Here is a 134,375-nt window from a genome sequence, read left to right on the forward strand (position 1 = left end):
AATATTTTTCATTTCACAAGTTGAAAGGGAAAATTGCAGTTTATTTCAACCTGGCGTATTTCACATAAATGCGGCAGTTGTGGTTCTATGTGTCATACTAACTTTGCTCACTCCAGCTCCATTATTGAGATTCGGGCAAACAAGGTCTTGCGTATAATGACAGATAGCGGGGCAATTTCCATCAGTCTCCTACTGCTTTTGAAATAGACATGGTTTTTACATGAATTGTTTTTGAGTCTGAGCAAAAGTAATACTCGCATGTTAAGGATGGGTCTGAAAATAATCAGAGACCCCTCCCATCCAGCCAATGCACTTTTTGTCCCCCTCCTTTCAGGAAAAAGATTACATATAGCAGAACTACTCGTTTCCATAACAGCACATATCCTGAGGCAGTGAGGGTCCTTGACTCCTCATTATCAGTTTAGTCCATGAACTCAGTTTAACTCTGTCTCCCTAGGGGGTTTCTTAATGCAGCAAACACTTGTGTTTTATTTACTCTGAGTATTTTTGATATGTTTATGCTGATGTGTATTTGTATTGTATTGTTGATGTGTGTTTGTATTATAGCACACACCAAGACAAATTCCAATCAATGTTTCATTGATATGGTAATAAATTATTGAATCTTGAAACTTCAATGCCATGTCATGGGGGGGATTTGGGTTTACTTAGCTTTGCTTTGTATTTAGTTGTAGCTGGTATCCATTCTGTCTATCCTTTGAGTGTTTGGCCAAGCCACTATATATGTTCCCTCATGTGTCATTGTGTTAAGTCAGTTTGTTCAGTTAACACCCTGTTTAGTTGTTCTTATATTGAGTACGGTTATATTTTGTTGACCTCATTTATAGGCCTAGTTATTAAATTCTTGGTTTATAATGTTTTTTGCATTTGTTGGAGGTAAATAAAAAACCCATTTTCCATTTACTATTACTGTTGCCTCATTGCCTTACTGTTTGGTCCCTTCAACCATGACAATTGCAAAATTGTTTTCTGATTTAATTTTCTCAATATTATATATTTTTTTACATTTGTGCACTTTGATTAAATGTTATGGGCCCATGACTGCTGCACTGTCTGCAGTCTAACCTAGAAATTTTCAGACCAGAGTGCAGGAGCTATATAAATGACTGCAGCCAAAACACATCTACACATGGATGTATAACCTTATATCCAAAGCTGGTAAAACTCAGGGGGACTGCTGTGCTCAACACTCAGAGCTGTTTCAGTGCTACAACATGGTGATGAAGTGCAACAACACATTGACCCTCAATCATAATTTCAGTTACTGCAAAATGAGTCTGTATCAAAGACAAACTTGCCTGAGCAGTCAGAGGACTTCAACAATGACACACACGTATGTATCTAAAATACCAAGACAGTGCTGCAAAAACAGTCAGCTTGTCCTTTCCAGAAACACGACATTATTGTTCAAATGGCCAAAAACATTTTCTTATTGTTGTGCAATAATGACACATCTCTCCAGACTAAAAAGGACGGTATTGATTTATTTTTCAAACAGCTTAAGAGTCATTAAGGGGAGGTTGAGGCAGATGGATGGATACAATAGATGTACAAATATTCAGGCTTTGACACCAAAGACCAGAGTTTACGTCTCATTTCCTTCCAAAGGTCAGTTTTGGTCTCTTTCAGCCACAGAGACGATCTTTCCCTAAACTTGACCAAGTAGTTTTATTGCATAAACCTGAAAAAAAGATACCATTAATGTGCACTTTCCATTGTTTGTCTTTGTGGTGATGTGCTATTGAGCCGGTGGGTGAGCTGCCAGTTTTAGAATTAGCTGATAAATTATCTATTTTGTCATTTAAATATGAGGACTTGGGGTTTATGAGTGCAGTTAGCATCCTGTATTGCTGCATACCCTTTTTACTAATTCATTTCATGTCCAATCAAACACTCACAAGTCACAAATCAAGCAAGTGCTGAGCCAAATTGTGTCAAGTAAATGTTACATTTCCTTTTAAGTTAGAGAAGCAGGCTTGTGGACCCAAGTTTGCCAATTTGTTCCCTAGACTGGCGAAATAAATCAAGGTCAGGATTGTGAAAGAGCCCCATTTGCCTTCCTCTCATTAAAATCATTACGGAGCCACTGAGCAATGCCTTCAACCGCCAAACACTCCAGAAGAACTAATCTGTGGCCCACAGATCAGGCTGTAGTTGTACTGGGAACCTACCAGATCTGAATTTGTATAACTGTGAATGTGAACAAAATTCAAACCTCATTGTATTAACCCTGCATAAATTAAATTAAAATCATTTTTAAAATAAGGATGTTGAATATATGCTGGGTACAATCTGGTGCAATAACACGTACATTTAACAAGTTTTTGTACTCACTAGAACCACATATTGTATATATGGAGCTGGTGAGTCAGATGAGTATACAGTATTTTGATCATGTGGAAGTAAAATAAAGATCATTGAGACGTACAGGCATCTACTTCAGGTAATGTGTACACCCTTTCCATACTGTACATCAATGGGTGAGAGCCATCAATGCAATGAATGCTATTGTTCTAAACTGTTGTCACAACAGCAGAAGCCTCAAGCAATATATTGATCCTGCATCAACATCCTGACAGACTCACTTCTCTATTAGATCAAATGCTTCATGTGTGGTCCATTTCACAGAGTTCTGTTTGTCCAGTACAGTCGAGTATGGCCATATTTTATTGTAAAGTGGAGTATTTAATCTCAAATAATATGTTTCTTAATTTGTTTATCCATTACCAACACCTGTTTATCTCTCACAGGGGGACTTAAGCGTATTGCAGCTGACATCAGGTGTGAGTGAGAGTGACATGAATCCATTTCAGGGTGATTTGAATGGTGTTGCTTGCTCAATGCTAGAATGTGGATTACATACTTGAGAGAGTGGCATTATAGGGATTACCAAAACTGTCCTTCAGGTGACTCATTTTGACTCATTTGAAAAGGTACTTGTACACAACTATGAAGGCCAGAAAAATGTCTTGGTTCCTGCAGAGCCTTTGCTTCAAACAGAAGAACATTTTGCACATCTATTTCATGAGACAGGTGCGTAGGAGAGGGACGAATTGATTTGCAACATTTGATCCTGCAGAGCCTTTCCCATCTTTCTGATTCTGTAGCTCAAATGTCGTCATACCCTCTGCTGGCTGTAGAGTGGGCAAGAGAGAGGGAGACTCATTGAAAACACCGATGTTGAACACTTTTAGGCCTTAATGCATTCTTGTCAATCAGACTGAAGCAAATAAGTTGAGACGATATGTCACACTTGTATTTCTGTCAGATAAAGTACCAGCAGAACATGGACTGTTCTTAAAGTAAGCACGACAACTTTGAATTTTAACAAGACACATTCGCAGGGATTGCTGTAGCTGGAGAGACTTCACCCATCTAAAAGCTTGGTGTCACTTCAATCCATACTCAATTACTCAGGCTGAGTTGCTTGCCATTTCTCCCTGTCAGTCATTCAGTATGAGTGTTTTCAGATATGACAGCCTGCTGAGAGCAACACCACAAGGCCAGACAAGCAGATCAGGTGCAATGGCGTTAAATGAGATAATTTTACACAGTTTCTTCCTGTGTGTGCAGGTAATTAGCACTGTCAAATTTGTCCAGTTTACTGTGTGAGGTTTCTGTGTGTGCCTGTCTGTCTGTGTCCATGTTAGGCCTAATTGTTTTCTAATTCTGTTCCTCGTGACCCCATCTCCCACCCACAGACTTCTTCCTGATGTATGAATCATGAAATAGTTTTATGTTTTTTAAACAGTGCTTTTGTGACATAAGCATGTTCATTCAATTAGTCTCATAATGGCCAATCTATCATGTGAATCCTCAGCTGTACAGTTACCCCAGATGTTATCAAACTGATCATTGCTATTGCAGCACAGCATGCATTTACGTACACACACACACACACACACACACACACACACACACACAGTAACATTCTGCATTCATTGGTTCACCTTCTGTAGAAGAGAAGATTGATTCAACTTTCCCATTATTCATCTGTACCATGTTGACAGAGCTGACTTTCAACGTACAAAATGAAAACTGCACCATAAAGACACAATGAAAAAAAATGTCACACAGAAAATGATTTGCTGCAGCAAAAAGTGATATGTGCATTTTATCATGAATGAAAAGTGTAGGTTGGTTAGAACTTGCACTTTTGAGAAGTGGCCTTGCATGGCATCAGACTCATAATGGAAATTCAGCCACCCACAAAAAAATGCCTGTACATTTTATTTTCCAGGAGTTTAAAAGTAATTTAATTTCTGTCTAATAAATTAAAGGCAGCATTTCAGTCAAGGACTTTTCTTGTGCATCGTTGAATAACATGCAGATACAGTATTTTCTATGGTGATGAAAACTTCCATTGAATGTAACCCTGACTGTTAGTCATATGAGATCCATACATACATACATACATACATGGTCTGTCCAGCAGAGATAAAGCATTGTGTAGTGTATTGTCACACACACACACACACACACACACACACACACACACACACACACACACACACACACACAGGCTACCTCGCTCCCCCTCCCTCTGGAATGAAGGACTGGATGTGAGGTTGGGGAGCTGGGGCTCCATCTGCTGGAAAGAAATATCATTCAACATGACGTGGACAATCTGACTACAATACAGATTAATGTCCAGCGCAGCAGAACACTAAGAATGTGCTTTATGACTAAGTGGTTTTACTAGTTTTTGTCTTTTTCTGTCTTTGTTTAAGTGAGCTCACTAAGACAAATTCCAATCAATTATGTTGATATGACAATAAAGTATTGAATCTTGAATCTTAAGAATCTGTGCCAACTCAGCAGCTCAAATGTTTTATTACAAGCACAACTGCTTGTTACTTTTAAATGATCAGTGTTCAACCATATTTTAGTTTTTGGACCACTGTCAACTTCCACATCTATGACAACCTAGATTTCCCTTTAATATTCAGCATGAATATTACTTTGTAAGTATTTTATGCCAATAATAATGTCAGATTTTACCAATTTCCTACAAAGTAATTTTCCATTTTTTGCCATTTTCCCCAGAAAAGCCAAACTACATGGATTATATAGGCTACAGATCAAGTAGCCTACAGTGACCTATAAGTGATCAAAACAGAATTAATTAATCTTTAAATGTCAAATGGCAAAATTCTGTCTTCTCTTAAATAATTCACAGTTTCACAAAGTTTTTTTTGGAATATTACACTTTTGAGTACATAGTTAAGCTGCTCTATGCAATAGGCTAGACTTCTTTCATCAGTGTCAAACATAAAGAGTAATTCACATAAATAGCTTTATTGCTGATTTTTTTTTTTCGGGCTGGCATGACACAGTTTCTTCCCCCTTGCCATCACTCTGATGAACGGTTAACGGCCAGCATCGTGCACTAACCCTGAAACACTATAATACACACTGTACCTACAAATTATCGATATTTATTTTAGTCTGCAATACATTTCACTCACTACTATGTATCTGGACAGGCTGTATATACTGTAGCCACATAACCACCAACCATTTAATATCTATCTCAGCATTCCGTGAACTCTTCACTTCTTGCACTATTTGTAGTCTGTTTACAGTTTACAGAAACAGTTTCACCTGTATATAGTCATTCCTTGTGTATATTTCTGAGCATTGTGTTGATATTCTGTGTAAGTAGGCCTACATTGAGAGCCATAAAGAGTTAAATTCCTTGTATGTGTAAACATACTTGGTCAATAAATATGATTGTGATTCTGATAACAATAATCGATGAGTTTACTGACGCTCATTTGTCAACTCTCGTTAGTGTGCAGAAGCCAGAGGCAGCAGCAGCGAGCCTCACGGTCTTCAACGTACCGTACGTGACGACGCACGGGCCTGACGCAAGCAGTATAAAGATGTGTTTTCTGACGTCAGTGGCCTCTTCCCTGCCTATGCCCTCGTGAGGTGGGCAGTGTAAAAATTTCCTGTCTTTTCTCCATCAAGCGAATCCAAAACCATCCGTCAAAATGGTAAGTTGAAATTACTTCTCTGAGTTATTAATGAATTATGTAGCGCATACGGTGCCATCGACGCTAATATTAATCGTTTTGTATGGGTTTTTTTATGGGGATGCTACGCCACTTGCATGCCAGTTCAATGGATTGTGCTTTGATCAAAATGGCAACCATTTTGTCATCTGTGCCGCTAGCCTCGAAGGGGCCAACCAGACCTTAGATAACAACTTCTGTTTTTTGTTTTTTTACAGAGCAGTTTTGTCAGCTGCCTTAGATTTAGTGTCAAACTTTTGTGGTTGTATGTCAACCGTTTCTTAAGTATAGTCTGAAAGAGCTAACGTTGCTAGCTAGTAACTTCGCTGACAGTGGCGGCTTTTTGCTCTAGCTGTTGTCCCAGTAAATGTTGCTAATACAGATATAAGTGTAGCTGAATAAGGCTAACACTAGTTATTTAAAAACGTTTTCAGGGGTTGGTCAAGTACGATGAATAAAACATGTCGGGTCTGTTGTTGTAGTTGTAACGGATGGATAACTTGCCGGCATTTTGCGATCCCAGGCTCGGCCGCGGAACGCTAGTTGAGCCACCGAGCTATGTTAGCTTTTAGCATAACGTTAGTGTCAAAGTCTGTACACGTGGCCTATTGATGCCGACACAATATGCCGGGCGTCACGGGGTTGAATCTGTCTTTATGAACGAGTTATGGTGTGTTTTATTACTTGTGTCAAGTAATCAGAGTAAGTCAGTGGATGCATTGGGTAACATTTACATAGCGTTAAAAAAGTCTTCTAAGCCCAGATAACAGTCACGCAACAGTTGTTATGATGGCGGATTTCCAACGCCCTGAGTTACGTTGCGTCAGCAGTAATTGTTGGTTCGTCACTGGGTGCAGTTATTGACAGGTGAAATAACTGAAGTCTGTTTAAAATCCCCCTCTCCTTAGAAGTTATGTTTTACAATCACCATTTAATGCGCATACTGAAACAGAAGAACACTAAAACATGGACGTCAGTGGCTGCACCTAAACAGGCTGGTGAGCAGCCAGTGCATTTAAAGCTGAATGGTCTTGCTAGGTGTGCACTTTTGTATCTGACTACACATGAGGGAGTTTAATCATTTCACCTGCTGGCAGTTAAGCGCTTCTAATTCTCTTGTTTTTCCTTGGGCAACCTGGCTACCCTTTAATACCCGCTGTATTTTATTAGAATACCATAATATTATGTTTGGGAAATCAGGTACATCCATGGGTCAAGATGTGGTTAGGTGATAAACCTGATTTTGGCAGCCTGGGGTGGTGAAAAGCTACACTAAGATTTCAGTTTCTTCCTCTTGTTTTTTTTTTTCTTTTTTCTTTGAGTGTTTTAATCTGACTTTCTCTTCTCAGGTGAACTTTACCATAGACCAGATCCGTGCCATCATGGACAAAAAATCCAACATTCGTAACATGTCTGTGATTGCGCACGTCGACCACGGGAAGTCCACCCTGACGGACTCGCTGGTATCCAAGGCTGGCATCATTGCCTCAGCTCGTGCTGGAGAGACCCGTTTCACAGACACGCGCAAAGATGAACAGGAGCGTTGCATTACAATTAAGTCTACGTAAGTATTTCCAACTCCAGTCTTAATACTGTGCCTCATTCCCACTGTTTTGAATTAAAAGTAGGTCTGCACCTCTTACTGCAGACATTTGACAGAAAGATGATTAACATTGATAAGGGATTGTGTGAGCATACATTTTTCTTACTGAGCACCTGCTCAGTTGCCAATTTTCCAATAATACATCTATACACAGGCCATTCTCAGAGCAGCTCAACTGCCTCTTGGTGGTGGAAATGTCTGGCCTCAGGTTATGATTTTGTTTTGCCAGTTTCTCCCCAGCCATGTAGTAAACTACTGCGCTGCTCCTTGTGTCCATTCTAGTAGATTAGCCAGCATAACAACAATGTTGATTGCTGTAATCCAACACGGCCTCTTATGTTTCAATCCTTAAGCCTGGGCCACACTGCCTACCTGAGCAGCGAGTGTGCGCTGCAGAACCTCTTTTCCTTTCGGCACCTATGTTAACAGGTTAGATCAGCCATCCAGTCTGCATGAGCAGCACGGCTCGAGCTTCGCTGCAGCAGTACATCTAGAGTTTTGGCTTTGTTTTCTCTGCATGAGTTGTGTGGTTATCAGCAAAAACAAACAGTGAAAGTGATCTATTGATAGTCATATTGACATCATACCAGCAACATTGCATAACTGTCACCTTCAACTATAGTCTCAATGTCTGTCTGTAGAATGTCGGATATGAAAAATGATTTATGCTTTACAGTTGAGCACACACTACTTAATCCTTTCCTGTCTAAACCAAATATAAATTAAATTTAAGATTAAATGAAATGTTTCATCATTGATGGCCATCATCAAAGGCAAACTCAATATAGAAAGATAGGGCTGGCAGTTGCTGCACCACAGCGTCAGTGTTGTCTGTGTGGACACCAAATGCGTGCAACCTGTAGCAGTTCAGTGTGGTAGCCATCAGCCACAGGTAAAGGTAGGCGGTATGGCTTTAGAACCAGTCAAAAAAAAAAAAACCAAACACTTTTCATTTTAGCTTAAACATGAAGCCTAAAAGTATTTTCATTTATTTGAATGTCAATGTCACATTAACTGAACTCATGTTGGTAGGCTGGGTGAAAATTGTTACATTTCTTAAGCAGTTTTTTTTCACAGACTAATAATTCCAAGCAGATGCAAATTAAAATGCATTTTGGGCATTAACACAAAATCTCACTGTATTAGTTTGATTAATTTGTCTTTGCATGCAATGGACCATATGGTCATCAACTTTTTTTAAAAAATCTTTTTTTTTTAAATAACACTATTTCTCTTTTGTTATCACCCAGTCTTTAAGTTTGATTTTACATATGTTTTGAATTGTTACATTTTACATCTGACTTTGTCTAACAACATGCCCTACTTTGCAGTGCCATCTCACTGTTCTACGAGCTGAGTGAAAATGATCTGGCCTTCATCAAGCAGTCAAAGGATGGCAATGGCTTCTTGATCAACTTGATTGACTCACCAGGGCACGTTGACTTCTCCTCTGAAGTGACTGCTGCTCTCCGTGTCACTGATGGAGCCCTGGTTGTCGTGGACTGTGTGTCTGGTAAGGACAAGGCTGAATAATAAGTAGCTGATGTGAGCTCTCCAACTGGATTTTCAAGTTATACTTAATAATTTTTTTCTCTTCTTGGTCTACAAGCAAAAGGCCATAGGCTTTATTTATTAGATAACTAATGTGTTATAAAAGACAAGGAACAAAACGGCAAGTAGGGATGGGCACATATGCTCTACAGCGGCCGTGACTCAATACATTTACAGTCATGGGGAGTGTCTAGTCTGCCTTCCTTGCCTTATCTTTCACTGACATACCATATACCCGTGCTCATTTTTGCCTATGTGGCACCTTGCTAACAAGTCGTTGTCTTCAAAAAACTGGCAGCATCATTGATACTAAATTTGCCATTAGTGTGAAATCAGGGTTCACAACTCAACCTGCTTTCCCTTCGGTTAAATTGTCATCGTTTATGTCCCTACCAGGTGTGTGTGTCCAAACTGAGACAGTGCTCCGTCAGGCCATTGGTGAGCGTATCAAGCCAGTCCTGATGATGAACAAGATGGACCGTGCCTTGTTGGAGTTGCAGCTTGAAGCTGAAGACCTTTACCAGACTTTCCAGCGTATTATTGAGACCGTCAACGTCATCATCTCCACTTATGGTGAAGATGAACATGGACCAATGGGAAACATCATGGTGAGTGGCTGTCTGAACCTTTTTTTTTTTTTTTTAGCATTGATGTTCATCTTAACGCTGTTTTGTGTTTAAAGTAAAAATGTGACAAATCGTTCAGGAATCAATGACTCAAACAGCTGTTTGCTTAATCCCAACTGAAGGTCAGTCAATTTACTCAGTGTCCCACATTATGCACTGCACCACTCTTGACTCAGCCAAATTGGTTGAGTTGCAAATGTGGGTGATAATATTGATTAAATGTGAATTAGTCAGTTATCACACTTGTAACTTGGCTTGACTCTGACACTAAATCTCATTTGACTATTACACTTGGGAGTCAGTCCCTAAACTGACACTTTTTTTATTCATCACTTTAATCCTGTCCAAATTAAAATCCCATCATCAGATGTCCACATAACTAAATCCAAAAAATCCTTGGTAGGCCTTCATTACTCAATTGTTTCTGTCGACTCTTCTAGATTGACCCAGTCATCGGTACCGTTGGCTTTGGCTCTGGCCTCCATGGATGGGCTTTCACCCTGAAGCAGTTTGCTGAGATGTATGCAGCCAAATTTGCTGCCAAGGGCAACGCCCAGATGACACCAGCTGAGCACTGTAAGAAGGTGGAAGACATGATGAAGAAGCTGTGGGGTGATAGGTGAGTCTCTAAAATGGAGTACTTAATTACCAAATAAAGCTGATGTGATTGAGGAACGTAGCCAGCTAACAGAGGGGCACACCTCACACTGACCCTCACTGGAGGGACAAGAGTACACAGAGAAAGTGACTTTCTTCTAACTTCAGCTGTCTTCAATAAAGTAATTTGAGCCTCAACAATGTGGCTGCATCTTTGACACGGCTTAATCTTTACATCCTTATGTGTTATTCTAGGTACTTTGACCAAGAGAGTGGCAAGTTCTCCAAGTCCGCCACTGGACCAGATGGCAAGAAGTACACCCGTACCTTCAATGCTCTTGTCCTGGACCCCATCTTCAAGGTGTCAGAACTTTTATGTTCAAATATTGTTGAAATTTAGGTTAAATGCATGTAGAAAACAAATACATTTTGTATTGCTTAATTCAGTTTGTTAAATCTCAGCAAAATAAAACAGTTGCTCTGTATGCCTGCATGTGATGACTTAAACATTCTTCACTTTGACCTGATTTTAGTGATGATCACCTTCAGTCTGAGCCGGGCACAGAAAGATTGGTTTACTTAAACATCCATCTCTTGACTTGGCAATGTTAAATTGCACTCTTATTAATTCAAATAAACTCCACTTTTAGGTGTTCGATGCCATCATGAACTTCAAGCACGAAGAGGCTAACAAGCTGATCCAGAAGCTGGAAATCAAGTTGGATTCTGAAGACAAGGACAAGCAGGGTAAGCCTCTCCTGAAGGCTGTGATGCGTCGCTGGCTGCCTGCTGGAGAAGCCCTTCTGCAGATGATCACCATCCACCTGCCTTCCCCTGTCACTGCCCAGAAATACCGTTGTGAGCTGCTGTATGAGGGACCTGGAGATGATGAGGCTGCCATGGGTATGAAGCTGCTTTTCTTTTTCTTTTAAATTTTCCTTATGATGAGACCTGGGAAGGGCAGTAAGCCAGATATGGGTTTTGGGGGGTTGTGCTGATGATCTTTTTAAATTGTTTACTCAGGTATCAAGAACTGTGACCCTAAGGCTCCCTTGATGATGTACATCTCCAAGATGGTGCCCACCAGTGACAAGGGTCGCTTCTATGCATTCGGTCGTGTCTTCTCTGGCAGTGTTTCCACTGGCCTGAAAGTACGCATCATGGGACCAAACTTTGTCCCCGGAAAGAAGGAGGACCTTTACGTGAAACCAATTCAGAGGTATGTTTTGGAGCATCAGTTATGAAAGGGCAGTATATCAGTTATTGATTACATCTTAATTGTCTTTTTGTTTTGACTCACGCACGTTGTTCTTTGCAGGACCATTTTGATGATGGGACGTTACGTTGAACCCATTGAGGATGTGCCATGTGGTAACATCGTGGGTTTGGTTGGAGTGGACCAGTACCTCGTCAAGACCGGAACAATCACCACCTATGAGCAGGCACACAACATGAGAGTGATGAAGTTCAGTGTCAGCCCTGTGGTGAGAGTTGCTGTGGAGGCCAAAAACCCTTCTGACCTGCCTAAGCTGGTGGAGGGTTTGAAGCGTCTGTCAAAGTCTGATCCTATGGTGCAGTGTATCATTGAAGAGTCTGGAGAACATATCGTCGCTGGAGCTGGAGAGCTCCATCTGGAGATCTGTCTGAAGGATCTGGAGGAGGACCATGCTTGCATTCCACTCAAGGTGATTAAAAGCAAAACTTCAGTAAATCCATCTCAAAGATACAGTATCTCATTAGATCCTTTTTAAAATGACATCTACTACTTCTCCCTCATTTGGGGAAAAAAAAAATCCAGTCTGTGAATGTGCTCTTTTACTTCAAAAATTTTAACTGCTGAACACAAGATGTCGCCTTCTTTGCTGTAAAGTCCATTCACAAATCATGCTTTTAGTTACCTGCCTTAAATTCAGATTTAAAGTGAGCACAGAGAGAAATTTTCCATAGATAATTATTGAAATGGCTTCCTATTGTCAATCTATGCACGTACATCAACTACAAAAAGAAAATGGAGGGGGTCCTTAATTTAAGATCCATAGTCGAATGCACAACAGTGAAAGATGTCATTTTGACAATCCTTAATTGTTTCTGCATTAAAACTTGTGGTTTTCTTTTTAGAAATCTGAACCAGTGGTGTCCTACAGAGAGACCGTCAGCGCAGAATCATCTGTGATGTGTCTGTCAAAGTCGCCCAACAAGCACAACCGTCTGTTCATGAAGGCCCGTCCCTTTGAAGATGGCTTGGCAGAGGACATTGAGAAGGGTGAGGTCACCGCTCGCCAGGAGCTCAAGGCCCGTGCCCGCTACCTTGCCGACAAGTACGAGTGGGACGTCGGTGAGGCCAGAAAGATCTGGTGCTTTGGACCTGACGGAACTGGCCCCAACCTGCTGGTGGATGTTACCAAGGGTGTGCAGTACCTGAATGAGATCAAGGACAGTGTCCTGACTGGTTTCCAGTGGGCAGCCAAGGAGGTAAGGGGGTCAGAGTATTCACTCACATCTAGAACAGTCTTAAATAAGATAGAATCTTAATCTATTTGGTTAAAAAGTAGTCATTGATCTGTTTATGCATTGTGCAGTACTTTTGACTAACAGCATGTTTGAATGTTGTCTCTAGGGTGTCCTCTGTGAAGAGAACATGCGTGCCATCCGCTTTGACATCCATGATGTGACCCTGCATACAGATGCCATTCACCGTGGTGGTGGTCAGATCATTCCCACAGCCCGCAGAGCCCTGTACGCATGCGAGCTCACAGCTGAGCCCAGGTTAATGGAGCCAGTCTACCTGGTCGAGATCCAGGTAAGTCCCACTGGAGATGTGAAGGTTTTTACTTGTCGCACAGTGACAGGTATTTGCCAGAATTACTGTTCTGTAGTGGTCTTGCCTGTCTTCTCACAAATTTGAGTATTGTCTGCAAAACTCAATATCCCCCATCTACTCTTTAGTGTCCTGCAGTCGCAATGGGCGGTATCTACGGTGTGCTGACCAGGAGGCGTGGACACGTGTTTGAGGAGTCCAGTGTGATGGGTACACCCATGCGTGTTATCAAGGCCTACCTGCCTGTCATGGAGTCATTCGGTAAGTCCTCTTAACAAAAGTTGCTTTGATCAGAGCAGAGAAGCCAAAACATGTTCTCGAGCTAGTGTTAATAAACTTGTTTAATTTGTCTTATATTAGTCAACAAAAGGGACATTTTTCTGACTTTCTGAAAGTTTTAAGTCATAGATTGTCATTTGTTTCGGTAAGGCTACAGGTGTCTAGAGATTAGTTAGTTGAGCAGATAAACATCCATTTTATGTCACACTGTAAACACTGTGGCTGTTTCACTGTGTTCTGCAATTAAGCGTACAATAGTCACTCCTTAGTGAATACAAATGTCTTCAGTCCTGCTAATTTTGACTGTTAAAGTAAACCAGCCAAGTCATTTTAACATGATATGGTCTCGTACCTTGTAATTTGTTGCAGAGTCATGCATCGTTTTTTTTTTTGTTTGTTTTTTTGTTTTTTTTTGGATTGTTGAAGTTTGTCTGAGTCTATGATCCTAAAAAGAACCAGTAGCAAACATTAGACATTACTGAAAGGCAAGACTGCCTTCTAGAGCAGTAAGTCAAGTAGCCAGCTAACTAAACTTCTAGATGAGATACATTTGGCAGCAGAGGACAGTTGTGGCATTACAGTGTGATTCTACACAGGTAGTTGGATATAAAAGTACTTGATCCATTAGTCTTTCACATGATTTGAATTTTATTCTTTAAAAATCTTCATTAAAATTATAATTTTTCATTGTGGGGTGGGAAAAAAATATTTTTTACGTGCAGTGTAAGTGCTTCCAGACTGATGGTAAAATGTAATCCTCCGGCATTTTTTTAGCTGTATAAGCCGTCCATCAGTAGCAGAAACAGTGTGCATGGTTTAAAGGGTCCACAGTAGCAGGCAGGTGTTGAGTGTAGAATATACTTGGCCCTGAAGCAGTTGGCAACTGCAATGTTTTAAATGACTTAAGAAATTTTTTAATTTTACTGGAGACATTACTGGCCTCCAGTGTAGGTAATGCTATCTACAATGTGATAAAAGGCCCTAGCTATTGATCAGGGAGGAAGACATATAGTCACTGCTGCACTTCCACATTTTGCGACTCTTGTACCTGCCGTGTATTACAGACTTGACATGAGGGTAATGAAACATCTGTCCATTTCCAGGTTTCACAGCTGACCTTCGTTCCAACACTGGTGGCCAGGCCTTCCCCCAGTGTGTGTTTGACCACTGGCAGATCCTCCCTGGAAACCCAATGGACCCTGCAACCAAGCCTGGTGTTGTTGTCACTGAGACACGCAAACGCAAGGGTCTCAAGGAAGGGATCCCAGCCTTGGACAACTACCTGGACAAACTGTAAAAGCCTGCAACCCAGTTGATTCTCGCCTCATTCCACCTTTCCAAAAAAATTTAGACTACATTGTGGGACCGGACTGTACAGTGAGCACTAACGTTTGCCAAAAGGATTGACAATAATGAATAAACTACAAAAATTGTAAACGATAAATAAAAGAAAATAAAAACGTAATGGTTCAGGGTTTGTTTTTTTTAATTTTTTATATAGGGAGAATCATGTGGATGCACTTGTCTCTGGAAGCCCTTAGACTGTTCAAATGTCTGTTGTGGGTTATGCCTTTATGTCCAGCTTAGAAGGAACAGCTATACTTAAACTGCAAGTGGCTTTAAAGACGAGCCAGGACAGAACATTAATGTAACTTTTTATACCATGGTCAGTCTGGATTGCCTGTCTGATTTGCCAGAGGATGTTCATTATTACAGAGAAGTGGCACCACTGATGGAGCTATCTTGTTTGTTATAGTAGCTGAAAGTTGGAGGCAAATCTTTTTTTATTACAGTATTACAAGGTTAACAATTAGATTTATTAGAATAAATCACGTGCACATGTGAAGTGAGTTTGATCACTGATATGCAGACATGGTATAAATTATATAGTCCTCTATAATCTGTGGTGTTTGTCTGGTTTTATTATATTATACCTCAAATCTCACACAACCATAAAAATGTCTAACAAATTAGTGTGTGAGACTTCTTTCCATTGTGGTCCTTGATGTTAAGATGGTAAAGAGGAGTCCAAGTGACTGAGCAGAGACACACAACTATAGCTGAAACAATAAGTAGTTTTTATCAGTAGTATAAAGACTGAATATTTGTTAACTACACTGTTAATGAATCACCTTTTTGTTTTGATAATACCAAATATTTGCAGGTTCCAGGTACAATATGTCAGGTTTTGCAGCTCTTCAGATTTATATAACTTTACACAGAATATAAAATGTTAGTTGCTGCACCTTATTAAAATCTTATTACCGAGTGCCCTTTATTTCATTGTTCCAGAGGCTGCTTCAGTTATCTGAGGCACTGGTTTGAGCTTCAGTTTATTTTTGCATGTTATAGCCAGAACAATTGAGAAAATAGTTGATTTCAGTCCTACATACATCAGTAAACCTAATCATCAATAAAATCACTACACAAATATATGCCCTTTGTAATTTTTTTTTTTTTTTTTTTTTTTTTAAATGTACACATTTTAATTAGGATGGTAAGATTACACATATTCCTATATAATTCTGAAATAGGTAAGTAATCAAAATTTATGGGACCACAAAACAAAACAGATACTGATGTTACTGAACCTTGCTGAGCTTAAGTCAGCAACACCAGCTCTAGTCTGGTGGGCCCAAGTTCCCCCAACTCTACAAAGGGTGACAAATTGGAGGAAAAACCGGTACAGGTCTGAATGCTTGACCCCTACAGTGAGGGGATCCAGCGGCTCTGTTATGCTGTGGAGGGCATTTTGCTGGTGTGGTTTGGGTCCACTTGTCCCTTCACTGTAGATCAATACAAAGTTGTGAGCGATCACCTTTATCCTATGATGAAACATTTCTATCCTGATGGGAGTGGTCTCTTCCAGGATGACAATGCCCCAATTCACAGGGCATGAGGGGTCACTGAATGGTTTGAGTATGAAAATGATGTGAATCATAAGTCTCATATTCATAACTGAATAGGACATAATGGATGATCATAATTTACATTTGATTGATGCTTGAATCACGGAGGAACTTCATACATCCATGCATGTCAAAAATATAGTACATTATACAAACCGATGCCATTTCCTTATAAGCCACACTTTATAAGGGGTAATGTGTCTTTTTTAACAAATGCATTGATCAGATGGTCCAATCGAGAGTTCTACCTGAGGGGTAAACACCTGTCAGAGGGATTCTTCACAACCTGGCAGCTCAGATAGTTTTCTTATTAATGGCTTATTACTGTTGTGTAATATCACACATTTGACGATTAGAAGATGGCACCACGAAGAATATAAAATAAAGAGGGTTTATGTTAACATACACTTATTTCATGTATAACTTAAGAAACTTTTGGACAGTGGTGGAAAGTAACAAAGTACTTTTACTTAAGTACTGGACAATTTGGAGGTACTTGAGTATTTCCATTTGATGCTACTTTATACTCACACTCTGCTACATTTCAGAGGGAAATATTGTACTTTCTACTCTACTACATTTATTTGACAGTTTTAGTTACTTTTCAGATGAAGATTTGACACAATGGATATAACAATCTTTTAAAATACAACATGTTAAAGATCAAACCAGCAGTTTTCAACCTTTTTGGTTTTTGACATCTTACAAAAAGCAGTGTGTAATCAGGGTCACATTTCAGATGTCTATGAGTTGTTAACAGCTCCACCAAATAGTGATTTTTCCCTCTAAACTTCTCACATGGTTTCATTTCAATAAATGTTCAAATGATCCAATATATCACCAGAAATCAAAGATTAGAGAAGAAGTCCCAAAACTGAAACCAGATTTGTGTATCAGAACTTTGTTTTTTCTTCTTTCCTCTCTCATTGATCATCTCATGACCCCTCAGATTTATTTGATGACCTTAGGAGGGGCCCGACCCCTAGGTTGGGAACCACTGGACTAAACTAACTGTATATAAAGTAGTTCAAAACTTGAAGCTGCCAGTGCACATAAACTGAGTGAAGTAGGACACATCTTTTGTCCAGCAGGAAAACTTCTGAAATTGAAAATATTTGCATATTTATAGATCCTGGAATTTTTAATGAGGGACAAAGAGGAGATGCCATTTGAAGGATTTTTAACAATATTTTTGGAAAAACTTTTGTGGAAAAACTATATTAAAGCACAAATTATTATTCAAAGTAGAGTATTTTGTATATTTTAAAACATGTCCGGAGTGGATCATTAAGTAAAGGATCTGAATACTTCTTCCACCACTACTTACGGAAACTTACAATAATGTAGTTTGATGTACTTCACTGGCGCAGCATGAGGTGTATTTAACATACTGGAGCTTGATTGGAGGGAGGTTGGTCTTCCAACCAACCAATCACGAGTCTCCGTATTGACCAATCAGATGGCAGGTAGGCTTCTCTTCCTGTTTGGCCAAGGAATTCATTATCGGGTGAGTAAAGTAATAAAACGTAAAGAAATATTTTTTAAACAGCTGCTATCTTGAGTGAGTAAACATAGTCGAAAGTACGAATTTCCCTTTTGTTGTATTTTTATTTGTTCTTCCTGAAGGTTTTTGTTGTGTTGGATATTGTCCGTCCTGTGTGTGAGCGTCGCCACACTGAGCAGCTAGCAGTTTTAGGTTAGCTTCAGCGGCATCATTGCGGAGGAAATTAATTCCGAAATTTCACAACTGCTCGCATATTTCTATAACTTCCCTCATATTGTTTTACACAGACGTCCTCCTATGACACAGCCCTGACGGAGTTTGGCCCGTTTTTACACGTGTTTTTCATCAACTGTACGGAAGGAGATCATGGGGGGAATAAAACAGGAGCAGAGTGAAGCCCCGCAGCAGCCCAAAGCATCACATTCAGCAGATCAACCCCAGGATGAGGTGAGTCCATCTGAACCAGGGTACACAAGGTTTGTGTAAACTGTTTCAAATGTGGGATACATGATCTTAAGCTGGGAGCTGACGAAACTTGCAGCTACAGATGTAATTGATCATTTTGTTTTAAGGTGGAGTTAAGACCAACTGCCAGCCTACTATTAGTAATTCACACTAATACACCAGCCCTGCAATTAATCCTACCTTCATGTTGATTTAACTTTATGGTTATTTTCAAGGCTGTAGTTTGTAGTGCTGTTAAAATGTATACTGAAGGGTTTTCTTAATTCTTTGTCTGCCCTCATTGGTATAAATGGAGTGTATAAAGTATTAGAAATACTCAGTACAACACAATTCAACAGCAACTCAATCTAAGTCATCTTTAAGCTAAGGTGCCAAAAAAATCAGTTTCACTGCCTCTCAAATGTGAATATTTGCTGGTTTTCTTAGTTTCATATGATGGTGAATTGAGTATCTTTTGGTTTGGCAGTGTTGGTCGAACAAAACAAGCAATTTAAAGACATCATCTTTGGGTCTGGGAAAACATGGTGTTCCTATTTCCAGACATTTTACAGACCAAATGATTAATTGAGAAAATAATCTGTATATTAATTGATGATAAAAAATAACCCCTGGAATAACACCCTGTATGTAGTTATGGTAGTTTTTCAACGAGAAGGAGGAGTGGCACAGCTGAGTGAGCCCCTGCCTTCATGGGAGTGTCATGTCCCCTCTCTGCAGCCTAAGAAGAGAGGCTGGCCAAAGGGAAAGAAGAGGAAGAAGGTGCTACCAAATGGTCCTAAGGCACCAGTAACAGGTTATGTCCGGTTCCTGAATGAACGACGAGAGCATATGCGGGCCCGATACCCTGACCTGCCTTTCCCAGAAATCACCAAGCGACTTGGAGCAGAATGGACACGATTAGCCCCAAATGACAAACAGGTAGCTTTTCAAATTTTCCATGTATGTATATACTGTAATTTATTCAATACAACATGTAACTGTGGGTACTTGCTAGTGTATGCATCAACAATCACACAAAAAATTGTGTTATTGCTGTATTTGACTTCCTGAGTCAGCACACACCTGTCCTTATCATCATCATTATTATTATTATTATTGTTATTATTATCGTTATTATTATTGTGCACTCACAGCGCTATCTGGATGAGGCAGAACGGGAGAAGATGCAGTATGCTCAGGAACTAAAGGAATATCAGCAGACTGAGGCCTATCAGATCACCAGTGCAAAGATACAAGACAAGAGGATCAAGAAAGGTGACAACTGACTTCAGCATAGCTAATGTTTATCATGGTGGTTATGGTTCATGTGTATCTATTGTTATCAGTAACCGCTCCTCAAATATCACCACATCACAAGGGCAAATGGATATATTCGCTTACTCTGTGTCATGTGAATTATTTTATGCACATACATTTTCTCTTTCAGAAGACACTCCATCTGTCATCATCAGTACTAGTTCAGGGCCATCTTTGCCAAAGGTACATGACACCTCCATGTCTTGTTACTGTATAACCTACAATTTTACTTCTGCATCAATTGCACACATCTAAGTCATCTGTTTGTTTATTTGGTCCTTCAGTCTTCGGACCTCTCAAGTAGATTCGACATCCCTATCTTCACAGAGGAGTTCCTTGATCAGAATAAAGGTAAGAAAATGAAGACAGGAAAATGTCATTTTCATGAGTAAAGCGCACAAACACAGTGCTATTACCATGCTATCACTTTGTTAGCTAATAGGACATTTAGACAAACCCTGTTTCTGTAAAGTAAGCTCTATATGAGATTAAACATATGATTTGATATATAATCTTATATGCTCGTCAATTCATTTTTTATTTTTCTCAGCTCGAGAGGCTGAGTTGCGACGGCTTCGTAAGGCCAACATTGAGTTTGAAGAGCAGAATGCGGTGCTGCAGAGACACATTAAGGACATGTACAACGCTAAAGAGCGTCTGGAGGCTGAGCTGGGACAGGACGAGAAGCGTACCCAGGCTCTTCACCAACACTGGTTGGCCATTAAACACACGTTGGTCAATGGTTTGTCATCAGTCCCCCTGCCAGGTCAGCAATCATTTGGATGTATTTAGTCAGAGGGAAGACAGGCAAATAGTAACACTCCTGCATGATATTAGCTAGACCTTCTGCTACAGGGTCATATTTGCATTTAGTTGTTTTAGTCCTATATTATAAATAGATTGAAAGTGTTAACCTTGTATGACCCACATACTTGTGTCTTAAATATGTGGCTATAATAACAATGAATATTCATGAATACTAACTGGATTTTCCCAAGAACTGGTTTGCCATGTAAATGCTTAAATTCCATGATATTTCTTCTGTGTCATTTCTGAACAGGCACAGGTGAGACAGCGTCTCTTGGAAACCTGGACTCATACCTGAGTCGTCTGAGCGGAGTGCTTGAAGGAAACCCTCATAAGCACCGGGCCTTGGTCACCCAGCTTTGCGAGGTCCTCTCTCATCTGGACAGGTAACTAATACCTTTCACACAAACCGAGGGTGTGACACAGCAGACTAAACATGCATCCAACCTGTGTTTGATCACTGATACCTAACAGTGACTTCCAGTCACACAACATCAGGCCTTTCTGTACTCATCATTGATAAAGTCCCGGAAAGAATGAAACTAGACACAATAAATCACAAGTTGATTAACTATTTTAATAATCTATAAATAGCTTGTCACTTTTCTAGTAAAAAAAGATTACCAAACATTTGCTGGTTCCACTTTCTCAAATGTGAGGATTTGGGGCTTTTTTGTCTTATATGATATAAACTGAATATCTTTGGATGTTGGACTGTTGGTCAGTGCAGCGGACAGTAAACACAGATCAGGCGCAACTTTGTAAGATTTTTTTTCTTCATAGGTCAACTTGTTAAAAGTTTGTCATTTTCAAGTGTCTTTGCTATCAAGAAAGAACAAACTTTATTATCTACTACTATTTTTAGGTTCTGTAGTAATCCTGGTTAAATCACAGAGACACATTTAAAATGTCAGACCAAAGATGAGTAGATTCAGCCAATGTCAGGTCAGATGAACTCAGCTAACTGCCTGACAAGAAGGGAATAATTTTACAAAAAATCCATACAAAAGCTCGTAATTATTAGGCCTTAGTCCAACATGATTATTATCCCAAATATTTGTTTATAATTCTTAAGTCACAAGCCCATATCTAACATGTATGTCTGAATATTTTCCTTTCTCTAACTGCATGCTTTAATTCATTGTCAGTGAGAAGTTATGAGGAGACTCCAGCCAGAGACCCATTCATTCCTGCATCAGGGGTCAAATCACAGGCTTGGTGGTATTGGGTCAAATCAGTGCCATTCAACAGAGCATGTGGATATCTCAAGGATAGTAAAGGCAAGGTTACAAACACTTCAAAACACAGCACACATAGTCCATGTCAACATGTCCTCTTTACAATTATGTGTATTCTGTAGAATATGTATATTCTCACACATAATTGTAAATGTAAATCTGTGTGGCAGTCTTAAGGGTTATTACAGTTCAGTGCAGGAAGGGATTTCATTAAATGTAATGTCATTTTACTTTCTGAACTGCCTTAAGAAAATTTGGATTGATCCTAACCCTATTGTGTAGCTATGTATTAGCAATTACCTACAGGCTCTGTCCAACAAGACAAGCCTAATTATCAGTTTACAATAAATGCCATTTGGCATTTGGAGAATGCTGGGTAATGTGTATGTTGTAGTTAATATAGAATACGTAAAAAACTGGAAGAGGTGAAAATGAAATGTTGGGGTATACATGTTTTAAATTTACATCAATATTGGCAGATTGTGAAATGGAGAAGCAGTTTCACATGTTGTCAGAATATTATGTATTTGTGAAGTATATATGTATTTTTTTGAAATGTTCATTAAACCATACTGAAAATGTTTCCAACAAAAACTGAAAAAAGTGCAATTTTGTTTGTTTTTTTAATTGTTGTGAGCTTAATTATTTTAAAGCACCCCATCTCAAGTTCAAAAAGGGTGAATTCATCCAAATCACAAATGGTCTCCCACTATGCCATTATCCCCTCTCAAATCTGCATGGCTGTAAACCACCAGAGGTAAGTGCTAAAATAGTCTTTTGTGTGATTGGGGTGAAATGACCCTTTACAGAATATGTTCACAATTGTTCAAGTCTGTCTTAAAACAACAGTCATCTGCCCAAAAGAAAGAGTTTCTCCTCACTGTATTCATCTTCTGTTCATACTGGCTTTTAGCACTTTCAATGTAAATGATGGGGCCAAAATCCCTGGTGGTGGTTCCCTGTTGAGCTGCGCTGGAAGTATAGAAACAAAAAGAGGGATTGTAGACTGACCTTGAAAGATATCTACTTGATTTGACTAATTTGGGCGGCTGAAGCTTCATATTAGCTTCAGAATAACTTTTAAATATATTTTTGTACAGAAGGAGGTTTGTGGATTTTGTCCCCCATCACTTACATTGTAAGTGCATTATGAAGGGATCTTCTAATGGTCAGTATGAATAGGAGGGATGATTACAGAAGTTAAAACCTGTGTCAATGTTCATTTGGGCACCTGACTGTTATTTTTAAGACAAACTTTAAAAATTGTGCATCCATCCTTTAAGAAATCAGATTTGGTGAATTTCAATGGATGTTATGCTCCAGCAGGGGGAGCTGTTGGCCCACAAAAAAAACTAGTAATGTTTTGAATCTGTGACCATAGAGAACCGGTATGGGTGTTGACTTTTTTTTCTAACTGGTGGCATGAAGTGGATATGACGTGTGGTAAATATGCCACACAGTTTGACACAACTGAGCTTGGTTCAAGTTTTGCCATCTGGATACTAGAAAAGCCAGTCAGACCAAAGCTCAAAGATAAATAGCTCATGACAAACGACCCACTTTGTTTATTCAGTATTCTCAAATTAGACATCAGCAGTCCATCTGCTTCAAGTCAAATATCATCTCAGGTGCATCATTCATGTGCATAATCATTGCTTTCTTCTGAAATTGGGAAAACGTTCATGAAATTAAACCCCCATTAATGATGCTATTGATGGTCTTCATTTTCTCTGTAATAGATTTTCAATGTATTTCCATTCATCTGTCATCTCATCTCTGTATTTGGTAGTTGTTACTGGATGGGCTGAATCAGCCATTCATCAAGTATCAAGTTACTGTGAATGCAAACTCAGGTATGAGAAGTCCCACTCCTTTGCCTTATAACTGACACTTTCTCTCAGTGAAAGTGAAGTTTAAATGTCCTTAAACTGACTCACTGCCTAGTCATTATTACCCAGAAACACCAGTGACTGCTGTGCAGTGGCTTAACATATTTCATCTGGGCTTCAGTGTTTCCTAAAAAAGTGGAGCTGGATAATATTGACAAAAAAACAGATATCACAATATTTTTTTAACAAATTCTTCCATGTTGACATGTGAGCATGTCGGGGAATTTCAGATGAGGATTTTGTAAAACATTTAGAGAAATATGATGAAAATACAGGGGGAGAGGCTAATAATGCAGGATCCTCACCCCACCCATACTCACCATCACCGCCGCTCCGACGTCACTGCCAGGAGCTGTCCACGCAGCGGTGGTGCTGAAGCTGAACAAGATGGCTGAGTGTTGGGGAGCGGAGAGCTGAGAAAGAAGGGGGAGGAAAGAGTTTAAAATCAAGACAGAGGCGCCATAAATAAGACGGAGAGGACTGCGACGCTGGCGTTCACCCTCGAAGTGTGAAGACTTTTATGTATGTCAGGCGTAACGATTCCTGCCAGGCCCTGGTGCTGCTAGCGACGGCAGGCGTCTCCATCTCCAGCCCACCGATTCATTCCCAGGCTGTATATTGCACAGATTAACCCAAATAAAGGAAACTAGTGAAGAAGCTGGACCCTGTACTAAAGGCGCAGTTAAGAAATGTCATTGCTGTGTGTTGGAGGTAAGAGAAGAACTAACAATGCATGTCTTGTCACGACCTACTGATGTGTTCATCCTCAATTGCCTCAAGTCGAGTCTTTACAGCTTTTGGGGGGTTTACCTGTTCTGGCAAATTATCCATCAATATTTCGGAATAGCAGGAATCTGTCTTTGAAAGGCGAATAAATGGCAGTTTAATGCAACTCCTAGGCTGAATACTTCCCATTACGTTTGGTGATTGAGCATATTTCTAATCTGTTTAGCTCTTCTACAATTAGTGTGTAAATTCGCTTGAAATATTTCACTCGTACTGTCCTCGATGACAGACCGGGCTCTAATTTTACTGAGACTGGCATTGTTACAGCCCTATCGATTTATGGAGTAGGTGTATGCTTTTGGCAGCAGCTGTCAAACGTAGTAAAACAAGATGTAATCCACTCTCAGTTTGTCCCTGCGTAACAAGGGTGGAGTGTTTTATGTTTCATGCCGTAAAGCAGATAGCACTTTGATTAAAATCATCTCGAGTGAGGACATTTCATCTCAGTTTTTAAGCGTAATTGCGCGAAGAGACCTGTACAGTAGCCTACTTGGTTTCGTTGCAGTTGAATCTCTTTAGATTTACGTGATTGGTAGCAACATTCATTTTTTGAGCCCCACCATGACAACCACAGCCTGTTTTTCTTTGGAGAAATCAAGATTCCTCCAAATTGGTTTCCTACTGAATGAACAGGCCCCAGATCATAACGTTGCACGGTGTCATGACAAATACCTCCCTTCAGTTGTTAATGGTGTACTTGTCATTTATTCGATGAAGTCTGTAATGTTGTCTGTGATGTCTTTCTCCAGAGAAACGAGTAGAAACTGGACCCCAAAAATAAGTCTCTCAATTTATCAAGACTCAGTTTCTCCTAATGAACCAAACATGAGTCCTGCAGTTGATGTGATTTAAATGGTTTTATTAGGATTAGAAATACTCCCCTCTCAGAGTAGTTATTTAAGGTTTTTTACACTGCCTCAGCCAGTTCTCCTGAAACTGAAATTCATGTCCTAGTATGGTTCCAGCACAGTAAAAAAAAAAGCTGACAGGCTGATGAAGATACAGTCATTTGATGAAGGCAAATAAACAAATGCAGTTGTGAGGTTGATTTAAGGGGCCAGTAAAAAAGACATATCATCTGGCCTTTTCCTGTCATTCTGAAACAAAACAAACGGGTTCGAACATGTCTGCAGATCTTGTAACTTCTCAAGAACATATGACTAGTTAATTTATTTTATTTTTAAGCCTCATAGGGACACAATTTTATGGCCAGTTTGGGCAGATTTTCCTATTCTGGGACACTAACATATGCTGCCTCATTAATCAGGGAACAGTGAATAAAAGTGAAGATGACATCGCAAATTCCCTCTAGTTTCTTCTTCAAATTAAGGCAGAGGTTGGAGCAAGCTAGTCATGTTTATGAAGAGGCTGCTATCTTGCTGACACCAGTGCTGGAGCTGATTGCACAGATGTCAGGATTGAGATTCAAGCTCGTTGGTGGTCCCTTTATGTCCTGAAGCTTTGTTGGCATAGCAACCCCAACAGTATTTTAAGTCTCTGCTGGCGTTTTCTAGTCGGTTTCTACAAACTCTGTTACAGGCCTGCAGCTAAGTTGATATTGATATCATATTTTTTTCATGATGTGTCGGTGTGAGGAGAATGCAGAAATGCATGGCTGTTCACTTTGAGCATAAATTAGACTTTGGCACTGGCATTGCATGGTCAGAGCTGTGCTCTACTTCCATGTCTTGTGATGTTAGATGATAAGATAGATTGTGCCACAGAAGCTGAATAAGCATATTCAGATCTGGCAACTAACCTATTACTGTCATCCCCTGTAGTGAGATGCCAGTTCACGCATTATAACTTTATAACACAGTCAGCCATGAGAGACATCCTCATTAGTGTCACCTTCTCTCATTAAGACTATTTACTTATGTATTCGGATCATTAGGGGGCAATTTTTGCAGAAATAATATAATTTAGCACCAAACCGTCCTTAGCTTTTTCTTTTTCATATTAGCATTTCAAACACACTGCTGTGTTACTTTAATAATGACAAGGGTTACTGGGAGTCTGTAAATAGTAAGCAGCAAAGAATAATTGTGTTGGAATCATATACAGTAGATAAAAGGGCATTGATATTTGTGGATAATGATGCCTAGGCTCTATACTGTCAATATACTTAAGGAAGACTGCAAAAAAAATCAATCTTACTTTTGATATCTTGCCCCAGGTACTCTGCAGGTGTGAGTTTTATCCAGCAGAGTGGATGTGCAAAGGCTGTAACATCTTGGTAACCATTTTTGACTTAATGGTGCATTTGAGTCATTTCTCTTTTTCTGTCACAATCTTGAGAAATTTCCTCACTGCATTCCCTGGCGACAGGTTTATATTGTCGTTCCTGGTGTCAGTATAATTGCTAGGTAGTGTGAGTTCTCTTTTGATGGGAAAACCTCAGGAAATAAAAAGCCCCTTTAGCTAGAATTTATTTGTCCAATTTTCCTCATCAAAGGAAGAGAAAATGAGATCTTATAATTGCTGTGGCAGGGACACGGCATTTTCTGTTGAGGGTTTGCCTAAAATATGTAACACCTACTTTTACCCTGTTCCTTTCCCTTTGCTGTAAAACTGCAGCAATGTTGGGTTAGTCTTATGCCTGTGAGCTGTAAGCACCCCCACCCCACCCCCATCCCCAACCACCCGCCTTTCCGGCACCCCCCACTCCTGTCACACTGAAGTGGTTATTTTTAGTGTTGGGGATGCAGCTCGCTCTGCCCGCATCCGGCTGCACAGAGAGATTAATGGAGCACGAGAGAAAGAGATAGAAAGGGAGCACACGTGCATACTTGCCACATGGCAGGGGGAGCTTGTAGGAGCGAGTGATTGAGTGAGAGGGAGAGAGAGAGAGTGGCTGGTGGTGAGGAGAGGACTGTGTATGGGAGAGAGCGAGAGTGTTTGCAAGGGTGCATCTGTCATTTACTGACTATTTAAAGCAAAGAAATTAGTAATTTGCTCGCCTGTATATTCAGTGCTTTCATGGAAATGAACCTTCCTTTACCCCTCGGGCGTGATTGCCTTGTCAGCAGCAAAAATATCAGGAAAGGAGGATTTTGCTTTGAAGTTGGGTGAGAAGCACATGTTCTACCACACCGCTTACTCAGGCACCTGCCTCATGAATCAAAGCGATATTTAAGTGATAAGCATTATCCCAAGGGTTTGCTGGGGTGATGCTATTTTTAGAAGCCAATTTGTCCACAATGGTTTTTACGCCTGCTCTGCTGTCACTGACTAAGAAAATGGATCAGAATGTGTTTTGTCAAATCTATTTGGGTTGTTACTAACAGCATCACTTTTACAACCCTCATTTTTTAGGGTTTTCTTGATTGAATAAGAGGGAGCATTAGTTCCCTCTGTTTTAGAGAGTTGGATAGGTAATGCATTATAAAGTCATTCTTCTTGCAGCCAAGCACACATGCTCAGAGAGTGTTTTAGCGGCTTGTTGTTGAGGCCCAATTAGATTTTAAATGTTGCTTAATCTCTGTACACCTTTCCTTAAATGCAACATCAGTGACAGTGACTAAAAACCAGAGTTCTGAATATTAATACCTTACTGCTGAACATAGGGAAGCTGAGCATCGGCAGGGTGCAGGATTGAATGAATAATGAATAGGCTTTTGACGTCATTGTGGTTTAAAAGTCATTCTGGTACCTCCAGAGGTCCCTGCATGGAGGAGCTGGCAGTGGCACCTCAGCGGAGCCTCATTGTGTTAGACAAACATCAGTGCTGCTCAGTCTTTTAACTACCACCCCCTGTTGTCAATCATGCAGGAATACATACACAAGCATCCGGTATGTGGTCACTTTCCTCCCTGGCAACACCTTACTGAAACAGTCTTTCTGCCCCTCCAAAGAGTGACTCAGAGATCCTGACACTTCCTGCTGAGTGGATGCAGTCTTTCATATTGAGATCCTGGCACATTGCCCCCCCACTTTCCCCATCCTCTCTAAAATGCCAGTTTCCCGTCAATGACCATCCAACCGTACTTTCATGCACATTAGCTACAGGCAAAGGCCTAACTAGACTGTAGGCAAAAGTCACATGACACTATAAGCATAAGCCTGAGAAAAGCCATTGTGGACTCACTGAGAGTTATATGTACAGCAGGAAGTGTGAAATCCTTGATGGGCTGTTGGTGGACAAGCATAATTTTTATCACCTCACTCACTCATTTTTTGTAAAGTAATGCACAAATATTGTAACTTACTTCACTACAGGTACACTGATTTCTTGTTTGTGACTTTTGTTTTCTGTTTGTTTGCAGTGAAGAAAGGCAAGCTTGATGGACCCCAAGGTAAGTTGTATCCTGTGGAGGTCCGTCCATTTCTTGTTTATTTTTACTAAGTCTTGGTTGCTTAACATAAACACACACAGCAGCATAACCAATAGTGTTTGTATTTTACAGAGAAATTTAACACTTACGTGACCCTGAAGGTGCAGAATGTTAAGAGCACAACCATCGCTGTGCGCGGCAGTCAGCCGTGCTGGGAGCAAGACTTTATGTTGTGAGTGCTTTTTGCCCTCTCTCACTTTCCCCCCTTCAGCCCCTGTCCTCTTCTGTAAATCTGCCTGCACAAAATTGCTTAATCGGGTCTTCAGTCTTTGCTTTACAGTATTTGCTGCACAGTGGATATTGATTTCTTGCTATATTCCCTACTCTTTACACCCACTTGTCTTCCACTTCTGTCACTTTTTCCTCTCACTCTACCCTCCCAACCCATCCCCACCTCCACCCCTCCAGCCAGCTCTGGCTTTGCTGTTACAGTAGCGTTTTAGTTTGTAGCTAATAATCTAGTCTCAACATCAGTTGACAGATGCAAGTCAGTGGTCCACATTAACATATGGAAAGAGTGTAAATATACTGACATTTAATCAAGTGTACATACTGTAATTCAAACCTCAGGGGCTCAATTCTTCAGCACATACACAGCAGGGTCAGCTGTGACATTTATATTTTTAAAAAGGAGTTATTTTTGCCCTCTTCCTCTCGCTTCCTTTTATTTTTCTCAACCTTTGAACAGTGAGGGGATGACATAACACCTGTGATGTTTGAGCTGCTCCAGCAGAGTTCACACACACCCAATCCAGAGGGTTTCTCCACATCCATCAGGGCTCCCTTCACCTCATAACTTCAGAGAGTTGACCCAGTAGAAAAAAAAACCTGATGAAAAAAAATGGCTTGTCTCTCCATCCTACTGTTTTTATGTTTTATCTACTACAACTTTAAACTACATTAAAAGTAAAGCACAGGTTTTCTTTCCCTTCTCTTTCAGTTTCTCACTCTCTCCTTCACCCTGCTGCATCTCCTGTTTGTTTCCTCTTCTCCTCTTTTCCCTTTTATGAAGCAGCACACCATTCAGCCGTTTGCCAGATTACTTCCTCGGCTCCCAGGGAAACAGAAAGATGCATTTTCATATCAAAGCTGTGGCTATTATTAGGATTTGATTCAGTTAAGACAGCCAGTGGGCCTGAGAAGAGGTACTGTTCAATGATGAGAAATGCTAAGTGAGCTGATAATCTTCCAGATTTGTAGTCATATTACAAATCTTAGTCCTGACCTTAGTTATATTGTACTGTGTATGACTGTTACTTGATGAAAAAAGGAGGCGTAGAGTTCACAGTTGTTTGTCATACAGACATATAGACAGACTCTGCTGTTGTCCTATCTGTGCTGCCTCTTATATCCTGCTGGCAGCCTAGTTGACAATCACCTACTCTTTCCATCTTCATGCTGAATGACTCATTTCCCTCGGCAGATTGAATCACAGTGCATATCCATCAGTAGATTTAAGTGCAGCTCCTGATGGCATTGCCTGTATTTCTGGTAAAAATCCTCTGTGCTTTGAGGTGTCTGCATACAACCCTGTCTCCACATTCTGTATTTTGTCTTTTCTCTCTTTCTCTATCTTATTTCTCTTTTTCTGTCCCCGCCTCTTTCTGCTGTACAGTGAAATAAACCGGTTGGATCTGGGCCTGACAGTTGAGGTGTGGAATAAAGGGCTGATCTGGGACACCATGGTGGGCACCTTATGGATCCCCCTGCGCAGCATACGGCAGTCAAATGAGGTGCACTATCTCTCTCTCTGGCTCTGACGTCCCTTAGCATTGCTTTAGGTTTCATTGCTTTACATTTCATAAGCTTTACATAAAAAGGAACTAGTTTCAACAATAAACTCCGTAAAGCACAAAGAAATTGCACCAAAAAAAATCACAACTTAATGTGAACTATTAGGTGAATGCTTGTATCCAAATGTGTCACAAGTACTATGAAAGCTAGACCACTCTTAATGCTTTAGGTGTCTAGTTTCATGTTTGATTCTCAATACCCTGCTGGGTGTGTTGATCCTGATGTGCATGCGTTATGAATATTCTTCCCACTCAGCTCAGCTTGGACTGCACACAACTGACAGTTCATATAATATTATGAATGATGCTGAGAAAAATGTCAGAAAGTCATTATTGAGATTAAAATGTATGCTATTATATGATATGATAAATTAAAACAAATGCAAAGTCGTATAAAGGCACAAAACACAATAATAATAGTGGAACAATATAAAAAATATAACTATCAATATATTATATCAATATAGTCATGTTAAACCTCACTAAACTTAGCAGATACATTCAAAGTCCCGAATATTTTTGCAATATTAAAGGATTATACATTTTTTTATGTTTCAGGGTGGGTGTGTCATGAATATTCCACTTATATGTTACTATTCTGTCAAATAAATTAAAACTAACATAAATTTGAATGAAATCACAAAATGTTTATAATACTGATGAAATGTCATAGATTATATATACATTAGGAATATTACACAGGGCCTAAAATGATGACGTAAGTTAGCTAGTGCTCCATATTTTTTTAGTTCCAGTATTTGTTTATAGCAGTCAAGAACAGATTTCACATTTAGGCTTGTTGGCTTTATACACACAGAATTGGAATCGGCATGTGGGATCTAATGACAGTCAGTACTGTCCTGGTCATACCTGTCTTCCTCTTTATTTTCCAGGACGGTCCAGGTCAATGGTTGACCCTGGACTCCAACGTCATCATGGCTGAGAATGAGATTTGTGGAACCAAAGACCCGACCTTTCACAGGCTGCTGCTCGACACCCGCTTTGAACTGCCACTAGGTTTGACCTTTCGTCACAGCTTAATTTATCCTACAAATGTTTTTTGTTCTGTATATTGTCTTTTTATATATGTTCAATTCTTGATATACAGTATTTCAATTAAATCTGACAAATAAGAAAGAACAATTCCTACTGCTACTAGTATTACTACTACTAAAAAAGTACAACTACTGCTGTCTCTACCACTATCATTATTACTATCAGTGCTGATGCTGCTTCCCCTTCTGCTAGTACTACTACTATAGTGCTTCCTCTGTTAAATCTATAAATATATAGGAGATATGTTTATAATGTCTAAAAATTTTTGTACAGTGAAGAGTATGATGTTGAGTGTTGTGTGCTGCAGACATTCCAGAGGAAGAAGCGAGATACTGGGCCAAGAAACTTGAACAACTAAATGCCATGAGAGACCAAGATGTAAGGACTTTATTATATTCCTTTCACTCTCTCTACACTATAGTATCTGTCATCTATCTTTCTCAATCTGTAGTATAGAATACAATCATATAATATTCTCTCTCTCAACTCTTTTCCTCCTCTTTGTTTTCCTCCCACCCTCTCTATCCATTTTCCATATTCTCTGTAATTACGCCCTATGGCTGCCATTGATGGCAGAAGGTCAATATTTTTATCAATTTGCCTCAAAACAAGTGCTGGATATTATTTTCTGAGGTGTCTGTTGTTGTGTTTTTATCCTCAGTATGCCTACCAAGAGGAACAGGAGCGACCACTCCATGCGCCAACCACTCAGTGCTGTGAGTGTCATCAGACCAGCCACTCCTGTGTGCACATCCTTCTGTGTTATGTCCCGCTGTGTCCTTTTTATGCCTCCTGTTTTTTCCTCTCTCCCCCCCCACTCCCCCTCTTCCATCGTCTTGACTCATTGAGAACGAAAGTAGACAGGAGGCTGAAATGAGGCTGATAGATGTGGCAAAGGAAAGGAGGAGGGGAGGGAGAAAAGCTGATGTGCCGAATCATGCGAGCCAGCCTGCCTGAGCATGAGAGTGACTTATAGGTGCTAGATGTGTGACGAATGTGAACTGACATAGGCTGGGTTGTCAGACACACACCACCCAGCCTGCCTGCCTGTCTGTCTGTCTGTCTATCTCTCTAGTGATGATGACACAGGGAGCAGGTGATTAAGTGTGTATAGTATAAATCTGCAGATGCTTGTGTGTGTGCAGAGATGATATAGTAGGTGTGTATTTTCTGATCTTGCAGCATCAAGACCAGCTATCTACTTCATTAATAAAGTCACATAGTTCACATTTCAGATAATAATTTCTCAGGTCTACAAATCTCTACATGTTTGTTTACCTGGCTTTTGGATTGCTTATTTGTTTAACTTGTGGCCCAAACCTAATTTGGTTTCTCCTTTCCTTAATCTCCTTGCAGGTAATTGGAGTCTGTGGGGAGATCAGCAAAGTAAGTTTCTTTCATGTGCTTCTGCTAATGACTTGGAGTAATTCTGTATTTATTGTCCATGTCTCACTTAATGTAATGATCTCCTTGTGTAGTTTTCCTCAGAGACCATCAGTTGCCGTGAAAATAGATTATTTTTTCCCCTCAAATTTTTCCTGATTCCTTTCAATTCGTATTCATTTTCTCCTGATGGATTTTAAAGTAAAGCTGTTAAAATTAAACTGAGTAAAGTCACAATAAAATAGAATCGGAGGTGTTTTTACTCTCTCTGCCTCACGTCAAATATTATTTGCATGTGTTTTTCTTACTTTTCTATGCACAGGAACCATCAGAACATTAGAACAATCACACCAAAGTAGTTCATTCTCATAAATCCCACCTTAGTTGGCTGAAACATTTAAACATTTGTATTATTTTCAAATACTACAAAGTGCAATTCTTGACCAATCATCCTCTTCTCGCCTCACCCTCCCACGCTGTGTTTGTGTGAACAGACGAGGACCCAGACAGCGCTGTGGACGACAGGGACAGCGACTACCGCAGTGAGACCAGTAACAGCATCCCACCTCCCTACTACACCACTTCCCAGCCCAACGCTTCCATGCACCAGTATCCCATGAGACACCATCACTACAGACACTCCTACAACGATGAGATCCACGAGATGGACTATGACCACAGAGCCATGAGGTAGCAAACACACTACTTAACCGCAACTGAGACTGAGGCAGTTTGGTTTCCTTTCCTTGAGTCTAGTTGTTTATGTGCACCCATTAGATTACCATGGGGGGTTGTCAAAATGTATCAGCAGATCTAACAGGGAGAAATGCTTTGTTTTTGTTAGGCAGGAAGAAAAAAAAAAACACAAGAGGAACAAAACTGTTTACTGTTGAAAATATTATGTCACACTCCCCATCTTAAACAGTTTGAATAACTCCCTTTGGAGTGTCTGTGCACCTATCATATAGCCCTGAGACAACTCAGCCCCTGCGACCTTGTTTTGTTCACTTTGTTGTACATGGTAACATGTCCCACTGTGCTCTCCTCCTCTAGAGAATAACCCTGGCCTCAGTGTATACAAGCGTGCTGGGGCTCAGAGTTCTTGTATACAGGTCGTGTATGAAGTGGGCCTCTGTGGTTATCTTTTCTGTGCGCGTGCATGTGTGATTGCGTGCGCGTGTGTCTGCATCTTTGTGTGCATGTCGAGTGTATGAGCATCAGAAACCCCATGTGATCTCTTCTGTGCTAACTTGTTGTGCAGAAAATGAATGAATTCCTGGACTTAACAGTATTTCTGGACATGTTTTCAAAAGGCGGCAGACCGTCAAAACTCATGCATTGCTCAGAAAAGCTGAACCAGAAAGTTTGATCTTTTCATTTGTTTAGATTTGGTTGAGTAAAAATAAAGTGCACACCTTCAGTGAGAGGTCTTTGTGCAGAAGCTTAACCGGGCAGTGCAGAGGCTCAGTTTGGTTAGAGCTTTCTTTTGAAAGATTTGCACTGAGCTCTACTGATGCTCCTCTCCTACCTCTCCCCTCCTCCCTACCTCCCTCCCTGCTCCTCTTACCAGACGCTATGATAGTTTAGACTCGGCCACCAACGGGCGCAGCGATATCGACTCAGGCTCAGGGTCAAGCCGGCGCACCAGTCGTCAGTATTCTCTAGACAGTAGGCATTCACTGTCCGATAGGTGGGTCTATGTACCTCCTCTCCAACTCCTCCTCCTCCTCCTCCTCTTCCTCCTGCTCCGGCCTGTGACTCCGTCTCGCTGTGACGTCAGTGATGGATTGTCCCGTTCTCCTCGCTAGCTGTGCTTGCATGCATGTGCTCTTACCCTATCTCTGTATATGTATATTATATATTTTCTATAAAAAAAAAAAAAACTACTGGTCCTGCATCTATCTTTACTGTGGTCCTGGTGAAGTTTGTTAAACTTTTGTAAGTTCTGTGCAGTTTTCTGTTTATATGTGTGGGTGAGTGATTGACTACATGCGTTTATGTGTGTTGTTTCGTAACAATCAGAGACAGAGGGGTTAATTGTTGGTTGGTTGTTCAGAGATCGTGGAAAAGCCTCTGTGTGTGTGTGTGTGTGTGTGTGTGTGTGTGTGCCTATGTTGTCATGACAGCCTGTTATTACAGCCTCATCCTGTATGTGAGACTTTAAGACAATCCCAGTCTTATTCTGGGAGTCCCACACTTGGTAATTATACTCATTTAATTTCCACTTGTAAGACAGCAGGAGGCCGCCAGCCCAATAATGGGACCCTAGCAGAGAGGGCAAGACAGATTACATTCATTTTCATCTTCATTTCATCATGTTTTTTCAATTCTCTACTAAGAGTGGGAGCAGACATGTATTTTGAGTCAAACATTATGCAAGCATGTGTCACTGTCTGTGTCTTTGTGTCAGCTGAAAGAGATAGATTGCGAGATAGGTGACAAACACAAAAGTACAGGATTGTCGTGATTCGGTGTTTATGTGTCCATTCATTCACACTTGTGTATTCCCTCTGGCTCACAGCCCATAGCCATTATACAGATCTCCCCTTTACTGTCCCTGCACCATGCATTATTGAACCAACAAGACTATAATCAATAGAGACGAAACAATAAAGTGTGAGTGTGTGTCCTTGTGTGAGAGAAATTGTTTTTTTATGTCTCAAATCTCTCTCTGACTCATGGTCTGTCTCAATGCCTAAAAGCCCCATTCATCACTGTGATTAAAATATTATTCACTTATTTATCTGCAAAAAAGGAGACTGTTTTTGTTCTGTCAGGCCAATAAATCATCCTCAGCCTCTCCAGGTTCACTTTCTTTCATTTGACTAGGCCTATTTATATCTTAGATTTATGAAATAGGTGTTCTTCTGTTTTTGCAATCATGTGTGCTTTTGTATGTTTCTGTATTAATTTGTGTGTGTGGACTAGTATCCATACTAACTCTTTTCATTACTAAATTATGATCCCCTTGCAGTCACATAGATGCATTACTAGTCTGATCCTCCCTGCTCTGAGTTTCCTGATTGGTTTAAAGTCAGTCCTCTTTTCCTAGTGGTTAGCTGTTTCCCTCCCTGGCCCCAACACAAGTTCCTTAAGTGTCACTGTGAGAGCCAAATTCCTTATTGTGCAAGTCTGGGAACTCCCCCTAGTTTGCTTTTACACTCATGTGGGTGTGTTTATGTAACAGGTGTCTGTATCTCCCCCTCCCTTCAGTCCCACAGACAGTCGTTATGCCTCATCGGGCGAATTGAGTCGAGGCAGCTCTCAACTCAGTGAGGAGTTTGTTCCTGAGGACGGCGAGAGCTTGCGAGGCTCAGAGTTCTACGATGAAAACGACTCCTACCACTCCTGCCACTCCTCCGTCAGCTACGGCAAAGAGGATTCCCCAGGCTGGGATGGTGAGGACCAGCAAGCTGTCTACAGCGACGAGGGAGGCTACCTCAAAGATGGAGGGGAGGATAGGGCACTATATGACGAAGAGGATGGAGACATGTACGGGGAGGAAGGAGAGTACAACTACGAAGATGAGGAGGAGATGCCATATGAGGAGGATGAAGATATGTATCCACTGGATGGCACTCTCAGTGAAGACCAGGAGCCGCCCTACACCCCCACACCCACAAGCACTGCCCCCACTCTGATGCCCCCCTCTGACACTCTGACCTCCAGCAGGCCACCGCTGGAGAAACAGGCGTCGCTGCATCAGCAGCGGCCAGCCCATGATCAGCTCCAGCCCCCCAGCACTGCTCCTGGTCTACCTCCAGTCAAACAGGATGACACCACCTTGCCCCCTTTTGGTGCAGAACCCACCAAACCTCCCTTTGCACCCACCCAACCAGATCTGTCTACCACCACTACATCCACTCCAACAAGTACATCACAGGTTCCAGCTCCGGATACCAAGCCCCTGGAGCCTGAGCCAATATCTGAGGTCCCGCCAGAGGAACCCCGACCACCCGAGCAGCCTTCGGCAGCAGAGAGCATTCCTCCAGCTCCTGAAGAGAAAACAGAGCAGCCTCCTGTTCCAAGGTGAACACTGTTTATACACTGTCTGACTCAGAGGAAAATCAAAAATAAGCCTCTACACATTTCCAACACTCAATTTATTAGGTAGCTACGTTTGGTACAATGATCCTCTGGAGGTATTTTATTAAAGTAACAGTACATACAGTGTATACATGTATATAATTAAACAACAACCAATGGGGACCAAGTCATCAGATATCCAAAAGAGGGATGTAAAAAGCAGAAAGAAACAAATATAGGGCCCATTCAGATGAACTCATGCCATTCTGTACCCACTAAAAGTTTTTAAGTGATTATCTACATTTTTTAACACCTTTTTATGAGACCAGTTTCTATGTTCATCACAGTTCCATTAATGTGTTTTCTGCCGTATTAGTCCATTACTGTATATTCAGTATGTTAAAGTACATATAATTATTATTCTTGTTTCATCCTGCACCCTTCTTTCAGCTTCCCAAAGAGGGAAATCATGGAACCCGGTCCTGCCAGAGCTAAAGCCAACTGGCTTCGACTTTTCAGCAGAGTACGACTACAGCTGCAAGAGGTACGGCCTATGTGTGTGTGTGTGTGTGTGTATCTCTGTGCACACAGCATTTGCATAATCTGTGCCTTCATGCCAGGTGAATAAGAGTGGGTAATATGTTTTCTCTGTTGTTGCTCTGCTTTAATTCATAAGTCTACTATTTGAGCTCACTGACTTGTTGCATCAGTTCCCGCATGTCCTACTGTTTTTTTCCAGCTTTTCTTTGAATGGTCCACCGTTTTTCCCAATTCTTGTTTGTTTTTTTTTTGCTGTGGATTATATTGTCTTGTGTTTATCTGATTGTTTCTGTTTACCCCTTGTATTGTTTTTGCCATTTCATTATTTTCTTTTCAGTTGTTTGCCATCCTCGTAGCGATTTGCATGTAGTCCGTTCTGATTACCCATGGCCGGAGCAGACTCACAGGTGGGTGTGGCCAGTAGTGTGTTAATCAACCTAATTTATATTGTATGTATCCTGTATGGCTCATTGGTATTTATGGAGAGCCAAGCAACACATAGGAAGCTGCTGTAAGCCTGCTAAATGTCCTTTTCAAAGCCTGGCGTTTATACCAATCATGACTATTTTTGTGCATCAGTTTGACGTGAGTATCAGTGTCATTCTTTGAACAGGCAGGCAGACAAAGAACATGTCTTTCAATAATAGAGCAGATAGAATTAGAAGAGATATTACATGGATAGCCATCTGGCAGTAATCTACTTTTACTATGAGTCTCAAACACACAGAAGCCTCTGTTGATCTCAATAATCACCACACTCACTCAGAAAGACGCAACTCAGCTATACCATTCTGCTCATCTCCCCCTTTTTTTTCTCTTTATCTCCCACTTGTACCACTGTTGTATTATTCGTTTGTCAATACTGGGAAAACTTGAAGTCATTGAAGCAACAGCTGCTAGTGAAACTCACCAAGAATTAGCACTGAAGCAACACCATACATATCGTTTCTCTCAATTTTGTTGTTCCAAATATAAAGGACGATATGACATTTTTCCGGCCACTGCTCTAATGGCACCCAGCTCGTCTCTCCCTGCTTTTCCCATCTCATCTTTTTCTTTCTCCACAGGCCCGAGGAGAGAGTGTTGGCATCGCCTCCCTGCTTTTATCAGCGGGGTAAGTAACCATGACGCTGTTACTACTGCGGCCATTGAAAATCTATAACTTACTGACCAAAAGGCAAGCCCACGACCTTAATGTCTGGATACATTTATCGTCTAATTGATTTGTTGTGCCCAGGTTCAAGTTAACAACTGTCGCTGAAACAAAAAGGTTAAATAATGCTGTGTTCATGTTTGGTCTCTAGGATGGGTGGTGCTCTTTATAGCATTGACAGCATGCCAGACCTCAGGAAGAGGAAAGCTATGCCTCTGGTCAGAGATCTGGTGAGTTTCTGCTCTAATCTCCTTATATTCCCCTGACTATGTGTCTCACATCTCCCCAGTCCATTTATCACCCAGCTAAGCAGTCAGCGCTCTCATCTACTAAAGCTACTCTTGTTTTGTTTCATTTCAGACTCTCTGCTCTTCTTTCTCATCTTATCTTACTCTATCTACCTTATTGTTCTTTTCTTTACTTCATTCCATTCCTCTACCTTTCTGTCTTTTAGCCCACTTGCACTATGCCTCACTCTGCTTACAGACAATACATTTCCCAGCTGTTACATCCTGACAGGGCAAGCTGAGGGGCTGAGGGGCCACTAGCAAAGCCAGAGGTTTCCTCTGACCGGCACTGATGCTTGCTAGATGCTGTCATAATACAGACCTTTCATTTCCCCACCCTGCCATCCTCCTCATGCCTCCCTGAAAACCACCTTATTAGTGATAAGATGAGGTGAAATGTATAAATCTTTGTCTGGAGAAACCTGTAACTCACACATACAAGTCATTACAGAGTCTTTCAATATCTGTACAGGATCAACAATATAGACAGAAACATACAGTATCACGTTTCAGCTTTTCAGAGAGACAAATGAAACCCTTTCAGCAAAAACACATTATGCGGAAGGCTGGAAATAGGATAGTCTTTATATATCAACTGCCAGGCATTGAGCTCAGGGAAGCTTGGTGCATTTTCCTCATCAAACCAAATCCAAGCATTACCACGCACAAGTAATTAGCTCCAACGACCGTCTTCATGGATAAAATCCTGCCATTACACAGTAACAGCCGCTATGTGCTGAGAGACGGACGCAGGCAGGTGTGCCCATGTTTCTCTTCCTCACTCTGTCCCTCTCTTTCACACATGCACACACACTCATGACTTGTCACAGTGGCTCAGGTAATTGGTCGGACAGGGCAGGGTCCTGGCTGAATGAGCAGCGAACGCAGGCTATTTCACCCACATATCAGAAGTCAGGAGTCTGTTTGCAGCTGTGGCATCACTTCACCCCTCCTCTGTTTTAATGATGCTTAATTCTACAGCTGGTTTTAGGTTGACATGTTGATTTTTCCTTCCGTGATTTTCTTGTGGATGTCCATCTTGTCAAATTAATCATGAACATAACAGTATTATGTATCAATTTCTCAATATCTCTTTTGCATTTCTGTGGAAATTCCTGCCTCTTTATTGGCTTTTCTCTAATCTTAAACCTCTTTTTCCTCCTCCCTTCCTTTCACTGCCACAGGCTATGGTGAGTAACACCTACACCATTTACTCTAGAAACATTCATGTTGTGAGGGTATACTAGTTTTCTCTTCTCACCACCAAAGCACTTTAGATTCTGCAGCTGTCACCTCTAGTTTGCTGTAACTACTCAGAGGAACATTGCCAGACAGACTGTAATAAAACACACTGCCTCATATGCTGCACTGAGATTTCTCTTGATAATTAAAAATAAGTTATTGAGGTGGGAGCTGAGAAATATTGACCCCTCCTCATCTCTTCTGTCACTCAGTCCTTGGTTCAGAACTCCAGGAAGGCTGGCATCACCTCGGCCCTGACGTCCAGCACCCTGCATAACGAAGAACTGGTCAGTACTCGTTAACAACATTAAACCTATCTATCTCACATTGTGCCAAAAGTTTTTCTATCATTTCTACATAAGTAGAGCAGCTTTTAACTCTGCTTGCCCTGCACTCCTCTCCTCCGTTCCCTCGTAGAAGAGTCACGTCTACAAGAAGACCCTCCAGGCCCTCATTTATCCCATCTCCTGCACCACCCCGCACAATTTTGAGGTGTGGACAGCCACCACCCCCACTTACTGCTATGAGTGTGAGGGGCTGCTGTGGGGCATTGCTCGTCAGGGCATGCGCTGTACTGAGTGTGGAGTCAAATGCCACGAGAAGTGCCAGGATCTACTCAATGCCGATTGTCTGCAAAGTAAGAGAAACGTTTTCCGTTTTAGCCCCTAAGCGTTTATAAAAGAATGACGATGAAAAAAATGATGATGGGTTCAAACTTCATACATATACATGACACTAAGTATTCAAGAGTGAATTACAAAAACAAAACCTTATGACTTCTGTCAATGTGATTTTTTTTTTTTTAATTAATTTACTTTTCTTTATGTGGCTTTATATAACCAATAAGATCCCACACAGGGGCTGAACAACCATTTGCTGACTTTGTTATGTTTTCTGGGGTTTTTTTTATTATTAATACCAGTATACTATCTAGTCCATCTATTTCCTCTCATCGCTATTTGTCATTGCCAAGCACAGAGTCGACCTCCTCCTCCTTCCCTCACTTCTACTTTCTTATTCTCCTTGTTTTCCTTGAGAGGATATTAAAAGCCATTTGTCTTTTGTTGTCGTTCGCCTCTCTTTTCTCTCTCTTTTACTCAGCATTTTAAAGCTCTGTAAATGTGTCCGCCTCTCATTCATGAAGTATCGCCAACTTTTTCATCACCTGCACAGTATTTTTGTCTGTTTCACTGTATTCTAAATTGAATTCTCCTCAAAACTTTTGAATATATTGCAGAATTACATATGTCCTCCATGCATTTATCAGCTCTGTTCTATTATTGTTATCACAAATAACTACATAGCAGCTATAACCCTGTCATATCAAACTTCTTCTAAATTCTTTTACACACTTACATATATAAATCTTTCTCCCGTCAACCAGGAGCAGCAGAGAAGAGCTCCAAACACGGCGCAGAGGACCGAACCCAGAACATCATCATGGTTCTTAAAGACCGCATGAAGATCCGCGAGAGGAACAAGCCTGAGATCTTCGAACTCATTCAGGAAGTCTTCACTGTCGTCAAGTCCACTCATGTCACCCAAATGAAGCAGATCAAGCAGAGCGTGCTCGATGGCACCTCTAAATGGTCGGCAAAGATCAGCATCACAGGTGAGAGGGGAGTCCCATTCACTTCGGTAGTTTTGATTGAAGCTGGCCAACACTTTTTACATCAAAGTCAGAGGAGACGGTATGTGTCAGGTGTTTGTGTCTATAAAAAGAGACAAGCTGGCGTTTGTAGGGCAGTAGAGCAGAGGGTCAGATAAGTTAAGAGGCATCTGTTTGCACACACACACACTCTGACTGACCAGCTTGGCCCTCTTTTCCCTCTTCCTAGTGTTGTGTGCCCAGGGTTTACAAGCCAAGGATAAAACCGGCTCCAGTGATCCATATGTCACTGTCCAGGTGGGAAAGACCAAAAAGAGGACCAAAACCATCTACGGCAACCTCAACCCTGTGTGGGAAGAGACATTCAACTTGTAAGTTGAGACCTCTTGGAAAGAGTATGTGGAATTTGTGGTAGTTATTGCTGCAAATAAGGATTGTTTTCATAATCAATTAATGTGCTTATTATTATGATTAATTGTTTAGTCTATAAAATGTCAAATAGTAGTGAAACTTTCCAAATTCCCAGAGCTAAAGGGGGACAAAGTGCTTGTTGACCAAATAAAACCAAAGATATTCATTTTTCAATGATATGAAACAGAGAAAAACAGCAAATCTGCACATTTGAGATACTGAAACCAATAAATATTTGGCATTATTTCTTGATAAATGACTCAAACGATAAATCAATTATCAGTTTTATTGCTTAATTTTCTGTCCTTTTAAACCTTTCGGTTGTAGTTGTCACAGTGGTGCAGTTAAACATCTGTTTTCTGTTGATTAAATAAAATGTGTTTATATCTGTTTATGGCTATTTTTCTTTGTTTATGCTTAAAGCATTTGATATTTCATGAATCTTGATAGTAATCCATCTGGATTTCTTGACCAGCTGTCAGTGTTACTACTACAGTATATCTGGTAACTGTGGATGACTCTCTGGTCTCTTTAGTGAATGTCACAACTCCTCAGACCGCATCAAGGTGCGAGTGTGGGATGAGGACGATGACATCAAATCTCGTGTGAAGCAGAAGTTCAAACGGGAGTCAGACGACTTCCTCGGTCAAACTATCATCGAGGTCCGAACTCTGAGCGGAGAAATGGACGTGTGGTACAATCTGGGTAAGTTGCATCGCACTGTGTCATTTGAGTTTATAGTCCAGGTCATTTATACTGCATTGTTCCCACAGCTCCTCATTGCTCTGACTGACTTAACTTCTATGATTGAGATTTTTTTTTCAGCAGGAAGTTTGGTAACTGTTGCTGTATGTCTTGTTCTCTTCACAGACAAGCGTACAGACAAATCAGCTGTGTCTGGGGCTATCCGCATGCACATTAATGTAGAGATCAAAGGAGAGGAGACGGTCGCCCCGTATCACGTTCAGTACACCTGTCTGCATGAAGTAAGCTCAGTTTGTGTGTGTTTGTGTGTTTACCTACAAGGCTGCAGTAACTAGTTTCTTTGTAGAATATTGTTATACTTTACCCACATAGCATATTGTATGTGGACATGTACACTGCACACTAATGTCAGATTGGGCTCTTAAATTAAAATTATGAATGTTTTGCATCACTACTTTTACTTTAGAAATATAACACACTGCTGTATGAGTGTATGTGTGTGTCTGTGTCTCTGTACCAAGTCATCTCAATGAGCCAAACAGATTAATTTACTTGACTGATGTTAAGTTCCATAATGGATCCATTCCAAATTACACTTAAGTTAATACTACGTGAAGTTTGCTTTGCAGAGACATTTCTTTCCACTCTGGCTCTCTGCGGAAAACTCTGCTGATTGATTGTAGACCAATCACAGCCTCTCACGGACTCATTACTCGGCCCATTACTTAGTAGAGTATATTAGCCGAACCTTAACCGAGAAATGACCGCACTGTTATTGCCATGCGAGAGGCCATAAACCACATAGCCGACTCCCAACGTTTTACAGCAGCATTTATGTTTTATGGCCGAGTAGCTAAGACAGCACCTTGTGTTGGCTCATAATGTTGTTTAATGGCTCTTTATGTAGCACAGCTGTTTAAAGATAAACAGATCGAGAGGTTGTAATCTGCTCAGACTTTGTATATGAAACATATAACTGATCATCATAAGCTTTGGTTAAAACTGAGATAGATGTGTTAATATTAAGCAAAGTTCCTCAATGATAGAATTAAGGTATAATCATTTGAACACTCAAACAACCATGTACACACACTCTGTATCAGCTATCACAAAGGTCATAGCTACTACTTTCTACAGCCTCCCTAAACATAATATATCCCTAAACACTTCTAAATCACTTTTGAACCTATAGACTTTATTTTGTCTCTCCTCCTCCTCGCTCTCACCCTCTTTTGTTTTCCTCTCGGTAGAACCTCTTCCACTATGTGACAGATATCCAGAACAACGGTGTGGTGAAGATCCCTGATGCCAAAGGGGATGATGCATGGAAAGTCTACTTTGAAGAGACTCCCCAGGAAATTGTTGATGAGTTTGCCATGCGTTACGGAGTGGAGTCCATCTACCAAGCCATGACGTATGTTCCAGTCTGAAAACCTGCCTCCGGAATATCACTTCTTTAAAACGAGACTCAGTGATTTGCATGCAATGTTGAGTGTTTTATGCATCTAACTCTGTAAACTGTTAGTGTCCAATGTTTGCATACATGTTTGTCCCTCTTTTGCAGTCACTTTGCCTGCCTGTCATCTAAGTACATGTGCCCAGGTGTGCCTGCAGTAATGAGTACCCTGCTGGCCAACATCAATGCCTACTACGCTCACACCACCCAAGCAACTAACAACGTCTCTGCCTCCGACCGCTTTGCTGCTTCTAACTTTGGGGTGAGTCACTGCAGAAATGTTCGGCAGAATCAGTAAATGCAACTGGTGCCACAGTTATCTTAATTGAATAGAATCATATTTAGTTGTATTTATTTGCTAAAACCTGACATTTCTGCTGAATAAATGTTCCTCTGTCCTCCAACAATAAAACATGTTGAAAAAACTCAATACAATCATTTCTTCTAAATGGCTTATTTTTTGGCATTTTTGCCTTTATTGATTAGAGGATAGTGAATTGGCAGACAGGAAACAAGGGGAGAGAGATGGGTACGACATGCAACAAAGGTCACTGGCTGGAATCGAGCGAGGGATTGTGTTAGGGCGGTTATATGGCATGCGCAGTAACCATTCAGCTACCAGGGTGCTGCATCTTCTACATGTTAAACATTGTTAATTAATATGTATCTGTTTCCACATATCTTGTAATGTCCACAGAAAGAACGATTTGTGAAGCTACTAGACCAGCTGCACAACTCTCTGAGGATTGACTTGTCCATGTACAGGGTAAGATTGTTCTCCACCTCAGTGGTTTAGATAGACAGATAGAAAATGGACTTTATTGTCCCAAAAGGGGAAAGAGTGCATTATGCATGCCTCCAGAACATTACATACATTCACATAAAATATAAGTACATCATCAAAAGACTGTGTCATCGCAGCAGAGCATACATTCATATATTATCTTTGAGATGTTAACAATAGATGACATCTGATGATGTCAACATTGACCCGCCTCCCCTCATTGCTAACTACAATTCTGCTGTATTTTCTTTTTTGCACTTCTCTTTCACCTCACCTCTCTCTTTGTGAGAAACAGTAAAACAAATCAGACTAATATGTTAATTAGGGTGACAGGTTACGTGGCCATGCTGGATCTTGCCCGCGCACACACAAAGACACATTGGACAAGGATGTATGTTATATCATGTTTTGGAGCTTACTGTGTAGGTTTTTTTTTTGTCTGACTGCAGAACAATTTCCCAGCCAGCAGTCCTGAGAGGCTGCAGGACCTCAAGTCCACAGTGGACCTCCTCACCAGTATCACCTTCTTCAGAATGAAGGTATCGCCCCCTTCCTCTTTCATCCTTCAGAGCTTTTTTTGATTTTCTTTCTTGACTGACATTTTTCACTGTATTCCACATATAAGAAGAGTCGAAATTTTTTTTTTCAAAGGTTTTGACTCCAGAATACTAATGAGGATTAATCTAGAATTGAATTTTTACATGAAAATAGCATAATTACTTTATGATCAAGTTGAACTTGAAGACAAGTCTCAAGTACCATAGTTTAACTGTGTGTGTGTGTGTGTGTGTGTGTGTGTGTGTGTGTGTGTGTGTGTGTGTGTGTGTGTGTGTGTGTGTGTGTGTGTGTGTGTGTGTGTGTGTGTTCAGGTCCAAGAGCTTCAGTCTCCACCCAGAGCCAGTCAGGTAGTGAAGGATTGTGTCAAAGCCTGCCTCAACTCCACCTACGAGTACATCTTTAATAACTGTCATGAGCTGTACAGCCGCGAGTATCAGACAGACCCGGTAAGAAGCAGCAATGAATCCAGTGTCTGTGAGTGAATGTCTGTCTCTCTCTTTCCCTCTTTCTCCCTCTCCAAATTTTCAAATTTACATTTGCTTTCTTAGCATAACCATAGTTGAACACAGTATCGGCAAAAATATGTTTTGTAAAGTTTACAGTGTAATAATAAGTATATAATATATATAATAATAGCAAATGGCTACATAATATAGTATAATAAAACTTTTTTTGCAAACAAATGAATTATATAGATAATATAAAAATGAAAAAGAGGTGGCACATTTTAAAAGCGGTCAGTCCAGTTTTGTGTGTTGTTGTGCTGATTTCCCAACAGACTGTGACATATTTTGCTTCGATTGCAAAGTAATTTTTCTCCAAGTAAATAATCAAATTTGTTTTGGTCTCAAAGTGTATCAAATATCAAATAACTTGGTTCTTATGTAGCAGGAAGCGTTGCTCTGTGTTTACCTGTTGTTGTTTGCAGAACTGACACAGACTGTCTGTTGTCCAGTCTCAATGACCAGGTTGTGGTTGCTCAGTTTCTATTTAGTTTCTGGTTGCTCACGGTGCCCTGATAACTTTCCACTCACTATTGTCTGTGCAGTGCTTAATAGCATGGATATATTTATAGCACATGACTAATGACTGATGTACTTTTCTTCTTCTTTGGGTATAATTTAGTTCACTCTCTTTCTTGCTCTGTTTCTCTGTACTGTTGCAATGAATGTTTTGAGCTGAGGTTTCTTTAAAAGAACTGTGTGAAAGTGATGTAAACCAGCAGAAACAAGCTGCATAAACCACTGCCTCACTCCAAACTTATTGCTGACTTTGTAATCAGTTAAAACTTGGCTAGTAGTTTTCTTCCTGAATTGTAATTATAAGTAGAGGTGTCTTTTACTGGTCCTTGACTAATCAGATTGCTTGGCAAGAAAAAATATCCTTTGAACAAAAGGATTTTCGAATGTTATTACTGTAGTTCACCCTCTTTGCTTGATTTACGTATTGTCCTCAGTGATGTGTAAAATGCACTGTGGCACTTAGGGTGTGCACGCGCATTTGTGTGTGTGGTGAGTCCCCGTCATGCTCTCAGTCTGGGTAGGCCAGGCTCTTCCATCCATCACTCCTGTACCAGATTTCAGCAGGGATTTCTAGAACATGCTTTGAGTCCTCATTAAAGCGCCAACCGCATTCAGACTCCCTCGTGAATTTCAAATAAGCATTTTCCCTTTGAATAAAACATTTCATCCTGAGGGACGTTGCTATATTTTGTTGAAATCTCTGCAAGATCATTCTTCACTTGTCAACCCCTGCGGTGTTTGGCTTAGTGTTTACTTTTTTTTCCTCCAGCACATCTTCAACTATTTCAAAGAAGTCGTCCAGACAGTTGACATTCTGAGTCTGTTTAAAGCTGTTTGAGAAGCAAATGTTGTTTATGTATGAGTTGTTAGATTAATAACACAATCTAGTGTCTCTTGTATAGGAAAACACTAGTAAAATTTGCAGTAAAAGTACTACTGTATGTGGTCACAAAATTATAGGACTATACTACTTTTCAGAAGTTTCAGAAGTACAGTATGTGACTGATGGTTTGATATTTGCTATATGGCCTAAAATTAATAGTATGATGGTTAGGAAAGAGTTTTGTTGTGATTCGAGTTATGTCACTGCTTTTCCAGGCCAAGCAGGGCGCAGTGCCTCCAGAGGAGCAGGGACCAAGCATCAAGAATCTGGACTATTGGTCCAAACTCATCACACTTATTGTCTCCATCATTGAGGAGGACAAGAACTCTTACACTCCCTGCCTAAACCAGTATGTACCCCCTTAACTCTCCACCAAAATCCTGTTTGTTTCTCATCAGCCTCTTACAACTACATATTCTCTCTTTTTCACCTTAAAACCTACAAATTTGATCACATTTCTTAGTAATGACATTTTAAATGTGCCCTAGTTTCTCTTATTACCCCTAAAACTACACTTCCAGACTGTTATTTGCTTGCTCAGTTTCATATACCGTTCCTCTCTAAGTGCATACGAGCTCTTCTCTTTCTCTTCTTCATCAAGATTTCCCCAGGAACTCAACGTGGGTAAAATCAGTGCTGAAGTGATGTGGAACCTGTTTGCTCAGGATATGAAGTATGCGATGGAGGGTGAGTGCAAATCAATGATATATGGAGCCTCTGCTCATAAGAGAAATAAAGCTGCAAATGGACATTTGGTGATTTAAATAGTATTTTCACTAATGACCAAAGGCACAGACACACAAAACAATACGAAGCAGTTGAGCTGCATTTCATTGTGATATTAAGAGGGTTGGATGGATCTTTTACTGTTTTTATTGGTTTAATTATAAATACAGTAGGAGAACTCGACTGTTTTAATTGTCATCCATCCATACATGTTATATCTCGTCTTGTCATGACTGAGATCACCAGGTAACCTGGTGAGAAACTGAAAAAGTGTCAGGGAGAAAAAACTTGTTTTCTAAATTATGCAAAGCCTAAAAGGTTTGATTAGTATTTGATTTCTTGGTGTGATCTGTTGTCTTTTTGTTATGGTCTTGAGCTGGGCTACAGCCATCGATTATATTCAGAAAGTCTCTATGCACAATAGATCTGAAATACTTGGGGAGAAATTTGCTTTTAACTGATTATGCATTTGTCTGCTCTCACCGTTTTTCTCAGAACATGAAAAAAATCGCTTGTGCAAGAGTGCAGATTACATGAACCTGCACTTCAAGGTCAAGTGGCTGTACAACGAGTACTGCAAAGACCTGCCTTTCTTCAAGAGCAGAGTGCCTGAATATCCTGCGTGAGTTGCAACCCGCCTGTCACTGTTTTGCAAACTCAGACATACACTTCAGTAAATAAGAATAATGGAATAAAGTAATCATCCTCTAGTGTAATTTTGGGTCCATAGTTTGTAAACATAAACAATGTTGTTTTTCTGCTCTCCGTAGGTGGTTTGAGCCGTTTGTCATCCAGTGGCTGGACGAGAACGAGGAAGTGTCTCGGGACTTTCTGCATGGCGCTTTGGAGAGAGACAAGAAAGATGGGGTAAAAGTTTTCAGGTCTTCTTATCTACCCTTCACTCTCTCTTGGAAACGCTGAGTCGCTTGTTGTTGTTCAGGCAGAATTACGGTAATCCATCCTTTGTACTTCCTCTCTCACACTCAAAGATATCAGCCAAAGTTTTATCCTCCCTCCCTCCCTGCCTCCCACACGTCCCCCCTGTCTCTCCTGCATTCTTCAAAGGCTCCACGTCAACAATAGACGTACTGACAAAGCAGCGCAGACATTGCCTCAAAGCAGAAAGTGTGTTTGGGCTAAGAGGATGTTTCAGTCAAAGTGCACCGTCATATGAAGAGATTCTTTGGAAGTTTAAAGAGTTGCGGTTGAGACGTGCACGTACTTAAGGAGGGAGATAACTCTGTGACAGCAGGATATTGTGAATTAATGGCCTTATGCCAGAGTTTTGACTGCAGGAAAGCTTTCCTCACCTCATTACCAAGATTCCCTGGAGGAGCACCTACACACTCACCTTCAGCCAATTAGGGACCTGGCACTAACCAGCAGCCAATTACAAAGAGACAGACAGGAGAGCTCCCACCTGTCACTGGCTGGCTGTGTAACAGGCTGTAAGGCTGGTTGGCTCAGGGGGTCTAGGGCTCTGTAAATGTGGTGAGAGATATCAAAGGCCCAGTTTAATATAGTGTCTAATGGTCAGTCTCTGTGATCTCAGGTGCCTGAGGTCACATCTTTCTGGCCTTCCTTAAATCCCAGCTCCTCACTTGCTACCTCTACTCATCTCTTTCTCTCACCCTTTCTCGTGTCTTTTCCCCTTTATTTTAATTCCCTGTTTTTTAATCTTCTCGCACATCTTTTCGTCCCTACAGTTCCAAGTCACATCAGAACATGCTCTGTTTTCCTGTTCGGTGGTGGACGTCTTTTCTCAGCTCAACCAGAGCTTTGAGATCATCAGGAAGCTGGAGTGTCCGGATCCACAGATTGTAGGACACTATATGAAACGATTTGCTAAGGTAAGTTCAGAGAAATTGCAATTTGCAGTCAAATCATGCCCTTACAAAATCAACACACAACAAAGTGTTCCTTAAAAGCAGGTTTTAATACAGGTAGCAACATACATTTTAATTCTGAGACTGAAATGCATCTATCCCCTGATGATGACCTGTTGCTCTTTCTGGTTTCCCTCTCCAGACCATCAGCAATGTACTTCTGTCATATGCTGATATCATCTCCAAGTTGTTTGCCAACTATGTCACTATGGAGAAAGTGGTGAGTGGCCAAAGACATGACAAAAAACCAAACTGTTTTATTTCAGTTTCAGTTAAACTGTCTTGTTTTAAACTTGCTTGACAACATGTTCTGTTCAGTTTGTGATCATTGTTTCTTTGAATCCTGTACCATCAAGAGGGCTGATGCATTTAGAAATGTTGTAGTGAGCACTGAGTGTTTCAAAAAGACATCTCGTTCCTCAGCCCTGCATCCTGATCAACAACATCCAACAGCTGAGAGTTCAGCTGGAGAAGATGTTTGAAGCCATGGGTGGAAAAGATGTGAGTGATTACCAACCTCCATCCAGTACTGTGCACTAGCTTAGCTTTCCTTGGTCACACATGCCTAATTCAGTCTTCTTAGTCCAAATGTGTCCATCAGGGTCAGTGCCCCATCCCTCTAACCAGCTCTGTGTGTATTTCCTTGTATGTGTTCAGCTGTGTGTGGAGGCCAGTGACATCCTGAAAGACTTGCAGGTTAAACTCAACAATGTCATGGATGATCTCAGCAGGGTCTTTGCTGTCAGGTAGAAACACACTCGCACAATCAAACACAAATATCTATTCCAAGCTACATCTCTGCTATGTGATTCCTGCTTAGACAGACAGAGAGACAGTACAGATGTCATTAAAAGCCTCTCCAACTTTTCCTCATTAGTTTCCAGCCTCACATAGAGGAGAATGTGAAGCAGATGGGAGATATCTTGGCTCAGGTGAAAGGAACCTCAAATGTTGGGAACGCCAGCAGTGTGGCCCAGGATGCCGACAACGTCCTGCAACCCATCATGGAGTTCCTGGACAGCAAGTGAGTCAGTCTGACATTTTAGTGGAGTCTAAAATTGACAGATCAGTTTTTGGAAGCATTTAAACATTTCACATGCTTCCCCAGTTGTAGACAAACTCATAGATGCCTGTTTTTGTCTCTGCATGCAATTTGAAGGTGTGTTAACTGGTCAAGTTAGCATAGTTTAGGTCAATGTGTAGATGCTTGTGCAGCTCTGCTCCAAGGTAGGAAACCCTCTGACACTTCATGTTCTGTAGTCTTTTGTAGTTTAATTACATACAACATCATACGGCCAAAACTTATTAACTTTCACCTTCCATGGATGTGTGATAATGTAAGCAGGAGGTGAATAAGAAATTGGATGTATTCAAATGTCTTTGTTAATAGTGATATTAGCTTTATAAATACATATAAGACATCATATAGTGTAGTCAGACCAGCATCCCACCTTTTGAGAAGTGCGATGCTTGATGTTATTTTGATTTCATTATACATACGTTAATAACATTCAAATAGCACACAGAGACTCTAAAAAGGTTAACCAAGGCATTCATGAACTTGTCTGACTCTTGGTGATTAGGAAAAGTAATGAAATTCCCCTAAAACCTGAACTTTAATGCTTTTCTTTTTCATCTTTTATGTGCATATTGGGATTTCTAGCAACCACCTGTTTCTGTTCTATCTTCTGTTCTCTTTATTATTACTTTTTTTTTTTCAAGAGAACAGTGTCTGCCTCCTTCTGCTGTGCATTCATCTCTCCTTCCTTTCTTCTGCCTCCCCCTCCTGCCAGCCTGTCTTTATTTGCTAAGATCTGTGAGAAGACTGTGCTGAAACGTGTGTTGAAGGAGTTGTGGAAGCTGGTGATGAACACCATGGAGAAGACCATCGTCCTGCCGCCACTCACAGACCAAACGGTGAGAGCAAATAAACCTACGAATGCACAAGGGGAAGCACACAGACGTTCAAATACACACAATGTTAATGCTCGGGCACTCGTGTTATAGCTGATTTTGCCTGCTATGCATGAAAAGAGTGATAGGAATATTTCATATGTTCTCATGACAACCACAGCAAAATGTAGAGAGCAGAAAACTTGATTTACAAAACATGTAACACACATATGCCCACACACACGTACATGAAAACATAGATGCATATACACACACACACACACCTCCAACTGCCAAGGCAGCATCAAAAGAAAAAGAGGAGGAGGTGGAGAACGAGGAAAGGGAATACAAAGGCAGACATTTTGTGTGTGTGTTGCGATTCAAGGTGGCCTTCTTATAAACAGATGAAGAAGCTTTTGCCTCACGTCTACATGGCATCCTATCCACTCCTCAACACCCACGCACATTTTATTCAACACTGGCCCCCAGTGCTTTCATTCATCCAAACAATCAAGGTGAAACCCTTAAAAAAAAAAGCTGAAAAAATGAAAAAGGAGTGCACCATATCATTCTAACACCAGCTCATGGCTGCTCTCCAGTATGTCGGCCAACAATTATTTGGAGAGATTCCTGATTTATGAGTTACTTGCAACCAGAATGGCAGAAAATCTTTTTTGCCCAAAAAGGATCTGGCCCTCTTCCAAAAAAATGCATCATACATTTTGGAAAGCAGCCTCTTGTTTTCTTTTGTTTTGGATATATGTGTTCTTATTTGTGTTTGGTTATTTAAAAAAAAGAGCCTCATATCACTGTTAAGAGGGAGAGAATTAATCTGTGGTTACCGTGTAAAGCGCTAGCCAGTATAACCATTACTGGTTCAGCCTCAGGAGCGCTTATCCAATGAGAAAAGAGATAGAAACAAAGATAGGAGGAGATAATGAATAGCAATTTCCTAAATTGAAGTTGCTGTTAAAAGCTGAAACATTTATTTTCTTTAATCTAAGAATATTTCTATAGTATTAAAGTTGCTTATTCCTCCGGTCTTTCTCAGTCCTCTACCTGTGCTTAGTCCAGGCTTTAGACAGGTGTCAGTTGATTCGACGCCCCTTCAGCCCCGGGGCCCAAACTTGTGTTTTTGATTGATGTGGGGCTCTTTGCAGCTTGACTGACCCTTCTCTCTGGTTGTTGTTGTGATTACTATTACATCCTGCTCCCACCGCTCTCCCTCCACAGATGATTGTAAGTACAGCACTCCTGCGTGTATGTCTGTCTGTCCGTCTACGGTGGTTGGTTCTCTGCTATATGTGGCTGCGATCTCCCCTGTTTTTTACCCCACATCATAACCCCTCTCCCTTCTCACTGCCTCACCTCTCTGATCTGTCCCATCTCTCTTTCTCTTCCTGTCTTCCTCTCCTCCAACTCTGTCTCTCTTTTGAGAAGACAGAAGCATGGTGCATTCCTGACTGGTTCTGATAGGTCCCCACCCCCTCGACAATCAATGCCCCCCTCTCTTCTTCCTGAACACTCTCCTCAAACAGGAAGTGGTACTCCTCTCTTGCGCCTGGTGTTGCCTTGTTTCTTCTCATGCATTGTGTCCTTTTACTGGGACTCTGGTGGGGTGACTCTGATCTCACGGTGGCTTGGTATCCGGTGTCCTGCCCCACCTCCAGCCCGCCCCTTTTCCCTCCTTCTGACCTCCCCCCTCCCCCCACTGTCCACACCTTTCCCACCTGTTTGAACTGTGTCCTGCCCCCTGTCCCTTCCCCCCCAGTGTGGGTTTGTTGCTTGCATCTGATCTATTTCCACACTGCAGTCTTCTCTCAGTATACTGTACAACACTGTACTGTACTGTACTGTATGTCTCTCTGCAGACCTGTCATGTTGGTCTGTCCTGGTTTGGTTTCATGTTCTGTTGTTACTTTTATTGCAAGAGGTTATTGGTTTGGGTTGATGTTGGTCAAATAAGGTGCATTGAATGTAGTTTGCAAAAATGCTCTTAATGCTTTAAAGCTCTATGTGATGACTTACTCATGATGAACTACCAACCTTTCACATTTAGCAGTGTTGTAGTCGACTTCTGCAGTCATTTAGCTCTGTTTTGCTCTGTGGTGTACTGGATAGTATACTGGCATAAAATGTACTGCCGCACAGGAGCAGATGTTTTTTGTTTTTTTTAATTTATAATGAACAAATTTGATGTGTGTTTTTGGTCTACCATGATCTGCAAAGTTTTTATTTTTTAACGTCATCAAAACTGTAACACACTTCAGTTATGAGTTGTGACCTTCTGTCCAAGCGATCACATAGAGCTTTAATGTATTGAGTTCCATATTGTATTGATTTTTTAAAAATTATTTATATCTGAGTTTTCCCTTGTTTTCTTTTAAAGAAATTGTTTTGAAACAGCTTTTTTGCTTTCTTGCTGAGAGTTAGATGAGAAGATTGATACCACACTCGCACCTGAGCGTTAACTCTGGAGCATCGATGTAGTATGGAGTCACAGCTGGTAACTGATTAGCTTAGCCTAGCTTAGCATGCAGACTGGAAGCAGGGGAAAACAGCTAGCTTGCCTCTTTCCAAAGTTCAAAAATATGCTTGTCAGCACCTCCAAAGCTCAATGATTAACATGTATCTTGTTTGTTTGAACCTGTGCACAAACCAAAATGTAAAACATAAGTTTTGGTTGTGACCAGTGACTTCCAGGAGTCTCCGCTGGTCACCTCTCCAGGCCAAGGAATAGTTAAAGCACATAACTTCTAGTAAAACCACTAATTTACGTTTTTACATTTCTGTTTGCATGCATATTAAACAAAATATGGGTGATAGTAGGCGGATTTATTTAACTTTGGACAGGCAAGACTGCTGTTTCCCCATTTCCAATCTTTATGCTAAACTAATCTAATCATCTCCCCACTCTGGCACGGTATGTAACACACAGACATGAGAGTAGTATCAATCTGCTCATCTTTCTCTCGGCAAGAAAGGAAGTCTGAAATACAGAACGATTCCTTTAATTTAAATTAATGAGGTATGTTTTATTTTACTGATAGGTAGGTTTTGGTTTTAAAAATGACGAACTACTAATAACAAATGTACCATTAATGACAAGTGCGGTCCCATTATTGTAGCCTCCCATCAAATAACTATATTCAATGAAAGCAGATGTCAGATTTCTAAACAAATTTTGTCAAGATCCATTCATTCCAGTCAATGTGTATGCTATTCTGCAATGCCAATTAGCAATTTGCTAAACTCTGTTCGTTTGTTTGTTTTTTTCACATTTATTGTTTTATGGTAAAGCACAAAATCTATTGTTGCTTTGGAGAGCATGGTAATTGAAAGGAGATGACATCTCTGGCAGTGTTGAGTGTCCCCGAATTTTGCTTATATGTTGCAAAGCAACACATGTTTTGAATGCGTATTCTCATCTATCCAATGAAAGTGAAGTCAGACTGCAGGAACTGGCCACTGCTTGAAGTATTAACCACATGCTCTCTTTCCAGGGGAGGCTGAAGAGTGCTTCTCACAGTGATGTAAGGACTAAACCACTTTAGATCAATGTGTCTTGTCTCTCTCCTCTGTCTTCTCTCCTTGTCTCCGTCTCTCTCCCTCAGCTCCCCAGTCAAACAAAGCAGTGGAAATATTGATTTTTCACTTTTGTTTTTACACAACATTCCTCTTTAAGGCTGTTTATATGCTGTGAAAATGCCCCTCTCAGATGCTGTAGCGGTACAGTAGCAGCCTGCCTCACCACAGGTCACACACTCTTATGCAGACATTTGCAGCTCATACTCACCGCAAACCGCAAGTCAAGGAGTTCAACCATCAGTGAATCTCACTCAGATTTCAAAAGCAACTCGCTGTTTTGTTTCATCGTCGGCTGTGATTGGCTGTCTGCATCTCAGAAGGAAAAGAAGGGCTCTATTTTCCAGGTGCAAGCAGCAATGCAACTTAAAACAGATGAGATTTGCCAGGCAAATTAATCCTAACATGTTGACACTTTGACTTATGGCTTGCGGTGCATTTCAGATGCTAATATCTGCACATAAGGTCAGAAAATCTGGCATACAGTTGTTCCTTTCATCACATTAGACCCTGCAATAAAAGGCACAACTATCTACCTCATTTTCTGAAAATGTAACATAGTGTACTGAATGATGTGTAATGCAGCCTCAAAGAGTAGACACAATAGAGTTTCAAGAGTGCACACTGTTATTTTTACAACATTATGAATCTCCTACGCATGGATACTCATTTATGTGTTTTGTTTCATTTTCTGCTGTTATTGCGATGATGTTGGCAGGAAATGTAAAACTTTAATAGGTTTTAGCCACATACAATACTTTGTAAAACCCTATTTCATGTCTGAGGCTTTAACTAATTTAAGTACAGTTAGCGGCACATAGTGATATATTCACTTACAAGAGTAATGCATTAGGCTGGACTTCCAGCAAATAAGTGCGTACACCACAGTGTGAGTGCATAGCTGCAACTTGCGTGTGTGTTCATGAGTGCACGAGTATGTCTACCTTCCTTGCCCTCACTGTGAGCTGAGCCACTTTTTCCTCTCTTTGTACTGAAATGTCTCAGTGTGTGTGTGTGTGTGTGTGTGTGTGTGTGTGGATTTGTGCAGCGGAGTGTAATGTTTTGAAATGAATAATACACAAAGATAAGAGCGATAAAAGCACTTGAAGGAAAAATGTACCTTGACATCTGTAAAGCGGGTCAGAGTGACTGTTTATGAATGTGTGTCAGAAACGTCACTGTCCTCTGTGTGACACTAAGCCGTTTAGCGCTGCCCCGTATTGTCATGATAATAACAAATACTCCCCTCTCTCCTCCTGTCTACCTTTCTTCTGACTCTTTCTCTTGCTCCCTCTCTTTTCTGTCTCTTCCAGGGCACTCAGCTCATCTTTAATGCTGCCAAGGAGCTGGGACAGCTGTCCAAGCTCAAGGTACAATATGTTTTTACACTATTCGGCTCTGGGAGATTCTAAGCACTTAGAAAATATGAGATAGGGCAAAAGAGTGGACAAATTGGTCATTGTGGTTTGTCATCTGCAGGAGCACATGGTTCGAGAGGAGGCCAAAGCGCTCACACCTAAGCAGTGTGCTGTGATCGAGCTGGCCTTGGACACCATCAAGGTATTAACTCACTGTTATATAAGCACAGACTGTGAACAAGTGTGACTGTTGGAAAGCTGTAAATCACAGTATATGCTTTGGTTTTGCAGGTAAAATTTTATTTCTAAAAGTTGTCAGACAAGGACGCAGAGTAGAATATTCTTTGTTGGGCAGAAAGACTTCTGGCCCAACTTTTAAGTCTCTGAGCTTCTTTTTGTGGTTTTACAGCTCTGTGATTTACGAAAGGTTAAGAAGAGGAATTAAGACAGGTTAAGAAAGGGGATTCTAGATATTTAATTAATGCTTCAGGGCTCTGATGGTGCTGTTAGGGCCTCGAATTTCTACCAACTCCTACAACAGAGACAGAAATCAGTTGTAGCAAAGCCAGATTAAGATGCAACCATCTGAATCCCTTTACTCCTCTAAGAACAAAGACATTCCCAGGAAAGCTAACATCAGACATCACAGGAGTTCATTCTGTCAGATATCTCTTTATTATCTTTATTACTCGAGCCGTTCCTTATTTAAGAATCTTTAGCAGTGGGACATTACTTAACAGCTTTTTTCTATTTTGTCCTGGCTGTCTTCATGTATGTTAGCAATATTTCCATGCTGGTGGTGTGGGTCTGAAGAAGACTTTCTTGGAGAAGAGTCCTGATCTCCAGTCTCTCCACTACGCCCTGTCCCTCTACACGCAGGCTACAGATAAACTCATTAAGACCTTTGTCCAGTCACAGAACGCACAAGGTAACCTAATAGTCTTCACTCTCCTCGCCACTCTTCTCTTTTTCTGTCTCTGGTAGACTTTTCTCTTTAACTCCAGTACCTTCATGTTGTCTTAATTTCTAATGTTACTATATTCTCTGATCTCTACTGTCCCTGTGTATGTGCTATGCAGTCTCAGAGAAGCCACTCCACTCTAGTGTTCCCCGTTCTCTGTTGATGTTAGGGTTTCCCAAATGCCAAGCTCTATATCCCAAAAATAACTGACATGCTTTGTAGAGCATAAAGTCGTGGCTGCAGCAGAACAATATTTTTTTTCTTTACTCTGAAATGCTGAGTCTCCTGGTAGCCAGCCTGCAGAAACACAGAGACTATTCTTTACATGATCTGACAGCTATTTGCAATGAAAAAAATAAATATCCTCCCCCTCTTCTCTCTCGCTCTTTGACTAAGTTGCTCAGCCTCCATCCCACCATCAGACGGCTACATAACAGCCATCATCTTTGTGGGAACGCTGCTGCTGACACACTGTCCCTAAGCACCGCTGGTAGAAATGCCATTTGAGTGGATGATCGTTAAAAATTTAATTTGCTTTTTGGAGCATACCTAAGTACGTTTACAGCAGTAGATCTGTGTGAGAGTTGCATGTTGCAGGACTATCCTTGCATTACAGATCAGAAGAATTAAACACCTGATTCAGTAGAAATAAAAGTGAATCTATCAGGATCTCTCTCATCTTTAGGGACAAGACTTATAAATGTTGGTCTGTTTTTCTACTCTGCAATTCTTACCTCTGCAAACCTCATATTTCTACGTGTCTCTCCTTTCTCTGTCTACTCCCTCTTCTTGCCCCGTCTGTGGGCCAGTGTTCGACGGGAAGGGGGTGAGGTTCACCACTAGTGAGGATGTTTACCCAGACAAGGGTATGTGGCACTCAGGTCCAGAGCTTGAGACATCCAGGACTACCAGAAAGCCTCCAGACCAAAGCCCAACTCCCTCCACCCTCCACTCCCACCCACCCCATGTGCATCCCAAAACTCCCCCTGCCTGCTCAAACTCATCCCAACAGACAAATGCAATGCACAGACTGAACATACTTCCTTTTCACTCTATTTCTGCCTTTTTTCTGTCTTCTCCTCAAATGCACACACACACACACACATGCCCACCACAACAGTACGGACATATACTTGATGCATTCATGCATGTAATGTACACACTGATGTCTGTATGTACGGAACTGCACTGAATACATACGCCATGGATGGTATGTATGAGCAGACACTAAAGCATGATGTGCGGACATCAGACAAAAAGAATAGAAATGCATTAAAGTACGGAGGAATCCTGATCGGGCGTGATGTCACCCCGAGAAGCCCGAGGGCCGAGCGAGCGAGTGAGTGAGTGTGTTTGTGTGTGTGTGTGTGTGTGTGTGTACACGCTGGTGTGAGCGAGTGACTGACTGAGCGGAGCCAATGTGACTGAGTGACACTATCCTCAAGGTTGCTGAAGCATAAGCACAGTGTATTGTCCTTCTCCAGCGGGGGAACACAACTGAGAGGAAATACCCCCACCCACATTATGGCCTGTGTTTGTAAGACGCCCGTGAAGAGGAGAAGGATTATTATGAAGATGATGATGGCTGTTGGCTCAGTTTGTCTGGGAGGGCCTCCTGTCCTTGCCTGCTTTATCATCACACACACACAGCTCCCACGTGTGGCCGTGCTCTCCCTACAGCAGCGATGAGAAAAGGGTGCGCGACTCACCAACCCCCCTCTCAGATTGAGCCAATCAGAAAAAGTCCCTCAGGTCAGGTGGTCTGATTTCTGTCACTCCAGATCAGCATCAGAAGATTTGACTATTTCTCACAAACACACTTAATTTGATGCTGGATGAGCTGTAGCACACTCAGTCCTCTCAGATGGACAACAGCAGTATGTAAAATGATTACTGCTCCAGTAGGAGATGCAGAATGTTTTGCATACACCAAATTATGTTTGTTTCCTATGGAAGGAGGACAAGGAGAGGAGGTACACATAGAAATCAATTAGCAATGTTTCTTGAGCTTCCTGCAGCTGCTGGATGTCCTTGACTGTAACGTGGATGCAAATTAACTTCCTGCCGAGCAGATTTCACTGGATGTTTTTTCCAACTGTTAAAAGTAGATGATTAGAACAGATTAATGAACAAATCTCAGTGGCATTTATTCTTATGGACTGAGACTGAAGGAGGACTTTGGTCATTTGAAGATGATGACTGTCATCCTTAGATGCTGAAGGCTATTTCAGCAGCATTATTTGCAACTGAAATAATCACGGGTCATTTGTGAGCGTGCAGTGAACACATATGGGGTATGCTTTGGCACGATCACAGTACAAGTTTGAGATTTATTTTTAATGTTTATTCTGGTGAAGATTTTTCAATATGGACCTCTGATTGCTGTATTTATTGAAGAGTAAGTGCCTGTGTTTTCTTGGCAACCTCACGCTGCTGCCTCTCAGCCAGCAAAGTTTCTTTCTCATCTTTTATGGACGTCCTCCACAGAGTAGACGAGGCCAGATGGATGACTGCTGCTCTCTTTGGTCCTGCTGGCAGCGGGACCAACAATCCCATAACGCTCCCTGGAGAGATGCAGAGAGCTGCGTGCCAGGAACACTCTGCCGTCTAACTCCCACAGACACCTTGTTTAGTGGGCGGCTGGTTGAAAACACACACACACACACACAGGCTGCTGGTCGTCGCCACAAAGATACCGTTGACAGAGTGAAGACACTAATTAAAACATTGAAATTTAATGTCCATCTGTCACTGTATCCTTCTGGAACCGTATGTGGATCTCAACCACTTGTTCACATGCAGCGCAAAACCAAACAGGCACACCAAAGAAAGATTTATCCACCATTTCCCTCCCAGACAAAAGTGTTGGAGCCTGAGTGGAGCCATCTAGACAGATCACAGTCTTCTTCTTTCTAAAATCTAAACTTAGACCCAGAACCAGAGTTGAGCTATCTTGGGTTGAGGGAGGACCGGCTCATATCTGTATGATATTTGGGGTTGAAAATGCAAAGATGAACCCTCTGACTCGAAGCATTTGCATTTTATGTTAATTAGAATATTCTGAATCAAATTTGACTTTTACACAGTCTAGCTTTATGTAGGAAGTCGAGTATCAGCAGTCACTTCACCAACAGATCTGAGAGGCTGAACTGCTTCTCTACGGTGAGCTCCTTCCCCTCTCTTGTCCCTCCTCTTACCATGCTTGGGTAAAAGTCTTTACCAAGGAATGGGTGTGTCCACCTGTCTTAGATCCATCTGAGCATGTCCTGACCTGACCTGTGTCGGGGGAACCACACTTTCCTCTCTAGCTTCTCTTTTACTGCCTCTTACTAACCACCCTGCATCCCAGCAGACAACGTGCGTATGAGTGGGCACAAATTACGGTCCTCACTGGATCCAAATTGTTAGCTCTCAATTGCTGAATATATACAGAGGCTACTGAACCTCAGACACCGTGTAATCACAATGCAGGATGTCTTACAGACGGAAATAAACGTTCTCACATCAAAGTGCCACTCATAGCAGCTTTGTCTGATTGTCCACTTCCAGACCACAACATACACACAAGCAAATCACTGCGCTTTATTTAAAGTCCTCCTGGTACACAGTGAATATTTTAGTATGAAGAAAATATTCAATCTTTACATCAACAAGGTTGTAGCCAAGTCCATTTCAATGTTCAACTCCTAAAATTGAAATGGAATTGGTCTGTAACTTTGTTTTTCTATCAGAATGAGGAGCAAACTTGGATCAGAAGGCACAGTGGCTTGTGTTAGTGTTTGGTCTGCGATAGGAGCACAAAGACTCTATGTTTTCATATTCAAGGGTGTTAACATGCCCCCTCGTTCTCTGTCTGTCCCGTCAGGCTCTGGGGTGGACGATGCTGTGGGAGAGGTGTCCATCCATGTGGAGATTTTCACTCACCCCAACACTGGAGAGCACAAAGTCACAGTGAAAGGTAAAGAAGATTTTTTTTTCCTCTTTGGTTTCTCCTCTGGAAATCGAGTAAGCGTGCTCATTCAATTTACGTGTCCATTTACTGACTGTGATACAGAGCTTTCAGCCATATCACTCAATCTTCAGCAGACTGAGTTTGCTCAGTTGTCATGGAGATAGTCTTAAAAATGCTATGGATGGAAATAAAGCTCGTTTTAGCTCGCTTGTCAAAACCATCTCTGTGACAGCTGAGAAAACTGCTGACGAAGACAGTCTGATATGGTTTAAAGCTCCAGAAAAAGCCAGTAAGTGGACTTTTTATGTTTGAAAAACAGTAGCAGCATTTTTAAAATAATAACTAATAACTGATATATACCCCTGGCCAAAAAAAGTAGAAATAAGACAAATAAAAAGTTCTCCAACACTGTGCAACAAGATAAACACAACCAAAATCACATAGTATTATTTGGTAGTATCCCAAATATCTAAAAAAAAAATCTAATTTGACAAAGGACAGTGCTGTAATGAGCCTTCAAACAGTTGGAGTTACCAATAGAAAGAGTTGAAATAATTTCATGAATAGTTCCATTAAGAGCACTTATTCTTTTTCCACCCTTATGGACAGTTAAGCATAATAAATCCTGACTTTAACCAGTCATTTTCCCCTACTTTACAAAACATATAAGAGTGTAAATGATTTGTAAGAAGACAGGTGATCTAACAGAAACAAATAAGTCGGATGTCATATAGATGTACGACATTTCCATGATAGGGCAGCTACAACTGCTTTTCAGCTGCCAAAAAAATATGACTCAGTGGTAAAACAACTGAAAATGTGGCCTGAGGGAGAACCAGCATTTTCTTGTTCTGAATTTTCTATCTACTCTCTCCTCTGTTCCACATTTTCACACATTGTCTCCACACAAATCTCTCTCACCCACCCACACCTTCCCTCTCTCTTTCCTTCCCCTCCTTCTCTCTCTCTCTCTGCCTCAGTGGTGGCTGCCAACGACCTGAGGTGGCAAACGCAGGGAATATTCCGGCCATTTGTGGAGGTCTATATCATCGGGCCTCACCTCAGTGACAAGAAGAGGAAGTATGCCACCAAGTCGAAGAACAACAGCTGGGCTCCAAAATACAATGAAACCTTCACTTTGTGAGTGATAATAGTGATACTGATGGGTTGTTTCCTTTTGAGGTTGTTGAGAATTACCACATGGAGGTGCTTGTATAACTTGTGTCTCCTCTCCACCGCAGCACCCTGAGCAACGAGGTGGGTCCTGAGTGCTACGAGCTGCAGGTGTGTGTGAAGGACTACTGCTTCGCCCGAGAGGACCGCACCGTGGGCATGGCCGTCCTGCAGCTGAAGGATGTGGCCTCCAAAGGCAGCGTCGCCTGCTGGCTGCCGCTGGGCAAACGCATCCACATGGACGAGACGGGCCTCACCGTGCTGCGCATCCTCTCCCAGCGCAACAACGACGACGTGGCCAAGGAATTCGTCAAGCTCAAGTCCGACCAGCGCTCTGCAGAGGAGGGCCGCGGCTAAGAGGCAAAACCCCAATTTAAAACAACCTGTCTGAAGCTCGATCAGACGTCACCTACTACTGCCCTGGAGCTCTCCTGAGCCACTGCTAGCCACTGCCCTGATGATCCAGTGTTGTAAAAGCACACATAAGACAACAGCCACCACACATCCAGTGCTGTAAATACATTCATTTGAGTGGGAAGGACGCAGTGTAAAAAAAAAAAAAAAAAGAGCATCACTCTAGTTTTCTTCAAAAAAAAAAGCACCCGTGTCTTTATTGTTACAGATATTATCAGCCATCTTTTTGAAGAACAATGCATAAAGTTTAATCATAGAGCATATAACTACTTACCTCTATCAGTAGAGGTCACTCATGCCATTACATACTAATATTACACACACACACACACACACCTCATTTGACTGGTAAGGGTGAGAAATATCTTGTAGCCTTTTAACGTTTTGGCTTTCTCTCTCACTTTTCTCTGCCTTTTTTTTATTTTACCCCACCTACTTCCCAGCTCCTCTTGTCCCTTCCTCTGGCCCTGCACCTGCTCAGAGAAGGGACCGCAAGTGCCAACAGATAATCACTGAAATATGCCAAGACCAGCCCTAAGCACAACAGGACCAACTGTCCAACTGACCCATTAACGACGACAACAAACGGCTGCAAGGCCTCAAAACATTCCAAATATCGGGAGGGTTACACATATTGGGAACAAAGCACTATTTAGTTATGATACTTTTAATTCAAATATTTATTTACTGGTTTCCAAATGATATTAATATTTAAGAAATTCTATATATAATCATATATGATATATGACAGACATATGTAAAGTTATAATACAGGATTATTCGATGGACGTGTGGTACTTGAAAGATTGTCTTTGTCTGTCTTTATGTCCGTCTACCCTGTAACAGAGCACACTGCCTGACACCCTCAATGCCTTCTGTCTCGTTGACCCTCGTACAGTATGTCTGTCTCCTATATAGCGACTGTATGGAGAGATTCATCTGATGAAAACAAGCCTTCAAGCACTGTGATTCATCAGAATATATATGTGTGTGTGTGTGTGTGTGTGTGCGTGCGAGAATGAGCGTGTGAATGTATGATTTGAGCACGTGCGGAGCTCATAACGCGCGTTTGTATAATGTTGACCTCATGTAGCCGCGTGTGTTGCCCGTTACCTGCAAATGTAATCACAGAAAGCTGCCACAAAGCAAAGAGCATCACACACAAAGGGGGGTTTGTTCATATTCTGATTAGATTTTGGAGATTTTTCTAAGTGTCTTTTACTTCGGGGGAGGATGCGTCTCATACCCTATGACGGTTATTTTTGTGTTACTACTAACATTCCAGACAGCCCTAAAGTGGGTGTGCAAGTGTGTGAGAATGCATGATAGAAGAAGAAAGACTTATCTTAAAACTTAACCACCTCCTTTTCTTTAAAAAAAAAAAAAAAATTAAAACGTGCTTGTAAGGAGATGATAAAAATCCATGAGACCTTATTTCGCAAAAGCAACATCACTCTACGTGGGTACAAAACCACACACCCTGCACTCTGGGGTGAGCACAAATCACCGATGATCCACCGCCATCCCATGATCCCTAATGATCCAGCTGCAGGTGCTGTAACCCTGATCGAGAAGTCAGACCTCTTCTAAAAAGGGCTGCAGAGCCAGACCACACCGGGTCTGGCGCTGACATTTAAAAGAGGGCCTACAGTTCAGTCTGTTACTCTTAATCGGTGTAGAGTGAAGAGTTAAGCACAGGGTCTTTGCTGCACCCATAATAACATGTTTATACTCTGATCTTTGTTTCTGCTTGTTTGTCTTTTTATGGAGTTACACATCAAATCTTTGAATCATTTGACAGTTATTCAATTATTGATTACATTAGAATTCAATTGATTCTGTCAAATTCACATGCAACTAACTGTTGTGAATTTACTAACAGTCCAGCATGTCTCTTAATTCAACTTCTATTTTCACCTTTAAAAAAAAAAAAAAAGATTGATTGGTTTCTTCATCTAAAAGGGGTTTGTATGTTTGTCAGGCCAAGGAAATAATGTTGATGATTGGAATCCTTAGGATGACAGGGTGTTTTTTTTTTTTTTTCTATTTCATTCAACTGATGAGGGCCTCTCCCCCCTTCAAAGCACTTGATAGTTATCTGACTACTTCAACAGGCCCACTCAACAAGGTGTAAGAACTGAACTCTATGCATCTAATCTATAAAAAAATCTATGTAGACAAGTCATTTTTTTGAAACAGTCTTATAATGTTTACATTGTGGATTATTCTTCTTCTTATATCAGCACAAGTGTTTTTGTCTGATATGTTGTAAATGCTGTCTCTATCGTAATGGGCCAAATATCACAGCTTTAGTAGAGACTGAAATTTGTTTGTGCAGCTTCTCAGCACAGACACCAGGAACAGGAAGATCCGATTGTTGTCGTGGGCATTGTAAATAGCTCGGATGTCACAAACACATGTCAGACTATGTGAAGTAAAGTTTGCTGCTCTTTTGTAGACTTGAATTTTGCTCTGGGTTGACGGGGCAGTTGGGGAATTATGTGTGTGGTTGCCCAACTGGATATGTAGCTATTATTGAGAGATATATATGAAGGATGCGTACACACTGGAGATGTACAACTGATTTGAAAAATGTGCACAAAAACTGATCAAATGAGCTGAATTAGAAGCTAGTTTCTGACATTTACACTGGTTATACACTAAATCTAATCATGTTGTGTCACTCTCTGGTGTGTACAGCGTATTTTATTCAAAGACAATATCTGCACAGTCTTTTAATAACTTTAAAATCACAGGAACACAACTATCACATCGCTGGAAATGCCACGAAAAAAAAAATCTTTATTTATTGCTGTCGACAATGATACTTAGGTGGAGGAAATCCTTCCTCGTTCAGAGGCTCAGTTTGCGTGTTTGGGGGGGTATTGAGCTGGCATGTGCAACTGGAACGCACACAGAAGTTTAAGGACAAGGACAGATGTAGAAGCACAACGAAAAGCACACCGACACAAGCGGACAGACATGCATGTACTGCTCTGTCCAGCCGACCAGGCCACAAGGACATCCGCACAGTGACGCCGGGTCCTGTACTTCCAGAAATGGTGCATGATAGGAACAATAAAACATAAAGAAAAAAAATGTTACTGTGCCAGCACGCATAATTATTTGATGTTATTTGCCAATCGTTGTCTCCTTTATTTTGATATTTCATTATTGTTTTCTATTTTTCAAATGTTTGTGAATATATAAATATGTATTACTGATGATGTGTAGTGGTACAAAGTACTCGCATGGGAATTTTTTTATACACGAGATGTTTCTAATTTTTTGTTTTTTTTTTATTCTGGTTGTTCTTATTGGGGGTTGAGGTTACAGGGACTGCAGTCTCATTGTGTTCCTGCTTCCAATAAAATATGAGAAAAAAAAAGCTTCATTTCATTGCTTGTTTGTCAAACTGTGTTGCTGCTGCTGACTACATTAACATCTGTGTCATCTTTTTTTGAGAAATTTCAAACTTCTCCATGAGCTACCTGAGATGTAAATCTTTTGACAGAGCTTCTGACCTTCCAGAAATCCCTCATCTCTCTGTAGTATTCAGCCTAATCCACTGATAATGAAGAGGTTAGTTACACATAGAGTCCCTTTGAAATAGCTCAAATTATTACATCTCCTGCAAGTCATGTAAATTTCAAAGGACTTTTTAAGCTCTGCGTAGAAAGGAGATCTTGAGGGAGTCTGGGATGGCTAACTGCTCGGCTTGGAGGACGGGCGGAGGCAGGTATGGGAATGTGACGGGAAACACTCTCCTCACATCCATCAGGAGCTGTGGAAGATGGCCATCGGAGCGGCCTTTGAGAAGCCCCTAGAAGAGCACAGAAAAGAGACATGAGACACACTTTCAAATACTGTATATAAACACATCAGATCTCACAGCTGTAGACAGCACCTGGACAATACGGATGAAATTCAGGGTGACTCTTTCATCAAGGTCACTGTGGGGAGTGTAGAGAGTCAGAATCTTCACAATCTGTTGAATGAAAAACAAAAAGACCAGCAGGAAGTTAAGTCTTTTACACAAAAATGTTTTTTTTTTCTCTCCGGCAAGACATAGAAAGAGAGACCCACCTGCTGACCGGACAGGGCAGTGCAGGTCTGAAAGAGTGCCTGTGCATCTGCCTCAGTCTTTTTCCCTGCCTGCAGCAGCTGAACTGCCTGGATGAGAGGCTCCAGTGTAGCCACAGTGCCCCCTGCCTGCACACCACGGCTACGCAGCCACTCCTCCAGCAGGCTCACATTGTAGCTTTAATGATAAGAGAAAGACAGGCTGATAAGAGGAATAATCCAGTGTGCAGGTAGATACAATAACTAGAACACAAGTATGCCATAATGCAGCATTTGCATTAGCCATGCAATAAAAAATATTACTTTACGATGTACAATTAATGTCACGACTGTTTCAATAGGGCATGGTTGTACTATGATACCACTATGACAATTTGTGAGGCTGTAGTATGTAGTGGAGGTGTTGTATGAATTAAATTATGTTAAGTTTTAATCATTTTATTAAGTTTTCTGATCTTAAACTCATCTATAAATGTCTAAATAACCAGCCTCCTCAGGTGCTCAGTGACCTGGTGATACCTCTCAGGGTTTCTGGCTCAGTCATCTACTGGGATTTGTAAAATGTCCTTTCATAAATCCTCACTTGGACAGACCGCTTTTTCTGTTTGGGGGATCAATATGTGGAACTCAAAGTGGATCATGACTGGGATCATTTTAACTGAACTCTTTTTAAAGAGAATCAATCATGAGTTATCTGGCGCTTGTCGTTTTATGATCATTTTATTGTATGCTTGTTTGTGAACTGTTTGTGTTTTGTGATGTTTTGTATGTATTTTCTTGCTGAGTTTTGTGCTTTAATGTATGTGCATGTGTTGTTGAGTGTTTTGTGTAGGTCAGTATGTATTTTATTGTTGAGTTTTATATATTTTAAAGTTTAAAGGCCCATCTAGGGACGGGCATTGCAAACTAGCTTATGCTATAAATGCTGAGGCATTAGTTCATGCTATATAATTGTCCCTATACAAATAAACAAAATATATGAGCTGAACATTGTCAGCTGGGAAATTAACATTTTCATGACCTCACAAGAGAGACAAATTTTGCAGGTCAGGCTAACAGTGAGTTTTTTCACTGTGAAATAACTTAGTGGAAAGTAAGGTGGTTTAAAGGGTGTATCAATTTAATTTTGGCTCGGTCCATCTGATTAAATTCCCGTTGTGTGCAAAGATGTTCTCTACTGAGAAATAATTTATTATTTTTTTGCACCTTGCTTATGAGACCTATTAAAATCTTCCATAACTGCATATATAACTTTATAAGAAAATGCTGCATGTGTTTGTGCATTTATCTGTGTATATTTCTACCGTATTTGCATGCCACGGCTCCAGTTGCACATGTCTTTCCTCAGCAGCAGGCTGTTGAGAGCCGAGGCAGAGATGAGGTAGATGAGCTGGTGGAAGGCCTGCTCCATCAGCGTCTGCGGCAGAGCCTGATGGGACAGGGCGGTGTGAAGGGCTCCCAGCTCCCTCAGCACTGACGCCATGGTGGGAGCATCACCTCCTACAATCCTGGGGTCTGAGCCCGCTCGCTTCCTGGAGCCGACCAGCTTTGCCGCAGCCCCAGACAAACCTGGGATGTTCTCACTCTCCAACATGGCAGGGACTGAGGGGGAGGAGGAGAAGGAAGAACAGAGATGAGAGGAGTACTCGAAGGAAGACCATCAGTATCTTCTTTACTAAAGTGATACCTATGATGTTTTGTAGACGTGTCTCGGTTATAGAGAGGAGCTGCTGATAGGCCTGGATACAGAGGTCACTCAGGGCGCGGATCAAGTCACTCAGGTCAGTCGTCAGTGGCACCATGTCTTCTGAATCAAGGGTCTGAAAAGTCATCAATCCAGCCATAAATTAACATTGTTAAATGTCGTGAGAATTTCTGAATGACTAATTAATGAATCCCCAACTACGGTACAGGATTTAGTTTATGTTCTATTATTTTCAGACAGTCTGTGTTTCAGGATTAGTACAAATTCTTAAGAGCTGTTATAGAAAATCATATATGATCTATGATTGTCTTTTTTCACTGCCTTTTACAGGAACTTAGACAATAAGATGTAAATAATATATGAATGTTCATCCTACCTGTTTAGGGGAGTGCTGGGTCAACAGGTCATGCAGCAGACATGTGTTTTTCAGCCACAGAGTTGTCATATCTACATCGTTACTATGTTTCTGCAGGGCGAGGTAAGAAGAGAAAAGGTTATGTTGTCACTTGGAGATCAACACAGGTGAATGAAAAATGAAAAATGCTATTTTGTGTGCGAAAAAGAGGGGATGGGCTTTCTTGTGGTTTACTTTCACCTGCGGGGACAATCACAAGAAAGTGTTTCCAGCTCTACTCTGTATGCCCTCTGTAAGTGAAAAATCTACCTGACAGGATGTGAACTGCCCTTATGCATTAAACCTCAACCATATGGCAGGTTTAAACCTCAGGTTACCTTCAGAGCTGCCTTCATGGCAGTGACAGCAGCGCTACAGAGCGAGCGTGCGCGCGCTTGATCCCCGCTGCAGTCGGCCTGGCGAACACACAGGAAGAGCACGTTGGCCGGGAGACCAGGAGGTAGAGATAGGGCGCTGTCGACACGGACGTCTGAACCACACACAGAGAGAGCAGCGATAGAGAGAGCAGCGATAGTAGAGTGTAACAAGGCCAGGTCATATTTGTCAGCTATAGAGAAGTTAGTTACAGTCAAAGTTTGTCCTTGTGAGTCACGTCACAGTTAGATTGCAAAAGGCGAGAAAAAAAGAAAACCAAGCATACAGTCCAGTTAATGTGTAAAAAAACATTCTAGTATATTTCTACTACTTTGTCTTGTTTTTGATTATTACCATCCTGCTGATTCACACAACTTTCCCAGTAAGATTCCTTGACGGTCTGGGATTTCCAAGGACCAGGGAAGAAAAAGAGGTAGATGAAGATGAGTAACGAGTGCAGGGATCAGTCTCACCTGTGATGAGGTTCTTGATGAGTTTGGTTTCATCTCTTTTTCTACATTCAAGCAAACCAGTGACTGTTGCAGGCTTCTGTCGGTACGGACAGGAGCCTTGTGTGGTCAAAGCTGATGGGGGAACTGCAACGGAAAAACAAACACAAACACCAGATTTCATATTTCATAAATACCACCTTTTCAGGGATGAAGAAAAGCAGTGAGCAGACAGAAAGCTCACAGAATTTAAGCTTCAGGTCAAAACACAGAAATCACCAAAATGATGAGTTTTCACAAAACAGCGGTGGAGAGAGGTTTGGTTCTGCGCCTTCATGGGTGATCCAATGAAATCTCACCTTGCGTCAGCAGTCGTCTGAGTGTGACAGTGTTTCTAAGTTCCTTCAGCTCTCTCCTCAGCCGCACACACTCTTGCTCTCTGGCCTCTAGTAGTTCCTGCACACACACAAACATTTTGGATGTTTTGCATCAATAAAAAAAATCTTCAACTTTTAAGTAGATTATGTCATAAGCAGCTGGTTGTACTTTGCAGACTGTAGATTAATCAAGCAAGAAATAAGTACTGGAAGATGAGGACAAAGGCAGGAAGTGAGTTTTTGGAAAGATGGGAGCATAATAAGGTCAGGAAAAAATGCAACATTAAAATATGTGAGAACTGTTGGAAAAAAGACCATTAGGACTTATTTTTTAATTCATACATAGTCATCTCTCATGCAACACAGACGAATGCTTTAAAAAGTCAATACCTGTTGCTGTGCAGCAGAAGAGGAAGAACCAGAGATTGCTTGACCGAGCTGGCACCTCAGCGCCTCCAGTTCCTCTTCCCGCTGACTGCGCTGACTACACAACTGGCTCTCCAGAAACCTGAAAAAGACACAAAACAGAGTTAATCTACAAACTGTAAATCATAACACAAGAATTTGTCGAGAAGCAAGTTGATTTACTGATAGCAAGGAATGAGTGAGTGGCGACAGACTGACTTGTTGGCAACTCGCACAGCATCGTAGGCATGTGCCAGGTCCTCTCCTCTCATCTTCACTGCTGGGTCTTTGGCTACATCCATCTTCTCCATCAGCTGGTCCTGTCAAGGCAAACAGGAACGCAGTGTGATTTTACATTTCCACTGAGCCTCAGCGAACATGAGGAAAACAATGTGGATGCTTGATATATATAAGGCAACATTTATACAATGTTTGGGTAATGTCCCAAAAAGTGGAACATTTTACCATTGGTGTTTCGGAGCTCCACACTGAGACTCTTCTCTCGAGGCAGGGAGATGTCACGCTGACCCTGCGGACCTCCTCCGGAGACGGGAAGGCAGATGGGAAGGGTGACAGGGAGAGTGGGGTGAGCGACTGGGGTGACAGCGGAGTCGGGGAGGGAGAGAGAGTCTCCAAGCTCAGACTCTGGGTGGAGTCTGTCCTTCTGTGGCCTCTGGTGCGCTGTTGTGAGGAGAAAAAAAAATACTCTCAGCCACCAAAGTTAAGTTTTATACCATAATAGTTTTTTTTTTGGGAAGTATTTTAAGTGTGCGTGTGGGCGTAGTGATGAACCTCAGTGAGCAGACTCATCTCTCTGAGGTTGTCGTATCTCTGCTCCAGTCTGGTGAACTCCCTCAGGAGACCCTGATACTTTCTTCTCTCCTCATCCAGCTCTGCCCTCAGAGCTGCACTCGCCTGAGTCACAGCCTCACGCACACGCTCTGCACACACAGAGAGGCGGAAGAAAGAAGGTGTTTGAGACACAAAGTGAGAGAAAGAAGCAAAAAAAAAATAGAGAGGAGGATGACCTCTGAAAAAAAGCAGACTGGATGATGCAAACAAAGTGAGAATGTACCCTTTTGTGCTTCTTCTTGTTCAAGCAAGCAAGCGGAGAAATCCTCTCTTTCTTTGCTAAAAGTGTCTTTTTCTCTCTGCAGGGCTTCCACCTCCTTAAAGGGTGAGAAAGAATCAACAATTAAAACTCTACTAAGTGTGCAACAAAAAGTTAAGGAAAGGAAATAAATCAAACAGTAGCACAGTTTGACATGTGTCAAGTTCTTGGGCTTATAGGCCTACTTGTGTGAGTTGAAGGATCTCCTGGGAAGCCTTTTCCTCAGCTCTCCTCCTCTCCTCCACCTCCTTCTCGCTGATGACGGGGCAGGCAGGAGGCTTCTCATGTTTCTGGCTCTCTAGTTTCTGTATCGTCACCCTCAGAGCCTCCAGCTCTGCAGTGGCCGCCTCTCGCTCCACATGCAGGGTCTCTCTCAAAGCAGAGCTCTCCCTGGCCTGGACAGATAGACAGATGTGAATATAAAATGAAATGACCTGTTGGTGCACACAGTTTGAAGTTGGATTAAATCTTTACATAACCCTTCACCCACCTCCTGGTCTGCTCTCAATTGCAGCTGCATCAGTTTGACTTCCATGCCCTTGTTGAGCTCTCTGTATCTCTCCACTGAGCGGGCTTCTGTCTTTAGTTTCAGCAGCTGTCTTCTGGCAGCTTTGCGGCGCACGCAGCACTGCATGAACACCACCGCTGCACGTACTCGCTTGTACGCCTGCCTCGCCAGCCACCCACGCACACTCGCCTGAAGCAACACAGCGGCCCGCTCCGCCACCAGCTGAGGAAAGAGAATAAGGTTAAGAACTGCAATTTTAAGGAAAAAAGTGGATAAAAAGCACACTTCAAATGGGCAGGTAGAGGTGGTTTCACTCAAGCAGGTAACGAGGTGGTTAAGGCTGTTAATGAACACTGACCAGTCTGTATCTGCGGCGGGTCAGTGTGCCCCTGGTGAAGGCCTGGATTGTGATGGTGGCCTGTCGGATCATGAGGAACAACTGTCTCACCGCCACCATGCGGTAGGTCTTCTGGATTACTAAAGCAGCCTTGGTATAACGCAGCATCAGGGCCAGACTGTAAAAAAAAGAAGCCAAGATATGTAAGAGTGAATTTTGTGTCAATAACAGACCTGGCACTGTAAAATTTGCAAGTAATGGGAAAATAGTAAGAGTTACAGTGTACAAATACATGGTAGCTCACCTGGCAAACCTGGCCACATTTGTTTTACTGAGTTAATCATTTATGTTTTTAAAAAATATAAAACATTAAAAAAAATGTAAGCCAACAAGGTTACACATCATCAGCAGTCTCTCTAAAATGGCTTGGAGGGGCTACTTAAATATTGTACAACAACTTGTGTACCAGATAAAATATATCAACCTCTTTCTCTCTCTCTCTTTCTCTCTCTCTCTCACACACACACACAAAGATCTCTCACCGTCTGGCCAGCATTCCTCTGCAGTATCTTTGTAAGGTGACCGTTGCCCAGCGGATCCTAGAGTATCTGATCCGTGTCAGCCATCCTCTGACTCCGCTCTGGATGATCACAGCAGCCACTCGCAGCCTCTCAGCTCTTAGCCTCTCCAGAAGAGCCACCTGGCCGGCCCGAAAAAATACTTTGGTCTTTCCAAAGCAGTACTGGTCCGGGTCTGGGATGAGCTGAGGGAGAGCCTGCCGGCACGAGGTCATGGCCTGCTCCTGGCTCTGAGGCCCTCGGAGAAGAACACGGTACCTGCTGAAGAACTCCTCATACGTCCATCTGAAAACACAGATTTGGTTCAGAAACAACTTCATATTTCTGTTAACACAGTCTGTGTCTTGTCTTTTTTCTGTTGAATCATATTTATTTTTCACTTAATTTAATGTAATTGCCTGCAGCAGTGAAGATTAATAAAATATAAACGATAAAGATAAACAGAGACAACACTGTTGGTACCAATCAGGGACTCATGTTGGTGCGTTTAATGGAACTTGGAAATCTGAGACTTCAGTGTTACTTTGTTGCATGGTTGGGCAAAAAAATTACATTACTATTTAAATGACGTCCACATTTGCTCATTGTTTGTTCTACTAGCCATGCATTTTCATACCTTTGACCAAAATGTGAGTAAAGAAATAAAAGCAAGTAAAGTGTCATAGTTACAGATGATCTTTATAGAAATATATATGTAATTTTTTACACCATATCAGTATGAACTAAAACAAAAGCTGCCTAAAAGGTAGGACATAAATCTAAGATCAATCAATCAATCAATTTTATTTATATAGCGCCAAATCACAACAAAAGTCATCTCAGGGCACTTTTCACATAGAGCAGGTCTAGACCATACTCTTTAATTTACAGAGACCCAACAATTCCCCCAAGAGCACTTGGCAACAGCGGTAAGGAAAAACTCCCCTTTAACGGGTAGAAACCTCAAGCAGAACCGGGCTCTTGGTGGGCGGCCATCTGCCTTGACCAGTTGGGTTGATCTTATGTTATATAAGGTACACACAAGCTGTATTAATTGTCCAAAACATATGATATCACTGGTATGATACTTTAAGATTAAGGTGCTTTTGGAAAATCCAACTCTGCTCCATGTGTCTCTATTGTCCATGACTTAAAAGAGATGAATAACACTGATTTCAGCCACTGATTGACAGGTTTATATGACTTTCTGACAAGACTAAGCTATCATACTGCCTGAGAGCTTTGTAGAAAATAAGATTAATGTCTGGAAAGTACCTGGATGGAAAACCTGCAGCGCTGATTCGAATAGTCTCCAACACTCCGCAGGCTCTCAGCTGCTGGACTGTCCTCTTTGGGTCAAACCTAGCAAGGAAAGTCTGTTAAGTCTCTATGTGCACTCATTTAACACAAAATCAATCCGTGCCTGCGCATTTAATTCTGTGAAGAACAGTCAAATGAAGGCTTACATAAATGGCTCTTTGAGGTCATTGGGTTTAATACAGCGCACGTAGTGAGGAGTGGTGCTGTTGAGTGTGTCCATTAACATCTGTAAGGACTGACGGAACTGTTGGCCACAAATAGAGTCCACCAAAGCAAAACAAAACATAATGTTAAAGACACAAAGCACAGGGATGTGCCAAAAAATGAAGTGAGCCATCAGTGAATGAAAGAAGCTCACCTGGAAGCCCACAGTCAGTTTATGTTCTCTGTGGGCTTTTTTCCCTGAGCGGATGCTTCCATTGGCCACAGAGACATTTCCCTGCTGCTGGAACAACTCAGCCACCAGCTCAGACTGACAAACACATGAACACACACACACAAGTTAGTGATCCCCTCTTCACACAGAAATGAAATTAATTTATTTGAATATTTGAATTTATTTGAATAATTAGAGATTTGAAACGTGGCTCATATCTACCTGACTTGCTTTCAGAATGTTAATGAGCTCCTCAAAGACTGTGTCTCGATTCTTGTCTAAAAAGCCATCACATTCATACTGCACCTGATGTACATAATTAAAGAAAATGTGTCAGTTCAGAGAAAGTCATACAGTGGAGGATTACAAATTGCTATGAGACTGTTATAGACCTGACATATTCAGGTATCTTATTGGAGAACTAGATTACAGATGCTGATCAATGGTTCAGAAGATCAAAAGTGTGTCGATCTCCATGACTCACTGTGTCAGCAAAGTGCAGAACAATGAAGGCGCTGTTGGACATGCGAGGTTTGCGGAAGTGAGGGTGGGGCTTGCTGGTCAGGTGCTGGTCGTACAGTTTCCTCACCCAGCTCTCGTCTGAACCTTTAGGCATCTGATTATCCACACAGACACAATGATCACAATGGTTAGTATCTTTAAAACCCATTTAAGTTCTTTAGGAAAAATATCTGTAGCTTCCTATCAAACAGCAAGCAAGTGTGGACAATATGGAGACACGTGCGTTGTATGTGTGAGAAGACATGTTTTAAACAGCAAGAGGGCAAGAGAGGGACAGCATGACTCACCCTACACTCCTCATCTAACAGATCAAACAGGCCCAGTTGTCCCTCTATGAGATTAATACACTGCTGATTGTCACTGAACTCGATCCTGCTCCAGGCCAGCTCCTCCCGGATGTACTCCTCCTGCTCCAGGTGGAACACGTGCTGCAGAGAAGCACATCACAAATCAGCAAAACTAACAACATAAAACTTGAAGATTGAGAGAAAATGAAAGCAACTGCGTTCATTTTAAAAAGGAAGTTCAAGGAGATAAAATCTAAAAATATCGACCCTGTGGGTGCATCTTCACTCTGAAAACAGACCATCACACACGTTTCCCTCACGATAGAAAGGCAAAAACAGAGCAGTACTTCCTTCTGCATTAGTTACTCTGAAGAAGACAAATCTACACACACACACACACACACACACACGTTCCTATTCACTTGAATGAGAAAGTGAATTCAAACTTTTGTCTGGGACTGTAGGTTTCTTAAATAGTCCTAAATTAATCCTAAATCAGAAAGATTTATATTGATAACTATTCATCCCAAACATTGCACCATTGCAGGAGAGGAGTATGCCACACATGCAGTAAAATCTCTCTGCCCGTCACATGACTTACCCTGTTGAACTGCTGCTGCAGTTTTTCATTTGCATAATTTATACAGAACTGCTCAAAACTGTTCCTGTCAAAGGTCTCAAACCTGCTCAAAGAGAGAGAAGACTTGTCAGTCCAACTTAAAGACATCAGAGAAATACAATACCACCAAGCTACAGCTCATTTACTCACCCATATATATCCAGCACACCTATGAAGGATGTGGCCTGTTCCTTCTGGGTGCGCAGGGCAGAGTTGAGCCTCTGGACAATCCATGTGAACAGCTGGCCGTAGATGTGTTTAGCTAGTGCATCTCTGGCTTCTACGGCCTGCTGACCAGACATGGGTTTGACCAACATCTCTCCCCCTATAGCCAGCCTGCGATGGCACAGCCAGTGGGCCATCTGAGGCCCCTCCACTCCTAACAGCTTGGAGAAGACAGCCAGAGAGCGGTCGTCTGCCTGAGAAAAGATAAAAGGACTTAGGTATACTAAAACACTACACTACACGGACGAACAGCAGAACATTAGAAGTACATTTCTTACATCAATATAACTCCGGTCAGAACTTCTCCCACTGGCTTGGATGTTGACATTTCCCAGGTGCAGAACAGCTGCCAGGATACTGAAGAGCTCCATCTGTTGGTCTGGCTGCACACCTGCAACGTAAAAAATAAAAAATGATCTGCTTTATCATCATGACTTCAGGCCATTATCAAATTAGAATCAAATCTCTCAAATTATCTCTAAAACTAACCTCAAACTGGATGTCTCTATGAATTTATATTGTGTGTGTGTGTGTGTGTGTGTGTGTATGTGTGTAATTCTCTACCCAGAACGATGAAAGCATTGCGAGTGCGCTCCAGGTCCAAAACATCATCAGTACCGGGTATCTGCATCTCTCCTCCCTGATTGGTGTAGCGGAAATGTTCAGGAGCATCTGGAGAACAAACACAAAACACAAACATGCAACATGAATACCACATAAAGACTATTGATGATACAGTTCACAGTATGTTATGGACAGTGGATGGATACAGTGTGGACACGGCAATCTTTAGAAAAACATGTTGAAGGGCCGCCTGTGATTAAGTCTCACCCAGTTTGAGTGATCTCATTTCAGGCAGCTCCCTGGAGGCACACAGTTGGTAGAAGATGTGGTAGTTTCTCTCTGCTGATGCCTTACATACATGAAAATATACAGAATAAACGTTCATGGACAGCTGCTTGAACAAGAAAATGCATGATATTTGTGGCAGAAGAGATTCTTAAGAGGAGAAACGTGAAATGTCCTTTTGGTCTGTCTGGCTGATGTGATATTTTCTTCTGTGGGGAAGAGTTTACCTGGAAGACAACCCTTGACTTCTCCAGCAGATATGTCCTCATGTTTGCTGCAATGATGTCGCCCTTCCTGCCAAAACCGATCTCAATGTATTTCCCGAAACGACTGCTGTTGTCATTTCTTGTGGTTTTAGCATTCCCGATAGACTGAGGACAAAAACACATAGCTATGTTTTGTTTATGCAGTATCTTAACAGAAACATAACTGTGAGGAAAGTTATTATTCCTCATTAAATATCTGTTTGTCCATCCGTTACCTCCATGATGGGGTTGGAAGCCAGAACTCTCTCCTCCACGCTGGTCTGCTGCGCTGCTCCTCCGACCACAGCAAAGTATCGCATTGTGAATTTGGCTGAGACTGTTTTCCCCGAGCCAGACTCCCCACTGATGATGATAGACTGGTTTTTCTCCTCCCTATAAACACAGGTAGAGTGACTATCAAATCCCCTTTCAGGGAAGTTATGCTGAGACTGTCCCTTTTTTATGAAGAAATTATATTTTAGTTTTATTTTAAACCAGTTTTCCTATTACATTGTGTGCAGTTTGTCATAACATGACCTCTGACCTGATCATAGTGCGGTAGGCCTCCTCAGCCACAGAAAAGATGTGAGGTTCCATGTCGGCCATGTCCTGACCGCTGTAAGCATCTATCACCTCCTCTCCATATATGGGCAGCTGGTCATAGGGATTGATAGCCACTAACACGATACCTGGAGGGACAGGAAAGGAAAGTTACCACAGCATAAGAATGTAGATATTGATGAGAATTAGATTTACAAAGAAAGATCATAGAAATTAAATGTTTTGCAGTAGGTTTATCATTTTTCTTTACAGAATATATACAGAAAATATTATTTTTCTTAAGGGATATTGTCATATCAAAACAATAGTCGGGTGCCCATATGAACATTAAAATAGGATTTGCTCGCTGTAATCATTCCTCCTGTTCATACTGACCGTTAGAAGATCGCCTCCAAATGTGCAAACAATGTAAGTGATGGGAGACAAAATTCACAAGCCTCATTTTGAGCAAAAATGTCAAAATGTGTCTTGATGGACAGTGTTTCCCTCCTCAGCTGTGGTGGAAGGATCGTAACAAAAATTTGGCACTAAAAACACAGTTACTTTGAGAGATGTAGATTTGACTAATTTCGATAGCTGAAGCTTCATGTTAGCTTCAAATAAACTTTTAAATACATTTTTTGTGTGGAAGGACGGCTGTGGATCACTTACATTAAAAGTGTATTATGAAGGGATGTCTTAATGGTCACTATGAGCAGGAGGAATGATTACAGCAGTAGAAATGTATCAGTGTTCATTTAGGCACCTGACATTTGTTTTAAGACAGACTTGAAACATTGTTATCTTTTAAAATAGAAATGGCAGAAGTTGTAACTCCAGCATGCTCAGTGCAAATCAAACTACAACTACAGATAAAAAGCTTTTAAAGCTTTCAAAATCAAATCAAGCAAATGTTACTCATACTGAATATAAAGTTTGTTGGGATTTAACACCTAAAAGCTTCCATTTTCATGGCAAAACTACACAAATTTAAAATAAACTAAAAAACCTTTGTTAAGATGGTCAGAGTGAGTTTTAGAAAACTCCTCTTCAAATAAATCTGCACCATTTAAATGGCAGATGAAGTGGAACTACATCTATAAGCATTTTTCACAGTGTGGGAGTTGCCTACCTGGTTCAACCTTTAAACCTCCTGTAATAAAGACGACATTATGAGCTATAATCATGAAACCAGAAGCTAACAGGAGCTGCCTGTTTCTGTATGTTTGCCAGCACACATTTCCAGGACCGTCTGTCACCCATGTTGTCCTTCTTTTGGTTGGACAATCATTCCTGTATTAGCAAGATTCACTCATATCTCTGTGTCGTCTGCTCACCACAGTATGTGTAGATGCTGCTGTAGTCCAGGAATCGAACTCGGAGGTTGTGCAGGACAGCAGGCTCATGGAGGAAGCTGAGAGCAGTAAGGTCATTCTCACCCTCCAGGATGTCCGGGTTCCCCAGCGGTGGGAGATCAGTGGGAGACACTGCTGGGTAATGCACCTTCTACCAATGGAGAAGCGAATTAGAAGTCCTTGTTGTTGGAAGTTTAATTGTTTTAAGAAGAAAGTGGAGCTTGATGGGATGATGTTTTATAAGAAGCATGATCATTCACCCTGATTTCTGGATAATATCATGGTATTGTGTGTCTCACCTCTCCATTAGAAAGCTGTAGGAATAATTGTTTCTCCCCAGGATTGTAGTCCTGGAGGAGCTGAGCTGAAACCCAAACTGCTTCTGGGTCAGGAATCCACACACTGGCTCCCTAGTAAAGGAACAGACTGCTTTAGTTATGTGTTCAACTATAAACATGTGTAAATCAGTTTAAATGGTAAACACAAGTTAACACACTCAACATACACTGGACCCATTTGGAGCCCTGGAGAGAAGAGATTTTCATTATATGTTTCATTTTATGTGTGACACTGCTCAGGTACATGTCACACTTCCTGGCCCCACCCAGACGAGATATTTGTCACCCATCAGCATAAAAGGCTCTTAAACAGTGTTAAAAATTAACACTGGTCTTCCTACTCTAAATCACCTACATAGATTAGCCATTATCTCCCAGCAACAAGTCTAATTTACTTAATAATGTGTTAGATTTACAAAATAAGTCCACACAAGCACTGTGAGTATATTTGATTAATACAGATTGATACATTATTGACCACCAAGCTTTGAAAAATCTATTTACTGCAACTTAGTGGCTCAGAAACACACAGAAAAATCAAAACAGGTAAATACTCATGGAATCAGTTTGTGCACTGAAACAAATTATAAAAAAAACATAAAACCCCTCATACATCATTAGCAATGTTTATAAACCCAAAATACTTAATTTTATTCTATTGACCCACAAACCTGCAGTGAAGAATGATAAAAATAAACTTTAAAAAAATCCACAAACCAGTCTAAGTCAGTCTTACCTTGCTGTAAAGCTCCAGTGTTGCCATTTTAACTGCTTTGAGAGATACAATATGAGGAGGTAATCGTTTAAAACATCAGGAAGGGTGACATCTTTGAAAGAACAGCTGGTATCCTCTATCTCATCTGCAGAAGTGCCACTTTGTGTGCAGGTGACTATGTTTGCACTTTGTCCAGGCTCACATGGAGGCATGAGGACTGTCAGGTTAACTGTTAATCAGCTGGAGGATGCAGTGATTGGACACTAGATTGTGAATGTGCAGAGTTGGAATTATTACTGCCGGGCAGAGTGACTATGTATGTAAAAAAACAAAACAAAGTACAGGTTTATACTGCATGTACATAAAGAGAGAGAAAAAAAAAGATGCAAGAGCAGCAGCCTTTAGTGATATACCGACTCATTTTAATAAGCAATACAATCAAATTCATTTCAGCAATCAGCCTGCTGATATTGAGAAGGGAATTTCATGATTTCAGCTGGATACATTATTCACCATCAAACCTTGACAAACGGGGATAAAAAATACAAAGCCATTATTTCTCTGATAATAAATGACATGACGTTAAAACTAAATCTTGACTGTAATTTGCTTTGTCACCAGTTTTGTGCGAGGAGGCAGCATGTGTGTGGTAACATTGACACTTTTTTTTTTTTTTTTTTTTAAAGAAACACGGACTGAAGCTATGAAGGAAACAAAGCCTTGGCACACAACAGCAATGTTTCACAACATCAGTAAGCACCTATATAATGCCGAAGACAGTTAAAAACAGTAATAATTGTACAACAGAAATAGGTTTCAAGTCATTTCCTTTGCCATTGTGCTCAGCCCCGCTATGTGTACTTATTACTTTCCTCGTGTTTAGTTGTATAACAGCAGGGCTAATATAATTACATTTAAATACAAAGCAGACTTGAGTTACACAAACGACCTAAACCCTCCCTCAAAATGACACGTCTCCTCTTTGGTCAATACTGAATATGACTCACAGGATAAACACCGCTGACATGAGAATAAGAGAATATTTCCTTGAAATTACAACAATAAAAACTTGACTCTGTCCCCTCAAATGGGTGCACACGAGATTCAGACTACACCGACCGCATCAGTAACATCAGCCACCTTTACTAAACCGCTGCAGGCTGGATTAAATTTGCTCAACTCGGTATAGTTTAATCTCAACAGTCTGTGTGTGTTGTGTCATATTACTCATGGAGTGCTTAGTAAAAATTCAAGAGAGAGACATGAAAATACAAAACATTCATTTCCAATCTGTCCTAAAACAAATTTGCTGACATAAAGTGTTTGGATTTGATCTGATTGCAAAAAATAAAAATAAAAAAAGCAAACTCATTCAAAGCCTTTTAGTAGAAAATACACTTCTCATCGAACACTGAATTTGACCCACTGTAGATACGTTGTTTTTAATATCTGAAAGTTCTTTTGATGTCGTTTCTTGTTTGGGGGGGAAATTTTTTGAATTTCCTAGTCGAAATCAACTTGGCTCAGAATTGCGCCATTTCACGGGCGCTGAAGTCAAGAGTCCCATCTGGCGGGGTTTAAGATGAATGGACGTGTTTGAGACTCCAAGTTTGGGGGGTAAGACAGTTTTTTGTTTTTTTTAAGTTGTACTGGTGTAAGTCAGGTTTAGGTTTAAGTTGGACGCAGATACCAAGGGAAAGTTTTTCAGGGCTGGACTGATGTAGGGCTCCTAATGTTCATGGTCATGTGTGTGCGCAGGTGTTGAACGAACCCATCTGGACTTCACAAAACCCTAGAAGAGAAGAGAATTGGCAATAAGTTAGATCCGATACTGTATTACTGAATTCAAGTGTAAAACTTGGAATATGACTTGAAACTGCCACACAGAGCAAGAGCTTTTATTTCTGTGTTTGCACATTAAGTTAATGATTTTTCTGTCTTACATTTTCTCTGCAGCATCTAATTTATGTCCATGTAGGTATAAAATTGCCTCTTAATGTCTCGACCCACCTGTGCTATACGCTGTCCATGTCTTCACTGCCGTTGCCTTCCTCCTTCAGAGCTTCTCCTTCGTTGGCAGCCTCCTCGACGTGGGCCAACATATCAGCCATCAGTGCCTCCTCAAGCCTTTTCCTCACACTGTACACCAGCTCCTCCTGTTTCCTACACGCAAACACAACAGGAAACTGTTACAGTTGGCAGTTACAGCTGCCTACAGCAGCCACTGAATCAGCACAGAGCAGATGGTGTGTTTTCACAAAGAGCGGGGTCATTTGTTACGGACTGTGGAAACTCTGAGCGGGCCCCACTCAGATTACAAAGATAAGAAAAAGTGGCAAAGGACAACTTCAAGTTCAATTCTAATTCAATATCACATGAATTGGTAAAACGTTTTAACAGATGAGACATAATTCACGCTGCCTGAGCATTTATTTCCTGTATTTAAACATGAAGAAGTAGATCTGAGCCGATACATTTTGCTCAAGAGCCAAAAGCGACAAATGTTCAAATGAGCTACAGGAGCTGCTTTTTGACTCTTATGATTATTTTAGAAATTAAACAATCAGGATCCAACACTCTAAAAAAAACTAAAACAAAAAACAATCGATATGTGGTAGTGTTTGGTGATCGCCCACCTGATGTCCTCATCAGTGACTATGAAGGCCTTGCATAGCGGCTGCGCGGTGTTGAGCCAGACTCCCGGGTTCTTCTCCACAGCAGCAGACAGCTGGCCAGTGATGGGAGCGGCGCTGGTGTGGAGGGCGCTCGCAATAGCCGACAGAAGAGTCTTGTCTGTGCAGCCTGGACCAACACCTGAGATACCAGCAGGGACATTTGAAGACACAAAAACACAGTAAGAACTGTTGCTCAGCTGTGGTGGTTATACCTCCATGATAATAAAAACGTCACTTCATGATATAAATTGTTCACTTTGTCTGAAGAAACTATGTTAAACTTGTGTATATTACCTTGGAGGCCTTTTGGCAGTTCCATTGTTTTCACCAGCTCCTCTGCGATGTCATAAGCATTAAGACCACTGAGTTTTTTCTCCCAAAATAGCTGCAAAGAAATAAAAAGAAGAATATTAGCTGCAGACAGTTTTGATAGAAAGAAACCCAAATAAATTATAGGCAGAGGTTGTTCACCTGTCTGGGCTGATCCACGGCTTTCTGAGGATCTGTCTTCACTTTGTTGTTGGGATGGTTAGTAACCTTGGTGACGGGCTGCTTAAAGATGGACGCCGTCTGTCTGACTGGAAGTGATGTGTTCAAATCAGGTTTACCCTGAAAGACAAAAGTCACAGAGGGAGGATGAGGAGGAGGACAGTAGAAGAAAAAAGGATCAAAGACAGAAGCTGTTGATAACCATCACATTCAGAGGATCATAAAGCTTTTAGAGGCATATGTTAGTGCAAAATCAAGTCTGAAACAACAAAGAAATGTTAATATATTCATATAAATATAGACTGAGTGTGAAGGCAGAATGATAATTTGATCAGGCACCAATTTAACAAAATTCAGTTTGATGAGAAAGCTCAAATCTTTCTTTATTGCTGTTTTTATCAGCACACTGCCACCTGCTGTACTGTATCTGTTTAATAACATCATCAACTATATATACAGTTATTCATTTAACTTTTCCCCCTCAGACTCATCTGAGACTTGAACTAGAATTGAATTATAACTATTTTCAAAACAGAACTACTTTAGAGTGTCTCCATCTCTCAGGTTTAGGTTTAAATAAGGTATCACTTGAACACTTTTCTGTCTTCTTATCCAATATTTGATTCCCAGTGACTGCATAATGAGAAGTTACATTTATGCTAAACATTTTAAAAGCACAATAACATCTTGGCACATGCGCTACACTTTTGAATAAATCGCTAAGGATGCACTAATGTTTGCGTACCTACAGCATCCTCACAAAAAAACACAGACTGTGTCCAAACTGACTCCTTAGTTCACTTATTCCCTATTTGGACATAATAGACACTCAAAAGTGCACTACAGTGAGCAGTAAAATGGGTTTTGTAACACTTGTGGATTGTCATTTCGTGTCACAATTTTTCGTTGTGGAGTTTTTAACTGGTTACAGTTGGACTCAAATAAAATGTGGACAGTAAATATAGTACATTATATAATAAACAGGGAGGGATTTTGGACACGGCCAGATTCAAAATCAGTTGCGTCTCAGCAGCAGGCCATCATGAGCCCGAGTGTCTCACCTTATTCTGGTTGTTGTTATCATAGCGCAGTCTCTGCCGGTTCTTGTTCAGCTTGCTCATGAGCATCTTCCCCGTGCGGAAATCAAAGGAGCTGAGGTCCATCTGGTTACCAAGGTAACGGGCCAGCTGAGGCTTGCTCCGAAACTTCTTCCCAGATGGACTATCGGGGAGGCAGAGAACACGAGAAACCGTTATACCAATATCACCTCTTACAAAAACAAAACAAAAAAAGGTCATAACACAAGACGTCAAGACAGAAAACTGAACACTGACAAACACACACTAAACACACACTCAGCAGACAGAAACATTATCAACACAGACATGCAACAAGTCAACAGCAAACACAAGCAGAGCACATTCAAGTGGGCAATGACACTGAAATCACATTACTTTGTGAAATGGATGCAATCTTTGATGAACACTCGTCTATCTTAAACCTGATATCTATTTAAAGCTGAACACAGTTTAATAAAATGAGGATTAGATTTAAGTCTATATCAACATTTTCTATATGGTGTTTAACCTCTAAGGGTCAGTGATCACAATGTAAACATGGCAATAGTAACATCTGATCAAATGTTTCAGAATGGAAAACATTGTAACTCCACTTGTGGGAGCAAACAATATCGATTAGCCTGAGCAATGATAAACAAAGGAACAACTGTGGGTGGATACGTGCTAGTAAGTCATGCAAATGTATCTTACATCACACACCACAGTGAACAACAGTAGGATTTTACAGTGAGCCTACCACAAACTATACAACCGACCCGCCTCCCCCCTCTCTTGCCTCTGTTCCTCATCTTGCTCTTCTGCTCTGCTAAATGAAAACAAATCTGGCGTTGTTGATTCACTTCAATGGGGAATTAAAGATTAATTAACTGAGATATGACACTGAGTTTTGTTGTTTTTTTTTTATTCACAACAGGCCTCGCCAGGCTGCGAGCTGCTACTCCCGGCCTGCACGGCGTGTGACTGGTTGGCCTTGTTGCCCCCTCCCCCTCCCCTTCCCATCCCAAACTTTTTTTTACCGCCCCCCCACCCCCCCTCTCTCTCCTTATTCTACTCCTGTCTTGTTTCCGTGTAACTCGGTGTCTTGTGCACCTGTAAGTTTTTGCAAGCCCACATTCGTTTTAGTACCTAAAATAATAGACATCGCTTTTTCCAGCTGACAAACCCGACTTTCTGGTCACTTCTTCCATTTTCCAGCCCTTGGGGAGAGCAGTGCAATCCCACCTTTTCTTCTCCATTCCCACGCGAGTAGCCTATAAATCCACTAAAAATTACTGCGGTTAACCAGATTGGATTTTTTAAGGAGATGTGTCGCTTTTTTTGGACGGCAGGTCTCTCGCTTCTTACGCTTTTGTTTCGAGCATATTACTACATGCGTCCTGTAATGGGATCTCCCTGCTAACAACACCTCGTCGTCTCTTTGTCGTCGCGCAGATCGCTCCGCCGCAGACTTCGGCCGCACCACTACCCGCCTGCCTCGCAGGGGCACGAGGGCTACATCCGCAAGGAAAACATAGGACAACGCGGATGCGTGAAGACACCGCGAGGCAGCCGGGACGAGACAGGAAATTAAGAGGATTCTGACTTCAGAATAAATCCACGATTTTCTCACATTAGGTGCGACTTCATTCAATGTTGTCAACCTGAGGACAAAATTAAGAATCCAGTCAAGCTCCGAAATTACATGTAGTACACCCAGTTTTCACACTTAAGTATATATTATATAATGAATAGTAAAAGCAAGTAATTATAAGCAAGCCAGCAAAATTATAACATTATTCTATTTTAGGGGATATCCACTTATAACACTACAAGAAAGAGGTAGGAAAAGACCTATTTAAAATAATAACTATAAAACAATATGAAGTTACATTTAAAAGCTATATATGAAACATTACATATAATATTAAATATTATTTGTGCATTGTGCAAATGTATATACTGAGTCATACTGAGGTTGGAAAATATGGAATTATTTTACTATATTCTTGTGTGTATTATTCTTCTTCGGTACCCTCTAATATATTTTTTATATCATTTTAGTTCCAACTCCAATTCATCTATTCCACACGAATTCACAATGAAATTACATCTATAAAATACTTTTGCAGAGTCACCAATGAAACATCTTTTCAACTGACAAAATGATTTAAATTATGTAATTTGTGTGTCACATTTTAAACTGACTATCTGAATAAATTGAAATTGATTAGAACTGAAACAATTGGTCAATTAATGGATTAGTTGAATGACAGACATTTAATCAACAATTTTGATGATTGATTAATTTTTCAAGGAAAATGTTTTATTCTGCATATTAAATCATATTGAAAATAACTGTTAGTTGCAGCCCTAAAACCAACCAAACCAACAGAGACCTGAAAATACTACATTTTGTTATATACAATTTTGTTTTCATTTTAATTTACAAAATAATTATCTCAAAACTTTTGGTTACTTAATGCTCATCCCAAGTTGTTTGATACCTGGGTCACACCAAGGAGATTTCCATGATCAAACACTGTAAAATGCTTCAAATTGTGCTATTGGCAGCATATCTATGTGTGTACATGAAAAGGAAACTTCGCTTACAAAGCATCTTTTTGTTGACTGTACATAAGGTTCAAACAGAGTTTGTTAAAAGTGCTTTAATGTATGCTGCTCTCTATACTTCTTCCAGTGTTCCACAGTCTTCCACAAAATTAGTTAAAATGAGTCACTGGTTTCACTGGGCGGGATTAAAGCTACATCATCATCTATCTGCCATTGTCACTGGGGTTGCTAAGAGGTTTTTAATGCCTCACATTGCTGCTGTTTCTCAGTACAATTCTAGTATTAATGTAGTATTTTTAATTATAATTTTATTCATGATTTTATTGTTTTATATTGACTAATGAGAAGTCTGTCTCTATTAATTGTTTTTATGTTTTTTGAAATTTTATGCTGCCTGTCTTGGCCACTTGAACACGCTTGCAAAAGAGATTTTTAATCTCAACGAGATTTTTCTGGTAAAATAAAAAAAACAAAAAAAACCCACTTTGAGTGTTAATTTTTGTTTTGAAATATATTACCGGAAGTGTTATTCTCTACTCTGTAAGCGTTTTTTTCCCCCTACCCGTATTCTGCGAAGACTCGCCCTCCTCTGCCTCTGATTGGCTCTGACTCTGATCTTCTCACCCTGACCCAACCATTTCATTCCTCATACCTAAATCTAGCCAATCGAACCAAAGAAGGTGACGAGTACTAGCCAATCAGAGGCAGAGTAGGGCGGGTCTTCCCGGAATGCGGGTAGGAAAAGAAATAAGGCATTCTGTATACATTGGCGCTGACGGCTAAGCAGCAAAGCAATGTTGACCTATGGGAAACATAAATTAGGCTACTGCTACAAATAGACCGCAAATAGTATTCACGAAGGTGCAATGACAGCAATCACGGACGCAACTGAATGACTAAATCTATCAAATGCAGCAAAACAGCGTCCTTTACGTGTAACTCTTTCATTAAAACCACATTTTTGAAAGTTTCGTGTCAGCTGCATGAAACTGGAGAGCCATTTCGGCACGACAATGCCCACCGTTGTCATTCAGACCTCGGAGCCGGCTTTTATGAATGAACAAAGTAGATCTTATCGATCAAACACAGACACCATTTTATAAGCATGTCATGCATTTATACAGGCTTTGTTTATGAAACCATAATGCAGGGGGGGGGAAACATCATCTGCTCTGCAAGGTTAAAATCTATATCGAAATAATAGCACTGTCGACGCAGTTACACCGACTCCATGCATGCATAATGTTCAACATTAGCTGTACATATCAAGATAACTCCACCATACTGCTGTGATGCTGAAAAACACGGACATCCTCGATAAAGACCCCAGCAGTGCTACTTGCAAATGCGAGACCACCGAGTGCATTTGCCTAATCGATGATAAACATACTTTTCCAAATATATTATCAAAACGACATATCGCGCATCAAACGGCACAATAACAATTAAAACCCTCGCTGGTCGTTTCATTAACCTTCACATGATGTACTTACTCGTTTTTATCCATCTTGAAGACACTATCTCGTTTCCTCCCTCTCTCGCTATGTTAAATCCCTTCTCCCCTCTCCTCTTTCAGTCCCCTCCCCCTTCCACTGGAGAAATGAAAGACATTATCCACGCAAATTTCGCTGTCTGGCTGATAAAAATGAGTATGATGTCTGGCCGAAACTGGCGTATTATGAGTGTGCAAAAGGTCCACAATGCACCTGTGAATATCTGTCACTAATCGTGCATTATTAATTATATTATCAGAGAGTTTACATATGCAGAGACTTCACTACAAAGATGATTTCAAAGTGATTTTACAGTACAAATAGTCACAAACTGGTACAGGTCAGATTCAGTGCTGCAAACCTCGACTTTTGGAATTGTCCTATGGAAAAAGGAAATTAAAGATCCCCTCCAAACATGTTTAAAGAAGTGTATATATATATATATATATATATATATATATATATACATACACATATATAAACTCATATATAAACTCTACTTTGAATAATAATTGGTCTGATATGGTTTTTCCACAAAAAAAGTTCAATTATCTTTTTCAGTTCCTCAAAATAGCATCTCCTCCTTCTCCTTCATTAAAAATCCATAATCTGTGAGTATGCAAATATTTTTCATTTCCAAAGTTTAACTGCTGGACACAAGATGTCTCCTACTTCACTGTAAAGTCCATTCTCAGTGTTTGTCTACTGGAGGCTTGTGTAAGTTGAATATTGGATCAGGATTGGCTCCAAACTATTTGTGATGTAACAAATCATGCTTGTAGGCCCGCCTCTTAAAATTGGATTTTCAATGACCGCAGAGAAACTTTCGACTTTCAGTAGATGAATGTGAAAAAAGCCTTTTAGAGTCAAACTCTGCACAGTGAAGCTTAAATATCCAACTGTAGGAACAAGAAGAGAAACATATGTTTGAGTGAAGGGGGATTTTAATTACATTCAGTTCTTAAAAGATTTATTGCAAGCACAAATGCTAATGCAGCATTACAACAAGATACATTTAAAACCCTCTCACCAAGCAGTTTAAACAAAATATTTTAATGGTTGAAATTTTACAGAATAACTGGACACATTGGGTAAATTACAGATTTATTCACATTAAATAATAATGCATCAAACACAGCATTTGTACAGAGTGCATCCCGAAGTCCAAACTTCTCACAAGTCCTCAGCGACTGATTGTTGAGCCAAGGCATCATCCCACTTAACCTCGCGTTGTGTAAGCAATCCACCGGCACACACATCCCCAAGCTCTGGTCCTGTAGACAGACACACAGCCAGGTCATTAGCAAAATGTACATTAACACGTCTGAATGTGTGAAGAGCATATCCTTCCTGATTCAAGGCTAGATACCCGTTTGCCTCTTGAGAAACTCAAGTGTGTCACACAAGTGAAATAAGAGTTTCAGGGTAGTGATAATGGGATTGGTGAAGTGTTTGGATGAGGAGGAGGGCTCCTAAGGATTATGACCACTAATAGGTGTTGGACATATCAATATAATATCAGTACTGAGATATCCAAATGGGGTTACAATTAGCTTGTAATATTGTTATTATAATACTGATATTATACTTACACTGAAAAAATATTGTGATAAAATCATTATTTACATTATCAAAATTTACATTGTTGCTGATATACAGAGTCAAAAATCTAAAGACTGATCGTTTCAAAGTAGTCTAGCTCAAATTGCTACACCACAAAAATACACTATACTTGAAATCTGTTGGGCCAGTTTTGCTAATTTTTCTTAACTTTATTTTGGCCATTATTGACTCTAAATCTGACTCCTTCACAAAGCTTTAGATTAGACAGATGCATGAAGCCTTTCTGCCTGCACAGCTGTCAGCTAAAACAAGAGCAGCTTGATCTGTGGCCTTCAGTCCCAACCTGCAGTAAACTGTGGTTAGTAAACACTGCAGGTGTTTTATAATAACAGGCATATCTAACCTCAGAATGGGGATCCCTGTCTTCATACACAATTAAGAGTTTCCAAAAATATACCAGGAGTAAGCAAGGTGAGAGGGAGTTTAACCATGACTCAGAGTTATGGCTGCACCTGCCTGCATCTTATCAGGAGTACATGGGTGGGGCTAAAGCTAATGAGCAATCCAGCTGAACTCTGCAAAACAAAGTGTGTGAATAAAAAGCTCAGTAACACATGTGTTGGTTACAATAAAAAAAAACACTCACAATTTAGTTGCGTGAGACTTTACTCATCCTTGACGAACTTCCCTTTAATGTATGGCACGTAGTCTAGCACTAGTCGCCAGTCGGTGAAGTGAATGAGCGCCACGCCGCCCACTGTTCCCCAGGTGACCATATTTGGTACCCTGGATGGAAAAGAACAATGGTATTCATAAATGACTCAGCACTTTAATAATGCACCCATGTTTTAAAGTCCAACTGAGATGACATTTAGTTTTCCCTTTTTGCCATCAAAAAAATAATACCATGTTTTTTTAATTAAATTTATTGTTAATAGTTTTTTAATATTAAAATGTAATTTAAAAAAGGACTTTGTGGAAATATCAGATATGTCCTGTTGGCTCTCAGCAGCTGGAGGGACGTGTCACTTCCTGTGTTTGATGGTGACATCACTGCTTTATGCAAATATAGCATTTTGATTGGGTGTATGGAAACATGTTCTCCATCTACGTAGATGGAGAACTAACAGTAATGTGACAGATTTATGCAAAAATAGGGGAGCCATGAAACCAAACAGGACTGCAACTAACGATTATTTTGATTATCGATTAATCTGTTGACTACTTTCTTGATTAATCAATCAGTCGTTTGGTCTATAAAATGTCAGAAACCGGTGAACAATATCACTGAGCCCAAAGACAAAGGCGCAGCAGTCCACAACCCAAAGATACTCAGTTACTATCATAGAGGAGTAAAGAAACCAGGAAATATTTACATTTCAGAAGCTGCAATGAGGGAATTTTTGTATTTTTCTTAAAAATAACAGGCAATTAGTTTTCTGTCAAGTGACTAATCAATTAATCAACTAATGGTTGCAGCTCTAAAACCAAGAAATATAAATTCCTGCCTTTTGGTTTCTGATTATTTTCTCAAAGGAGAATGCAGGACACATGATTTACAGAGCAGATATTTATGATGCAGCAGGGAAAAACAAAAACAAAAAAAACATGCTACTTAATTTCAGTTAGTTGAATTTCAGGTCTTGTAGTCTTTGTGTGCACTTTCCAAAGGTCACTTTATCATTTCTTACTAAAAACAAACAAACAGCTATCAGAAAGTTTTAGCAGTGATCACTGTAAGGCAAACCTTTAACTCTATATTTGAGGAGGAAGATATGTTATGTTTGTTATGATGTTAGCTGTCCCTCAGGTTAACACTAAACATGGAGAAGCAGCTTTTAGTTACCAAGCTGCCGACTGCTGGAATCAGCTTCCTGAAAGACCAGCTCCATCTGTAGAAACATTTAAATCCTGACTTAAAACTCACCTGTTCCCCAAAGACTGAACATTAACTTTGAATCAACAGTCACTTTAAGTGCTTTTATTTCTAGACATGTTTTATGTGTGTACAATTGTGTTTTAATTTATATCATGCTTTTACATGTGACTACATAGTTTTAGTAGTCAGTTTTACGTTTTTAATTCATTTTAATTTAATGGTTTTAACAGTTTTACATTTGTTTTTTCTTCTTTTTTTTCTTGTTCAGCACTTTGAATTGTCCTGGTATGACATCTGCTATACAAAGGAGAACGCAGGACAGAGATTTACAGAGCAAGTATTTATGCTGTAGCAGAAAAAAAAAATCATGCTACTTAATTTTAGTTGGACTTTTTTGGACAAATCAAACAAGTTAATTAAACAAACTAGTCAACTGTCAGAAAACGTCATTTGACTTGTAGTCTCTTTCACTGTGTGTGCACTTTCCAAGGTCACTTAAAAGTTACTTAAAACAAACAGCTGTCTGGAATGTACTGATAATTGATACTGATTATCAAATGCTAATTATTTTGTAATTTGATCGTGTTTTTGTCTGTTTGTTGCATTATTAAGATGTTTATCAGACAAATAAGGTCAAATATTTCACGAGTAAATGGTGAATAAAAAAAGGAATATGAGCATTTCAACATTACTTAAATATTGAAGGCTTTGAAATGTCAATATTATAAACTCATTTTGGTATCTAGCAACTACATCTTCAACTACATCTTCAACGCATCTGACATAAAATTATAAATACCACTGACAAATATCACAATTTTCACTGAATTTCATCACTGTCACGTCCTCCACTAGCTGTTTATTGGGAGATTAAACAAGCATGCTAAGCTAAAGTAGCTAACAAACGGGTCACAGAGAAGGACACCATCATTTTAAATACGACACAAGCGGCTAAAAAAATCACTTCCAGTCTCACATTCAACCTCTGTTATTGACTGAACTTACCATGTCCTTACAATACCTATGTACTTGGCACCGACGATCTTATTTAGTATATTCTTGATCATCCTGACCTTTTATGAGTTGTAGTTCTTTACTCCATATGATGGCTGCCTAAGGACCCTGGGCTGCCCCTTCTTATGCCGGTTAAAAAAAACCAACACCACTGGCACTGGCTGCCTGCACGACATGCGTGCAACGGCTCAGGGTCGTTTCAGGCCACCATTTCAGAGGTCCTTGGCTACAACACAGCACAGAGCCGTCTTAAAAGGACATGTATGCTCTAAAATGCTCGTCTCTGGCAATCACTGCACGTAATCAATAGTACTAGCTTGTATCATGTCATGAATTAAATGTGATGCCTTGGTTGCACACTCATAGACCTGCAAATATGAACAAATTCATTTTCCGAACTACAATAAACCCTTTATTACAATGTTTTCCTTTATTTTCCTTTTTATGTATACAATATTCAAAAGCCAGACATTGGAAAAGGTATAATCTGTTATTAAAAATGGCACATTTATTGCTACATTACTGTTATATACAGGACAGTTCTCAACTATATATATTTATATATATATAATAAAAAAAGGAGAGAGAAAGAGAGAGAGAGAGAGAGGGAGGGAGTGAGTGAGGCACTCTGAGGACCCTGCAAGAGTCAGCTGTGTCCTCACTCCAAGATGTCAGGCTCTGTACCTGTGAATGTATTTAACACTCAATTATCTCCCCCCTTTTGTGTTCAACAAAGATATGACAAAATTGTTGAAAGCAAGTTTTTTATTACTGCTTTCTTATACCAAAAAACAAGTCCAAGCCCGTCAATTAAACACTTTCCATCATAAAATTGTAATTTTCTGTTAACATTAGGCGGTCCTGCGGTGGTCGGGGTTGCTTTTCTGCAGATTTTTAAAACTGTGTCTATGTCAAGACTCGTGTCAAGAAACAAATAATTTGAGTATATAGCTTGTAAATGGGATGTTCACAGAATACTGAATGACATCAAGTCAGATTTTCCCTTGGAACAAATCAGCAATATTCAGTACACTTATTGATCTTGTAATAAAAAAAAAAAAAAATTAAAAAAAAAACTTCAAATACAACTTTTTGAAAGAAGTGATCAGAACTTCTCTCAAAAAGTCACTGTCAATGCCACCAAAGAGCTGGAAGAGTAAAAGGTCAGAGGTGAAAATTGTCACTGAAGACTAAATATACTGAAAGTCACTGCAGCAGAGGGCGTGCACTCTGATATACAGAAAAAAAAAAAAAAACTTCATTAGAGGCTCCAGCTACTACGGAAAATAAAACTCACTCCCTACATTGAAACTGAAGCAACACATACACTGACATGTTAATGTGCATCAAAAGCGGACAATCAGAGCCATCTCTTGAACCCCGTTAATGTCAGGTGATTTTAGCAATATAGGGCAGATAGAAAGAATGACCTGGACCCATGACCTTAACTAAAACAGCAGTTTGGACAATATAATCCAGTTGAATAATTAGAAAAAAAGGAATAAAAACTAAACAAGATCTACGTAACATTTATTTATTTAACTAGATACACTGAAAGAAAATCTCTTTATACGATTTAAACTTCTTCCTGAAAATTGAAAAAAGCATTAGGAGAAGGGAGGGTGGGGGAATGAACAAGTACCTCTTTAATCTCCATGATTAATGAAATGATATGGTTCACAAAGTAAAACTGTCTTAAATGAAAATACAAGTTCAGGCACTGATAAGGTATCACTCTCCCATCATGACATCTTAAGTCTTGAGAATGAAAAGGCCACACTATTGATTTGTATAGGTCTTTTTCTTCATCTCTTTTTTGTAGAAATTAAACACACAAAATGCTCTACCTCCCATTTGTGATTACATGTTGGTAAAAACCATTCACAACATGACATGACATGGGAATAACATCACAATAACACTGTTTTGTTCTCCATATTATCTATTACCTTACACCCAAATACCGACGTCTGCCTCCGAAATAGATGCGCAGGATACTAAGAAGTGAGCTGCACACTGAGAGCCACTTGGTTGAGGACAGACATTAGAAAAAAAAAAAAAAAAAAAAGGTGAAAACTATTGTACTGTACTGACAAAAACCCAGGAACACAACTCTGAAAATGAAGGCGATCCACATTTGTATGGTAGCTACATTCAAAAACCAGTTGCATAATTACTGTTAGAGACAAAAAATCCCTTCCCACGTTTGTCCTCGGTGCCTCACTGCTGAAGTAAGAACACTTGAAGAGGACTGTGGCACAAACTCTGTCCACACACCCCCGAATGGAAAGAAAGAATTCATCTGGATAGCTGATGATACGCCTTTTAACTAAAACTGGAATAAAAGGATACACAAACGCTTTCAACATTTTTCATTTATCATCTGTTGACCCTTTTCCTCTGCCGTCCCCTTTCAATTTTGAATTCTTTTTTTTTTTTTTTAACAATTTCATTTAAATGTCAAATATCCCCTTATTCAGCTCATCTACAATACACTCTAAACTTCAAACTAATATTGCCATTTATGTAAAAAATCTACAATGTATAGACTAACAAAAAATATATATTTTTATATATATTTAATTTTGAAAAATGAAACATATCAGAGTAATGTATGAAGTGAATTTACACATCACACTTCTCTCCGTAAGAAACGTGAGAACAAACTTACTCAGGAGGAAGGTGAGGGGCTGTAATTCAGTGGGAATGCTCATTTAGGAAAAGAAAGCCTCCGTTACACAAAGGCTTGTCTGCTTCAACAACTGCGGACTGATGAGATCCCTCCATCAAAGGAACCCAGACCTTTTTGTCTTTTACAGAACATCAATTCAGGGGGGGAAAAAAAAAACTTGAGCTGTATTGTCTGCTGGCATTGTCAGTAAACCAATTTCAAGTGAGTAACAGCACTAAGTGGTGCTGATCACTTAGCAGGTGTCTCAATGGCTTTTATACAAGACTTTCAGGGACTGAAATGCACCACATACAGGTCAACACTTAAAATCCAGCCTAAACCTATACAACTGTGCTTTGTCTTGTCCATGCATGCTTTAGTATTTAAAGCAGTACAAAAACCTGAACCTATGACAAGGGATTTCTGGAGTAACGCTAGAATTTGTGGTCAAAAAAGAGGAAGAACAGTTTTGTAGTCGACAGATTCTACCACTTGGATAATTCATAACCTTCAAGGAAGGAGTCTTCGATTCCAAGTCTCCAGATGCCTTGTGGGATGAGACCGGGCCTCAGTCAGAGAGAGACTGCCTCTAGGTCAGAGTTCCCGTCTCTCATGTAAGCTGTGTTTGAACTGTCGAGACTTTGACCTTTCCCTTGTGACCTTTCCAGCACGCTCCGCAAAAACATTTGCTGATAAAGATCAAGGAAAAGTCACTGAATTTAGACAATTCAACTTCAACTATGGGCTTGGTTACATAACATATGTAAGACTGTACCATCACGCTGGGAATGACATACATTAAAAATAATTGCTCATACACATAAGCAATCCCTCACAATAAATGTTCCTCACATGTAAAGCAATTTGCTTAAATGTCAAATAGAAAACATGTAACAATTAGGCACAAATCCAAGATTCAATTTGTGTTTGTTTAGGTCTCCTTTCTTTCACCAGAGCACTTCTCGGCAGTGTGTGAAGTCCCAATTTGTGGCAGGACAAAAAGTTCTCTGGCGTTCCATCATCTTGTGGAAACCAAAAAAGGAAAAAAAAAAAAAAAAAAAAAAAAAAAAATCTTACATGTATAAAACAAAGCAAAAACTAAAAAAAGTTCTTCACATTTGAGCTTGTAGTCATGATTGGGAGTGCGACAAACAGGCTGTGTCAGTTTTGGCAGTATGCATGTGTGTACGAGTGTGTGAATGTGCATCTTGAAACTTGAACGGACAATACACAGACATGTCCACATATACACACACACTGAGAATAATGGGTGGAAGAAATCTGTTAAGGCCACATCCTCTGACAGCCAAGGAAACACCACCAGATCTGTAAAAATGAAGGACCACAAACATTACGAAGCAGTCTTCCCAGATGACACAGACATCAACAAAATACTGAAGATAATACCAGTGCATTCCTTGTTTAAAATATAACAAGATCTTCTATCATATTCAGGGTTACAACCTAAATCCTGACTTCAGTAGCCAATCAATGGCCTACCTGGTGTTACATGTGGCCAACTGGATTGTGGCCATCTCCTCCCATACTAGGATGGCCTCCTGAGAGCTGCATGGGGGCTTCACCCACCACCCCAGACACCTTTTCCTCCTCACGACGTTTTAAACATGCTGCCTTGGGGTTAAGGTTACGCTCTAACAGAGAAAGAGAAAAAAAAGGAAACACAGCTGCTCAGTATGAAGAAATAAAACTATATTTAACAGAGGTAAACAAAACTATTCTTCTCATCCGTAATATGCTGTTTGCGGACTGACCTCTGACTTGTTGTTCTAAATTGAGGATGACATTGACGGCTTGGTGCAGGATGAGAAGTTTGGTCTGAGGTTTGTCATGGCTGAGGTGCAGCTGGCACATCCTCCCAAGCTCCTTAAATGCCTCGTTGATGTCCCGTACTCTGAGACGCTCACGGGCGTTATTAGCCACTCGCCGTTCTCTCTCACGCTCCATCTTCACCTCAGGGGGGAGGTCCTCGTCATCTTCATTGTCAAGACTAGTTGCAAATGGAGATGAAGTGATGAGGCCATGGGCAGGAAAAGATTTCAAAACAAACCATCAAACCACTGTAGTTTTCATGCTACCTTACGACTACCATTTAGCAGCTTAAAGTTTAGCATCGTTAGCAGGGACTGTACACCCACAGTTGAACTATGTACCTAGTGGATGCACTAAAAATTAAATGTGTGAACAAATGGATGCATACTATATAAAAGTGAATAACATGATCCAAGAAGCAGCATCTCCCACTTCAGATGATTTATCCCACAAATGTTGGACACGTTCACTTTTAATAGTATAGTGTACATTGTGCGCATTGTTACTTTGACTTCCATTACCAAATAAATGGTGTATTTTAAGAAGGGAAGGTATAATAAGCTGTAGCTTCAGCCTGCACCTTTTTGTGTTGTTGTTCAATATTGTGCTGTTTTGTAATAGTTGTCTCTCTTTTTTTGGTAATTATTAAGGGACCAAAATACACTTCCATGTCAATTTTAAAAAACTTCACATATGCATCATCATGTATGTACAGAGGCAGTTAAAGTCGGTGGATGATAAAGTTCAGAATGTCACAAATATTGTACCAATCAAAATTCAGATTTTAGACACCAGCTCCATGAACATGTGCTTTGAATGATGTCTGGCAAGAGCCTGCAAGGCACAAGAAATTGATTCTCTATTGGAGAGACTTACTCATCTTTTGGGTCTGAAAGGCTAGAGAGCATCTGGAGGGTCAACGCCTCCTTTCTGAAAACGTGACATGAAGGGAGGGGGGATTTCAACATTGTTAAACACCTAACATAGCCCGGGATATCAGTGGGACACATTGTCTTTTCAAAAGTGACTCATTAATCAAGCGGGTTCATTCACATTCACATACTTGGTAATTGTGACAAGAAAATTTCCACCTTTGTGGGATAAAATAGTTTGCACTTGAATTTAACAGCATGATAAAACAGTTTTATAAAGTTTCTGGTTAAAAACACAAATCCAGAGTACAAAGACTAGGAAACAGAGTGAAGAAGACCACTTTACCTTCGACTGCGTGCTGCCTTTGAGTCCTTCTTTTCATCATCTGACTTGTCTGCAACAGATGAGTTTTCATCATCCTCTTTGTCTTCTCTTTTGATGTCTGAGCTGCTGGAGGAGTGTGTGGAACGGGCCATACCACCAGGGAGACCTACGGATAACACGTGGACATGAGGATGAAATTCTAAAGGCACTGAAACCTCTCTGAAGAGGCGGTATAAAACAACTGATAATGTGGGGAAACATCAGTGTATATGTACACTAGCACTGTAACAAAAACAATTCTTTGATTTCAATACCCAGATGCTCCCGTGGTTCTACAAAATACAAGATATCCCATAATGCAATGCACTGAACAACAACTGGTAACTCACTGGTAAAGCCTTCCGGTTGGCCAGCTGATGGTGTGGGTCCGGATGCGTGATGACCGTGCAGAAGAGTGCTGCTGGGAGGAAGGCCTGTGGGCTCCTCATGTTTCCCTCCCTGCTGATGAAGGTAGAGAAGAATGATGTGAATCTCCCAAAGATGGACACAACACTTCAAGAGAAACTGCAAAGGATCCCCAAACTTATGTGTTGGTCCAGACAGAGTAGCTACAAAGAACAACTCTGACCAAGTGTTGAACAAGTAGATGTTTTCAACTGAATGAGAAAATGAAATATTTTACAATGTAGCTTCTTAATAATGTAATATGCGTCTACTTTTGTGGAACCAACATTACTTATTTCAATGAAAACGATGAAAGAAAGTACTACATATTCATTCTTGCAATTTTATTTTTGGCCAGCAGATGGCACAAATGATAGTGTTTGACACTGTTTTTGTTCTTCATAAAGATTAACTCTCAAATAATGTGATTTTTAAATGTTTTTCCTCTTTTCTTCAATGTTACAAAGAACATTTAGCAGGTTTATTTAAATTTTAACACTTTCAGTTTCTTCAGCAATGCATATGCTTCCCGTAACCCATCTGAATGTCCTCTAGACAGCACAACCACAAGCTTATTGCACAAAGGTTTTAGAAGTGTCAATATTATGTGATAAAATACACTAAAAGTGAGCCAATTTGTTTGCTCCATGTTGTCATGATACACAACCACAAGTTCAAGTTGCTTTTTCGAACACACACGAATAAAAACACAGTTTGAGCGGAGTAGGTGACTCACCATAGCAGGATGTCTGTTGCTGAGGGCAAGGCTAGCATTGGGGAAAGCTGGAGAGAGGCCTCCAAGGCCCCCGTTGTGTACTGAAGACAGCAGGCTGTGCATGTCGGAGTGGGCGCCCTCTAAGCCGGGGCCTTGGCCCACAGCATGACTGCGCAGTACATGGATTGCCTCCTCCAAACGGTCCTCCATTTTACTTTGCTATATAAATGCAAGAAACAAGAGCTTAGATGTCAATATGACAAACGAAAGTCCAAAAAACAGAAAATAAATAGAGAAAACGTGGTTTAGAGAAACAAACTACTAAAATTAACAACAGCATACAAAAGGCTTTAAGAATATCCTGTATTAGTTTGGGCAATTTCTGGTTCAGTTAACTTTAATGTAGCTGAGAGATGTTTTAACATACCAGAGCATGTGGTTGCCCTTCATAGCTGGGTGTGGTTGGTCTTTGCCACTGAGACTGAGCTCCTGCAGAGAGAAATATGAGAAAAGTGTAAAGTGGTAATTCTTAACTTTACACCAGATGGAGCTGCAGAAGCATTTCTGTTCTAAAGTGCATTAAACATACAGAGGGATCATTTTTGCTCCAACAATTTCAACTGATTCATTTTTATATGCCAAAAACAAGGTTGCAATCAATCTTCAATAAAAAAGTTCAATAAATTGGACAGATGTAGGGATTCTGTGGCTGAAATTGAAATATTATCCAAATTTGCGGTTGCATGACTGAGTTAAAAGCAGGAATAAAGCAGAGCGTAAAACCACCGAAACTCTGTTTACCAACCTTCTGATTGGCAAAATGTAATCAGTTCTTAGGCTGACATCAAACAGTAGAATACAGTAGAACCAAACTAATGCAAGTTACATGATGAAACGAGTCTTTTAAAGAATAAATAAAGTGTTTATGAAGTTACAGATTTTTTCATACTGGCGCTTAAGATGACACACTATGGGGTTGATTGGAACTTAATGCCTCTTCACAGCCTCCACAAAGCCGTAACATTTGTGACTTTTCATATACAAGTGGTAACAATTTGACTCTCCTGTTCTCTTTATGAGAGAATTGCACTTTACCTGCAATGCCCTGAGGAGACCCAGGAGTAGACGGAGCTGAGGAGAAGTTATTACTGTTGTGGTCCGACGGGTAAATCTGAAAAGAATTGAACAAAACACCTCAATATTATTACTGCAAGATGCACCTTGAGAATATATATAATACATATTTTCAATTCAATTCAGGCGAAGTCTAGTTTAGCCAAATAGAGTTAAAACTAGTGCTGGGCAATAAGGTAGAAAATGTCAACTTCTTTTTTTTTAACATCAAATAATATTTTCTATATCATTCAATATTTATCATGAATCTGTCATGTTCAGCATTATATAATATTATGTTTGCTTGTATAGTCAAAGAGTTCAGCCAATTAAATCTAAGTAATGAGTGGGTAATAATGAATTCATAATTATTACATTTTTTATACTAGATCTGCCACAAAATGGATTGTTTGCAGTTTACAACTGATTACATATTCACAGATATATAAAACACATTGCAGTACAACATTTAATATACAACAATTATTAGATTCTTCAATTTCAACGTTTTGTCTTTGTTGGGATGTATCTTCAGCATATTTTATTATGGGCATTCATCTGTTTTGGATCAGACCATAAATAACCAAAATAATGCTAAACTGATGATAGAACATTTTTGTCAACGTCACTATCTTTAGCTGTATTTATATTTGTTTGCTTTTATTTCACAGCAATCGGTCATCATTACAGTTTTTCACTTTGTCAGAGAAAAACATCCTCGGGAAGATTGTCATAATTGTTTTATTGTCCAGCACTAATTTAAAAAACCAACAACAACAACAACAACAGAAAACTCACTGAAGCAAGAGCCTTCCCAATTTCATCTCCTGAACTGCCAGCTGTGGTGCCTCGGTTGGCTGCGGAGAAATAAATAATATGAGTCAGTTGACCCGTTAATTTATTCTTGTAAGTAAAAAAAAATATCAAAATGACCAGGGGAGTTGAATTAGCGACAAAGGCTATCAAGATACTTGTGTAATGACTGTAGTTCCTTACCCATGATGCCATCTCCGTTGATGGCAGGTGTGTGGTTGTAGGTGGTGGGAGCTGAGTGGAAGCCGTTGACTTCGCTGCCGTGCAGAGGATAGTTCTGTGGGGACAGAGGCAGGGGATGACGCTTCTGGAGGAAGGGATACAAGCGGCTTAATAAGGCACAAATACACCTCAAAGAAAATACTGTAAGCTAATAAGACACATGAATTCAGCTTTATGAAGGACATTTTAGGTTTAATTAGGCAACATATGTAATATGTGTTAACAGCTAATTTAATGAATGCAACTTATAAGATGAAAGTGGTTTTATTTAACAAAACTGACACCTTTGAAAAGCATGAAGATGAAAAGTTATGCCTTTGAGTTCACCACATAATTACATACTAGCAACATTAAAAGAAGTGACCCATAATGAAGAAAGCAAAGCATAAATATGAAACAGAACAAAAGGATGACAGGGAAGTTCAAAATCTAAAAAAAATGGAGGCTGATGCTGCGAGTTCTACCCACCATCCTGTCCTGTGGGTTAATTGCAGAGAAGGAGCCTGGCTGTCCGATGTGAGGAGAGTTACCCAGCATGGCAGAGTAGCCAGAAGATGACCAGGGGTCTTCTGAGAAAAGGGGGGGGGACACGTTTGCAAATATGAATACAGCTTCACAGGAGGATTACAGAACAAAATTATTCCAATGATATTATGGGAAAGGTTACCTTGCATGTAGAAAGAGCCAGGGTAGACGGCTCCAGGCTTACCACCAGGATATCCTCCATTGTCTCTGGCATACTCATCGCCGGATGTGGAAGCATACACCTAAACAAACACACAGACAATGAGCAGTGAGCAACTGGCTGACCACATATTTTATGATTCTGGATAAAAAGTGATCTTCTCTGAATAATAGCGAGCATGAAAGATGAAATATGTCTGTTGTGAGATATTGATCCACCCTAGCCTTGCTTTTGAAAAAAAACATTTAATAACACTAGCTTCAAGTGGCCACAAGATGGCAAGAGGGAGTCTGCAGGCAGTGGAGGCAGGCCGGCTCCTCGCCTGTGGAGGAGAACACAGCGGCCATGGCATGCTGGGCACAGCGACGGCTTGAATCCCAGTGCACAGTGAGCACTTCCTCTAGCTCCCAGGACCCCAGTGACATCGCACTGCCTGGCCTGCAGCCCCTCCCAATAACACACTCAGTATCAGCTCGCACACATACCATGCATTCAGTGAGCCAACACACACACATACAAACACACGCGCGCACATACTCCACCAGCAATACCATCAAACTAGCACTATCACATTCTCTGCGAGGATTGGATTCCAGGAAAGATGAAAATCAACAACCGTGATGAAAATGGACATGTAATATTAGCACTTTAAAGAGTTCAATTATGCATCATTTCTACATATTGCTAACAAAAATGGATGCTGGGCCTGAAGTGTCAAACAGCGTCCCTGCTCTCAAAAGCCACAGACTGAAGACGGACATGAGAAGCCTTCCGTTTCCCCAAACACCATCGGCCACCACTCAGCCCGTCTTTTTCTCTCCTCCTCTGTAGTACATGGTAGATAGAGGAAGAGAGAAAGAGAATGGAGGCTATGCTGCAAAGAATGCTAATCCAGGGAAGGGATTTTTTCTGTAATTTGATTTAACAGGGAGAAGTGGAAAGGGAATGGAGAGATGCACTTCTAATTACAGAGCCATCTGCCTGTTCCTGGACCACATCCAACTCCACAGGCAGCTGGGCTGAGGAGAGGGAGCGAAGAGAGGGAGAGAGATGGGGGCTGGGATCCAGTCAGTGAGAGAGAGAGAGAGAGAGAGAGAGAGAGAGAGAGAAGGAGAGGGAGAGAGATTGCAGTGGGTAGGGGGTGGTAAAGGGGCAAGGGGGAGGATTGAGGGGAAAAAATGAAGGCCCTGATGATTTATGAAATGGGTAGAGAGATAAGGGGTGTTGAGGGGGGACAGGAGAAGGTAATCTAAATGACTTAAACAAAGCTTGATATGGCCAGGGGAGTGTGAAGGAAACAGGGGATTTAAAATGATCACGGTTAATTCAGGGGAAAACATGACGGAGATGGCTTCATTTAACAATAGGCTTTGAGTTGTTCTTTCACGGGGAACAATGTCGAGTGAATCCTGCTGCTCTAGATGGGAACAGAGAACTACACAATGACTGGTGCTGCTGGATAATTGTATTCTCAGGAAGAAAGGGGATTTCTAGGGTAAAATCCTCAACTAATAGGGGTTTAATGTAATTCAGGTTATGACCGTGTAAAGGTCTCTACACTAGAAAAACATGGGTTGTGGCGAGGGGTGGGGAGTAGATGAAGATTAACATCAAACTAACCTCAAAGCACTTTATTCAACCACAAAGGTTTGTGTGGTTAGTCTACTGGACAACTAGGGGGCAGAAGATAAGTTCCTCCATGTTGTTTGATTGTTGCAGATGAGACGAGGTGAAGGTTCACGGGGTTAGGGCAAGGAGCTTGTGTACAGGTATCAGTGGGTCACAGTGGGCAGGCTCTCGAGGGCAAATCAAAAATGGCCGGTACAGTGACAGTGTTCACTAATTTACAACGTGCAAGTAATAAAAGTAGATGAAAAAAAGAGGATATCAAAGGGGTGGTGAAGAGAAGCAGGAAGGGAGGGAGTGTGGGAGGGAGGAAAGACCACAGGATCATCATCGGCAGTCATTAATCTGGGCTCAGACACGGGGCTAAGAGGCCTCGCAAGCACCGCGCCTCACAACTGGGTCACTCACAGGGGGAGGCCCACCCAGGCCATCATGTGGTGAAGTGTAGGCGGAGGGCTGGGTGAAGTGGGGGAGGGGGGTTCACACACAGACATCTCATCGTTCGCACTAAAACCACGCGGCCATCGTTCACACTGCGGGAAATGACTGAGGTTCAGACAGCGAAAAAGTGGGGGCCTCGGCCAGACAGAGTGTTCACACTCAATCTCTGTGATGTAGTCACCAAGGCGAATACTGTCTACATGCTGAGGTTGCAGCAGCTACTTCAACACGCCAGCACCCACAGGTGCAGGACAGCACCGGGGTCAGATAAAGAATAAACACATTTTTTCATTTCTTGAACTAGCAAGAAATCAAGGAGTGGGCTGCAGTGAGTTCACCAGGTCCAGTTCTGATCCGTCTCCTATACTGACTATTAGTGGATCTGATATGCACTCACTTAATCAATGCAGTCGGCTACAATGGTTGGTTGCATGTGTAGCAACTTTATCTCAAACGGAGATAAGAGTCAGAAAGCAACACTATTTACGCTTGACTTCAACTCCTGCCAGATTACGCATCCATAGCTCTGCAATTTGGACCTAGTCAGCCATATAAAGCCTTTGAATTTACTTCATCCATGCGTTGAAAAAACATTATCATAGGCACGACCTTTTTCATTTAACTTTTGTCATCACAAAGTGTGCAACATTTATTAAGATGATGAATTCGAGGGGAAAATACAGCATTAATGTGCAGGTATTTCACCCACTAAACCTTATATTTTCTTTTACTTTGACAACATAAAATCCACAACCAGATTTCAAAATCTACAAAAAATAACAACAAGAACAACAAAAAAAACCCAAAACGCTGCTGTTGTACTTCTTCAAGGTGTCGTACTCAAACAAAGATGCCACAAGTGTGGTGATGCAAGATTCCATATCCAGTTTATCTTTTAGGTGACTCTTGTCATCTGAGAACTACAGTAGCGTGAGGACTGGGTTACAGAAAATGTTTATGCAATGGCAATATTTCATCTTGATGATCCAGTGGCAGCTCAAGCAACAAGACTGGGCTCTAACAGCAACAGTAACACCTGAAACTATCAAGCAGGGTCCTTCTGACTTCTGAAACATAATATGTGTTATCATAAAAGAGCAATGCAGCAAGTCAGGACCATCACAGAGCTCGTTAAGAGGAAAATATTAAGCTGAGCTACTGTTGTGTTGACAATGTAACATGTTATTCAAACTGAGCAAACGACCTCTGAGTCATTTATGATGTACAGTAGCTGAAACTGTATGCAGGGATTAAAGTGAGAAAAGATTTGTGAGCCTGAAAAGTTGTCCAGGAGGAAATGTGTACAATGTATTGAATTAAATATTTCATGAATTTAAAACTGCTCTGTGCCTGAGAACTTTAACCCTTGTGTATGGAAGGAGTGGCTGGTATTCACCACACACGACTCAAATTTTGCCAATGGAAATGATCTATAAAAAGGGAATGATGTGGGCAACAGCAGCCTGATTTTGTCATTTGTCATGCCACTTTAACAGTGAGATTCATTCAGTATGTATTCAAACATGTAAACGTGACTAGTGTTTCCAGCTATGTGCGGTTGCCATCATCCACAAGCAAGCTGCATCAGCTGCTGGGAATTCTGGGCCCACTGACAAAATGTGACACTTGGTTCAGTAAATCAGAGCACTATATGACACTTCATACTGCTTGGGGGTTTGATAGCACTCTGTTGAATCCATTATTAAATCCACATAATAAATTGAAAACTATTTAGGTTTGGCTTTCTATAATTTTAAGGAATAGAAGTTACAAATATCTCTATATTTAGGAACCAAAACTCCAAGACTGACACTCAAAGAAGTGAAACTTTTTCCAGAGAGATTAAATATTTGTTGTATAATCAAGCAACATCCTGAATGGTATGTACATTATTCTTTTCTGATAAAAAAGAGAGGGGATAAAAGATTTAATAAGACATTGGTAGATCCACGTATTATATTTACCAAAGTTGAACTGGATCCATAACGGAAGCAGTTATTAGAACTCAACCTACTCGGACCCTTCACGCATTACGCTGCCTTAAACATCTGTACCTTCATTCCCCAACATTCCTACAAAACATATAATCCAAACTGGGCCACAGAAGGCAAGTTACCAGACTTGACAAAGTATCTCGAAATCCTATAAAATTGCACGTCTACATGACAACCAGACCCTGAACACCACTTGAAACCACTTGAGTGTAGTGTGGAGACAACCACGGTGATGATGTTTATTGGGGCCTGAGTTGCCTGACTGTCAGCTCACTGAGGGTCTTTACCCCTGTCTGTCACAGAGCTGCTCAAGCAGAGTGGGGAAAGCAGTGTATGTGAGAGTGTCTATGTGAAGCAAGTGTGTGTAGTAAAAGAGAGAGAGAGAGAGAGGGAGGAAAAGGACTGGCTGTGAAGGCGAGCAGAAATAAGCTCTCACCGAGGACGGCAGGCCAGGGGGTTTCCGAATCTTCTTTGGCTGGGTGTCTACGTTCAGGCAGGCAGAGACATAGAGAAAAGGTGAAAGAGAGACAAAAACACAAATAAGGGCTTGGCAATGATAGATTTGCAAATGTTATATCAGTTCAGGTGAAGTATCTTAATGTTCCTGCTCCAGTGTTAACTGCAGAACAGAAAACACTGAATGCAATGCAGCATGTGTATGACAGCGTGTGTGTGCATGTCTGTCAGTGTGAATGAAATGTTGCTGTGCATTCATCTGTATATGGTGTTGTTTTGAACTGATTTTTCAAATGTAGACAAAAATACTACAAAAAAGAAAGAGATAATGATTGTAAATGGGAAAAACAATTGACCAAAAAAAGATTACACAGAAATAAGAAAAGAAAAGAACAAAGAAATGAAGAAAAGAAAAAACACAGAAAAAAGAAAAAAGAAATTACTGGCCTTCTCCATCACACGCCTTACGCCTTTGTCTAGTTATCTTACCTATGCCTCCATCGGGCGGCCTTCTTCTGGGGTTGTTGGGGTATGATGGGTAAAACTGGGAGCCAGACTTCAGGCCAGAGGGGGACATGGCATCTGGGCTGGGCATCGCTATTTCACTGGGCAGAAAGCCAGGCTAGGAGAAGACAGAGACAAGGTTTTACTAATAATACATAAAAGGGCGTGGGGGGCACAAACAGCTTCTCTTTAAGGAAATGAAGACCGTTAATTCAAAGTGTTTACCATGAAAAGAGAAGTGAGAGAACAGGGCTTCCTTTATACTGACACATATTAATTTTTCTCTCACACGCATATATATGACCTTACAGTAAGATGCAAGAAATATGCCTAATGACAACATACCTGGCTTCCAAAGGGAGGGTATGGTGGCCTCTCATTTTTACCTGCAAGATGAAATGATGATTGTTTGAACATCAATGCAAGTGAAACCCTGATGTGTACACTCATGTAAGAGACAACGGTTTGTGCTAAAACAAATGAAAAAGTAGGTTTTCTAAAGTACAAGAAGTCCAGAGATGCCCTCCCCTTTTTCGGTACGCTAAGCTGCATAAAGCCGCCTGCCAGACAAAACCCTAGGGAAGGTTTCTGCTTCAGCGCCCTAACATCCCCAACACTCAACGAATGAACACAGGCACACACACGCACATATATGCATGTAGGCACACATGCACATTTTGCCACCCAGTAAACAATTTTGTGGTCATAACAAAGTATGAAGAATCGGCCATTATCATCAATGTAATAAGTTTAAAATTGGAATATGACAAGGAATGATTTCCTCTGGCGCTAAGATGTAGATTTACTAATTTTACCCACTCGTTCCATTAAAGTGCTAAAACATTTCATCAAGCCACTTGTCATCACACTTGTTAAAATTTTTTAAAGAAAGCCAAAAAAGGAACATACCTGTGATCCCTGAACTAATGAACGGAGAGGACAAGCCTTCATGCTCACTGTAGTGGGATCCTTCTCCGTAGCTCTGTAGACACACACACACAAAAAAAAAATATATATAAAAAAAGGTGAAGAAAAATGTTTAGAAAGAACATGAAAGCTCCAACTTTGGACAAACACACTCACAGACCTAAATGATAACCACTCTTCAAGGCCATCCCCATCTTATTAGCACACCTATATGGCTTAGCGGTTACCCTCCCTCTGCTTTTCTGTCTAACTAACAGGATCCATGCCAAACAAATCTGCATCAGCTCGGGGGATTCAAACCGACTTTCTTAATTATCAACTTGTGGTAATCAAAGCCTGCTGCATCTATTTCACCCCCTGTTCCTTGTATTTACACGGAGTTGTGCCAAGACAGTTACGGCGGATGTGAAGATGCAATTACCGGTGGGCTTCCACAGAGGTTCTGGGCTACCACAGAGCTTGCCAATTGAGGATTCTGAGCCAAGGTTATTTGGTAGAAAGTAAAACTACCACTTCAAATCAAACATGGCACAAGGCATGAAAAAGCACTAAGCTGTTGTGGTGGTTGGGGAAGTGGGTGTGTGTGTGTTCATCTATAGCGAAGTGATTAAGTGAATATGTGTGAGTGTGTGACAATATTGTGACATCTGGTCTTAATGCTTAAGATCTCCAAACTTAAAATCATGTGTGACTAGAGAGTGTATGTGCATTTAGATCTTACCCGTCCTTGGCTGAAAGAGGGGCTGTTCTGTTCTGCCGAGCCCCAGGACCCAGAGCCGCTGCGCTCATCTATTGCTAAAAAAGACATATTGTTAAAATTGACAGGTAGGAGGACCAGCAAGTTATTCTAAGGTACAGATAAGAATAAAAGCAGGTTGGATAAATGCTGTGAAAGAATGTTAGCAATCCCCAAATGAGAGTACATTATTATTACCCTACGTGTCACTGCAGAAATGTAGAAATGCCTTGATGCTGCAATAATATCAAGGGAACGTGTCACCACGTCCTACTCTAAATGTCCAATGTCTTTAAGTGGCCACAATGGGCTTGCACAAGCCAGGATAGAGAACATCACTATTGATCAAACATGCTGCTGTCGCATACAAGAAGTAATGCAATGTTAAATATTTCTGGAAAAAAAAACTATAGGAAATGCTCAGTGTAGCCATTAGTGTTCATTACGGTCACTGAACAGCAGAAAATTAACCATTCACATCCCTAATGTAATCCAAGAGGATAAAATGTCATCTGAACCACATTTAAATTCCACTCAGTGAGATGGACACATGTAACACATAAAATGACACAAATGACAAATACATAGAGCCAAAACAGGAACCACTGTATTTTAGGTAAAGAAAGAACTGATGTGTGGCACAAAGGAAAAACACAGCCAAAAGACTGGTGGAGCAGAAAACTCCAAAATACCCCCATCATCCCCTTCTCCCTGTCTTATGCACTAATGCTATCCAGGCTCTCTGGAGACACAAGGCTTAATTGCATGCTGATTTGCATAATTGTGCATATTAATGTGGTTTCCTTATGAATATTCATATTTCGTCTTTGATTTTTGCCTAATTAAAAAAATGTGTGTGAGAAAGCAAAAGAGTGAGTGAGCGGGTGGAAGGAGAAAGCAAGGGGACGAGAGCGAGAGAGACAGAGAGAGAAAGAGAGAGAGAAAGAGAGAGAAAGAGAGAGCAAGGAACACGAGGGAAGGCAGAGTGAGAGGGGTCTGGGCGAGATCAGCAGCCTGGCTGACGAGTGAGAATGAGTGATGAGACTAACAGAGCGGTGCAAGCACCTACACACGCTGCGACAGCCGTGATCTATGGAGCTGATGCCAGTGGCATGGAGAATCAGGCAAGCAGGGAGGAGAGGGGACCTCAAAAGATCAGCCTCGCTCACTATCAGATCGGCCCTGCTGAAAGGCCACAGTGCTAATAAAGCACTGCGCCACCGTCAACCATGTCCAATGGCACAGGACACTGGTGACGGGCTCTCTGCTAAATAACGATGACACTTTGTATGAAGACACTTCAGCCAAAGCTTGGTACCAGACGAGGTAAAACTGAATTAGCAAGATAAAAGTCCACAGAGGACAGATAAGACATCTGCATCTACCTCAACGATGAATTAAAGTATAACTCAAGATACATCTAGCTTCATCCAGAATTGCTAGTAGACCCCAAGTATTTTGACATGTACACGGTTGAAAATTTAGTAGGTTAGCCACATAATTACATATTTTAATCACTGTCAACAATAACCTGCTCTGAGTGGGTCTACTATGCCAACAAGTTAAGTTAAGAGAGTGACTTCATAATCTTCACAGCTATTTTCAATACACCACTCATTCGCCTATGAAGCCTCCATTTGGCCAGCGGGGGTGCAGAGGATAGAGTGAAAGCATGGCTGTGCAGGAGAAGTCTGACAACATTGTTTCACACTTACTGGAGTAATTAACTCGGAGGCAATTAAAACAAGGTGGAGAGCTGCTGAGGTGACACTGACGCTCAGCCAGCCTAGGAGAGCCCGACTATGCCAGAAGAGAGATCTTTCTATTGTTGTTGTTAATCTCTTGTCATGTGTAATATCAAATTGATTGTCGCCACAGGCAATCAAAATAAATAGTATAATGCAAAATAGTCTTTAAAATAACATGCAAAGCCTCACCTAAAAACAATTAAAACATGTTTTTGGATGGTAAAACAATTGTGGCTACACAGGTTTATACAATTGAGATGGTATTTGGATTCTGGGTATGTTGCTATGTTGGTTGCTAAGTTTTAAAGTCTAATTATATGAACAAGATATGTAACATTTAAAGTGGGTCAGCAATGTATTCCTAAATCAATTATTTTGGCCAGTAAAAATATTTTTAGCTCTTCCGTTTTAAACAAACCCTTTGACTGTGACCTAAAAAGTTTGCTCAGAACACTTCAGAATCTGCATTCTCAATGAAATTTTAAAGGACAAACACAGATGTGCCAAATCTTGACTTTATTTCATCCTTATTTCATCACTTCTTTCCATCTTGGACCATTAATTTTTCCTGTTGCATAGTAATGTTATTATCCAAAACATACTAAAATTACACAAACAAAAAAAAACAAAAAAAAAAAACGCTTTCACACCACATCATCTTAATGTCTTTTAAATAGCTACAATTGATCATCAGGACATTTCAATTGCAACAGTCAATGTGATGCTTTCTGTATGTAGCAGTTCTAACACATACTTTGTGTTCAAATGAATGAGAGGGCTGCGTTTCTTCACATATGGCTAATGTCAGTCTGATCGTGGTTTAATGTTTCTTAGCAAAGTTACATAAAGAGCTGAAGAGTGAAGTTAACTAATGAACTTTTGAACAGTCAATTGACATTGACAACTTAATAGGTAAATAATAGTAGTACCTGAAACCTTATTCTTCTTTAATTAAGAATGAACAGATTTTTTAAAGACTTAGGGCTGGCATGATATCAAGTTCTCTGGACGTATATAACATCCATCCAGATTTTGGCATGGCTAGTGTAAATGTACTTCCAGTGAAAGTCACATGGCAAGACAAATACTGACTCAGAACCAGAGCCCAAAAAAAAATTATTTTCTGAGCCACAAAGCCTTCTCACGGCTGCAGGCTCTGCAAACAACTAATTTAGTTGAAAAAGGAAGCCACTCTCCTTTGAGATTTCCTCATTCTGGGTGCTTAGAAAACATAATACTGCAGGCGTGTGCAGGTATACAACCAAGAGTGCAAAAGTCAAAAACATAGCTAGTAAGCTAGCCACCGAGGAGAGCACATGTGTGAATTCACAATGTTGTTTGTTGTGATCTAAAGGAAGCGAGCCTGTCGCGTCCCGTGTATTTGTGTGTGTGAAGGGGGATGGAGACGTTGCCAGCAGCTGCAGAGGTGACAGAGGGGACGCCTGCCTGAAGGCTTGTGGGCTTGGCCAGCTCCCACCACACACCGTCACACTCTGCCTCCCCTACTTCTCAAACATCCCACACTTCTTGCCAATCCTCTCCTCTTTCCTCTCCCCGACACACCCTTCCCCACACACACACACACACACACACACACACACACACGCACACACACACACTCTGGCCACTGAGGAAGGGAGAGGGACGCCTAATGCAATTAGCACCCCTCTGAGCACTTTTGTGTTGATGAATAGAGGTGGTCTGGTGGGCCACTAGGCTGCTCGCTGCCGTTCCCGCGCTGCTGGGTCCCTGAATATACAAGCCGCCTAAGTGACGTCAGAGATGGACATTGTTCTTTAATGGTCATCATTTCTATAATAAATAGATTTCCTGGCCTGTAGCCATACAGCATTTTGGAATAACAAGCAATCTTTGGGGTCGAGTTTCAAAACGGGGGGGCATGTCCTGGTGACAAATGCAGCCATAACATTTGAAAAATCATGTACGCCCAATATAAGCCTCCAAATTACCTCCCTACATAGACAGACTGTATCCTTTGTACTATATGTGTTATAACATAAAACAATTCTACGAGAAACTCCTGGGCTAAAATTTAAAGATGTTAGCATTTTGGCTCTCACGTGTTATTAGAAGGTACCTGCAGATCTCCCAAAGTTCAATGTGACAGCTTGAAGTATCGCATTAAAATGGGTGTCAATGACCAAGGGCCACACTTTAGGACATGAGGAGGGGGGAAGGAATTAACTCCTCACTGCTTAGTAATTGCCTGCTGTAATAGAAACAAACAGAATCCTGCCTTCCACAGGATGATCCCTCTATTCAACAAGCTCTCTCTTCCACTCTGGCCACTCACTGCATGCTGGGCTAGTTTAAGAGGCTGCGAGCTGGGGGTGAGGGACATTGTCTCGGACTCAAGCCATTTCCTGCAGATCAGTGGGGGTAAGAGCCCTGTGCCGTGTTGGGGGAGGAGTGTTTTACACTTCAGGGTGGGGGAGTCGTTTCAAGTCCATAAGCCCCCTTTTTTGCCTTTGTTCCTCAGTGGCCAAGTTCTCACTCTGGGGAACACTGGGGAGTGTGACTCGATTTCACACGCCAGGTTGGCAGGGTGACAAAGGAACGAAAGTAACACGACTTACTAATAACATTCAGGAAGAGAAAAAAGCTCACTCAAAGACTTCAGGTGCTTGAGGGGGTTAACTGGCTACTCGTTTGCACTTAAAAATAGAGAAATAAAGACTATCGAAGGAAATGAAAAAGAAACTGATCAAACAGATGTTTAAATTAAACTTGTACAGACAAATTAAATCTGCACACAGTTTTAATTCTTCATACAAAGAACATCCTGTGTCCAGTAAGATCTAAGCTACAGTCCATTTTCTTTAAGAAGTGTTGTTACATTTCAGACCGCTAATGGGCCTCAAGCTGTAGTCTAAATGAATATGTTTTATCTGTATGAATAAGAATCTGTGGAACACCACAAACAGGCAAGCTGCTAACCAGAACTTTTTAAAATTGTTAAAACACTACTCAACCCACCAAAAATAGTAAAATAAGCAAATACATACACAACCCGGGACAAAAACATTCACTTTTCTCCTTTGGTATAATGAAAAGTGTTCAAAACAAGGGCAGTGGATTATCCAGAGTAACCTAGATGTTGTTTATGGAATCTTTCATATGTATATTTTTAAAGCTCTGAGCAACACAAAAGAAATTCATGTCTACTGTGCCTACTAAGGCGATAGAAGAGATCTCAGAACCTTAATAGAAACTATCTGCTTCAGTGGATACTACAAGGGTTATATGGGAAAATGTTTGTGTTGTTCTTTTGTGTGTGTGTGTGTGTGTGTGTGTGTGTGTGTGTGTGTGTGTGTGTGTGTGAGAGAGAGAGAGATTTGGATGAACTGACTTCTTCACTATTAGCTATAAATTATAAAGATATGTTGATTTGTAGTACGTTTTAGTATTAAATGTGACTGCTGAAGATCACAGAAGTCTTTATAAAATTACTATATTGTTGCTTTGCAAAAAACATACATGCAGCCACAGAAATGTCTTAAATTGAAAAAATATATTGAGACCATGGGTAAGTTAAACATCAACAAAACAATACATAAATAAAAAACATTTTCAGTGCGTAGCACCACTTTGATATTTAGTGTAGGTTTGTGCATTGAGCTTAAAAGCTTACCTGATCCACTGAACTGACTGCTGGCGAGTGTCATTGTCCTGTTCTTCCCATTGGCTACTGGAGGCGCGAACATCTACAAGACAAAGGAGGAAAGATACCGTAACTAACAAAAGCAAAGGATGGCACACTTCACACATCCTATTTCCACTAATAAATGACATCACATACACTTGTCGTTCAGTTGTTGTGTGTGTTTTCTTTCACCTCGTGGCCTTTCAATTTTCGATCAGTCTAACATAAGATATAAGCTATTTCAAAAACATAATTCCACCACTGACAAGACAACTTCCAGTAAAACTAGTAGTTCACATAAAACTAGTAAATACTATCAGGTTATAAGCGATAAATACCATTATTATATCCAAAAACTACAGATATTAAAGTTTTCCAACACAAATAGACGGTATTTTCAAAAGGAAACCTCTCAGACGTATCTCCATATAAAGTCAGTAGCATCAACTTTAACTTGTGAAACACTCTGATGAGGCCACGGTTTTCTCACTGAGCCACTGTGGGCGCCACCATGAAGCTATGGTGTGGTGTAGATATGTGGCATCTTTCAGTGACGTGGTCAAACTCTTCTGTACAAACCAACCATTTTGTAACTAGGGCATGTAACGCAATCTGCCACCACCTTATATTATGAGGTTTTGTTTTTTTGTTTTTGTTTTTAAAAAAACAGGGTAAGTCTACGCAGTCCAACAACCAATTTGGGACACCATTTATGTTTCCGTTACATTTGGTTGCAGAGATCTCAAACGTGTTTAGTTTTGCTTTATTCCGCATCCAATCTAGCATGCATTTCAGTGACTAGCCAGCAAATAAACAAAGAAGAGGATATTTGTTTATACAATGTTCAACAGTTTCTCACCCAATTATCAATGTCATATTTATACGGAACATCTGCTGATACAAATTGGCAGCTGATCAATCTGAGCATTTCTATCACAAACCCAACTGTCTTAATGAGAACCTCCCACAAACCCCCTTCACAACAGGAGTGTTTGTCTTTTATGGGCAGTTCACGGCATCCTGCGAGTCATTATAATGGAGCTCCACCAACAACATTTATGGCCAACAATGCGTTTTTAAAAATCACTAAAAAATTAAAGCCAGTCCTGTAGTCTCCCAGTGTTACACATCATAAAAAGTCAATGACTCTTACAATGATATTAACACTTCAGTATTAATCAGCTATAGTTTGTCAAAAGAAATGTCATGGAACATTAAGTCTGCTGACAAATATTCATTAGGAGTCACAATTTGGAATTACCTGTTGTGCCCCATATATAATAATTATCCAGAACCGACAATTTAGCCTTACAAGCTATTCAATCTATTTTGAAGAAGAAAAAGAAGACTAACGCAGCTCCGTTGGGCCTATGAGATGTTTATGTCAGCGTAAATCTCAACAAAAGGCTTCACAACAAAATGAAACACAGGTAAATAAAAGCTGAACCGAATACCTCCATCCACTTTGTACATAATGTCTAGAGAATACCTCTGAAAGCATCTCTGTGAAAATGTCTTCTTAAAATACTAAAAATGTGACAAATATATATCCCAAGGGAAAAAAAATGCTGAAGCTGTGTGCTCAGCCCACTTCATTCATATCACAATATTTCCCCTTCAGATTCTGTTAACAAGACAAAACAGGGGAAAATTTGGTTCTCTCGTTCTTACGCCAAAATTATTTCCTGCAGTTGTTTCTGATTCTCCATTTACATTTTTGTGCCAGTGGATGTCTGTTTATTATAGTAAAGGATCCACTTCTTGTTGTTGTATCTCTGCATCACCTACATAATTGAGTAACCTATATTTAAAACCTGAATTCACTTTCTCCAGTCACCCTGAGGCATAGCTGTATTTTACTTGCCATACTTTGATGTAATCAGCGCTACCTCTGCCCTGCCGAGAATGAATGAAAATATCTCCAGCTGACACAACCTATTGTTAAAAAAAACAATTCAAATTTTCTTTTGCAGAATTTGAAAAATTGAGCTTCCTGAGTTTCTTTCCTCAACCCTTTTTGCCCACTTCTCTCACTGAGACCTCCAGCTGCCCCTCTTCTTACTGGCACCCAAACCTGTATCGCACTCTCTTTAGCTCTTCATCCCAATGCCACCCACCTACTCACTGCCACCCAGAACCACCCAGACTGCTCTCCCACTCTCTTACCGCACTGAAATCCAGGAGGTCGCTGAGTTCCTTGTCAGTTCCCACTGCAGCCATTCTTTGCTGCTGTTCGTTCATACCCTTCAGTCTCTAATAAACCCTATGAGAGAAATTTGCAGATACAGGATTTTAATGGCACTAGCAAGCACAAAGAGAAGTTACATGTAGCTCTTAAAAAACAGGGAGGATGATGGTAATGCATGATTCAAACTACTCTAACTGTGCTATATCACAACCCTTATCTGAACCTGTGTGAGATGGTTTATATTGGCAACTTGCAGGTAGCCCATAAGATACAAATGAAGGGCTATGTCAGCATTTTTCTTTTAAAAAGCATATTTCTTATTGACTCTGAATCAAATTTGTGTTTGTAATTCAAATTTTCTATTCAATATTAAAATATATATCCGGGCAAGGCAAACATCTTGTACATTTGAGAAGTTAAAATATTAAAATTAGTGATTGCCTATTGAGTTTCTGCCGCCATAAACATAGAGCTCAAATTATTACCACGCTGAAATATGGACCGATGAGGGAAAACAGACAACGTCAGGCTACTTAATGCTATTCACTTTTTAGGCAGGTCTACTTAAAAAATCTGGTTTCTGACAGACACTGCCTTCCCATCTAAGCAGTGGAAGAGACACTGCCATGAAGTGATGAATATGCTGCCTTTAGTCAAATCATTACCAAGTAATCACTTTAAAAATTGTCTTTCATTTTACGCAACCCTGGCAAATAACACAACCATATGTCGATCATTGCTACATAAAAGAGAATGTAATACATTTACAATTACAGACATAATTGGGACCATTGTTAGCCCAAGGAAATAGGGGTGAAAGGCAGAGCTAATGACTGTATGCAAACACGTCATTACCAAATTACCATATGTCAACTCAGAAAGAACCTTGTCAAATGACACAGTGGGCATGAATACTGGATTTACCCTGTGTTTTGCATTCCAACGCAAGCCCGAGGCCGCTCTCTGATGCTGAGCGGTGGTTCTACAAACCTCACAGGGAACTAGTGGTAAGGGGAGCGAGTGGAGGAATAGAGGCACTTGGACACCAACAGGTGGTGTGCTTTTACAGCCTCCTTTGTAATACAGCACTAGCATAAATTGATGCAATCAAAAAAGAAAAAAAAAAAGATGGATGACTTGGAGGAAATGCAAGTTGTAAAATGTAAACTAAAGAAACTCAGGAGATTTTAAATGTATGTCAGGAAATACAAATAGAAATTTAGAACCATTTGAAAGCAAAAACAGAAGTATTACATGTAACAAATAATTTTCTACATGTATGAATATAACACAAGTCACTTCAGGGGAGACAAACATTGCCGTCCAAGTCTAGTGAACTCAGGCGAGTGGAACTAATTTAACCTTGAGACAAGGAAAGGAAGTGAACACACACACAACACATCGCCCCAAGTGTAAATAGGCTAGAAAACATGTCTGTCATTGCCTTTCCAAACTTTAGGATAAGATGGCCAATGAAGGATAAAATGGGTCATGCACACCACTAAATTAAAAAAAAACTTTACATTCCCAAATATTATTTAACCATAGAGCTAAATGGAGTAAAGCACATGGAGGGGCTTAATGTAACAAAATGGCATCTTCAGCTACTAGTGGATCAATATTTGAAGCAAGCAGATTAGGGGTCTTTGTCACCCCACACAAGGCAGAGAAGGCAGGTCATTCTCCACAAAAGAGCCTGCACTTCCAGTGAAAACACACCGCTGAGCCAAACAGATGCTTTACACCAAAAAAAACTTAATGTTTAATGAGAGCAAACACGACTCAAAATGTAGGTGCCCCTCTCAGCTTTTGACCAATGGCTTTCAAACATAATAATGGGCCAAATTAAGTTCCTTTTAGCCGTCTAACAAACCTGATTACGGTGTTGACATTGTTTCTTTTTGTAATTTAAATGCACAATTAACTGCACGTGCGTTTCAGCCATTCGTCCTATTAAACGTTAAAATAAAATATAAGTAAGTTGCTATTACATTTGTTTATGGCAAAGCTATTACTACAGGAACAACAAGGGCGGCCACAGAAAAGGCAAATTCAACTGTTGATTCAAATACTGCCCGACAAGAAACTGGTGTAAATCCAGTGCCCAGAAACATTATTATTATTATTATAATGGATCAAACAGTTTATAACAATGACAGTAAACATCTAGGGCACCACAGGATGTAGGCTGTACATTATTTGATCATCTCCGCTAGGCCACATCCAGGACCAAGCTACAGCTGACAACTAAACCCATTCACTATTTATTTTGAACTATGTTGACATCACCCTTTAGGACTAACAAAAAAAAAAAAACATCATGTCCAGTTGTGTCTTCCCAGAGTAAAACAAACAACGTGCAAAAACAAGTGCAACAGCCCTGACCCCCGGAGAATAAAGAGCAAAGCCACCCAAAAACTTCATGCAACAAATACTGAGCTCTTTCTTCCACATATTAGGGTTCAAGTCGTGCATTATGAGGGAGTTGAGTGAAGGGAGACGGTGGGGGTGGGAGCATGAGGAATTTCCTGCCAAATGTGCAATAAAATAAAGTCTAGCTGGTGGCCAGACACTTCCATAAAGGAATGTTTAAAGGGCTACCAAAGGGGGTTTTTATGGAAAGTTTGTTTCTGGCTCTATGGAAAATACATGTAGGCCCCACAACATAAAGTTTAGCTAAAATGCTCACCAACATTACATAACAAAGATTTCATATTTCCACATACTAACCTAGTGCAAGTGGCACAAGACACACACACGGGTGGAAAAACAAAATGAGGCTTGTTTGGCAGCAGCACTAACATTTAACGTTAGTGGAGTCTTTTAGCAGAACAAAGGAGTTAATTTCCTCCTCTCCGTGGTCGATGCGGAGACCATCACACACTTGGCTCGCCACCTCAAACCAGACAAAAAAAACTTACATCCCCCCCGCTTTAACCACACATTCCCGAAAACTTTTCGAAAATTGCAGGCGTCAAAATAGGTGTCAATGGAAACCCATCGAATTCATGCAACTTCCCCCGAAAACATGAAGTGAAAGAAGGTGTTTTTTACCTCTCCTCTCCAAGTGTCTGATATCCAACAGTAAAAAGAAAAGCGGAGACTCGCAAGGGGAAAAACATAAAACTTCAAGAGAATTTCGACCTCAGTGCATGAAACGCATTGGAGCACCGTAGATGTCTTCCTTTTGTCCCGGTAAGCCTGTTTTTCACACAGCGCCCACGTGTTTGCGTCAATGTAACAAAGTCTGTGTGCAAACAAATCTGTTATAGTTACTAATCTCGCGTCTTCCTTTTTTGTTGTTACAACTGAGATGATTTCATTCTTCTCGTAGACATCTTCACCACCTCCGTCCACATTGTCAGACGCAACAACGTATCCCTCCGCACAAAAGTGAGGGCCTCAACGCCAGCGGTGTCCGATTTCAAACGCCTTTGAGAGACGGTTTGTTCTCGCCGAGAAAAAAAATACAATTTCAACGTCTTCCGAAGCCCAAAACGACGGAAAATTCCTTTTCTGGAGCTGGATTTAGTCTACATTGCCTGCAATCCTCAAAATGCAGGGGCGCTACGAGCACTAGGTCGTCCAGCGGAAGGCTATCGTAAGAAAGTTACCTGCGATTACACAGCAGCAGCTTGGCGAGATGGCACGATAAATGCGAAAGAGCTCAGCCAATGGAAGGACGTGTACGGTTGATTGACAGCGACATCAGCCACCGAACGGTTGGAAATACGGTTTCTGCCCGCCTTCTTCTTGACGCTCACTTTCCCTGTGTGCTGAGGGAGGCTGGCTGAGGGGGGCTCCTACATGCCCGCTGACATCATTTTAATTCTGTGGTTGGTGTGTCCGCTTTCTCGTAAAAAAATAGTAGCTGGCTTTACATTATTTTGTTTTTATTACAATAACAACTTATGTTTTAAATTGCTATTGTAAGTTTTTGTCTTTTTAATGATGCTAATGTAAATTAGCTACGTTATTTTTTCTATATATGACATAGACTGAATGTTTTTTATACATTTTCCAATCTATGGGTTGTTATGAAGGGGTCCTGTTCGGGCTACTTTTTTTACACAGTACTTTCAAGCATTGATATTGAAATTAACATGTTTAAAAATTAAAGATTTTGCCCAGCTGAATACAAAAAATGATCAATGCTGTAATCATGTAACATTACTTCCACTAGGATTAGAACTAGCGATTATTTTTGTTAATGATTAATCAGCCACTTATTTCCTCAATTAATCGATTAATTGATTGTCATGTGTATATAATATATCAGAGAATAGTGAAATAATTCCCATTATAACTTACCCGAGCTGAGGGGTTCATGTTCAAATTGCTTGTTTTATCCAACCAGTAGTTGAAAACCTAAAGATATTCAGTTTACTATCGTATATCACAAATAAAAGCATAAAATCTTCACATTTAAGAAACTGAAACCAGCAAATGTTTGTTATTGTTGCTTGATAAGTGACTGAAACATTATATGCACAAAATAAATAAATTAATTTTCAGTTCAATTGATGAATCGACTGATCATTTCTGCTCTATTTTCCACGTAGCTAGTCTTTTTTGTGAATGAGCTGACAAACATAAGACCAACGCAGCCCTAGTAACTGCCTGCTCCAGAGCAGAGTGGAGAGGAGGGAGAGCAGAGAGTATAGGATCACAGAGTAGGGGGGTAGAGAGAAATAGTTCAGAGAAAACAGTTCACGCAGGGAGGGCACACCGGATGATCAACGAACATTTGTCAGTAATTTTAAAATGCTGCCTTTAGAAGACGACAGGCCCGTTAGAAAGACATTTGAAATGAACTGCAGTCCAGTCACCATGTTGACAATGAACTACTTGAAATTAAATAAGTTTAGATTACACTGGCATGTAAATAATTTGTTTTCTCCCTTTGTTCAACATGCACACAACATCCCTAAGTGATTTCACTCGCACGAGAACACACAATAACCGCTCTATTGAAACGTGTAGGTAGGTGTTAGACAGCTGTTGTTTTTAACCTGAGGGCCAACCTTGTCAAAGAAGAGGGAAGTTAAGATGACCCTTCTTTGTTTCCTGTCTACAACCTCTAAAATTACCGTGTTATATGCACATACATTCTAGACATATATTATTTTAGAAAAACAGACAACAAAAAACGCAAAAACCTTCAGATGTAGAAAGATTTCCAGCACACAGTGACTACTGTTAACCACTACAAAGGCCTCAGTGACTCAAGTAGCTTTTGAGTCACTGTGGGCAGACTATCCATAACAAATTTAAGACATGGCAAATGCAAATCCTATATAGAGCTGCCTGGTGTTATTATGCACCCTGATGCCTCAAACTGTCTATTTGCACAGAGGTTAGCAATTGGAAGGGGGATTTGCTGTCAATAGGACATAAAGGTAAATAATCCATTGGGTGTCCCCTGGGTAAAGGAAAAGCCTCGGCACAGAACATTAATTAGTCTCATGGACAGACTTAGGAATGTAATGGGGTTACTGCTCGGAACAAACGCACATATGGGCCATAAATACCTTCACAAACATACCATGCACACATTCACATTTGGACGCACACGCTCAGATACACAGAAATACACAGGTACTCACACACACAATGAAAAGACAGCCATAGCATCAGAAAATAGTCGCAGCTATCAGAGAAAGGGCATCTTGAGTTATTTATCTAACACCTATTTGGAATCCTTTCATTGAGGAATGTATTAATCAAAAGATTAGATTTGAACAGATGGAAACATCTGTTTGGGGAAATGAATTTCTAGTGGAGGCAGAGAAAATCTCTCCTGTTTCTCGCTTTTTCCAGTAGACGTTAGGCCTTGAGTAAGAATAGTGCTGTTGTCAGTATTAGCAATGAGGCTTGTAAGCCCTCCAAGTAGTTTGTAGTAACAGCTGGGTCTGACATGGAGAGCATGTACAAGGGCAGCCAGGCTGAAGAGAGGGAGGGGGCGGCAAAAAAAAAAAAAAAAAGAATAAAAAAACATATATACTGAGGATCTTCTCCTTAATGAACACAGAGTGCATCTAACGGTGACACGAGGTTAAGCAGAAATCAGTTGGATAACAGGCAGCTAAAGATTGAAAAACAAAGCTGAGAGGAAATGTACCATCATACCTATATATTGTTTTTTTTTACAAGTGAATTAGGGTGGTACCGCTTTCTCATCGGAGCCAAGGGCAATAGCTGGTTTAATATGTTATTCTTGATATTGAGCGATTTTATGTTCAGCTGTTTCAAAACAATTAGTGCAGCCTGCAGTGTGTGAACGCTGTAAATGCTGCCGTCCGTCCACTATTTGGTTTGTTTCACAAAGTATCACAATTAACACGGACATAAAAGAGAGTACAGTGACCTGTAAAAGTGGATTCAAAATTACGTTTCATTATCCACAGTAACTATGGGTAATCTGCCACATGACAACCTCAGTGCTTAAAGCTACATTATACAGGAAGGACCAAAACAAAAACATGTCATCTATAATCTGAAAATACATTCACAGTACAATGGACAGTTAAAGGCAGAGTGGGGAGAAATGCTGTCATATACCCTCTTTGATTCCTTCGAGCCATTCCCGGCTTCATATCTGTAATTAACGACAGATGCACATGGAAAATTAGCATATGTTTGGCACATTGGTGCTAATCGGTCATATATTTGTGCATATTAATGAAATATTTATCTATGTACACATATTTTGAATTGCGTTAATTCACACAAGAAATAACAGCGTGTAATAATGTGTAATAATGTGTACTAATTACTTAATCCTCTTTGGATTTTTTTAATCAATAAGGGCTTTGTATAGAACAAAAAAAGGAGGGCAATCCTGCAACACAGATGCATTACACATGTCACCTTTGATTCCTGCTGCTTTAACCTCCAATCAAATACAATGTTTTGCACTTGCAGTCTCATAGCTGGGTTTGGTGCTTGCTACCTGCCTCAAACATTCTCAGATGTTATTCACATTTAGCCCTCATAGCCATCCTGTTCTGCTCATAGGAAGCTGGTCATGCAAGCCAAACCACATCACCCAGGTTATATCACACACAAGCCCGTAAACATACAGTATAGGCAGCACATACACATACGCGCGGAGAGCTCGGTGGTGAGGCAAGCTGCTCACCTCGTTCCATACTGAGCCCCTCGCAGCCTGTAATAGTAGAGGCTTAGGTTTGGGTGGGGGAAGGGCAGAGGTGCACAGGTTTCTGATCAGACAAGAAAACTAGGCCAAGACCAACAATCCCTCTCTCTCAACAGCCACAGCCCCTCCTAAATGCTACAACTTTGTTCCAAGGCTGTGACAATCACTTGCAAAGATCATCATTAATGGCGAAGCGACGGAGTGATTTTGAGCCACAACATGTGTATTTAGAGGCAGAACAGCTTCTCATAGCCGGGCTATGATTCATGCTTCCTTGCCCCTTTGGAAGCTGTCCTCCAATAAGAGTTAGAGACTGGGGGTAGGAGCGGATAGATTGATAGTGTTGGCTGAGTGCCCATGCTCTGAGTCTATCTGTGTTGAAGGGGAGGAGACAGGGGGGAATCTATCTGTTGTGCTCTCTGTGCTCATGATAAACTGACTCCCGTCAAGCCTTTTCCCCCCTATTACAGCTAGCCTGGCAGAAAACACCCAAACTCGCACCGACTTCTAACATGTTAAACAACAATAAAATGTGTGGAGTGATTTAATCCACAAGGTTATGCTATCCTCGTTACAACGATAGCTGGAAAAGTGTAACAGAGGGATTGTTTTGGAACAAGTGAGGACAGCATATCTTCTCAGATTCAAGGAAGTATTCAAAACAGCCAAAGCTAGAGGGTCACAATGATTTCACTTCATCACAAACAGGGCCATGGTCAGCAGAAAATGCAAAAGTCTTTCTCCCTTATCCAGAAACTGTAATTCCCACAGAGCTCCACAGTGAGAAAGAAAATGAGTTTGAGGGATTGTCCATGACATTAATCCTCCCAAACACTAGAGTTCTAGGCAGGATCCAATACAGACAGAAAAACACAAAGCAAATCAACAATCTATTTACCAAAGGAAAAACTAAATCAACAATCCTTGTGGCTTCTGTCTGCTCTCATTTGACAATAGCTTTCCTGGATGCTGCCTTCTTCTGTTCTCTCTGGTGATTTTATGGGACCCCTTCCTGCCATTTTGGATTCCTATTATTATGCAGTTGTATGGGTGCCCCTGTTCTGCCACCCACGCTTCAGGTACAGTGAACAGGACACCCGCTTCCTGTTTACAAAGCCGGGCAATTGAAAGTCCCACCACCAGACTGTACAGCTGAGGAAAAGAGCAGATAGGAGACTGTGATGTTGAGTTTGTTTTATTTTTTGAGAGATGAAGAATGGGAAGGTGAGAGATATAAAGAAACAGAGAGGCAGGAGGTGACGCAGACGCAGACACGGAAAGTGCAAAGTATTTCTGCTTAAGTCAAAAAAAATCTTTATCCCCATCTGAAAATAGTACAGTAGTCTTATATCAAGGGGGAGGTGTGTGAAAAAGTCACATGATAACAATCAGATCAGAAGCTGAATTGACTCTAAATCAATTGAAGTAGGCATGTCAGGGCTGCCCAGGACAGGAGGGGGAAGAGAGGGAGTGAAAGGGAGATAGATGTGAAGCCCGTGTGGGGGAGGGAAGCAGAGATTGTTGGTGTCGTGGGAGCACTGCAACAACAATAACAGCAGTGTGTGCATGTGTGCGTATGTGTGTGTGTGTGTGTGTGTGTGTGTTTGAGTGACAGAGTGAATGAGTTAGAGTGGAAGTGGGGATGTGTTATGGCTCACAAAAGTGATGAAATGACATCTCCTTTACTTCAGCACACAGCTGCTATTGCAGCAAAGAACAGACTGTTGAGATATCTGACCTTCTATTTTCTTTGGTAGCCGCTGGTCAGAAGTGTCTGCTTGCCTGTCATGTCCTCTCTAATTAGCTATATCTACACAATGACTCCACTGTGTCCATTACAGACAGATTTCTGCCCATTGATACCCATGTTGTTCGTATAATCGGCATTGGAAAAGACGACTTCTTATTTCTGTGGGAGTGAAAAATACAACAAATACATCTCCTAACTTGACATGAATGTGTTTTGAAGGCTGTTCATTATACATTTATATTACCCCAAATACTCCTACTGTGTATACACATCATCAAGCAATTGTTTCAAATAACTGAGCTAATGGTTTAGATTACAGCTTCCAGGTAAAACCACCTCCGATATGAAAACTTATGGATATGACAAAATTTGGGTTGAGGCTTCTCTTTTTCGTTGTTTTCTCTATTTCTTTCATCTCTTTTTCTCCTCCCCTCCCCCCTTTCTTTGCAGATTAGAATTCATTAGCAATCAAAGAGCCTCCAGAGAGCTCCAGCTCTTAATTACCTACTCATTTGCATTTTTGCATATTAATGACTGCAGGGTTTTGGTAGGGTTTTTGCCGCAGTGGTTTAAAGGCACCTCAGTCCTCAGTTCTCCGGGGAGGAGGAGAGATGGCCAGAGGCAAGGCTCCAAGCCTGTCCAATCCCCCCCCTCTATCCTTCCTGATGGGAGCTGGACAGAACAAGGGGAGGGGGGAGAGAGGGGGGTGGGGTTGGTGGGGCTACAGGGGTGCACAGGTTAAAGGTCAATGTCCCTTATCAACATAAGAAAGAGCACATGTCTTCAGCGCTGCCTAATTATTGTCATATTGAGCAGTTTAAACACCTGATCTGAACAAAATATACCCTTAGAGAAACTGGAAATCTATACTGCAGAGATTGCTCACGTGGGTTTATTGAGGACGGCAGCTAGTTTGGATGAAACTCATGTCCCACAGTGTGCAGAGGCAGGGGTATTTTATATCCCTGGAGAAAGGTGTGTGCTGCTGAAAATGAGGCTAGTGTGTGTATGTGTAGCTGTTTTCCTTTACATTACAGCCTGCCTCCAAGTGTTCAATATGAGGGCAGTAAGAGGCTCGTTTACCACAAGCCTTAATGGCGATGGTATGCATGCACGTACATGCCAATAAGATTATAAAACCTCACCTTCGCACATAGGCATATAGACAAACATGTAAACAGAAACAGTTGCAGGCACACGCATAAACACAGGCGCCGTGCATTCACATGCACGGATTCGGGGAATAATAACACTAGAGACGCCAGACAACAGCTCCCAGGCATCTCCTAGCCCCTGAAGTGCTGCTGTTCCTCTTATCCAATATGTTTTGACTGCAACAATGATGTCTGAACATGGAAAATAACACCATATCCCACTGTGTTTCTAGATACCTTACAAACATAACAATTAATGATTTGGAGCCCCGAGACATCTGGCCAACAGGTTTAACATGACTGAATAAAATATCTCACACACTGATGTGGTATACTGTGTGGATTTGTAGTATAATATTGAAAATTTAAAGAAAAATGCAAAGTAAGAAATTATCCCTTCAAATTATGAAAATGTGAACATGATACACTAATAATGATAAGCAAAATCACACAGTGTATAGTTTTAGTGATACTTCATACAACATACAAGATACATACATGTCTCATTGTGCATCCCTGAAAGCATACTGCTTACGGAGTGGGCTTAAGTCGACTTAACTGCTATTAGTGGAGCATTATAAAATGTGTGTGTGTGTGTGTGTGTGTGTGTGTGTGTGTGTGTGTGTGTGCAGCCAGGGCCTGAGGACTGCAGCAATGTGTGGGCTGTTGGGGTGGGGTTAATGAGCTGTTCTATGACCTCTGTCACCCCACAGGATCGCCTCAGGGAGACAGACAGAGACAAACAGGAAGACAGGGTGACAACAAGCCTGTAGTTGCAGCCTGCCGCTGGACTTCTGGGACAAATCACATTTATAACACTATAGGTGGCCTAACTGCCATAGATACACCCTCATACAAGAGCTTAGTATGGCAGTAGCTTCAATGATTAAATATCATTTAGACACAAACTTGTTAACTACAGTACATGCTTTATGTTTGTGACGTTTGCATTGTATCATGAGCATAGCTGTATGTATGTCCACGTGTAGACACAAAAAAGTAGACACTAACTTGATCTGTGCTGTCACTTTTGTTAAAGAGAGTGAGTGAGCGAGCCAAAGAGTGCATGAAAGAAAGAGAGAGAGAAAGAGAGAAACAGCAGTGATGTGTGGCAGCACCATATGGATCACTGGATCCTCAAGTGATCATAACAGTGATAATACTGCCACCTTCTGGTTGATGTAGAGACTTGTCCTAGGTCATTGCATTGTGTACCGTACACGAGGACAAATGTATCACATAAACACATGTCAATATTATGTAATCCCACACAATAACTCTGTTATTATAGAGGATTAAATACCTTTGTGAAACTAATTATGTTTGATTTTTGTTGAGATTTGACTGATAGGTGTTGATTTAGCTATAATGGAAAATGTTTGTTATTTTGACCGCCTCCTTTAACTACAAATAACTCTTACTTAAAAGGGACAAATACTTACACAGTCCTTATTATAAAAGCTATTAACTAAGATTTTTCACTATTCTGCCAAACTGATGTATTGTGATGTTTCATAAATTAGAATAAGAGACAAAATGATCCACGCCAAACTTTGCAACCATTGTTTTTAATAGAAAGATTTTATATTCTTTAAACCAGACAACCAGATGCCAGACATTTTTGGATATATTAAAAAAAGAAGAACAGAACAAAAAAAAAAAAAAAAAAAGACACAAAATGGAATTATATGGTTTAGACTGTGTGGATTTAGTGGTCTCATATACAATACAATTTCTTTTCGTCGCCAAAAAGTGCAAATTCTCCAAAAAAATCACCAATACCCCCCCCACCCACCCCTGCAGCTTCCAACAGATATGGACTGACAGACTGCTACGCTAAGAAAAAACCTTATGTGAAGTGAAAGGGGTTATTTAAAAAAAAAAGGTAAATCCACATTCAAATCACACAAGGAGGAAAACGGCTGCTGCACGCTACGAGTTGAAACGTTCAACGGCGTTGCACTTTCTGGCCAAACTCCATTCAGTGGATGTCACAGCAGGTAACTCTGCCTTTGGGATAGACAGACTTTGGGTGTGGTCAGATGTGCAACAAGGATGAAAGTTTTATTACACATACGCGCACACACACACACACACACACACACACACACACACATACACACAATCAGAGTGAGAAGTGGAGCAGCTGTTTTCTGCCTCATGTGACTCAGCGTGCATTTACAATTACATGTCCACATTTGAGTGTTGGGAAATATTCTGCCACTTTAAAACGTACATCAGAAAAGTTTTAAACCTCTCTAAAGGATTATCATAATAATCACAGTTACAAATCAACCTATTATAAATAGTAGCCTATTTCTCTCTCTCCCAAGTTAAACCATTTACTTAACTATGGATTTATTTCTTGTACATTATGATCAATATTCTTCCCACTCTACTGCAGTAATCTTGATTTGACATAGATGTTAAGGCCAAAGAAATTCTGTACTGATTTGCAAAAGTGCATGATGGTCATTTGGCCATTTTATCCGTCTTTCATAATCATTTAAACTCTATATGGATACCAGATCCAGCCTTTTACTACACAGACAGGGTGTTATTGCAGACACAGAGATTCTGCAGTGGATACAACACTGCGTGTTTAACATTCAGCACAGCTAGCCTTCTCAGAAAGCTTTGCAACTGTTATACAGTTTTCTTTTTCAAGAAAAAGGAGTCTCCCAAAATGAGATCAAAATGACCTTTCTCCCAACAAGATCTGAGACAGTAAGCGGAGAGCAGGTAGGGGGAGATCCGTCCTGTATCCCCCCCTGCCATTGTGTGACTATGCAATAAGCTGCATATAACAGGTATGGTGGTAGTATAACAGAGATGGGTTTGTTTATGTCCAGATGAGGTGGTGGCTTGAACCACCTTTAATCCACATACCAAGAATTCAAGTTTTTTCTTTTTTTTTTTCCATTTTCATCATATTGTTTTTTGCATTTAAATAATCATTTGCACTGAGAAAACAAAAAAAAAAAAACATCAACAGGAACAACAAAATAATAACAATAGTGATAACCATAAAATAAAAGCACACAAAATTCAGGATGGCCTTTCGCAAAGTGCTTTTGTTACAATCGCAGAAGCTGAAAAAAGGCAGTTGGATAGCGATACACCGGGGGCTTTTTGAACTGTCTCTGTCACACAGTAGATGGATAGTGAGGGTTCACAGACCGACTGAAACAGCCAACTACAAAGTGTTGACCATTTCCTCCTGCCGTCTCCAACTTACATCCTTTACACCAGCCAAAACCTCCAAAGTGGGAATCACAGTATGAAGTTATGGAATTTATCCTAAATTGGTTTAGGTGACTGCAAAACTGAAACTGTCTCTTCCTCCATACCTCATCCAATCCCCTCTCCCTCCTTTCTCTCCTGTCGATTCCCCTGCTGAGGGTGTGTGATCTTTGATCAAAGGCCAGTCGGCAGCAAAGATGTAGACTAAGTCTGTCTGGAGAGAGGGAGAGCGATGGGAGAAGAAAGTAAGAGAACATACACCCCCAACCTCCCCACCACCCCTCCCTGTGCTTTTCCAACCCCATCTCCTTTCAAAAATGTTACAGTCTGACTAATAAGACTGAATCTCCAGTGGCTTCCTTCCCTCCAACAAACAATTCACCAGATCAATATTAGATGGAGAAAAAGGCTGGTCACAGCCCCTTTACAATGAGGGAACTGTTCCTGCTTTTATCTTTCCGGGAACTAGTATGTTAAATATTGGTATGAACAAGAAAGGCAAAGACAGAGAAGTAATTGGGAGGGTGATCAGACATACCATAAACTGAGCAGACATCGAAACCCAATGCATAGCAGTGTATTTTCCACCTGAGAAGTACTTACATAGAGACAAAAGAGATCAGCAACATTGTCCTTGTTGCAGTTCCCCAGTGTAAAATCTGTGGTGACCTCCTTTGTATTACAATTCTTATCATGTTGTGGGCATGCAATTCCTACCAGTGTAAAAGGACTGACACTGAACCATTGCTCAGTAAACAGTCCCATCACCTGGGCTTTCTCACCTAATCCCTGAAAACACTATAGCGTGCATACATCCAGCTTTCCCCTACCACCTGTATTTAATCCTCTTCCCTGTATGCCAACCTTTTGCAACCCCAGAGACTGAGAAAGACTCCAAGTGCAAACTGTCCCCACTTGGCTGAGAGCAGCCTGCCTCTCTGAAGGACCCTGGGCTGTCTGTGTAAGTGCCAGAGCCACGCTGCGCATAGAGCCGTACTGCATATGCTGCGCTCAGCTTGCTATGCATCAAGAGCCTGATGGAAAACACACAAAAAAAATCAGGTGCGCAGCAAAATGACGAAGCAAAGCAAATAGTCCCCCTTCTGCCGCCACCAATCGCAATAATAACAGTCACCCTGTCCTGCTTTGTTTGATTATTTATAGTTATCATTGTTATCATAGTTGTTGGTCGTCTTTGTTTTATGGCCTTCCCAGATATATTTACCAAAAATCTTTGATAACAGCATAGGGAAAAAAACTAATTAAAAAAAAAAAAACACATCAAGGTCAATTTGGAAAAACTCTTGCAATGAAGTTCAGAGACTGTCTCAGTGTAGCCTGTGTCAGAGTAACCTTGGTCTGGGGCTGAGGATGGGGACACACCAGTTGTGGAGCCGTAGAGACACAGCGCTGAACTAGTGACAAGTACAGAGACATTATTATTAATTAATTCAAGTAAAGCTTTAACAGCCAAATGGTTAATTACAAAGCCAATCAGCTTTCACAATTTGGTGTCAAAATATGGGCAGAAAACAAGTGCTTATGATAAAAGGAGAAGGTGTGAGTTTTTTCCACCCCTGTCCTCTTTTAAGGCCCATCTGGTGGGAAGTGAGCCTCAGCTCCACACTGCACAATACTACTGTCTGGAAACATAAAATCAACAAGCTTAGTGCTGCTCAGACACGGCCACAGAGTCACAGTCTGTTCAATTAGAGAACATTTCAATTCAACCTTTTCAGAAAGTAAACTGAAATCATCCAATTCAGCATTGATCAAAATAACAGTGTTTAAAAATAACATTATTTTTCATGATTAATTATTCATCAGTGGACCGAACATGAGACAATCTGTGACAAAAATACCATCTCTGAATTTGATTCAGTATCGCTGGCACCTGCGCACGGTACATGTCAGCCATCAGAGCAGGACCAGCTCAAATGTTTCGAATGTTTTCGGAGAGGCCTCGCTACTTTCTAAATGCCTAAAATGTGGTATATTTGGAATATTTCTTAAAATGAAGAGCAAACGTGATTTGCTGTTATCACACCATTTCTAGTTTACATCAAAAGTTACATCCAAAATCTCTTTTCAAGAGCTTTCAGAATGAACAATAAATCTTTATTAATCCAACATTAGATTGGTAGCTTAAAATGTCCAATGACTTGAATGCAAGTCATTTTTTTCTCCTTTGGTATTTGTTGATGTTGGACGTATGTATATTTCTTATTATACTGTACATGATTATTTCTATGGAGGGGTTGGATGGACTCTTTATGAGACCATTGAGTATTTACCACACTGCTCTGTGCTCATGGAAACTCGCAGGCCTTTCTGAGGTCTCCTGCCCTTCTCCCATAAGCAGGACAAGGACATTTAACATTAGTGCAAACTTTTGCTCTCTCAGCTAAAGCACCATTTCCAGTGCTATCAGGCTTTATATCCATAACCCCACCCAAGCACCCATTTACCCCACCCCCCTGGCACAGCAACCCAAAAACATGATCCCAACCCTCACGCACACATGCATACACACACACGCACAGCCATGTAAAATTGTTAGAAAATAAAAATAGCTGTAGCAACAACAATTTTCAAGAAAAACGAGTGTAGACAGACCGAAAAAAAAAAACAACTATACATCCTTAAACCTCTGATTCTATTGTCCACAAGGATACAAAGAGCGAGAGAAAGCAAACTCAAGTAAAAATCTGTATCATTCCACACACATTTCTGCATATGTATTCAAGAGGAGGGCATCTGTGTGTGGCTTAAGTCAGGGAGGCCCAGTTTGGATAAATTATACACATACTTTCAATATTTCTAGTCTACAGCAGACTAATATTGGGGGCAAAAAGCTTTGGTTAAACAACAAACAACATAAGACTTCTGGGGAAATATTAAGGTCCAAAGACACGTATGTTTATATGGCTCACAGGTCTCGACAGGTTATGTAAAAATTCTGCCACATCAAGACAAAATTGGTTTAGTGTAAGCAGTCCATAACAAGTACCACTATGCGTAAAAGATCACAAACCACGAAGACATCAGCTTACATTGGTCTGTCT

The 134,375-nt window shown here is 40.7% G+C and overlaps 7 protein-coding genes and 1 non-coding gene across 18 annotated transcripts; 4 read left to right on the top strand and 4 right to left on the bottom strand.

The window, feature by feature from the left end:
• Nucleotides 1–5,914: 5,914 nt before the first annotated feature.
• On the top strand, nt 5,915–14,977 carry LOC121900172 (elongation factor 2-like). Its single transcript, XM_042416224.1, has 13 exons — nt 5,915–6,020; nt 7,388–7,602; nt 8,973–9,154; nt 9,589–9,800; nt 10,259–10,437; nt 10,671–10,776; nt 11,066–11,318; nt 11,439–11,634; nt 11,734–12,100; nt 12,534–12,887; nt 13,033–13,215; nt 13,362–13,494; nt 14,616–14,977. The coding sequence occupies exons 1-13, from the start codon at nt 6,018–6,020 to the stop codon at nt 14,807–14,809; spliced, it is 2,577 nt and encodes an 858-aa protein (XP_042272158.1). The 5' UTR covers nt 5,915–6,017; the 3' UTR covers nt 14,810–14,977.
• On the top strand, nt 10,906–10,971 carry LOC121901203. Its single transcript, XR_006097216.1, has one exon. It is a non-coding gene; the product is annotated as a small nucleolar RNA SNORD37 (small nucleolar RNA).
• Nucleotides 14,978–17,768: 2,791 nt separating the features above from the next.
• On the top strand, nt 17,769–22,330 carry hmg20b (high mobility group 20B). Of its 3 annotated transcripts, none has more exons than XM_042416227.1 (9): nt 17,769–17,928; nt 18,213–18,372; nt 19,108–19,308; nt 19,524–19,644; nt 19,820–19,869; nt 19,971–20,037; nt 20,237–20,452; nt 20,747–20,879; nt 21,642–22,330. In XM_042416227.1, the coding sequence occupies exons 2-9, from the start codon at nt 18,292–18,294 to the stop codon at nt 21,652–21,654; spliced, it is 882 nt and encodes a 293-aa protein (XP_042272161.1). In that variant the 5' UTR covers nt 17,769–17,928; nt 18,213–18,291; the 3' UTR covers nt 21,655–22,330. The 3 variants fall into 3 exon arrangements, with proteins under 3 accessions (XP_042272161.1, XP_042272159.1, XP_042272160.1); XM_042416225.1 differs by having other exon boundaries at nt 17,772–17,928; nt 19,817–19,869; nt 21,642–22,329; XM_042416226.1 differs by lacking the exon at nt 17,769–17,928 and adding an exon at nt 17,949–18,117 and having other exon boundaries at nt 19,817–19,869; nt 21,642–22,329.
• A 1,617-nt stretch (nt 22,331–23,947) lies between these two features.
• Nucleotides 23,948–66,414, top strand: unc13a (unc-13 homolog A (C. elegans)). Its single transcript, XM_042415737.1, has 41 exons — nt 23,948–24,331; nt 28,672–28,701; nt 28,813–28,912; nt 30,356–30,473; nt 31,427–31,550; nt 31,897–31,967; nt 32,251–32,305; nt 32,946–32,975; nt 33,467–33,662; nt 36,186–37,001; nt 37,449–37,542; nt 38,606–38,652; nt 38,843–38,921; nt 40,433–40,507; nt 40,638–40,857; nt 41,605–41,832; nt 42,059–42,200; nt 42,776–42,945; nt 43,111–43,226; nt 44,196–44,359; nt 44,510–44,663; nt 45,099–45,167; nt 45,635–45,724; nt 46,055–46,189; nt 47,864–47,997; nt 48,250–48,335; nt 48,870–48,996; nt 49,145–49,241; nt 50,081–50,224; nt 50,403–50,480; nt 50,684–50,761; nt 50,918–51,006; nt 51,138–51,284; nt 52,054–52,177; nt 55,657–55,686; nt 57,052–57,108; nt 57,218–57,298; nt 57,877–58,024; nt 61,923–62,015; nt 62,990–63,149; nt 63,251–66,414. The coding sequence occupies exons 1-41, from the start codon at nt 24,310–24,312 to the stop codon at nt 63,537–63,539; spliced, it is 5,307 nt and encodes a 1,768-aa protein (XP_042271671.1). The 5' UTR covers nt 23,948–24,309; the 3' UTR covers nt 63,540–66,414.
• On the bottom strand, nt 66,319–81,430 carry si:dkey-110c1.10 (unconventional myosin-Vb). The gene is made up of 35 exons (XM_042415742.1): nt 81,310–81,430; nt 80,535–80,645; nt 80,218–80,386; nt 78,885–79,029; nt 78,577–78,733; nt 78,323–78,466; nt 78,078–78,159; nt 77,811–77,918; nt 77,525–77,637; nt 77,172–77,440; nt 77,004–77,085; nt 76,403–76,543; nt 76,078–76,209; nt 75,816–75,899; nt 75,576–75,689; nt 75,364–75,461; nt 75,173–75,259; nt 73,883–74,203; nt 73,362–73,518; nt 72,986–73,225; nt 72,681–72,890; nt 72,460–72,553; nt 72,177–72,325; nt 71,850–72,065; nt 71,604–71,704; nt 71,370–71,487; nt 70,962–71,058; nt 70,627–70,749; nt 70,117–70,268; nt 69,761–69,850; nt 69,367–69,499; nt 68,984–69,281; nt 67,683–67,857; nt 67,504–67,584; nt 66,319–67,419 (listed from the first exon to the last, which is right to left on the bottom strand). The coding sequence occupies exons 1-35, from the start codon at nt 81,334–81,336 to the stop codon at nt 67,258–67,260; spliced, it is 4,980 nt and encodes a 1,659-aa protein (XP_042271676.1). The 5' UTR covers nt 81,337–81,430; the 3' UTR covers nt 66,319–67,257.
• Nucleotides 81,431–81,688: 258 nt separating this feature from the next.
• Nucleotides 81,689–89,652, bottom strand: mbd3b (methyl-CpG binding domain protein 3b). Of its 4 annotated transcripts, XM_042415741.1 has the most exons (8): nt 86,657–87,309; nt 86,268–86,336; nt 85,514–85,673; nt 84,435–84,572; nt 84,258–84,348; nt 83,925–84,102; nt 83,299–83,451; nt 81,689–83,080 (listed from the first exon to the last, which is right to left on the bottom strand). In XM_042415741.1, exons 1-7 carry the CDS (start codon nt 86,764–86,766, stop codon nt 83,304–83,306), a joined length of 894 nt encoding a protein of 297 aa, XP_042271675.1. In that variant the 5' UTR covers nt 86,767–87,309; the 3' UTR covers nt 81,689–83,080; nt 83,299–83,303. The 4 variants fall into 4 exon arrangements, with proteins under 4 accessions (XP_042271675.1, XP_042271673.1, XP_042271672.1 ...); XM_042415739.1 differs by lacking the exons at nt 86,268–86,336; nt 86,657–87,309 and adding an exon at nt 89,575–89,652; XM_042415738.1 differs by lacking the exon at nt 86,268–86,336 and having other exon boundaries at nt 86,657–87,300.
• Nucleotides 89,653–90,608: 956 nt separating this feature from the next.
• Nucleotides 90,609–94,139, bottom strand: LOC121900357 (cytochrome b-c1 complex subunit 10-like). Its single transcript, XM_042416629.1, has 3 exons — nt 94,022–94,139; nt 91,784–91,923; nt 90,609–90,848 (listed from the first exon to the last, which is right to left on the bottom strand). Exons 1-2 carry the CDS (start codon nt 94,081–94,083, stop codon nt 91,803–91,805), a joined length of 183 nt encoding a protein of 60 aa, XP_042272563.1. The 5' UTR covers nt 94,084–94,139; the 3' UTR covers nt 90,609–90,848; nt 91,784–91,802.
• A 1,404-nt stretch (nt 94,140–95,543) lies between these two features.
• On the bottom strand, nt 95,544–121,344 carry tcf3b (transcription factor 3b). Of its 6 annotated transcripts, none has more exons than XM_042416626.1 (21): nt 121,059–121,344; nt 117,983–118,079; nt 115,805–115,877; nt 110,390–110,463; nt 109,651–109,723; nt 109,087–109,127; nt 108,727–108,859; nt 108,218–108,264; nt 103,703–103,802; nt 103,504–103,601; nt 102,997–103,120; nt 102,799–102,857; nt 101,983–102,058; nt 101,315–101,376; nt 100,909–101,106; nt 100,118–100,229; nt 99,750–99,894; nt 99,408–99,461; nt 98,474–98,709; nt 98,202–98,353; nt 95,544–98,027 (listed from the first exon to the last, which is right to left on the bottom strand). In XM_042416626.1, the coding sequence occupies exons 2-20, from the start codon at nt 118,055–118,057 to the stop codon at nt 98,208–98,210; spliced, it is 1,926 nt and encodes a 641-aa protein (XP_042272560.1). In that variant the 5' UTR covers nt 118,058–118,079; nt 121,059–121,344; the 3' UTR covers nt 95,544–98,027; nt 98,202–98,207. The 6 variants fall into 6 exon arrangements, with proteins under 6 accessions (XP_042272560.1, XP_042272561.1, XP_042272558.1 ...); XM_042416627.1 differs by having other exon boundaries at nt 102,997–103,090; nt 103,504–103,604; XM_042416624.1 differs by having other exon boundaries at nt 102,997–103,117; nt 103,504–103,604.
• Between the last annotated feature and the right edge of the window lie 13,031 nt (nt 121,345–134,375).

This window comes from Thunnus maccoyii, chromosome 7 (assembly GCF_910596095.1).
Source record: "Thunnus maccoyii chromosome 7, fThuMac1.1, whole genome shotgun sequence".
Lineage (NCBI taxonomy): Eukaryota > Metazoa > Chordata > Actinopteri > Scombriformes > Scombridae > Thunnus > Thunnus maccoyii.

Coding starts and splice junctions, on each gene's coding strand:
- hmg20b (XM_042416225.1), top strand. CDS start 18,292: ATGGGGGGAATAAAACAGGAGCAGAGTGAAGCCCCGCAGCAGCCCAAA. Junction 19,645..19,816: donor AGACAAGAGGATCAAGAAAG/GTGACAACTGAC, acceptor TTTCTCTTTCAG/AAGACACTCCATCTGTCATC. Junction 20,453..20,746: donor GTCATCAGTCCCCCTGCCAG/GTCAGCAATCAT, acceptor ATTTCTGAACAG/GCACAGGTGAGACAGCGTCT.
- mbd3b (XM_042415741.1), bottom strand. CDS start 86,766: ATGGAGAAGAAAAGGTGGGATTGCACTGCTCTCCCCAAGGGCTGGAAA. Junction 85,674..86,267: donor GGTCGGTTGTATAGTTTGTG/GTAGGCTCACTG, acceptor CCTCCCCGATAG/TCCATCTGGGAAGAAGTTTC. Junction 84,349..84,434: donor CCGTGGATCAGCCCAGACAG/GTGAACAACCTC, acceptor ATTTCTTTGCAG/CTATTTTGGGAGAAAAAACT.
- unc13a (XM_042415737.1), top strand. CDS start 24,310: ATGTCATTGCTGTGTGTTGGAG. Junction 31,551..31,896: donor CCGCTTTGAACTGCCACTAG/GTTTGACCTTTC, acceptor TGTGTGCTGCAG/ACATTCCAGAGGAAGAAGCG. Junction 52,178..55,656: donor CGCCACTCACAGACCAAACG/GTGAGAGCAAAT, acceptor CTCTCTTTCCAG/GGGAGGCTGAAGAGTGCTTC.
- LOC121900172 (XM_042416224.1), top strand. Junction 11,635..11,733: donor TACGTGAAACCAATTCAGAG/GTATGTTTTGGA, acceptor TGTTCTTTGCAG/GACCATTTTGATGATGGGAC. Junction 12,101..12,533: donor ATGCTTGCATTCCACTCAAG/GTGATTAAAAGC, acceptor TTTTCTTTTTAG/AAATCTGAACCAGTGGTGTC.
- si:dkey-110c1.10 (XM_042415742.1), bottom strand. CDS start 81,336: ATGGCAACACTGGAGCTTTACAGCAAG. Junction 74,204..75,172: donor GCTGCAGGTTTTCCATCCAG/GTACTTTCCAGA, acceptor CTGTGTTTTCAG/ATGGACGTATGAGGAGTTCT. Junction 71,488..71,603: donor GCTGTGCGAGTTGCCAACAA/GTCAGTCTGTCG, acceptor TGTCTTTTTCAG/GTTTCTGGAGAGCCAGTTGT.
- tcf3b (XM_042416623.1), bottom strand. CDS start 118,057: ATGAACGAACAGCAGCAAAGAATGGCTGCAGTGGGAACTGACAAGGAA. Junction 109,724..110,389: donor CCTCTTTCAGCCAAGGACGG/GTAAGATCTAAA, acceptor GTGTGTCTACAG/AGCTACGGAGAAGGATCCCA. Junction 98,710..99,407: donor CTTTCAGACCCAAAAGATGA/GTAAGTCTCTCC, acceptor ATTTGCAACTAG/TCTTGACAATGAAGATGACG.
- LOC121900357 (XM_042416629.1), bottom strand. CDS start 94,083: ATGATCAAGAATATACTAAATAAGATCGTCGGTGCCAAGTACATAGGT. Junction 91,924..94,021: donor ATAGGTATTGTAAGGACATG/GTAAGTTCAGTC, acceptor TTTTCCATCCAG/GGTACCAAATATGGTCACCT.